Source organism: Phyllobates terribilis, unplaced genomic scaffold (assembly GCF_046119375.1).
Source record: "Phyllobates terribilis strain yellow unplaced genomic scaffold, ASM4611937v1 Scaffold_12__6_contigs__length_324123572, whole genome shotgun sequence".
NCBI classification, from domain to species: domain Eukaryota; kingdom Metazoa; phylum Chordata; class Amphibia; order Anura; family Dendrobatidae; genus Phyllobates; species Phyllobates terribilis.
The window spans coordinates 48,707,595-48,851,773 of NW_027362772.1; positions in this window are offsets into that span (position 1 = coordinate 48,707,595).

Here is a 144,179-nt window from a genome sequence, read left to right on the forward strand (position 1 = left end):
CTGATCCAAGCCAGGCTGCGCAACATCTCCATGTGACCACATCCACCTAATATCCTTCTCTCTCGTGCCTAGTGGGTTGCAAGGGGCCCCCATTATGTATTTAATTTCCCAAAGAGTTTTACATAAATGTTACATGTGTCTGTACAAAGTACTGGTATAACAGAACATGTTCACTGAACGACACTGTGAGCTCCCCGTGTAGAGATTACGCACCCTGGTCTACCCCTTTAACAATAAATGATGGATATATCTGACTTGAGCAGCTGCTGGATCCCACATGGAGCTAACTCTGATCCAAGCAGATAATGCGCTTTAGATGCAACAGTCAATAGTAACTCCGGCATCTACAGGGTTTGTTATAAGGAGGAGCTTCTGTCTGGTCATTGCCATCTGCAACATAATCACAAGGTTTTCTAGGGTTACCTTTTACATTTGGTTTAGCACATTTATAATGTTCAGCAGATTATTCATCTTTTCCAACCTCAAGCAGCCATAATAAAAAAAACAATGGATAGGTTTATTTTTATTTTATACGTTTCTCCAGCAATAAAAATCAAATTGAAGCAGGCGACGTCCTCAGTCACTTTCAATGTAATAAATAAATATATACATTAGGGGATGAAGAAAGAGAGATGCAGAAAATATCATTTGTCTATCATGTGTTTATAATTTAAGTTTCAGATCAAATAAATACTTTGTCTTCATTACCCTTTAAATGAGTCAGTCCGGTTTTGGATGTATAGATTTATCCCTGACCAATTAGTTCAATTGATAGTTAATGGAGGGCACTTTTATTATTATCCAATTGACCTAATAATATTGTCCATGAGACACAATATACTCTGTAGAGGTCACACTTATCCTGAGCCTTGTAATTCCATCAGCAACTCGGCATGAGAAGAGAAGAGCACAAACCCAGGAGTCAGGACCCACCCAAGCCAACTGTATGCAAGGGGCATTTCACATGTAGATGATAGGAATAATAATCTCAGGAATAATTATAAAAGAAGCGACAGGGAAATTAAATGGATACAACATAAAATGAAGATCTCTATATAGGTTGTGTAATCCTTGTCCAAACTCAACAAATTTGGTCACCATATAAAGTGAATGAAGGTGCCTGACTCTTCTTTGACAAGAAACATGATATACGTGGGTAAATAGATACAAAATAGAAAAAAGGTAAATATTTATAACTTAGAATTTTGTAGATATTCAGTTTGGACTTATCATGCCTCATGTCACATCTGGTAAAAGCAAAGATTGATAATGATTTTCTTCTTCCAAAGCAATAGGCTACAGGGATAAAAAAATTGACAAAAGTCAGTAATGTCAGCTATTGTAAAGGAAAAGATTATTCTGGTCAGTAAGCTTGACAAAAAGAAGCTATTTAACCTATTATCACATATCAATACAGTTCAAAAAATGAGGCAAGTATGGGACTGATCAAGTTCTTCAGAAGAGCCCATCAATATGAGGAAAATATTATCTATATGTCGCAGCAAACTCAGAACTCTGCTGAAATTATGGGTTATCCTCGGACCCCATTGCGGTACTTTTTAATTAAACAAAAAAATCTCACCTTAACAAATATATTTTCATAAAGAACAATTATCTTGAGAGGAAAAGCATTATTGTTGGTAAATACTGCTATAAATACTAGTAGTGAGTTAGTATGTCAAACAAAATTAGTATGTCATTATCAAGAATTATTTTCCAACAATAATTTTTTTGCCTCTCCTGATAAATGTTTTTTTTTTTTAATTTCTTAGATTTAGATTATGAGTTAATTTTTTGCTCAATAAAGGGGTCCTGCCATGGGATCAAATTAAAAGCCTATCCCATAATTTGAAATGAGTTCTGAGTTTGTTGTGATACATAGAAAATATTTTTCTTATTTGGATGAGCTCCTCTGAAGAAATCTTTTGGATCCATATTACTTACCCTAATTATTTAGACTCCAAGGTAAAATTAGCTTTATTTACTGCCCCCAATTCCATTATGTTTTTAAATATGTATTGTTTTGTGATAATAGTTCAAATACTTGCTTTTTCGTCAAGCCTACTGATCGGAATAATATTTTGCTTTACAAAGGCTCCTATACGTGAGTGATTATTAAAATTTTAACCCTGTAGACAGTTACTTTGGGGGAAGAAAATCATTATCAATGGATCCTTTGTAGTTACTAGACTTGGCATGATGTCTGATACGTTCAAACAGAATATCTATAAAGCTTTAACTATTTATCTTTACTATCTCATTTCTATGTACCCAACTATATAATATGTATCTTGTCAGGGAAAAGTCAATCACATTGATAAAATTTGTTGGATTTGGAGGAGAAATATAAAACATGTATGGCAATAGCAATGTGTCTGCCATTGAGCTAATATATAAATCTACACACAGAATAAGGCCATGTGCCCATGTAGCGTTTTTGCGGCGTTTTCACGGCCGCGAAAACGCTGCAAAACGCTTGTAAAACAGTCTGCAATGCAAAGTAATGTAAATTCGGATGTGCTGTGCACATGATGCGCTAATTTGCGTGCCGAATTCGCATTGCTTTGCAAAACACAGCATGACCATTTCTACCGTGATTACACTGCAGCGTAATCGCAGTGCGTGTGGTACCTGGGATGAAGACGAGACTACAACTCCTCCTCATCCCGACTACCACGTGGTGAAGAAAAGAAATAAAAAAGTTAAAAATAAACAAAACCTGTATATTCACCTCTCTGGCGGCCCCCGGTCTGCTCTCCGGTCTCCTCCAGTTTGCTCCCGGCCGCGTCTTCTCTGTTAAGCGTCCTACAGTGTACTGTCAGGACCTCCGGTGATGTCATTTAGTCACCTGATGGTCACGTGACCGCTGACGTCGGCGGTCAGGTGATGGTCGTGTGACCATCAGCTGACTAAATGACGTCACCGCAGGTCCTGACAGTACACTGCGGGACGCTGAAGAGAGAAGATGTGGCCGGGAGCAGACTGGAGGAGACCGGAGAGCTGACCAGGGGCCGCCGGAGAGGTGAATATACAGGTTTTTTTTTTTTTTTAACGTTTTAATTCTTTTTTTTTTACTATAGATGCTGCATTTAAAGCATCTAAGTTGTTCACACATTATAACTCCATGCCGGTTGCATGGATTTATATTGTGTGATCAACTTGTCAAGCACTTTTCCAAGTGATGCTCAAAATCGCTTGGAAAAGTGCTTGAAAAAACGCATGAGAAAACGCATGTAAAAACGCTTCTCTCTGGCAGAAAAAATGCATGTAAATCTGCATGCGTTTTTTTCTGCCAGAGAGAGGCAAAAACGCTCTCCATCAAAATCTGCTACGTGGGCACATAGCCTTAATCTCATGAAAACACAAGGCATAGGAAAAAACAGTTGTGCACCACTAGCTATAAACAAAAGTCTGGGTATCAAGTCTCACAGGATTTGACAAATGTTCCCAGTATAATAGATAATCATCTCTCCAAGTAATTAAGGTGCAGATATTATGTACCCAGAGGCACAGTCCCACCTGGGCCTGCCACTTCACCGGCTAAAATGCGATGTGCCTACCCGGTGGAATTCAACTCTGCACATGTTGCAGCGACTGTGGCAGCACCGACAAGCCCTGGTGCAATACGTTCTGACGTATAGCCTGGGCCAACGAGATCCAGAGGTGGGGCAAATCACGCTGGAGGAGTGGTCTCAGATCAGGGACCTATGCACCCTTCTGCACAGTTTTGAAATGGCGACGAAGATGTTTAGTGCTGTCAATGCCATTATCAGCATGACTATTCCGGTGATTTACATGCTGGAGCACATGTTAAACAGAATTCGGAGTCAGGTGGTGGCACAAGAGGAGGTGGAGGAAGTAGAGGAGGAGGAGTTGTATGCGGAAGGGCTAACATCTGCAAGGTCCAGACGGTCGGCAGCACCAAGGCGGCAGGCATGTGAGGGTGGGGGAGATGGTTTTACCAGGGCGCATGGTAGCAGCCAAACTAGTGAGGAAGGTGCAGGAGCCCAGGAAGAAGTGGAGGGCGAACTGATGGAAGACTCATCAGATGAGGGAGACCTTGATCACATTTCTGTTGTGCGAGGTTGGGGGGAGAGGACAGAGGAAGGAAGCATGATTGTTACCTCGCCACCAACACAACAGGGACTTGGTGCTCCTGGATGCGCAAGACACATGAGTGTCATCTTGCTGCACTACCTGCAACATGACCCTCGAATTGTGAGAATTAGAAATAATCCTGACTGCTGGGTTGCCACACTGTTAGATCCCCGGTACAAAAGTAAATGTGCAGAAATTATTCCTGCCATAGAAAGGGATGCACGCATGCAGGAGTATCAGCAGAGACTGTTGCAGAATCTTACATGTGCTTTTCCACAAAACACCAGTGGTGCACGTAGTGAATCTCACAGTTCCAACTTGCCAACCGTGGGACCGTCGAGTGTTCAGCACTCAAACCATAACAGAAACACAGTATCTGCTGGTAACATCAATTTTGCGGAATCATTTCACCACTTTTTTAGCCCATCCTTTGCAAGGCCACAGGAGACAAGAAGTCTGACACATAGTCAACGCCTAGAGACGATGGTACAGGAGTATCTCCAAGTAAGCACTGAAGCCATGACTGTGTCACTGAACCCTTGCTCTTTTTGGGCTTCCAATCTGGATAAATGGCCGGAACTCGCCACTTACGCCTTGGAGATCTTGTCATGCCCTGCAGCCAGCGTTCTGTCTGAACGTGTGTTCAGCGCTGCTGGTGGTGTGCTGACAGATAAGCGCATGCGGCTCTCCACTGATAATGTAGACAGACTCGCGTTCAAAAAGATGAACAAATCATGGATCCGAAACGACTTTTCTACCCCTGTGTCATCCTGGGGAGATTAAAAGCTTGATGATTGGTTAAAATCACCTCACCAACCGTTTTAAACTTTCAAATTACTAATCATGTTTATCTGTATCTTGGCTGGAAAATAATTTGGGCTTTGTAGCAGTGTGCAGTACTGATTCTATTAGGCCATCTATACTAAGCTCCACCAGATTTAAAATTACTAATCATGTTTATCTGTATCTTGGCTGGAAAATAATTTGGGCTTTGTAGCAGTGTGCAGTACTGATTCTATTAGGCAATCTATACTAAGCTCCACCAGATTTAAAATTAATAATAATTTTTAGCTGCATCTAGCCCGGAAAATATTTTTGGGGCTCCGAGATGCGCAAGACACATAAGTGCCTTCTTGCTGCACTACCTGCAACATGACCCTCAGATTGTCAGAATTCGAAGTAATCCTGACCACTGGGTTGCCACACTCTTAGATCCCCCACACTCTTCGATCAACCTTTTCATTTTAATAAAGACCAAAAAATGGTCATTTTTGAAATTATAAGCATTAGCAGGTTATTAGAAACTGAAATCAAACAATTTTCAACTCAAAACTTTATTCTAGGTGATGTTACATTTGCACATAGGACCCCTTGTTTGAAAGGAGCTTCTGAACTCTCTCGTCCATTGAATTTGTCAGGTTTTGGATGGTTTCTGCTTCAATTGTTTTGCATGAGGACAGAATACCCTCCCAGAGCTGTTGCTTAGATGTGAACTGCCTCCCGCCATCATAGACACTCCTTTTGATGATGCTCCAGAGGTTCTAAATGGGGTAGAGGTCAGGGGAGCATGGGGGTCACACCATAAGTTTGTCCCCTTTTATGCCCATGTCAGCCAGAGATGCAGATGTGTTATGTGCAGCATGAGACGGTGCATTATCATGCATGAAAATGATCTTGCTGTGGAATACACGGTTCTTCTTCTTGAACCATGGCAGGAAGTGCTGTTTGAGAAACTCCACATACATTATGGAGTTCATCTTTACCCCTTCAGGGATCCTAAAGGGTCCGACAATCTCTCTCCCCATGATTCCAGCCCAAAGCATTACTCCACCTCCTCCTTGTTGGCGCTGTTTGCGTGTGGTGTCCTTCAACCAGCCATCCTCCACTCCATCCTTCTGGACCATCAAGCGTTGCACGGCACTCATCGGTGAACAAAACCGTTTTGAAGTCAGTCTTCATGTATTGTGTGGCCCACTGGATCCGTTTCTGCTTGTGCGCAGTGGATAGAGGAGGTCGACAGGATGGCTTACGCACAGCTGCAAACCTCTGAAGGACTCTGCATCTTGTAGTTCGGGGGACGTTGGAGGCACCAGCAGCTTCAAAAACTTGTCTGCTGCGATGACAAGGCTTTTTTGCCGCTGCTCTTTTAACCTGACGTAATTGCCTGTAGGAAAGAGTCCTCAATTTGCCCTTATCAGCACGCACACTTGTGTACTGTGAATCAGCTACATACTTCTTGATTGCCAAGACACTTCATCCTGATCATCGCACAATGTTGATTGTAGTCATGCCTTGACCTAAACAATCCACAATTTGTTGCTTCTCAGCAGCCTACACATCCTTTTTCTTTCCCATTTTGGCAGAAAATCTAGGCTGCTTAATAATGTGGGACAGCCTTCTTAAGTAGTCTTGCCTTTCTTTGGACACACCTGCCAAACTAATTAGCACAGGTGTCTGCAATTGCTTACAGTGATATAAAGAGCCCTGACACACATCACCATCAATGAGTTTATCTGACAAACAAACAAATTCTTCCCTTATCACTCCTAAACACTTTTTGCATAATAATTTGGAACACAGTGTACATGTGCTTTTCCACAAAACACCAGTGGTTCATTTAGTGAATCTTACAGTTCTAACTAGCCAACCGTGGTCTGTATGGAGTTGTTCAATAAAGGGCCCAAAATTAAGATAACATAGACGGGAGAGGTCTCTATTAGTGTTGAGCGAACATGCTCGACACTGCTCGGTACTCGCCCGAGCATCACGCTACTCGGGATGTTCGGCGAGCACCGAGCATTTCCGCGTTACTCGGGCAGGAGCTCGGGTCTCCGCCCTGCATGTTTGGCGCTCTTTACTGAGCCAATGAACATGCAGGGATTGCCAGCCAGTCACTGTAATGCTGCAGCCATGTTGGTTGTGGGCATTACAGAGATTGGCTTGCCGCACAGCGTCACCTCGAGTATTTAAAACCGGGCGCCGCCATGTTGGACACAGTCACTCCGGATTAGTCAGTGTTGGGACAGCGCTGCTGATTTAGAGAGAGATATAAACTGCAAAATATTTAGTGTAGCGTCTGTAAAGGGTGCCAGAACAAATAAACAGTCCTTTTCAGGACTAATATCCATCCCAGATACCAGGCAGGCAGGCAGGCTGGCTGTATAGGAGACACAGTGGTTATACCAGCAAACGCTGCATTACAGTCCTGTGTGATCCTGTTGCTGAAATTGCTGGACTTAGCACCAGGTGTCGGGGGCCAGGAAAAATCCTTTTTTTTTCATCTAAATCCTCCTTTTTTTTCCTCCTTCACACTGTACAAATACCCGTCTTATTAACCTTTTGGTGTGTCCCCCCCCCCCCAAAAAAAGAAGCGAGTCTCTGATTTTTCAGACACAAATATAACTGTTGAAAATAGTCTGGTGTAGGCTAGAGAAACAGAAGTGTTGTTTTGCACTTCCACGGTTCAAACCTCTGTATTATCCATTTTGGGCCATTTGTATCTAAAAAAAAAAAACAGTTTGAGTGTGTCGCTCACTGTTCAGCCGCAAATCTATATATTTAAAAAAGTGTGGTATACCCCAGTAAACAATAACTGTGGTTTTGCCATCCCACGGTAAAAATCTCTATTATTCAGCTTTTGGTTTTTTCCGTAAAGAAAAACAGTAGTGTCTCCTGACTGTTGTGACACAAAAATATATCTGTTGAAAATAGTCTTGTGTAGGCCCGACATCCCAGTGTAGTTTCGCAGTTCCACGGGTCAAATCACTGTACTATCCAGTTTTGTGCCTTTGGTATCTAAAAAAAAAGCAGTTTGAGTGTGTCGCTCACTGTTCAGCCGCAAATATCTCTATTTAAAAAAGTGTAGTATACCCCAGTAAACAATAACTGTGGTTTTCCTCTTCCACGGTTCTAATCTGCTCTTTATTATTACCCTTTTTCCATTGATAGTGCAAGTGTAAGCTATTTTACTTCATTTACAATGGGCAAGGCGCGTGGCAAGGGACGTGGAAGTGGATGTTCTGGTGATGGTTCGTGCAGAGGACGGGGCCGTGGCCAAGGTGAAAATGTGCCACATCCAACAGCCACATCTTCTCGCTCCCACTTCTTGACCGAATTACTAGGGAAGCACAGAACAACACCAGTATTGAGAACTGATCAGTGTGAACAGGTTATTTATTGGATAGCAGATAATACTTCCAGTTACCTGGGCACCACCACCTCCGGTCTGTCTTCCACACGGTCAACTAGCCATGAGTCTCGACCGCATACTCCTCCTCACCCTGATGCTCCTTCCTCCCACCATGCCGAGTGTCGTCAGACAGCAAGTGATCCCACAGTTGGACACTCTGAAGAGCTGTTCAATGGTCCATTTCCATATTTGGGCCCCTCGCCTGATACGCTTGAAGTGGTGGAAGAGGAGATCCCCAGTTGCGATGCCCAAATATTTGAACAGCCATGGCCACAGGAAGTCGACGTTGGCAAACTGTCACAAGAGGTGGACGATGACGAGACACAATTGCCAGGAAGTGAGGAGGAGGATCGTGGTGCGCAAGTGGAAGAGGAGGAGGTGGTGGATGATCTAGTAACTGACCCAACGTGGAAGGAGGACATGCAGAGTGAGGCCAGCAGCACACAGGGGGAGGGAGGCAGAGTACCCCAACAGGCAGGAAGAAGCAGTGTGGTGGCCGCAGACAGAAGGCAGGCAACCGTTCCCCGTAACACCAACACGAGGGACGTTGCCAGTACAAGCGGTAGGTCTTCCAGAGTCTGGAATTTTTTTAAAGACTCTGCTGATAACCCCAAAAAGGCCATATGTTCCACCTGCCATGCCAGCATCAGCAGGGCTGACAAAACTACCAGCCTGACCACCACCAGCATGATCAGGCACATGTCAGCAAAGCTCCCGACTTTGTGGGGCGAAACCCAGGGTCCACGACCAGTGTCAGCGGGTGTCACCACTGCTTCTTCCACTGTTGTGCGTGCAATAGAACCCCCTGTTGTGTGTGCAAGGCAATCCCCTGTCCATACTGCATGTAAAGATGCCCCCTCCTCTCAGTCTTAACTTGTTATGGCAGTTTCTCAAGAAACAGCATCAACGTCCACGTCCCACCGCAGCGTTCAATTGTCCATATCCCAGACCTTTGAACGAAAGCGGAAATTCGCAGCTAATGCCCCACAGGCCACAGTCCTAAATTCGCACATTTCACGACTGCTTGCGTTGGAAATGCTGCCTTTTAGGCTGGTGGAGACGGAATCCTTCCGCAATCTTATGGCGGTGGCCGTCCCTCGGTACTCGGTCCCCAGCCGACACTATTTTGCCCGGTGTGCCATCCCCGCACTACACAAGCATGTGTCCCAAAGCATCTGCCGTGCCCTCAACAACGCAGTTACTTGGAGAGTCCACCTGACAACGGACACGTGGAAAGTGCTTGTGGCCAGGGACGGTACATCTCTTTGACGGCACCCAGGGTAAACATAGTGGAAGCCGGGACCCAGTCGGACCTTGGGACGGAACACATCCTTCCCACACCGAGGATTGCGGGCCCTATGTCAGTCAGAGTTGCCCCCACAGTGTACTGCTCCTGCGCATCCTTCTCCTCCTCCTCCTCCTCCTCATGTTCAGCCTCCATCTCAGATATCACCACATCAGTTACAAGCTGGAAGCATTGCAGTACTGACTCCGCCAAGCAGCAACAGGCTGTGCTGAAACTCATAAGCTTAGGTGATAAACCTCACATTGCTTGTGAGTTGTGGACAGCTGTGAAAGAGCAGGCAGATCTGTGGCTGAGACCGCTGAACCTACATCCCGGCATGGTCGTGTGTGACAATGGCCGTAACCTGGTGGCGGCTCTGAGGCGAGGTGAGATAACACACGTACCATGCCTGGCTCATGTGCTTAACCTCGTGGTTCAGCGGTTTCTTGAATCGTACCCTGAGTTGCCAGATCTGCTCGTGAAAGCACGCCGCCTGTCAGCTCATTTTCGCAAGTCGGCTACAGCTTCCGCCGCCCTTGCTGTGTTGCAGCAGCGTTTGCAGCTTCCGTCACACCGACTGGTGTGTGATGTCCCCACACGTTGGAACTCTACCTTCCACATGTTGCAAAGGATTTGGGAGCAGAAGAGAGCAGTTGTGGAGTACCAGCTGCAACAAGGCCGTCGATATTCAGGTCAGACTCCACACATAAGACCTCAGGAGTGGACCTGGATGTCTGACATATGTACCATCCTGACAAACTTTGAGGAGGCCACCAAGATAGTGAGTGGTGATTAAGCCATCATTAGTGTCAGCATCCCACTTGTCTGTCTTCTGCAACGCTCTCTGTAGAAAATTAAAGAGGAGGCATTGCAGCCAGAGTATGATGAGATGGATCAAGAAGCCGTTGCGGGCGATTACACACAGCCCAGCCTCATCTCATCCCAACGTGCATTGGGGGACAATGAGGGAGAGGAGGAGGAGGAGGAGGAAGAACAGGAGCTGCTATCATGCGTTGTAGACGGTAGTACCTGTACAAGTGTCATACCGTCGGTTCAGCGTGGGTGGCCTGAGGACAGGGGGGAGGAGGAAGAGGAGAAGGAGGAGGAGGAGGAGAGCATGGTCAGTCGTCATCTTGGTGAGGACATGGAAATCTTGCCCGTTACCAGTCTGGCACGCATGGCTGACTTTATGTTACGCTGCCTTAACCGTGACCCTCGCGTTGTCAAAATGTTGGGTGACAGTCATTACTGGTTGGTGACACTTGTAGACCCCCGCTACAAGGAGAACTTTCACTCTCTTATTCCTGAGGTGGAGAGGTCTACAAAAATGGGGCAATACCAGAAGGCCCTTGCTGCAGAACTCTTAAAAAAATTCCCATCTGAACACGCTAGCGGCAGAGGTCACAGTTCGTTGCCCAACCAAGACGTACAGGCGAGAGAGATGCAACTCCAATCCAGCAGAGGCAGGGGAACACTGTCAACTTTCTGGGACAGTTTTCTGATACCCGCCCAGCTTACAGGCCCTGACGCGCTGGGTACTCTCACAAGGAGTGGAAAGTTTCAAAAGATGGTGAGGGAGTACCTTGCCGACCGTACTAGCGTCCTCCGTGATTCCTCTGTGCCTTTTAATTATTGGGTATCCAAGCTGGACACTTGGAATGAACTCGCTCTGTACGCCTTGGAGGTCCTGGCCTGCCCTGCCGCTAGCGTGTTATCGGAGTGTGTTTTTAGTGCCACTGGGGGAATTATAACTGATAAGCGCACTCGCCTGTCCACTGACAATGCTGACAAGCTGACCCTTATCAAAATGAACAAGGGCTGGATTGGGCCAGACTTCTCATCACCACCAAATGACAGCAGAGTAACATAAAGTCAAATCCACTGTGTTATTTCGGGAGGTGTATTCACATGCACCGCTTCACACCCACACATGGGTATATGCTTCCTCGTTTCAGCTGTTTTATCTTCTTCTCCTTTTCCTCAGCCTCCACCGCCACTATACCACAAGTGTGCCAGCATTGCAAGTTCCTCCATCCTTATTTTTGGCAGCTTTTGCTTGCAAGGCATAAGCAAATATTATGGGACACCCACTCCCCAATAATGGGACTTATGTTTGTAATATGCTGAACTGTATGGCTCTTGTAAGGGGCATTGCAAGTTGCTCCATCCTAATTTTTGGCAGCTTTTGCTTGCAAGGCATAAGCAAATACTATGGGACTCCCACTCCTCAATAATGGGACTTATGTTTGTAATAGGCTGTACTGCATGGCTCTTGTAAGGGGCATTGCAAGTTGCTCCATCCTAATTTTTGGCAGCTTTTGCTTGCAAGGCATAAGCAAATACTATGGGACACCCACTCCCCAATAATGGGACTTATGTTTGTAATATGCTGTACTGGATGGCTCTTGTAAGGGGCATTGCAAGTTGCTCCGTCCTCATTTTTGGCAGCTTTTGCTTGCAAGGCATAAGCAAATATTATGGGACACCCACTCCCCAATAATGGGACTTATGTTTGTAATATGCTGTACTGCATGGCTCTTGTAAGGGGCATTGCAAGTTGCTCCGTCCTAATTTTTGGCAACTTTTGCTTGGAAAGCATAAGCAAACACTATGGGAGACCCACTCTCCAATAATGGGACTTATGTTTGTAATATGCTGTACTGCATGGTCTTGTAAGGGGCATTGCAAGTTGCTCCGTCCTAATTTTTGGCAGCTTTTGCTAGCAAGGCATAAGCAAATACTATGGGACACCCACTCCCCAATAATGGGACTTATGTTTGTAATATGCTGTACTGCATGGCTCTTGTAAGGGGCATTGCAAGTTGCTCCGTCCTAATTTTTGGCAGCTTTTGCTTGCAAGGCATAAGCAAATACTATGGGAGACCCACTCCCCAATAATGGGACTTATGTTTGTAATATGCTGTACTGCATGTGTCGCGCCCCCTGGGCCTTGAGTACACGTGTGTGGGATACCCGGTGCCGGGTCTCTGGGGTCTGTAGTCTCCGTGGCGGTGACCCGGTCCCGTGGCTCAGGCTGGTCAAACCAGTGGCAGTCTTTCTTGGGTTTTGAGGTTAATTGTCCGACTGCGCCACCCGTGGATTGCGGTCAGGGAGTACCACCGCTGCGAGGCAGACCGCTGAGGCTGGTGTTGTGTGCGCAGCAGAGAATGGGATAACTCCCCACGGGAGGAGTATAGCTTCAGGGCAGTGAGTGTGGATGATGGGGGTGATGGTGCACGAGCGCAGCAGGAACGACTCAGAGTCTTTGCAGTGCAGTTCAGGGTCTTTACTGATGATTGTAAGGTAGACTCTCCCGGGAGTACTGGCTAGCATAAGAGGCCTGGTCATTCTGTGAGCAAGCAGGAGTTCCCCTGGCCAGGTGGAGTTGTAGGCCTCCCCGTCTGTCTGCACTCTTCCTGGCTACCTTGCTGTAAGCGAGTAGAAGTAGCCCACGTCCCTGAGTGTACCGTGTAGTGCTCACCCATATTGCTGGTGACTTGGGGCCTTCTGTTAGCCTCCACTCCATGACGGCGGTACTGGTCCCTTGCTTGTGACTGAGCCTCCGGGCTTCTATGGCCAGCGGACCTGAAATCCCCTGCCGGCTGGTTTCTGCTGCTGGATATATAAGTCCTCACAGCCTCGGACTCCTGTGTCCGGTTCCTATTGTCTTCTGCCAGGGCGAGCTCTGCTCAGCTTCCAGCCCCTGGTCTTTAGCTCCTAGCTCCTACAGAGCTCCTTGCAGTTACTTTCCCTTGCTCTCACTCTGACTCTGACTGTTCTCTGTTCTCTGACTCACTCAACCCCGCCCCAGATCCAGTTTATAAGGGCAGAATTCTCCCCTCCCAGGATTGGGGCAGGAGGATGTTGCATGTTTAAGGGATCCTGACCAGGAAACCTTCCACTTGCTCTCCGACGTAATATCTCTATTACTGTGGTGACCAGACCCCTGGGGTGCCACACATGGCTCTTGTAAGGGGCATTGCAGTTCCTCATAATTTTTGGAAAGCCTTCCATTCACTGCTTAGGCCAACAGTGCACAGGAGACCCAGTTGCTACAAATGGAAAAAAAGGTTTAGTTAATGCCCTTTGACCTCCATGTCATTTCCAAGGGGCATTGGAGTGGCTCGAAATTTTTGGTAGGCATTGCACTCACTGTATGCCCTATAACTGTGTAGCCGAGCCGCTCCTTTTGTTACAGAAACATATATTACAAGACATATCTGGTTGACTGGCCTGATATTGATGTGAATGGTCCCTGTTCCTCCTGCTCTTTCTCCTTTGCCACTACCTCATCCATCATTTATCACCTGAAGCTTTGTTTTAACGGGAGTCATAGAACTTGGATAGTAGCAGGAAAACATCCAGCAATCCTCGGAGGAGGTAGGATATGCGCCAAAACGCTGACCACCTCAGGCCTAGCCGCTACTACATACATGCGCTTGCATTACAACAAATCAAAGCAGATGCTAACTTCTATCATCCTCATCATGCTCCTCACCTTGGCACTCTCAACTCCCCTGATGGAGAAGCCAGGGCCCACCGGAGGAGTCTGATAGTCCGGTGGGCTCGGCCAATGCTGCCCTAAAGCAGGCCAGGCTAAAAAAAGTGTGGGAAAGGTTACCGGGACAAATAGGGGTGGCTGGGGACCGAGTATGGACAACCGGCCACCCCCTGGAGGCTGGGGAGCAAGCGGGGACACCCGGCCACCAGGCGGCTGGGGACTGAGTATGGATACCAGGCCGCCGACACAGCTATGGCGTGGTGGCCAGATTCCGCCTCCACATGCCTAGAAGGCCCAATTTAAAGTGCAAGCAAGCAGTATGGTATTGCAGCCTGGGGGTGGGTGGGTGGCAGGCTGCATACTTGCGCTTGTTTTGCAAGGAATGGGAGAGGTACAATTGAACACTGCCCTGGGACAAGGACTTGAATGGGGATAGTTGCAAGTCTGCAACGACAGGTGCAAGGTGGGAGGCATCTTCGCATGTACCATGAACAGGGGTTTGGCATGCACACACTACAGCGGAATAGGCTCTCCTTCCCACTAAATGCACTGGAGAGGGCACAGTTAATGTTTTGGTATACGCGCTTAATCTTATGTATAAGGCACACCAGGACAAATAGAGGCGGCTGGGGACTGAGTATGGATACCTCGCTGCCGAAGCAGCCATGAGAAAGTGGCCAGCTTCGGCCTCCTCCAAACTAAAAGGCCCCATTTCAAGTGCAAGCTAGCAGTATGGAATTGCAGTCTGGGGGTGGGTGGGTGGCAGACTGCACACTTACACTTGCACTAAAAGAAAACATAGCAGATACTACCTTCTGTCATCATCATCATGCTCCTCACCTTGGCACTCTCAACTCCACCGATGGAGAAATTAGGGCCCACCGGAGGAGTCTGGTTCTCTGGTGGGCTCGTCCAATGCTGCCTAAAGCAGGCCGGGCTAAGAAAAGTGTGTGGGGGGATGTTCCAAGAAGAAATAGGGGCGGCTGGGGACCGTTTATGGACACCCGGCTTCCCCCAGGTGGCTGGGGACCATGTGTGGACACTCGGCCGCCGTGCGGCTGGGGACTGAGTATGGATTCCAGGCCGCCAACACAGCCATGACGTGGTGGCCAGATTCCGCCTCCACATGCCTAAAAGGCCCAATTTCAAGTTTAAGCAAGCAAGCAGTATGGTATTGCAGCCTGGGGGTGGGTGGGTGGCAGGCAGCATACTTGCGCTTGTATTGCAAGGAATGGGGGAGGTACAATTGAACACTGCCCTGGGACTAGAACTTGCATGGGGATAGTTGCAAGTCTGCATCTTCTGATGCGGCAATGATCACTTATGATGGGCACACTTTTAGACAGTGACCTGGGAGTCAGAGATGCTTCCAGGGGTCTTCCCCATGCTGTTCCCATGTCTTTTCAGCACTTTATGCATGTGTCAAACAGCACATGGCCAGATAAGGTTGTAAAATGTTAAAATGACATTTCCCGGTTAATGCATTTGTCATAGTTGAAAGCTATACAAAAGTGCAAAAACGCATAAAAAATGCTACTTGTGAACATAGCCGAAGGTGTGGAAGAGTATTTTTGTTTTTGGTCATTTATTTTAACTTATACACAAGTCTTTTCCCTGGAAAGGATGTTCCTTAACATATTTCACAGGAAAAAAGTTTCACTTTCGTTTTTGAACGTTTTATTGTGAGCCCGTAAAAGTGGCTTAATACCTCTGACCACGTTGTTGACAGCAGTGACCTGGGGGTCAGAAATGCTTTCTGGGGTGATCCCCATGCTGTCCCCATGTCATTTGAGCACTGTCACTATCGTTTTGGGCACTTTTTAGGCTTTTAAAAGACTGCCGGGGGTGCCACCGCAAAAATGCTCGGGTCTCCCATACACTAACATTGGGCTCGTTGCTCGGGTCGAGCACCCGAGTATCACGGCGAGCTCAGCCCGAGCTTCGAGCACCCGAGCATTTTAGTGCTCGCTCAACACTAGTCTCTATGATTAGGAATTCCTAAGTATTTGATACCCTGTGAGGGCCAGGCAAAGGGAAAGTTGGACTGAATGGAATCCTGTATGGATTTGGGGAGGGAGACATCGAGGGCCTCAGACTTCGCTGCATTGATTTTAAAATTTGACCATGTAACAAAGTGATCTATTTCAGCCATAACAGCAGGGATGGATATATGTGATTGAGTGATATATACTAGTACATCATCAGCAAATAGAGAGCACTTGTACTCGGTGCCTCCCACCTCAATCCACCTAATATTGGGGTTATGGTGAATTGATGAGAGCCGGTGCAGCGTCACTAGGATGTATAAGAGAGGGGACAGAGGACATCCCTGCCTTGTCCCATTGGTGATTATGAAAGGTGATGAAAATGTTCTGACGCGCCCCCTGGACCTTGGGACACCCGGAGCCAGACCCTTTTTGGTGGATGCTGGTGGTTGTAGTCTCTGTGGCGGCGACCCGGTTCCGTGGCTCAGGGCGGTCAAACCAGTGGCGGAACTATTTATGTGGTTTTGATGTTTATATGTCCGACTACGCCACCCGTGGATTGCGGTCAGAGTGAACCGCCACTGCAGGGCAGACCGCTGAGGCTGGTGTTGTGGGTGCAGCAGAGCGTAGCATAACTCCCCACGGGAGGAGTATAGCCTCAGGGCAGTGTATGCAGAGGATGGGGGTGATGGTGCAGGGCAGCAGCAGTTACGACACGGAGTCAGTGTTGCAGTCCAGGGCCTTTACTCACAGTTCTTATTATCCAGACCACTTCTGCAGGTAATGGCTTCCCACGTAGTACTGTGCATGAGTTTGTATCAGAGTGCAGCAGGCAGAGTCTGAATCAGAGTGCAGCAGGTAGAGTCTGTATCAGAGTGCAATAGGCAGAGTCTGTATCAGGAGTGCAGCAGGCAGAGTCTGCATAAGGATTGCAACAGGCGTTGACTGTATCAGGAGTGCAGCAGGCAGAGTCTATATCAGAGTGCAGCAAGCGGAGTCTGTATCAGGAGTGCAGCAAGTAGAGAAAGTATCAGGAATGCAGCAGGGAGAGTCTGTATCAGAGTGCAGCAGGCGGAGTCTGTTTCAGCAGTGCAGCAGGCAGAGTTTGAATAAGAGTGCAGCAGGCAGAGTCTGTATCAGGAGTGCAGTAGACAGAGTCTGTATCAGGAGTGCAGTAGACAGAGTCTGTATCAGGAGTGCAGCAGGTAGAGCCTGTATCAGGAGTGCAGCATGCGGAGTCTGTATCAGAAGTGCAGCAGGCAGATTCTGAATCAGAGTGCAGCAGGCAGAGTCTGTATCAGAGTGCAGCAGGCAGAGTCTGTATCAGAGTGCAGCTGGCGTTGTCTGTATCAGAGTGCAGCTGGCGTTGTCTGTATCAGAGTGCAGCTGGCGTTGTCTGTATCAGAGTGCAGCTGGCGTTGTCTGTATCAGGAGTGCAGCAGGCAGAGTCTGTATCACTGTGCAGCAGGCAGAGTCTGTATCACTGTGCAGCAAGTCGAGTCTGTGTAAGGAGTGCAAAAGGCAGAGTCTGTATCAGAAATGCAGCAGGCAGAGTCTGTATCAGGAGTGCAGCAGGCGTTATCTCTATCAGGAGTGCAACAGACAGAGTCTGTATCAGAGTGCAGCAGGCAGAGTTTGTATCAGGAATGCAGCAGGATGAGTCTGCCTTAGAGTGCAGCAGGCAGAGTCTGTCTTAGAGTGCAGCAGGAAGAGACTGTATCAGGAGTGCAGCAGGCATTGTCTGTATCAGAGTGCAGCAGGCGGAGTCTGTTTCAGCAGTGCAGCAGGCAGAGTTTGAATAGGAGTGCAGCAGGCAGAGTCTGTATCAGGAGTGCAACAGACAGAGTCTGCATCAGGAGTGCAGCAGGCAGAGTCTGTATCAGGAGTGCAGCAGGTAGAGTCTGTATCAGGAGTGCAGCAGGTAGAGTCTGTATCAGGAGTGCAGCGGGCAGATTCTGCATCAGTAGTGCAGCAGGCAGAATCTGTATCAGGAGTGCAGCAGGCAGATTCTGTATCAGAGTGCAGCAGGGAGAGTCCCCGTGGTCCGTGTTGCCATTATTGAAAGTTCCTCCGTCCTTATTTTTGTCAGCTTTTGCTTGGAAGGCATAAGCAAAAACGGTGGGAGACCCACTCCCCAATAATATTTTTTAAGATGCTGTACTATATGGCTCTTGTAAGGGGCATTAAAACTGTCTTGTTAAGCTACTGGGACCTCTACGTTTCTTCCAAGGGGCATTCAAACAGTCTTGTTAAGCTACTGTGACCTCCACCACTTTTCCAAGGGACATTAAAACCGTCTTGTTAAGCTACTGGGACCTCCACTTCTCTTCTGAGGGGCATTAAAACTGTCTAAGCTACTGTGACTAGTGTTGAGCCACCACCATAGTGTTCGAGTTCAGTTTGGTTCGTCGAACACCCGTGTGTTCGCCGAACTGTTCGCCGAACTGTTCGTCGAATTGTTCGTCGAACACCTTCGAACACCGTTAAAACCAATGGCAGGCAAACAAAAACACATATAAAACACCTTCAAAGGTGTACAAACTGCTCAGAAGACATAACTAACACATGGAAAAGTGACAAGTACATGTAGTCATGCGAAAAGAAAAGAGGTGGAGGAGTAACAGGAGGGGGAGACACAGATATAGGCATGTCATGCCCTTCTAAAATCCAAAAAGTGAGAACCCGACATGGCCAGTCCGTTCCTGCCCGAGCCACCTCCGTGTCGCCGGGTTTGTGCCAGAGCCGCGGTGGACCCTGACGGCCAGTCCCCCTCTCCTAATACTGGTGCCTGTCCGCTGGTGGGTTGAGCGAGCCCCCCTGTGGTGGAGGCAGCTCTAAGCTTTTTAATTTAAATTGTCTCTCTAATTTGAATGAATAAACTTTAAATCCTTTTACAAGGATCTATTGGAGGGCAAGTCTCATGCCAGCAGCCGTGTAATTCCAGCTCCAGTAGCGTCCACTAAAGCTGCTGCAGTTAAAAAGCTTTTATAAGGATCGAGATCGGCTGTCCACCGCAAGGCGTCCTACCGCCAGTCCCAGCCCCTATGCCTTGGGGTGCCTCCTGATGCTCTTCACTGAGTATCCCGTGGTCCCGAAGCATTTCCTTTGAAAAAATTAAGTGTCCAAACTACAGGTGGTGTAGCTTGCTTAACAGCCGGGATAATCCGCTGACTAGCAGACACTGCTACTCGGCACAAAGTATTTCCTGGGCTAGATGCAGTTAAAAATTTGTAATTAGATACTCTCTTTGGATGCTGAGAAAGCATTCCATAGAGTCTCCTGGCACGCCATATATTATTCTCTTAAAAAGCTTGGGGTAGGGGTCTAGGGGACCCTTTTATAGCCAAAATCACGGCCCTGTGTAACATACCTGGCGGCGTCCTTGCATAGTGGTCCATCTCCCACTGTGCAAGAGCGCGCACTTGATCTCCTGTCCAGAATGTCTCTCTGGCTTCCCTCCATGCTGTCTGTTTGTGTCTGTTTCTGCTGCTTAAGGGCGGCGCCCGATCACTTCCTGCTTTTTGTACCTGCTGTGGGTCACACCTCTTGTGCGTCCTCAGCCTATTGCTGTCTGTCACCTGGTATATAGCTCAGCTGCGCCATCTATCCCTGCCTGAGCATAGTGTTTCTTTCAGTGTGTGCTTGCACTCTGAAGGTGCCAGGTCCTGTTCTGTGTTCTCTTGTCTGCCTATCCTGGAGGCTGTATTTCCAGGCCTGTCTGAACACGCTCCTAGCCTGTTCCTCCTGCCTTCTAGGGGCCGATTACCTAGACCTGTTCCTGTATCTTGTCTGACCTGTCTGAACACGCTCCTAGCCTGTTCCTCCTGCCTTCTAGGGGCCGATTCCCTAGACCCGCTCCTGTATCTTGTCTGTCCTGTCTGTACACGCTCCTTGCCTGTTCATCCTGCCTCTCTGGGGGCCGTATTCCCAGACCCGCTCCTGTATCCCGCTGCAGTGTCGGTCTCCTCCGTACACTCAGTTCCAGTCTGAACTCTCTCCTATCCTTTACCTGTTTTTCCTCTATGTCCGTTCCCTTCCTTTTTCTGCAGAGTCTGAACTCGTACCTAACTCCTGCTTGTTGTCTCTGTACTCCCGTTTGTGAGTTTGTGGTCCACTCGCTACTTCACTGCAAGTACCCTGTGGGTGTCTGGCTCTGCCTTTCCCTTCCTGTCTGTTCCGTGTGAACAGAGCCCTGTCCCCCCTACTCAGCCTAGCCTGCTCTGACTCCTCTGCCCGCTGCTCCGGCAGTCCTGTCCTGCCCTGCTTCTGCCCGCTGCTCCGGCCGTCCTGTCCTGCCCTGCTTCTGCCCGCTGCTCCGGCAGTCCTGTCCTGCCCTGCTTCTGCCCGCTGCTCCGGCAGTCCTGTCCTGCCCTGCTTCTGCCCGCTGCTCCGGCAGTCCTGTCCTGCCCTGCTTCTGCCCGCTGCTCCGGCAGTCCTGTCCTGCCCTGCTTCTGCCCGCTGCTCCGGCAGTCCTGTCCTGCCCTGCTTCTGCCCGCTGCTCCGGCAGTCCTGTCCTGCCCTGCTTCTGCCCGCTGCTCCGGCAGTCCTGTCCTGCCCTGCTTCTGCCCGCTGCTCCGGCAGTCCTGTCCTGCCCTGCTTGTGCTCGCTGCTCCTGCAGCCCCGTCCTGCTCTGTTCTTGCCCACCGCTTCGGGCGTTCCCTCTCTGCTGTGGTTGTCTACCGCATCTGCGGTTCTGTGACCCAGTCTGTACTGGGTCTTAACCTTTCTGTGCTCCAGCCCGTCCTTTCGGCCAGTACCTCCCTGCCTGCATACTCGCCTGTATCCACCCATCTGCATACCTGCCGTGTTTGCTTATATCCACCAGTCTGTGCCAGCCTAACCTGCCTGTTCCTGAGTCCCAGTGTGTACTGGGTCCTATCCTGCCTGTGTTCCTACCTGCTAGTGCCTCCCTGTCTGCACTCTAGCTGTGCTTGCCTGTACCCCTCTACCTGTATTGTTCCTGAGTCCCAGTGTGTACTGGGTCCTATCCCGCCTGTGTTCCTACCTGCTAGTGCCTCCCTGTCTGCACTCTAGCTGCGCTTGCCTTTACCCGCCTGCCTGCATACCAGTCGTGCCTGCCTATACCCTCCAGTCTGTGCGCCAGCCTAACCAGCCTGATCCAGTAATCCCTGTGTGGGTCAACCCCCGTGTCCGGAGTTTGACCTGGAGTAGCACCTGGTCCCTCTGCCCGGTTTCTCCCTGGTGCACTGGCGTCGTATGCCGTCGTGCCATCTTGGTCGGATCGGCCAGATACTTAGTCACGCCCCTCCAGGCACTCTCCGGTTCATGGTCCAGTGGAATCACTACAATCACACGCACACGCCGCTCAGCCCGGGCGTGTGCATAACAGCATGCTCAGGCCATGGTTCCCGTTGAGCCCCACGGCCTTCGCTCTCTGAGAAGTTTTCCAGCGAATACATGCATTAAAATAAATAAATAAATATTTTTTTTTTTTCCTTTAGCTGAGTTCCAGGCGAATTACGCACCCGTCCAGATGGATCTATCTGCTCTCGTTCCCGCGGATCCGCTACGTTATTATGGGGATCCTAGACAAAGTCGTGCATTTGTGGAGCAATGCATGCTACACTTCAAGTTCTACCCTCTATGTTTTCCCACCGATCGGGTTAAGGTGGCATTCATTATGTCTTACCTGGCGGGTGATGCCTTGGAATGGATCAACCCCCTATATGAAACACAGGATCCGATCCTCCTGGACCTAATGGCCTTCCTGGTGGCCTTTCTAATGGTCTTCGATGATCCTAACCCGGAGGCTCCTGCTGAAGCTTCACTTCCCAATATCCCGGAGCAGCCCCAATGGGTAATGTGTGTGGGTAGCGCAATAGTCCTCCAGCCCAATGAGACTACTGCCCACCCAGAATCCTCACAGGGTGACTACGCTTTCCGGAATACTTCTCCCAACCTCAAGAGGCAGTCCAGACGTGCTAGACGTAGAGGCAAGCCGTCACGCCAGGGTCTGTCCTCCCTGAGACCTCCTGACCCCAACCTTGAAGTCCCTACTGAAGCTTCATCTCCCTGTATCCCGGAGAAGCCCCAACGGGTAATGTGCGTGGGTAGTGCACCAGTTCTCCTGCCCGAAGAGACTTCTGCCCATCCAGACTCCACACAGGAGAACTTCCTGCACCCGGCATCAGATGCTTCACCCACTTTAACCGGTGTGCATGTCCAAGGATGCTCCAAAGCTGTGGTTACCTCAGAGTCTGTGCACCTCTACTACCTGGCGGAGGACCCCCTGTTGCCTCCTGAATACTCCAGGATACCACTCGATGACAAATGGAGAGAGAATTCTCTACACCCGATACTCGATACTTTGTCCGCTTCGTCCTGTGAGCCTGACAATGGGTACCCCAAAGTGGTAGTTACCCCCGAGTCTCTACACTCCTCTGACCAGGCGGAGGACCTCCAGTTGTCTCCAGAACCCTTCGGGGTGCCACCTGGTGGTAAATGGACAGAGACTTTCCTATATCCTGGATCTGATACCTCGCTTGCTTCGTCCAGTGAGTCCGACCTAGTGTACTCTGAAGCAGAGGTTACCCGTGAGTCTCTACACCCCTCTGACCAGGCGGAGGACCGCCAGTTGTCTCCAGAACCCTTCGGGGTGCCACCTGGTGGAGAATGGACAGAGACTTTCCTATACTCGGTACCCGATACCTCGCCTGCTTCGTCCAGTGAGTCCGACCTAGTGTACTCTGAAGCAGATGTTTTCTCTGAGCCTCTGCACTCTTCTGACCCGGCGGAGGACCTCCAGTTGTTTCCTGAATCCTCCGGGGTACCACCAGAAAACAAAGAGACAGTGACTTTTCCTCATTATGTACCTGATAACCCGTCTATTTCTTCCTGTGAGCTTGACAAGATGTACCTCGAAGCAGAGATTACCCCCAAGTCTCTGTCCCCCTCCAACCCGGTGGAGGACTTCCAGTTGTCTCCTGTACCCTCTGGGGTGCCACCTGAAAATATGTGGAGAGAGACTTCCTTGTGTGCTGTTCCTGGTACTCCACCCGTTTCGTCTGTTGCTAAGGGTGGCTGGATGGGAGGTAGCATCCTAGCTACCCAGAGGAGACCAGTTTTTCCGGTGGACAGTGGAAGTGATCTCTTCGAAGTGAAGAATTGGCCCTCGAATTCCCTACAGAAGATTCTGGCAGGCCTGAAGAAGAGGGGGCGTAAGGGGGGGGGGTACTGTAACATACCTGGCAGCGTCCTTGCATAGTGGTCCATCTCCCACTGTGCAAGAGCGCGCACTTGATCTCCTGTCCAGAATGTCTCTCTGGCTTCCCTCCATGCTGTCTGTTTGTGTCTGTTTCTGCTGCTTAAGGGCGACGCCCGATCACTTCCTGCTTTTTGTACCTGCTGTGGGTCACACCTCTTGTGCGTCCTCAGCCTATTGCTGTCTGTCACCTGGTATATAGCTCAGCTGCGCCATCTATCCCTGCCTGAGCATAGTGTTTCTTTCAGTGTGTGCTTGCACTCTGAAGGTGCCAGGTCCTGTTCTGTGTTCTCCTGTCTGCCTATCCTGGAGGCTGTATTTCCAGGCCTGTCTGAACACGCTCCTAGCCTGTTCCTCCTGCCTTCTAGGGGCCGATTACCTAGACCTGTTCCTGTATCTTGTCTGACCTGTCTGAACACGCTCCTAGCCTGTTCCTCCTGCCTTCTAGGGGCCGATTCCCTAGACCCGCTCCTGTATCTTGTCTGTCCTGTCTGTACACGCTCCTTGCCTGTTCATCCTGCCTCTCTGGGGGCCGTATTCCCAGACCCGCTCCTGTATCCCGCTGCAGTGTCGGTCTCCTCCGTACACTCAGTTCCAGTCTGAACTCTCTCCTATCCTTTACCTGTTTTTCCTCTATGTCCGTTCCCTTCCTTTTTCTGCAGAGTCTGAACTCGTACCTAACTCCTGCTTGTTGTCTCTGTACTCCCGTTTGTGAGTTTGTGGTCCACTCGCTACTTCACTGCAAGTACCCTGTGGGTGTCTGGCTCTGCCTTTCCCTTCCTGTCTGTTCCGTGTGAACAGAGCCCTGTCCCCCCTACTCAGCCTAGCCTGCTCTGACTCCTCTGCCCGCTGCTCCGGCAGTCCTGTCCTGCCCTGCTTCTGCCCGCTGCTCCGGCCGTCCTGTCCTGCCCTGCTTCTGCCCGCTGCTCCGGCAGTCCTGTCCTGCCCTGCTTCTGCCCGCTGCTCCGGCAGTCCTGTCCTGCCCTGCTTCTGCCCGCTGCTCCGGCAGTCCTGTCCTGCCCTGCTTCTGCCCGCTGCTCCGGCAGTCCTGTCCTGCCCTGCTTCTGCCCGCTGCTCCGGCAGTCCTGTCCTGCCCTGCTTCTGCCCGCTGCTCCGGCAGTCCTGTCCTGCCCTGCTTCTGCCCGCTGCTCCGGCAGTCCTGTCCTGCCCTGCTTGTGCTCGCTGCTCCTGCAGCCCCGTCCTGCTCTGTTCTTGCCCACCGCTTCGGGCGTTCCCTCTCTGCTGTGGTTGTCTACCGCATCTGCGGTTCTGTGACCCAGTCTGTACTGGGTCTTAACCTTTCTGTGCTCCAGCCCGTCCTTTCGGCCAGTACCTCCCTGCCTGCATACTCGCCTGTATCCACCCATCTGCATACCTGCCGTGTTTGCTTATATCCACCAGTCTGTGCCAGCCTAACCTGCCTGTTCCTGAGTCCCAGTGTGTACTGGGTCCTATCCTGCCTGTGTTCCTACCTGCTAGTGCCTCCCTGTCTGCACTCTAGCTGTGCTTGCCTGTACCCCTCTACCTGTATTGTTCCTGAGTCCCAGTGTGTACTGGGTCCTATCCCGCCTGTGTTCCTACCTGCTAGTGCCTCCCTGTCTGCACTCTAGCTGCGCTTGCCTTTACCCGCCTGCCTGCATACCAGTCGTGCCTGCCTATACCCTCCAGTCTGTGCGCCAGCCTAACCAGCCTGATCCAGTAATCCCTGTGTGGGTCAACCCCCGTGTCCGGAGTTTGACCTGGAGTAGCACCTGGTCCCTCTGCCCGGTTTCTCCCTGGTGCACTGGCGTCGTATGCCGTCGTGCCATCTTGGTCGGATCGGCCAGATACTTAGTCACGCCCCTCCAGGCACTCTCCGGTTCATGGTCCAGTGGAATCACTACAATCACACGCACACGCCGCTCAGCCCGGGCGTGTGCATAACACCCTGTATCGCAATACGTCACCTAGGCTGAATATAAATGGAACTGTAGCACCCTGAGGGCTCGGTTGCTACAGAGGTATTGCACCTCACCCAGAGGTGTGATATCTCACTCTCAGGTAAGGATGGAGTGTGGATCAGGACCCGACACCTGCATGCATTACACCACATTGCCGTGGGGCAGGGCGACCAATATGCCCCTGAGATGCGCACGACAGTCCCTGTCCCTGGCTGGAGTGGGGGGAGGGAACACTGAGGAAGGGGAACCCTGTAGTGCAGGAGCAAGGAGGAAGCAGTTCCTGGGTTCATTTAGAAGGGAGTATAAAAGGTGGGCACCATCTTAGTTCAGTGCAGAGAAGTCTGAGCAGAAGTGACCGGGAGCAAGGGTTCTGCATGAGCTCTGCTCCGGAGGCGGGCCTAGTAACAGAGGCCCAGGCCTGGAAGAGGGAGAAGGAAGGAAGAGAAGCGGAGAAAGCTCCAGGAACAAGGAACAAAGGGATCCCAGGGGTGCGTACGGGCGAGTCGCCACCGCACGCCCGAATCCACCTGCGTGGAGGGGTCAGGCCAAAGGGGGAGACCGGTCCCCGAAACTAGTGGAGGCGGGAAACGACCCTAAGGTAGAAACCGGAGGCTGTGACATTTTATGTGGCGCAGCCCCTCGCTACACCCGCTAGGAAGGCACCACATAGGGTCAGGGAAACTGGCGATAAGTTTACCAAGAGGAGGCCCGAGGCAGCCGGACAGAAGGGTTGGTAAGAAAGGCCAGACAAAGGACACACAAAGGGGTTCCTGTGAAGCGCTCCAAAGTTATCTGGGAGTTGTCTGAGCCCCTCACCTGGTGAGCACAGTACGACGTTGGCAGCCGTTACCTGCAGAAGTGGTCTGGATAATAAGAACTGTGAGTAAAGGCCCTGGACTGCATCACTGACTCCGTGTCGTTACTGCTGCTGCCCTGCACCATCACCCCCATCCTCCGCATACACTGCCCTGAGGCTATACTCCTCCCGTGGGGAGTTATGCTACGCTCTGCTGCACCCACAACACCAGCCTCAGCGGTCTGCACTCTGATACAGACTCTCCCTGCTGCATTCCTGATACTTTCTCTACTTGCTGCACTCCTGATACAGACTCTGCTTGCTGCACTCTGTTATAGACTCTGCCTGCTGCACTCCTGATACAGTCAACTCCTGTTGCAATCCTTATACAGACTCTGCCTGCTGCACTCTGATACAGATTCTGCCTGCTGCACTCCTGATACAGTCAACGCCTGCTGCACTCCGGATACAGACTCTGCCTATTGCACTCTGATACAGACTCTACCTGCTGCACTCTGTTTCAGACTCTGCCTGCTGCACTCTGATACAAACTCATGCACAGTACGACGTGGGCAGCTGTTACCTGCAGAAGTGGTCTGGATAATAAGAACTGTGAGTAAAGGCCCTGGACTGCATCACTGACTCCGTGTCGTAACTGCTGCTGCCCTGCACCATCACCCCCATCCTCCGCATACACTGCCCTGAGGCTATACTCCTCCTGTGTGGAGTTATGCTACGCTCTGCTGCACCCACAACACCAGCCTCAGCAGTCTGCCCTGCAGTGGCGTTACACTCTGACCGCAATCCACGGGTGGCGTAGTCGGACATTTAAACATCAAAACCACATAAATAGTTCCGCCACTGGTTTGACCGCCCTGAGCCACGGAACCGGGTCGCCGCCACGGAGACTACAACCACCAGCATCCACCAAAAAGGGTCCAGCTCCGGGTGTCCCAAGGCCCAGGGGGCGCGTCAGAACATTTTCATCACCTTTGATAATCACCAATGGGACAAGGCAGGGATGTCCTCTGTCCCCTCTCTTATACATCCTAGTGACGGAGCACCTGCTATCATCAATTCGCCATAACCCCAATATTAGGTGGATTGAGGTGGAAGGCACCGAGTACAAGTGCTCTCTATTTGCTGATGATGTCCTAGTATATATCACTCAATCACATATATCCATCCATGCTGTTATGGCTGAAATAGATCACTTTGTTACATGGTCAAATTTTAAAATCAGTGCAGCGAAGTCTGAGGCCCTCGATGTAACATAGTAACATAGTTTGTAAAGCCGAATAAAGACTTGCGTCCATCAAGTTCAACCTGTTAGTTCTGTAATTGTTAAAGTTGATCCAGAGGAGGGCAAAAACCCCAAATGATTTAGCCAATCTTCACCTGAGGAAAAATTCCCTCCCGACTCTGAAACCAGCAGTCAGAATAAATCCCTGTATCAACCTACTATTTTATTTTATTTTTAAGTATACGCTGAAATCTGCCTGGTATCTAGAAATGCATCCAGTCCCCGCTTGAACTGGTTTAGTGAATCCGACATTACCGTCTTCTCACTCAGTGAATTCCATATTCTCACTGCTCTTACCGTAAAGAACCCCTTCCTATGTTGGTGCTGAAACCTTTTCTCTCCCAGTCTTAGTGAATGTCCTATTGTTACCGTAATATCCCTCCTTTTGAATAAATCCCGGGCAAGGTCTCTATACTGTCCCCTAACATATTTGCACACATTTATTATGTCCCCCCTCAACCTTCTCTTTTCCAGGCTGAATAGTCCTAGTTTTGCCAACCTCTCTGGGTATTGCAGTCCCTCCATTCCCTTTATTAATTTTGTTGCCCTCCTTTGTACCTTTTCAAGCTCATTTATATCCTTTCTATATATTGGGCCCATAACTGAGCACAGTATTCCAAGTGTGGTCTGACCAGTGCTTTGTACAGTGGAAGAACAATGTTCTCATCCTTTGCAGCTATACCTCTTCTGATACATCCCATTACCCTGTTTGCCCTTACAGCAGCGGCCTGACTTTGGGCACTCCAATTTAGTTTGCTATCAATCAAGATGCCCAAGTCCTTCTCCATCTCTGAATTCCCCAATGGTTTCCCATTCAGTGAGTACTGGTGACTTCCATTTTTCCTTCCCATATGTATGACCTTACATTTCTCCTCGTTAAACCTCATTTGCCATTTAATGCTCCACCTACCCAGCTTATCCAAATCCCTCTGTAGGTCTGCACTGTCCTCTATTCTATTAATTGTTTTACATAACTTTGTGTCATCTGCAAATATTGACATTTTACTATTTATCCCATTGACTATGTCGTTAATAAAGATATTAAATAACATTGGGCCTAGTACAGACCCCTGTGGTACCCCACTAGTGATGCTTACCCAATCTGAGAATATTCCATTTATAACCACCCTCTGCCTTCTATCCTTTAGCCAGTTGGCTACCCACTTGCAAACATTTTCCCCCAGCCCCATGATTCTCATTTTGTATACCAACCTATTATGTGGCACACTATCGAACGCTTTTGAGAAGTCGAGATACACGACATCCACTGGTTCCCCCTGATCTAATCGAGAGCTAACCTCCTCGTAGAAGTCAATCAGGTTTGTTTGGCAGGAGCGATTCCTCATGAATCCATGTTGGTTCGGGGTTAAAAGATTATTAGCATCAAGATGCTCCGTAACTGCCTCTTTAATGAAGCGTTCAAAAATTTTGCCCACAACGGACGTCAGACTCACCAGCCGATAGTTTCTGGCGTCACTTTTTGCTCCCTTTTTGAATATTCTCACTACATTCGCCTGTCGCCAATCAAGTGGTACAGACCCAGTCTCAACCGAGTCCTTAAATATAAGATATAATGGTCTGTCTATCACAATACTTAGTTCCCTTAGTACCCGTGGGTGTATGCCATCAGGTCCTGGTGATTTGTTTATTTTAATGTTACTGAGGCATTTCTGTACCCCAACTTGGGTTAGATTTGTCATACTTAGTGGAGGATTAAGCTTGTCACTTCTCATTTCGCCTGTTAGTTCTATTTCCTTTGTGAAAGTTGTCGAAAAAAAATTATTTAATAGGTTAGCTTTATCCTCATCTTTCTCTATGATTTTGCCTTCATCACTTTTTATCGGTCCAATATTATCCGATTTAATCCTTTTACTATTTATATACGTAAAGAACAGTTTGGGATTTGATCTACTTTCCCTAGCAATACGTCTCTCTGTTTCCTCCTTCGCTATTTTTATTTGTTTTTTACAGGTTCTCGTTTTTTCCTTGTAACACATTAGTGCCTCCTTACTGTTTTCCTGTTTTAATCTTTTGAATGCCTCTTTTTTGCTATTTAACGCCCCTTTTACGTTCTTGTTCAACCATATTGGTTTCCTCTTATTTCTGGCCCTTTTATTCCCATACGGTATATACCTCTCGCACTGTGTATTCAGAATTCTTTTGAAGGTTTCCCATTTACTATTCGTATTCCTTTGATTAAGAACTTTGTCCCAGTCAATAAGTTGAAGGTTTTCTATCAGCTGATCAAACTTCGCCCTCCTAACGTTTAATGTTTTTGTTGTTCCTTTATTGATAACCCTACTGAAGGGCATTTTGAAATCGATAATATTATGATCGCTATTACCTAGGTGCCCCCCTATCTGTACCTCAGTTATTCTATCAGGCCTATTAGTCAATATTAAGTCCAACACGGCCTTCCCTCTCGTTGGTTCCTGCACTAGTTGGGAGAGATAATTATCCTTAATATTTGTCAAGAACCTTTTTCCTTTCTGGGATCTACAGGTTTCTGTTTCCCAGTCAATATCCGGGTAGTTAAAATCCCCCATTACAATCACTTCACTATGTTTTGCTACTTTGTCTATTTGTCCTAATAGCAGATTCTCATTCTCCTCTGTTATATTTGGCGGCTTATAGCAGACCCCCAGTAATATTTTGTTATTATTTTTTGCCCCCTCTATCTCTACCCACATGGACTCGACCCCCTCTTCTCCCTCTCCTATATCTTCCCTTAGTCTGGGCTTTAGACATGACTTTACATATAAGCAGACTCCTCCGCCTTTCCCCGGTTTCCGGTCCCTTCTAAATAAACTATAATCTAATAAATTTACCGCCCAGTCGTAGCTATCGTCTAGCCAAGTCTCTGTTATACCTACGATGTCATACCTCTCCTCCGATATAAGCGCCCGCAGCTCATCCGCCTTATTGGTCAGGTTTCTTGCGTTGGTCAGCATGCAAGATAAAATTTTGGGGTTATTTAGCATCCTATTCTTCTCTAACGATCTAACTGTACTATCCCTACCCCCCTCTCCACCCTCATTGGGTGCCTCACATCCCACCTATTTCCTTGGTTTCCCCCTCCCGTCTCTAGTTTAAATACTCCTCCAACCAATTAGTCATCTTCTTCCCCAGCACCGCTGCACCCTCCCCATTGAGGTGCAGCCCGTCCCTACGGTAGAGCCTGTAGCCGACCGCGAAGTCAGCCCAGTTCTTCATGAACCCAAACCCTTCTGCCTTGCACCAACTCTTTAGCCACTTATTCACCTCCCTAACTTCCCGTTGGCGCTCCTGTGTGGCTCGCGGGATTGGTAGTATTTCTGAGAAAACTACCATGGAGGTCCTTGCCCTAAGCTTCCTACCTAGGTTCCTGAAATCATTTTTAAGGACCCTCCGTCTACCACTCACTTTGTCATTGGTGCCGATGTGGACCATGACCGCTGGGTCTTCGCCAGCCCCACCCAGTAACCTGTCAACCCGATCCGCGATGTGCCGGATTCGAGCGCCAGGGAGGCAGCACACCGTTCGGCGATCCCGGTCTTTGTGACAGATTGCCCTGTCTGTCCCCTAATAATAGAATCACCCACTACCAGGACCTGTCTTGCCTGCCCTACACTTCCCCCCTCCCCCTCATTACTGGAGCATACACTCCCCCGGCAGTCAGAGGAACTGTCGAGCTCCAATAATGCCGGTTCTGAACCAGCCTTCCTATACTTCTTCCCTCTATCCCTCCTAACTGTTATCCAGCTCCCTGCCTGTTCAGCCTGCACTTCCCCTCTATGCTCCACCCCCAGTATTGACCCATTGAGTGTCTGCTCGGTGAGCAGCAAACTCTGTTCCATGTTGTCGATGCTCCTCAGTATCACTATCTGAGCACTTAGATCCAGAATTTGGGCTTCCAAGTGCACGATATGCTCACATCTCTCGCAGCAGTATGGATCCTCGAGCGGTAGCTCACGGAATGCATACATTGCGCAAGATGTACACTGCACGGCTCCGGCCAACATGGACGCCATTCTAAATATGGGGATACAGTCAGTGTATATATACAAGTACAAAACACAATTATTTATATATAGGTGTATGGACGGGGATCAATTAGGGATGTGCAAGTGTATCAATTAGATATCAGCGGGGGATCGGTTAAGTATGGACGGGGGATCAATTAAGTATCAATTAAGTATGGACGGGGGACTCAGCTGAGTAGGTCAGGTGGATTAATTAAGTATGGACGGTGTGTCAATTAACTATGGACTGGAGATCAATAAATATGGGCTGTGGAAATAATTAATTGTGGACTGGGGAATCAATCAATTAATTATGGACAGGGGGTTAATTAAATATGGATAGGGATAAGGCAAATAAATAGGGACTGGGGGATCAGTAAAAGTGGACAAGGGGGATCAATTGATTATGGGCTGGGGGGGTCAATCAGTTAAATGTGGTTGGGGGGATCAATTTAATATGGACGGGGGGTGGTCGGGGGGATCAATTAAATGAGGACGGGGGGTCAATTTAAATGTGGTCAGGGGAATCAGTTAAATATGGACGGGGGGTGATCAGGGGATCAATTTAAATATGGATGGGGGGTGATCACTTAAATATGGACTGGGGGATCACTAAAGATGGCCTGGGGAGTTGTATTAAGTATGGATAGGGGGAGATCGATCAAATATGGACAGGGGATTAATTTAAATAAGGCCTGGGGGGGAGCACTTAGATATAATACAATTACGAAACAAATGTAAATACAATACAGTACAGTACACACTCGGGTTCAGTAGGGCCGCTTATCGTGGCCTCCTGCCCCTCACTCACCTCCTCTAGGGACGCTGCACGCTATCACAGCACGCTCGCCCCTCCGGTCGCCTCTTACCGGTCCTCCTGGTCACCTCCTGGTCACCACCACCTGGCGCCCTACGCCGGCCGGCGCTGCACGCTATCACAGCGCTCTCTTGCGCTCGTCCCTCCGGTCGCCTCCTACCGATCCTCCCAGTCCACTCGGTCACCTCCGTCTGGCTCCCTCGCCGGAGGGCCGCGAGCCGAGTCCGACCACGCCGCATGCCGCTCACAACAGCCACACCACAGCCCACGTGTTCACACCCCGCGCGCACTCTCACTTCCGGTCAACGGACCTCACTTCCGGTCACCGGACTCACTTCCCCCTCCCCAAATCCATACAGGATTCCATCCAGTCCAACTTTCCCTTTGACTGGCCCTCACAGGTTATCAAATACTTAGGAATTCCTATTCATAGAAACCTCTCCCGTCTATGTTATCTTAATTTTGGGCCCTTTATTGAACAACTCAATACAGACCACGGTTGGCAAGTTAGAACTGTAAGATTCACTACGTGAACCACTGGTGTTTTGTGGAAAAGCACATGTACACTGTGTTCCAAAATATTATGCAAAAAGTGTTTAGGAGTGATAAAGGAAGAATTTGTTTGTTTGTCAGTTAAACTCATTGATAGTGATGTGTGTCAGGGCTCTTTATATCACTGTAAGCAATTGCAGACACCTGTGCTAATTAGTTTGGCAGGTGTGTCCAATGAAAGGCAAGACTACTTAAGAAGGCTGTCCCACATTATTAAGCAGCCTACATTTTCTGCCAAAATGGGAAAGAAAAAGGATGTGTCGGCTGCTGAGAAGCAACAAATTGTGGATTGTTTAGGTCAAGGCATGACTACAATCAACATTGTGCGATGATCAGGATGAAGTGTCTTTGCAATCAAGAAGTATGTAGCTGATTCACAGTACACATGTGTGCGTGCTGATAAAGGCAAATTGAGGACTCTTTCCTACAGGCAATTACGTCAGGTTAAAAGAGCAGCGGCAAAAAAGCCTTGTCATAGCAGCAGACAAGTTTTTGAAGCTGCTGGTGCCTCCAACGTCCCCCGAACAATAAGATGCCTTCAGAGTTTTGCAGCTGTGCGTACGCCATCCTGTCGACCCCCTCTATCCACTGCACACAAGCAGAAACGGCTCCAGTGGGCCAAACAATACATGACGACTGACTTCAAAACTGTTTTGTTCACGGATGAGTGCCGTGCAACGCTCGATGGTCCAGATGGATGGAGTGGAGGATGGCTGGTTGATGGACACCTCACGCAAACACGGCTACAGCGCCAACAAAGAGGAGGTGGAGTAATGTTTTGGGCTGGAATCATGGGGAGAGAGATTGTCGGCCCCTTTAGGATCCCTGAAGGGGTAAAGATGAACTCCATAATGTATGTGGAGTTTCTAAAACAGCACTTCCTGCCATGGTTCAAGAAGAAGAACCGTGTATTCCACAGCGAGATCATTTTCATGCATGATAATGCACCGTCTCATGCTGCACATAACACATCTGCATCTCTGGCTGATATGAGCATAAAAGGGGACAAACTTATGGTGTGACCCCCATGCTCCCCTGACCTCTACCCCATTCAGAACCTCTGGAGCATCATCAAAAGGAGTGTCTATGATGGCGGGAGGCAGTTCACATATATTAACAACAGCTCTGGGAGGGTATTCTGTCCTCATGCAAAACAATTGAAGCAGAAATGATCCAAAACCTGACAAATTCATTGGACAAGAGAGTTCAGAAGCTCCTTTCGAACAAGGGGTCCTATGTGCAAATGTAACATCACCTAGAATAAAGTTTTGAGTTGAAAACTATTTGATTTCAGTTTCTAATAACCTGCTAATTGTTATGATCTGCTACAAGCACTAAGGAAAGACAGGAGATCTGTCCCTACAATAGAACTAAGCTAAATCCCTACGATGTAATGGGAAACCTGATCCTGCGATCAGACCCGCTAAAGTCCTCGGCTAGTCTGTACGAAGACCTACAGATGCAAGGGAGGGATCCATACAAGAACTAGGAACTGGGATAAAGTTGGACACCTCCTAGCAAAAATTGTAGCAGTAAAAGACAAACACACAACATAGAACATAAAGGTCCGAAGACCTAGTTAAACTGAATGAGAAAGGTAACTAAGCACAAGGCTAGCTTAAGAGTAGAAACTACAATGAAGTCCAGCAAGGCCAGGAGGGTGGAGCAGGACTACATAGGCAAAAAAGATCATGTGACCAGCAAGATAGAACTCTCCTGTTAGGTTTTTTCTAACAGTACCCCCTCTTCTATGAGGTTCCTCTGGATCCCCTAGGCCCAGGCTTATCAGGAAACCTCTTGTGAAACGCTCTGACAAGTCTGGAAGCAGAAACATCATCCGCCCTCACCCATGAGTTATCCTCAGGTCCGAAACCCTTCCAAGCGACGAGATACTGCAAACTCCCTCTATACTGTCTAGAATTTAGGATGCGGGAAATTTCGTATTCCCCGTCCTCCACCACCGGAGGAACAGTGGCAGAGGCGTCTCCATCCGACACATAAGCTCTTTTCAACAGAGAAACATGAAACACCGGATTAATCTTCCAGGAGGTAGGAAGCTCCAACCTAACAGCAGATTGGTTAACTACCTGAAGCACCTTAAAGGGCCCTACAAACTTGGGACCCAATTTTTTAGAAGGAATCCTCAACCGCAGATTCTTAGAGGACAACCAAACCATGTCACCAATAGCAAACAAAACCTCTTGACGTTTCCTATCAATGTACTTCTTAGATTTTTTGTTAGCCTCCTGAAGATTACCACGCACATCCGTCCAAACTCTCTCCAAATCACCGGAAAAAATCTCCTCCTCAGGCACAGCCGGTACCAATTTGGAGAAAGACCCAAAAGACGGATGTCTCCCAGAACAACAAAAAAAAGGCGAACACCCAGCAGAAGAGGATGTATGGTTGTTAAGAGCAAACTCAGCAAGTGGCAGAAACTCAGACCACCCCTCCTGATTGTCTGCCACAAAACAACGCAAGAACTGATCAACATCCTGATTCTTCCTTTCTGTCTGGCCATTAGACTCAGGATGATATCCGGATGAAAACGACAAATGAACTCCCAACCTGTCACAAAAAGCACGCCAAAAACGAGCCACGAACTGAGGTCCCCTATCCAAAACAATGTCAGTAGGAACGCCATGTAGTCTGACAATTTCCTTGACAAAGGCCTTAGCGAGTGTCTTAGCGCAGGGCAGTTTGATGAAAGGAACCAAGTGACACATCTTGCTAAAACGGTCCACGACCACCCAGATGACCGTGAAACCCTCAGAGGGGGGAAGGTCAGTAATAAAGTCCATAGCCAGATGTGTCCAAGGTGCACTAGGAACCTCCAGAGGGCAAAGCAACCCCGCTGCAGGAGTATGTGAAGACTTAGATCTAGCACACACCGTACATTGACGCACCCACTTAATGACTTCCTTCTGCCATCCAGGCCACCAAAAACTGCGACCCACAAGTCTCTTGGTCTCAGAAATTCCTGGATTACCTGCCAACCGAGACTCATGACACTCGACAAACAAATTTCTCCTAAAGGTCCTAGGCACAAACAACCTCCCATGGGGAGTGTTAGATGGGGCATTCTCCTGTGCTTTAAGAATCTCATCTTCCAAAACGGAGTCCAAAGCAGCAATCACAACACCTTCTTGTAAAATGCTCTCCTCCTCCTCCTGAGCACCGACCATGGGAGAAAAGCTGCAAGACAAAGCATCAGCTTTAACATTCTTGGTACCCGGGATGTAAGTAACGGAAAAATTAAACCGCGAGAAAAAAGAGCCCACCTAGCCTGACAGGCATTCAAGCGCTTGGCAGCATCAAGATAGATCAGATTTTTATGATCAGTGAAAACCTGAATGGGAAATTCAGCACCTTCCAAGAGATGACGCCAGTGTTCAAATGCGAGTTTAATAGCCAGCAATTCCCGATTACCAATATCGTAATTAAGTTCAGTCTCAGAAAATTTTTTTGAAAAAAAAGCACAGGGATGTACTCCATCCTTGTTTTTCTGAGACAACACCGCACCGACCCCCACCGAAGAAGCATCAACCTCAGCCAAAAACGGCTTAGTCACATCAGGCTGCATAAGGATGGGAGCAGAGCTGAACCTCTCCTTTAGAAACACAAAAGCTTCAATGGCTTCAGTAGTCCACTGAACCGCATTAGCACCTTTCCTGGTGAGATCGGTCAGTGGTTTGACAATAATAGAAACATTTTTAATGAATTTTCTGTAACAATTGGCGAAACCCAAAAACCTGTGTATCGATTTCAAACCAATAGGCCTAGGCCATTCCTGCACAGCTTGAACTTTCACTGGGTCCATCTCAAAGCCCTCGCTGGAGACAATGTAGCCCAAAAAACTAATTCTCTGTACAGCAAACTCACATTTCTCCAGCTTAGCAAAAAGCGAATTGTCAATTAATAACTGTAATACCTCACGTACGCTCCGCCAATGAGACTCCAGATCCGGTGAATAAATCAAAATGTCATCCAAATACACAACCACATTTTTACCGATCAAAGGTCTAAGGATGTCATTAATAAAATTCTGAAAAGATGCTGGAGCATTGGTAAGACCAAAAGGCATAACCAGATTCTCAAAATGACCCACAGGAGTGTTAAAAGCAGTCTTCCATTCATCACCCTCCTTCATACACAACAAATTGTATGCCCCCCGGAGATCAATTTTAGAGAACCACTTGGCCCCCACTAACTGGTTAAACAAATCAGGAATCAATGGCAGTGGGTAAAGGATTGCGTACAGTAATTTTATTAATCTCACGAAAATCCAGACAAAGACGTAAACCGCCGTCCTTTTTTTTAACAAAAAAAAATCCAACAGCCACAGGAGACTTGGAAGGCCTAATGTGACCGGCGGCTAAGCTTGTCTGTATGTATTCCTCCAAAGCCTTTCTCTCAGGAATAGTAAGATTAAATAAACGACTTTTTGGAAGAGTCGCTCCAGGGACAAATTCAATGGTACAATCATAGTCTCTATGGGGAGGCAAAATTTGTGACTCCTCCTCAGAAAAAACTCTCCAAAAATCCTGAATAGGTACAGGTAATTCCTCTTTTTCCACCGCAGCAATACGTCCGTTACAACACTTGTCATAACACTTAGGGCTCCAGGACTTAATTTCATTGGTAGACCAATTGTAACGGGTCTGGGAGGCGGAACCTCTGAGCTACTATACAAGGGGGCGGTCCTTGTAAGGGAGCGGGTGGCAATCAGGGATGACGGGCAGGCAGTCACAGCAGGTGACCGGGACAGTCTCTGAGTGGACGGGCTGGAGGTCACGGCAAGTGACCGGGGCAGTCTCTGGAAGAACAGGCAGGAGGTCACGGCAAGTGACCGGGGCAGTCTCTGGAAGAACGGGCAGGGAGTTACGGCAAGTGACCGGGGCAGTCTCTGGGTAAAGGGTAGGTACGACCTGTGATGGCAGAGCCTCCGGGTAGGCTAGCAGGCAGATGGTAGATGTGTGCTCCCAGGTGAGCAAGCGAGAGTCTCTGGAATGGTAGGTGGTCACAGCACGTGACGGCGAAGCCTCCAGGTAGGCTAGCAGGCAGGTAACAGGTGGGCGCTCCCAGGTGAGCGGGCAGGAGTCTCTGGAAAGGCAGATGGTCACAGCACGTGACGGCGGAGCCTCCAGGTAGGCTAGCAGGCAGGTAACAGGTGTGCGCTCCCAGGTGAGCGGGCAGGAGTCTCTGAAAAGGCAGATGGTCACAGCACGTGACGGCGGAGCCTCCAGGTAGGCTAGCAGGCAGGTAACAGGTGTGCGCTCCCAGGTGAGCGGGCAAGCTGGTCCATAGACAGACTGACAGGAGTTGGAAGGCAGACCGTCGGACCTCAGGCTAGCAGGCAGGTGACTGGATATCAGGCAGGACAAAGGCAGCAAGCTGGCAGGAATCTGGCAGGTAACTGGCAGGTAACTGGCAACGGGACCTGAGGGCTGAAGCACAGGTGAGACACAGGTGCAAACAACATTGCTCGGGCACCTCCATTTTGGAGGAGGTGCCCTTTATATGGGAGGTCCTCCGGCAATTGGCCGGGGACTCCTTAGGACGGCGCGCGCGGTCCCTTTAAGAGAGGGGGAGCGCGCGCGCGCCCTAAGCACACTGCCGGGGAAGGAGCGCGCGCCGGAAGCAGCGGGGAGAGCAGCGCTGGAGGACGCCGTGCCAGGAGCGGGGAGGTGAGAGGGACGGCGTCTCTGCCTAGAACGGGGCAGAGACGCCGATGCTACAGTACCCCCCCTTTAGGCCCCCTCTTTTTTAGGCCAGAAAGAAATTTTTCAAGGAGAAGCGGGGCGTTGATGTTCTCCCTGGGTTCCCAAGTTCTCTCCTCAGGACCAAACCCCTTCCAATCTACCAGAAAAAAGGTTTTTCCTCTTACCCTCTTGGAGGCCAGAATACTCTCTACCTCAAAGATGTCATCAGCGGAAACCGGAGCAGGAGGGGTACCTGGATTTTTGGAAAAAGAGTTAAAGACAACGGGTTTGAGGAGAGATACGTGGAAGGAGTTGGGGATCCGTAGGGTGGCCGGGAGTTTTAATTTGTAGGCCACAGGGTTAATTTGCCTGAGGACTTCGAAGGGGCCGATGAATCGAGGACCCAACTTGTAGGAGGGTATTTTGAGCCGCACATGTTTGGATGAGAGCCAAACCTTGTCTCCCGGACGGAATTGGGGCGGATCCAGACGTCTCTTATCAGCATATCTCTTCATCCGCTCAGAGGAGAGAAGAAGAGCGGACCTGGTGCTCTCCCAAATAGTAGAAAATTCGCTGACAAGAGACTCCGCAGCAGGGTTGTCCACAGAAACGGAGACAGGAAGTGGAATCCGGGGATGTTGGCCACCAACTATAAAGAACGGGGATTTGGAAGAGGACTCGCTCTCATGGTTGTTATAAGAGAACTCGGCCCACGGTAGAAGATCCACCCAGTCCGAGTGGTGAGCATCCACGAAGTGCCGGAGGTAGCTGGACAAGATCTGATTGATCCGCTCCACTTGACCATTGGACTGAGGGTGGTAAGCGGAGGAGAAATCCAGGGTAATGTCCAGCAGCTTACAAGTGGCTCTCCAGAAACGAGAGGTGAACTGAACCCCACGATCCGACACGATGTGGAGGGGCAGACCATGGAGACGGAAGATGTGGCGGATAAAGTCTTTAGCCAACTCGGGTGCAGACGGAAGACCAGGCAGGGGAATGAAGTGGGCCATCTTAGAAAAACGGTCAGCGACAACCCAAATGACGGTACAACCGGCAGAAACTGGAAGGTCGGTGATAAAGTCCATAGCGATGTGTTGCCAAGGAGCAGCAGGTACGGGAAGGGGCAGGAGATGGCCGGCAGGTAGATGTCGGGGAACTTTGTTACGAGCACAGGATGAACAGGCCGCGACGAAGTCTACCACGTCCTTACGTAGGGTAGGCCACCAGTAATGCCGGGCAATAAGTTGAAAGGTCTTTTTTTGGCCAGCATGGCCAGCTAGTTTAGAAGAATGTCCCCAGCGAAGAACCCTCTCCCGATCTGGCACAGCTATGAACGTCTTACCGGGTGGAAGACGAGTTAGATCCAAGGGAGCCACATTCATCACCTTGGAGGAGTCGATGATGTGCGTAGGTTCCTCCTCTTGATCGGAGGACAGGAAAGACCGAGACAAGGCATCAGCTTTGACGTTCTTGTCCGCCGGACGGAAATGAAGAGTGAAGTCGAAGCGGGCAAAAAACAACGACCACCGGGCCTGGCGAGGATTGAGCCTCTGGGCATTTTGGAGATATGCCAGGTTTTTGTGATCCGTGTAGATAATTACCGGGTAGAGAGCCCCTTCAAGCAGATAGCGCCACTCTCCTAGTGCCAATTTGATGGCTAGCAATTCCCGGTCTCCAATGGAGTAGTTGCGCTCCGACGAGGAGAAGATTTTGGAGAAGAAGCCGCACGTTACCATTCTCCCGGTAGAAGACTTCTGGGTGAGCACCGCTCCGGCTCCGGAGGAGGAAGCATCAACCTCCAGGTAGAATTGTTTATTACAGTCCGGACGGTGCAGGACGGGAGCAGAGGCGAAGGCTTTCTTTAGGGAAAGGAAGGCCTCCTCGGCTTCAGGCGACCATATCCTGGGGTTAGCCCCCTTACGGGTAAGTGCAGATATGGGAGCAGTCCGAGACGAGAAGTGTGGGATGAAAAGACGATAATAATTAGCGAAGCCCAGGAATCGCTGTATCGCCTTCAAACCTTCAGGACGAGGCCATTTTAGAATGGAAGAGAGCTTCTCGGGATCCATTTGCAGACCTGTTTGGGAGATGACATAGCCCAAGAACGAAAGGGAGGTCTGATCGAAGAGGCACTTCTCGTATTTGGCGTAAAGGTGGTTCTGCCGAAGCCTAAGCAGGACCTGACGAACATCCCTCCGGTGTGTGGGGAGATCCGGAGAGAAGACCAAGATATCGTCCAGGTATACCACTACGCAGGAGTACAGGAGGTCACGGAAGATGTCATTGACTAGTTCCTGAAAGACCGCGGGAGCATTACAGAGACCGAAGGGCATCACAAGGTACTCGTAGTGACCGTCCCGGGTATTGAATGCCGTCTTCCACTCGTCTCCTTGACGGATACGGACCAGATTATACGCTCCTCGAAGATCCAGCTTGGAGAAGATCCTGGCGCCCTTGAGCCGGTCAAACAATTCGGAGATGAGTGGCAGGGGATATTTGTTTTTTACCGTAATGAGATTGAGTCCTCTGTAGTCAATACAGGGACGTAGCGAGCCGTCTTTCTTTTTGACAAAGAAGAATCCGGCTCCAGCTGGGGAGGTAGATTTTCGGATAAATCCCCTAGCCAGATTCTCTTCAATGTACTCAGACATGGCTCGGGTCTCGGCTGCAGATAACGGGTAGATACGCCCACGGGGAGGAGTGGTGCCAGGTACCAGGTCGATCGGGCAATCGTATGGCCTATGGGGCGGCAACGTCTCAGCTTCCTTCTTACCGAAGACGTCCACATAGGGCCAGTAGGGAGCCGGGAGACCAGGTAAATTAGCTGGAGTAGGCTGAAGGCGAAGTGGACGGACCGGAACCAGGCAGGTCCTATGGCAGTCAGGACTAGTGTTGAGCCACCCCCGTAGTGTTCGAGTTCGGTTCGGTTCGGTTCGTCGAACACCCGTGTGTTCGCCGAACTGTTCGTCGAACTGTTCGTCGAACACCTTCGAACACCGTTAAAACCAATGGCAGGCAAACAAAAACACATAGAAACACATAGAAAACACCTTCAAAGGTGTCCAAAAGCTGACAAACTGCTCAGAAGACACAACTAACACATGGAAAAGTGACAAGTACATATAGTCATGCGAAAAGAAAAGAGGTGGAGGAGTAAAAGGAGGGGGAGACACAGATATAGGCATGTCATGCCCTTCTAAAATCCAAAAAGTGAGAAGCCGAGACGGCCAGTCCGCTCCTGCCCGTGCCACCTCCGTGTCTCCGGGTTTATGCCAGAGCCGCGGTGAACCCTGACGGCCAGCCCCCCTCTCCCAATACTGGTGCCTGTCCGCTGGTGGGTCGAGAGAGCCCCCCTGTGGTGGAGGCAGCTCTAAGCTTTTTAATTTAAATTGTCCCTCTAATTTGAATGAATACACTTTAAATCCATTTACAAGGATCTATTGGAGGGCAAGTCTCATGCCAGCAGCCGCGTAATTCCAGCTCCAGTAGCGTCCACTAAAGCTGCTGCAGTTAAAAAGCTTTTATAAGGATCGAGCTCGGCTGTCCACCGCAAGGCATCCTACTGCCAGTCCCAGCCCCTATGCCTTGGGGTGCCTCCTGATGCTCTTCACTGAGTATCCCGTGGTCCCGAAGCATTTCCTTTGAAAAAATTAAGTGTCCAAACTACAGGTGGTGTAGCTTGCTTAACAGCCGGGATAATCCGCTGACTAGCAGACACTGCTACTAGGCACAAAGTATTTCCTGGGCTAGATGCAGTTAAAAATTTGTAAGTAGATACTCTCGTTGGATGCTGAGAAAGCATTCCATAGAGTCTCCTGGCACGCCATATATGATTCTCTTAAAAAGCTTGGGGTAGGGGTCTAGGGGACCCTTTTATAGCCAAAATCACGGCCCTGTATCACAATACGTCACCTAGGCTGAAGATAAATGGAACTGTAGCAACGAGGGCTCGGTTGCTACAGACGTATTGCACCTCACCCAGAGGTGTGATATCTCACTCTCAGATAAGGATGGAGTGTGGATCAGGACCCGACACCTGCATGCATTACACCACATTGCCATGGGGCAGGGCGACCAATATGCCCCTGAGATGGGCACGACAGTCCCTGTCCCTGGCTGGAGTGGGGGGAGGGAACACTGAGGAAGGGGAACCCTGCAGTGCAGGAGCAGGGAGGAAGCAGTTCCTGGGTGCATTGAGAAGGGAGTATAAAAGGTGGGCACCATCTTAGTTCAGTGCAGAGAAGTCTGAGCAGAAGTGGCAGGGAGCAGGGGCTCTGCATGAGCTCTGCTCCGGAGGCGGGCCTAGTAACAGAGGCCCAGGCCTGCAAGAGGGAGAAGGAAGGAAGAGGAGCGGAGAAGGCTCCAGGAACGAGGAATGAAGGGATCCCAGGGGTGCGGACGGGCGAGTCGCCACCGCACGCCCGAATCCACCTGCGTGGAGGGGTCAGGCCAAAGGGGGAGACCGGTCCCCGAACTAGTGGAGGCAGGAAACGACCCTCAGCTAGAAACCGGAGGCTCTGACATTTTATGTGGCGCAGCCCCTTGCTCCACCCGCTAGGAAGGCACCACATAGGGTCAGGGAAACTGGCGCCAAGATTACCAAGAGGAGGCCCGAGGCAGCCGGACAGAAGTGTTGGTAAGAAAGGCCAGACAAAGGACACACAAAGGGGGTCCTGTGAAGCGCTCCAAAGTTATCTGGGAGTTGTCTGAGCCCCTCACCTGGTGAGCACAGTACGACGTGGGCAGCCGTTACCTGCAGACGTGGTCTGGATAATAAGAACTGTGAGTAAAGGCCCTGAACTGCATCACTGACTCCGTGTCGTTACTGCTGCTGCCCTGCACCATCACCCCCATCCTCCGCATACACTGCCCTGAGGCTATACTCCTCCCGTGGGGAGTTATGCTACGCTCTGCTGCACCCACAACACCAGCCTTAGCGGTCTGCCCTGTAGCGGCGGTTCACTCTGACCGCAATCCACGGGTGGCGTAGTCGGACATTTAAACATCAAAACCACATAAATAGTTCCGCCACTGGTTTGACCGCCCTGAGCCACGGAACCGGATCGCCGCCACGAAGACTACAACCACCAGCATCCACCAAAAAGGGTCCGGCTCCGGGTGTCCCAAGGCCCAGGGGGTGCGTCAGAACATTTTCATCACCTTTCACAATCACCAATGGGACAAGGCAGGGATGTCCTCTGTCCCCTCTCTTATACATCCTAGTGACGGAGCACCTGCTCTCATCAATTCGCCATAACCCCAATATTAGGTGGATTGAGGTGGGAGGCACCGAGTACAAGTGCTCTCTATTTGCTGATGATGTCCTAGTATATATCACTCAATCACATATATCCATCCCTGCTGTTATGGCTGAAATAGATCACTTTGTTACATGGTAAAATTTTAAAATCAATGCAGCGAAGTCTGAGGCCCTCGATGTCTCCCTCCCTAAATCCATATAGGATTCCATCCAGTCCAACTTTCCCTTTGCCTGGCCCTCACAGGGTATCAAATACTTAGGAATTCCTATTCATAGAGACCTCTTCCATCTATGTTATCTTAATTTTGGCCCCTTTATTGAACAATTCCATACAGACCACGGTTGGCAAGTTAGAACTGTAAGATTCACTACGTGAACCACTGGTGTTTTGTGGAAAAGCACATGTACACCGCGTTCCAAATTATTATGCAAAAAGTGTTTAGGAGTGATAAGGGAAGAAATTGTTTGTTTGTCAGTTAAACTCATTGATGGTGATGTGTGTCAGGGCTCTTTATATCACTGTAAGCAATTGCAGACACCTGTGCTAATTAGTTTGGCAGGTGTGTCCAATGAAAGGCAAGACTACTTAAGAAGGCTCTCTCACATTATTAAGCAGCCTACATTTTCTGCCAAAATGGGAAAGAAAAAGGATGTGTCGGCTGCTGAGAAGCAACAAATTGTGGAGTGTTTAGGTCAAGGCATGACTACAATCAACATTGTGCGATGATCAGGATGAAGTGTCTTGGCAATCAAGAAGTATGTAGCTGATTCACAGTACACACGTGTGCGTGCTGATAAGGGCAAATTGAGGACTCTTTCCTACAGGCAATTACGTCAGGTTGAAAGAGCAGCGGCAAAAAAGCCTTGTCATAGCAGCAGACAAGTTTTTGAAGCTGCTTGTGCCTCCAACGTCCCCCGAACAACAAGATGCAGGGTCCTTCAGAGGTTTGCAGCTGTGCATACGCCATCCTGTCGACCTCCTCTATCCACTTCACACAAGCAGAAACGGCTCCAGTGGGCCAATCATTACATGAAGACTGATTTCAAAACTGTTTTGTTCACGGATGAGTGCCGTGCAGCGCTCGATGGTCCAGATGGATGGAGTGGAGGATGGCTGGTTGATGGACACCCCACGCAAACACGGCTACAGCGCCAACAAGGAGGAGGTGGAGTAATGTTTTGGGCTGGAATCATGGGGAGAGAGATTGTCGGCCCCTTTAGGATCCCTGAAGGCGCTAAAGATGAACTCCATAATGTATGTGGATTTTCTCAAACAGCACTTCCTGCCATGGTTCAAGAAGAAGAACCGTGTATTTCACAGCAAGATCATTTTTCTGCATGATAATGCACCATCTCATGCTGCACATAAAACATCTGCATCTCTGGCTGATATGGGCATAAAAGGGGACAAACTTATGGTGTGACCCCCATGCTCCCCTGACCTCTACCCCATTCAGAACCTTTGGAGCATCATTAAAAGGAGTGTCTATGATGGCGGGAGGCAGTTCACATCTAAGCAACAGCTCTGGGAGGGTATTCTGTCCTCATGCAAAACAATTGAAGCAGAAACCATCCAAAACCTGACAAATTCAATGGACGAGAGAGTTCAGAAGCTCCTTTCGAACAAGGGGTCCTATGTGAAAATGTAACATCACCTAGAATAAAGTTTTGAGTTGAAAACTGTTTGATTTCAGTTTCTAACAACCTGCTAATGCTTATAATTTCAAAAATGACCATTTTTTTGGTCTTTATTAAAATGAAAAGGTTGATCGAAAAGTTTGGGGGATCTAAGAGTGTGGCAACCCAGTAGTCATGATTACTTCGAATTCTGACAATATGAGGGTCATGCTGCAGGTAGTGCAGCAAGAAGGCACTTATGTGTCTTGCGCATCTCGGAGCCCCAAAATTATTTTCCGGGCTAGATGCAGCTAAAAATTATTTTTAATTTTAAATCTGGTGAAGCTTATTATAGATGGCCTAATAGGATCAGTGCTGCACACTGCTACAAAGCCCAAATTATTTTCCAGTCAAGATACAGATAAACATGATTAGTAATTTGAAAGCTTAAAACGGTTGGTAGGGTGATTTTAACCAATCATCAAGCTTTTACTCTCCCCAGGATGACACAGGGGTAGAAAAGTCGTTTCGGATCCATGATTTGTTCATCTTTATGAACGTGAGTCTGTCTACATTATCAGTGGAGAGCCGCGTGCGCTTATCTGTCAGCACACCACCAGCAGCGCTGAACACACGTTCAGACAGAACGCTGGCTGCGGGGCATGACAAGATCTCCAAGGCGTAAGTGGCTAGCTCCGGCCATTTATCCAGATTGGAAGCCCAAAAAGAGCAAGGGTCCAGTGACACAGTCGTGGCTTCAATGTTTACTTGGAGATACTCCTGTACCATCGTCTCTAGGCGTTGACTATGTGTCAGACTTCTTGTCTCCTGTGGCCTTGCAAAGGATGGGCTAAAAAAGTGGTGAAATGATTCCGCAAAATTGATGTTACCAGCAGATACTGTGGTTCTGTTACGGTTTGAGTGCTGAACACTTGACGGTCCCACGGTTGGCAAGTTGGAACTGTGAGATTCACTACGTGCACCACTGGTATTTTGTGGAAAAGCACATGTAAGATTCTGCAACAGTCTCTGCTGATACTCCTGCATGCGTGCATCCCTTTCTATGGCAGGAATAATTTCTGCAAATTTACTTTTGTATCGGGGATCTAACAGTGTGGCAACCCAGTAGTCAGGATTATTTCTAATTCTCACAATTCGAGGGTCATGTTGCAGGTAGTGCAGCAAGAAGGCACTCATGTGTGTTGCGCATCCAGGAGCACCAAGTCCCTGTTGTGTTGGTGGCGAGGTAACAATCATGCTTCCTTCCTCTGTCCTCTCCCCCCAACCTCGCACAACAGAAATGTGATCAAGGTCTCCCTCATCTGATGAGTCTTCCATCAGTTCGTCCTCCACTTCTTCCTGGGCTCCTGCACCTTCCTCACTAGTTTGGCTGCTACCATGCGCCCTGGTAAAATCATCTCCCCCACCCTCACATGCCTGCCGCCTTGGTGCTGCCGACCGTCTGGACCTTGCAGATGTTAGCCCTTCCGCATACAACTCCTCCTCCTCTACTTCCTCCACCTCCTCTTGTGCCACCACCTGACTCCGAATTCTGTTTAACATGTGCTCCAGCATGTAAATCACCGGAATAGTCATGCTGATAATGGCATCGTCAGCACTAAACATCTTCGTCGCCATTTCAAAACTGTGCAGAAGGGTGCATAGGTCCCTGACCTGAGACCACTCCTCCAGCGTGATTTGCCCCACCTCTGAATCTCGTTGGCCCAGGCTATACGTCAGAACGTATTGCACCAGAGCTTGTCGGTGCTGCCACAGTCGCTGCAACATGTGCAGAGTTGAATTCCACCGGGTAGGCACATCGCATTTTAGCCGGTGAAGTGGCAGGCCCAACGACTTCTGTAGAGATGTAAGTCGCTGAGCTGCGGGATGCGAACGGCGGAAGTGAGCACACAGCGACCGTGCCCTCTGCAGAAGGCCATCTAGTCTGGGATAGTGGGCTAAAAATTGCTGGACAACCAGGTTCAACACGTGAGCCATACAAGGCACGTGTGTGACATTGCCCCGGCGAAGGGCCGCACCCAGGTTTGCAGCATTGTCGCACACGGCCTTCCCTGGTTTCAGGTCCAGTGGAGACAACCATTCATGAAATTGGTTCTCCAGAGCTGACCACAACTCCTCAGCTGTGTGACTCACATTTCCCAGACATTTCAATGTAAAAACCGCCTGATGACGTTGAGCCCTACTGCCAGCATAGTAAGGAGGTGTGCAGGATCCCTTCTGCGCAGTTAGAAAGCTTGTGGCATGACCAGACAGGCTTTGGGTGCAGGTGGAAGACCGAGAGGAGGTTGAGGAGGCAGAAGCAGTGGAGGAACTTTGACATAAAGAGGATTGACGCACAACTCGTGGGGACGGCAAGACTTGGACAGCAGCCCCTTGTCCTGCTGTCACCATAGTTACCCAGTGCCCAGTCAGCGACATGTAACGCCCCTGTCCATGCCTACTCGTCCAAGTGTCTGTGGTGAAATGCACCCTGTCACACACAGAGTTTCTCAAAGAAGCGGTGATGTTGTGTGCGACATGCTGGTGGAGCGCAGGCACACCTTTCTTTGAGAAGTAGTGCCGACTGGGCATCTGGTACTGGGGCACTGCGACGGACATAAGGTCTCGAAAATCCTCTGTGTCCACCAGGCGGAAAGGCAGCATTTCTGTAGCCAAGAGCTTGTAGATGGTGAAATTCAACCTCTTAGCTTTCTCATGGCTAGGAGGAAATGGTCTTTTACTTGTCCACATCTGAGGGACCGAGGGCTGGCTATTGTGCTTAGACGGGGTTGATAAGGGTGTCCCCGGCAAACTGCCGGTCTGTGAGGAAGATGCAGGCGGACATGTTAGGTTGCCTTGATCCAAAGGTGGTGCTATCGATGTCGGACAGCGCTCAAGACCAGCTGGTGTTACCACCTCCAAAGAAAATGATGACCTGCCAATCACGCTGGCTGTTGCGGGTAAAGAGGTGGCAGGTCTGCGCCCCAAAACAGGTGTGACTGCTGTCTCCCCAGTCACAGAGGATGAAGAGGCCGCGGATGCACAAGATATGGCAGACGGTGGTTGGCCCGGCCGGCTAGGCCGCATTGTAGCACACTGAGCTTCCCACTGCAACTTATGCTTCATGTCCATGTGCCGGTTCATGCATGAAGTACTCAAACTATGTATTTTTTGGCCTCTACTTAGCTTTTGCTGACAAATGTTACAGATAACACGAGTTGGGTCATCTTTATCGATCTGAAAAAATGCCCAGGCTATGCAAGGCTTAGCACCCATGCGACCTGAAGAGCCACCACGACTTGTGGTGAGAGGCAGAGTTGTGTTTGAGGATGCAGTTGTTGACGTGCTTCCAGTACTACGTCTCTGTCCAGGAAGGCGCAACCTGACCTCGTCGTCACTAGCATCTTCCTCCACCTCCTCTGCTGACCTCATCTCTTGGCTGACTGTGGGTTGACAGTAAGTGGGATCTCCGACCTCATCATCATCACCCTGTGCGTTATCACACCCGTCGTCCTCAGAGCCAACCTGTTCCTGCCCTGACAAAAAACTAAAGTTGTCGCTCCAATCAGGTATTTGAGTCTTATCATCGTCTTCCTCATTGTCTCCACCAACAGGAGTTACAGTTTGGGAATGAGGGTCTACATTATGGTCAGAACCTTCTGCGTCTGGTCCTGGATCCGACTCATAAAGATTCTGGGTATCAGTGCAGATCATTTCCTCGTCTGGATTCACAGAAGCGCTGGAGTCGACCTCTGATTCCCAGGCTATAGTATGAGTAAACAGCTCTGCAGACTCAACCATCTGTTCTACCTCATACTCAGACGGGCAGCTGGAGATTTGGGAGCTGTGAGGAAGCAAGTGCGATTTGGGTGACACCTTTGAGGACTGGAGTATTTGTGATGTTGAAGTTGATGTGGAGGAGAGCCCACTTAAAGGAGCACTTGATATCCGTTGAAGCACCTGCTGTTTTTGTGCCTCATCTGGAATTTGTAGCGATTGGCGTGGCCGTAAGAAAGGCATCTTATCACATTGTCCGCTAAAAGAAGTAGACATTTTAGTTTGGCTGGAAGATGGTCTTTCTTCTGCACCTACCCCACGGACACAACCTTTTTTCCCCTTCCCAACACGCCTATTCCCCTTTCCACCAGCAGCAGGCCTTTTTCCACTCATTTTGGTGGTTAACTAATTCACAACTCTGGAGTTGTTTGCACAAAAAAACAATGGATGGTAACCGAGCAGAGCTGAGTGGCCAAACTGTGGTATTAGGCCAAAACTATTGGCTGGGTTAGATGCAGAAAAAAAATATTTTTAATTTGCAACCTGATGGAGGTCAGTATAGATGGACTAATAGACCAAGTCCCACACACCGCTAGAAGCCCAAATATTTTTTCAGAGCTAGATGCAGAAAATTTTTTTATTCAATTTGCAACCTGATGGAGGTCAGTATAGATGGACTAATAGACCAAGTCCCACACACTGCTAGAAGCCCAAATATTTTTTCAGAGCTAGATGCAGAAAAAAATTATTTTTAATTTGCAACCTGATGGAGGTCAGTATAGATGGACTAATAGACCAAGTCCCACACACCGCTAGAAGCCCAAATATTTTTTCAGAGCTAGATGCAGAAAAAAATTATATTCAATTTGCAACCTGCTGGAGGTCAGTATAGAAGGACTAATAGAACAAGTCCCACACACTGCTAGAAGCCAAAATATTTTTTCAGAGCTAAATGAAGAAAAAAATTATTTTTAATTTGCAACCTGATGGAGGTCAGTATAGATGGACTAATAGACCAAGTCCCACACACTGCTAGAAGCCCAAATATTTTTTCAGAGCTAGATGCAGAAAAAAATTATTTTTAATTTGCAACCTGATGGAGGTCAGTATAGATGGACTAATAGAACAAGTCCCACACGCTGCTAGAAGCCCAAATATTTTTTCAGAGATAAATGAAGAAAAAAATTATTTTTAATTTGCAACCTGATGGAGGTCAGTATAGATGGACTAATAGACCAAGTCCCACACACTGCTAGAAGCCCAAATATTTTTTCAGAGCTAGATGCAGAAAAAAATTATTTTTAATTTGCAACCTGATGGAGGTCGGTATAGATGGACTAATAGACCAAGTCCCACACACTGCTAGAAGCCCAAATATTTTTTCAGAGCTAGATGCAGAAAAAAATTATTTTTAATTTGCAACCTGATGGAGGTCAGTATAGATGGACTAATAGAACAAGTCCCACACGCTGCTAGAAGCCCAAATATTTTTTCAGAGATAAATGAAGAAAAAAATTATTTTTAATTTGCAACCTGATGGAGGTCAGTATAGATGGACTAATAGACCAAGTCCCACACACTGCTAGAAGCCCAAATATTTTTTCAGAGCTAGATGCAGAAAAAAATTATTTTTAATTTGCAACCTGATGGAGGTCAGTATAGATGGACTAATAGAATGATGCTATGCCCAAAAGATTTTACTTCACTAGGTGCAGTAAAAAAATTGGTATTCTATACACAGGTGGTATATCTTGCAACACAGATAGGCTACTCCACTGACTAACACACTCTGCAATAGGCCAAAAAGGATTAGCTTTGCTAGATTCAGCCAAATGCTGTGAAAAAAACTTGCACAGCACTGGCACAGACCTGCCTGGCAAAAACTGATAGGAACTGATGTAACCTAGTCCTGAAAAGGACTCCAATTACAATTAGTCTTTACTCCCACAATCTATCTATTTAAGAGCACAGACCTGCTTGATAAAAGTCGTAGGAAATGCTGTAACCTAGTCCTTAAAAGGACTGCAATCACAACTATTCCCTACTCCCAAGCTATCTATATATTTGTGCAAAAATTGGCTTGAAATTAACAAGGTATAGCGCACACAGCAACAGCGGTGCCGTCTAACACGCAGCTGCAGCAGTGAGAAAATGGTGGCGACGGGGAAAATGGCTTGGTCTTATAGGGCAAGGACATGTGACATACACTGCCAATCACACATGCCCTTGCTTGTGTGAAAAAAAGCACTTCGCTCCGTGTGTGCGCTGCTGATAGGCTGACAGATTGCACCTCCCCACTGCAAATGCGGGAAAGAGAAAAAAAAATGGAGATCTTCATTGTTCCTGCAGAGATCCATCCCCTGCCCCTCCCCCCGCCCCGCTGTACACTCAAACTGCGTATTAACATTAATTTTCATCATTACTGAGAAAAAATCCAGTTATGATTTTGGTGCACGAACAGTTATCGAACATAACCTCGAACAGCCGAATTTTTCTCAAATTGTTCGTGTTCGCCGACCGGCTCGAACACCGCCCAAAACAGCTCGAATTTGAGATTGGCGAACAGTTCGAGTAGAACAACGCTCATCTCTAGTCAGGACCCCATCGGAGTACTTCACCGGACCGCCAGTTCAATACGGGTTCATGTGTCTGGAGCCAAGGTAGACCTAGCAACAAGGAGTGAGAAAGTCCGGACAGCACATGGAATGAGATCTCCTCAGAGTGCAGCATTCCCACCTGTAGGGTTATAGGTTCGGTGACGAGCAGGATGGTCTCCGAGAGAAGTCTTCCATCCACGGAAGCAACTGACAATGGCTCCGCCAGGGACTTGGTGGGAATATGGTATCTCTCTACCAGAGACTGGGCGATGAGGTTTCCAGCAGCTCCAGAATCCAGATGGGCGAGTTCGAAGAGACGGTTCTCTCCCCAAGCAATAGAGACCGGTAAGGTCAGAGACGGAGAGGACTTACTTTTGTCTAGGACGACCTCTCCGAGTGGTCCTAGACACTGGCGTTTCCCGGCTTTTCTGGGCAGGAACGGATGAAGTGCTTCTTACTGCCACAATAGAAACAGCTTCCCTCGGCTCGGCGAGATTCTTGGCGAGAACCGACCATCTTGGTCTGGTCGACCTGCATAGGCTCAGGAGAGACGGAGGGAGTGACGGGTTGCTGAAAAGTAGGAGCTAGGCATGGAAACCTCCTCTCACGGGTGGCCTCTTTGGCACGCTCCTGGAACCGCAGGTCAATCCGGGTGGCAAGAGCTATCAGGTCATCGAGGGTGGTAGGAATGTCCCGACCGGCAAGTTCATCTTTAATACGGCCGGACAGACCCTCCCAGAAGACTGAAACCAGAGCGTCATTATCCCAGGCCAGCTCCGAGGCAAGGGTACGGAACCGTATGGCATATTGGCCCACGGTGAGGCTTCCCTGACTGAGGCGTAGCAGTGACGATGCGGATGAGGTCTTCCGTCCGGGTTCGTCGAAGACTTTCCGGAAGGCCGTGAGAAAGGCAGGCAAGTTGGACACCAGGAGGTCTCCTCTCTCCCATAGAGGATTTAGCCAGGCCAGAGCCTCTCCGGTGAGATGGGACATGATGAAGGCAATTTTGGCCCGGTCGGAGTTAAACTGGTGGGACAGGAGTTCAAAGTGCAGGGTGCACTGATTTATGAAGCCCCGAGCCTGAGCGGAGTCGCCTCCGAAGCGAGGAGGTGCAGAAAGCCGGGGTCCGGGGTAGGATACCATAGTGTTGGTGGACAGCGGAGCTGTCGGATTGCGAATCATGGCGCTGGCGGAGGTTGCTGGCGGAGCAGTCAGAGTGTCCAGGCGAGAATTGACATTCCGCAGGTGACCCAGGATGGACTCCTGTTGGGACCTCTGGCGGGACAGTTCATGACACAGGTCCGAGAGCGAGGGAGCTTGGGTGCCACCGGGTTCCATGGCCCGAGCAAACTGTAACGGGTCTGGGAGGCGGAACCTCTGAGCTACTATACAAGGGGGCGGTCCTTGTAAGGGAGCGGGTGGCAATCAGGGATGACGGGCAGGCAGTCACAGCAGGTGACCGGGACAGTCTCTGAGTGGACGGGCTGGAGGTCACGGCAAGTGACCGGGGCAGTCTCTGGAAGAACGGGCAGGAGGTCACGGCAAGTGACCGGGGCAGTCTCTGGAAGAACGGGCAGGGAGTTACGGCAAGTGACCGGGGCAGTCTCTGGGTAAAGGGTAGGTACGACCTGTGATGGCAGAGCCTCCGGGTAGGCTAGCAGGCAGATGGTAGATGTGTGCTCCCAGGTGAGCAAGCGAGAGTCTCTGGAATGGTAGGTGGTCACAGCACGTGACGGCGAAGCCTCCAGGTAGGCTAGCAGGCAGGTAACAGGTGGGCGCTCCCAGGTGAGCGGGCAGGAGTCTCTGGAAAGGCAGATGGTCACAGCACGTGACGGCGGAGCCTCCAGGTAGGCTAGCAGGCAGGTAACAGGTGTGCGCTCCCAGGTGAGCGGGCAGGAGTCTCTGAAAAGGCAGATGGTCACAGCACGTGACGGCGGAGCCTCCAGGTAGGCTAGCAGGCAGGTAACAGGTGTGCGCTCCCAGGTGAGCGGGCAAGCTGGTCCATAGACAGACTGACAGGAGTTGGAAGGCAGACCGTCGGACCTCAGGCTAGCAGGCAGGTGACTGGATATCAGGCAGGACAAAGGCAGCAAGCTGGCAGGAATCTGGCAGGTAACTGGCAGGTAACTGGCAACGGGACCTGAGGGCTGAAGCACAGGTGAGACACAGGTGCAAACAACATAGCTCGGGCACCTCCATTTTGGAGGAGGTACCCTTTATATGGGAGATCCTCCGGCAATTGGCCGGGGACTCCTTAGGACGGCGCGCGCGGTCCCTTTAAGAGAGGGGGAGCGCGCGCGCGCGCCCTAAGCACAATGCCGGGGAAGGAGCGCGCGCCGGAAGCAGCGGGGAGAGCAGCGCTGGAGGACGCCGCGCCAGGAGCGGGGAGGTGAGAGGGATGGCGTCTCTGCCTAGAACGGGGCAGAGACGCCGATGCTACACCAATCCAGTACAGGATTGTGCAATTTTAACCAGGGCAACCCCAAAACTACTGGAGAAGGCAAATTATTTAATTCTACCAAATCCAAATTCTCTTGGTGAACACCATTAATAGTGAGGGGAAATTCACAGACCTTGTGAGTAACACTCTTCAAGGGAGAGCCATCGACAGAAACCACAGCAATAGGGGATGACAAAGGTTTGGGTTTTAATTTAAGTTTTTCCAAGAATCCCCCATCAATCACATTCAGAGTAGAACCACAATCCACAAATACCCAAAATTCAATTAATTCTTCCTGAGAAGCGGTAGTAGCAGATAGGAATACCCCCTTAGTGTTTAAACAGGCTATACGGGCGTAACTGACCTTTTTTTTTTCTTTGTTCATACGAAGCACACAGTTCTTAATGAAATGGTCAGATTTTCTGCAATAAAAGCACAAACCTTCAGAAAACCTGCGGTCTTTTTCCTGAGAGCGGGGTGACATCGCCCCAATCTCCATCGGCTCTCCAATGTCAGTACAGACCCTCTCAGAACTCGGAGCTGAAATAGCAGAGGATTTACTCTCATTAACCCTTGCACGCAGTCTCCTGTCCACCCGTATAGCTAATTGCATTGCCTCCTGCAAGTTTCCAGGTGTGGGATAAGCAATCAGCAAATCCTTAACCCTTTCACCTAGCCCTGCAAGAAACAAACTTTTCAAAGCTGAATCGTTCCACCCCACCTGGGCAGACCACCGACGGAAGTGACAACAATATTTTTCCACATTACCTGATCCCTGCCTCAAACGTCTCAATTCCGTCTCAGCTGATGAGACACGATCAGGATCAGCATACAACAAACCCAAAGCAGAAAAAAAACTATCCACTGATCTAAAGCATGGATCACTAGCTTGGAGAGAAAAGGCCCATCCCTGAGGTTCTTTGCGCAAAAGTGACATTATGAACCCTATGCGCTGTGATTCATCACCAGAAGATCTGGGTCTCAAACGAAAATACAACAAACTAGCATTTTTAAAGGAAAAAAATTCTTGTTGATCACCAAAAAATAAATCAGGCAAACGTACGTTTGGCTCCACAAAATGTGCTCCAGAACAGCTATTCAGGTGTTGTTGGAGCTCGGCCACCTCCAGAGAGAGTCCCTGCAGGCGTTGAGCCAAATCCTGAACCGAAACCATGATGGAAACGGGAAGTCTTTCCTTATTTTGGGCTGGACTTACTGTTATGATCTGCTGCAAGCACTAAGGAAAGACAGGAGATCTGTCCCTACAATAGAACTAAGCTAGATCCGTACGATGTAACGGGGAACCTGATCCTGCGATCAGACCCACTAAAGTCCTTGGCTAGTCTGTACGAAGACCTATAGATGCAAGGGAGGGATCCCTACAAGAACTAGGGACTGTGAAAAAGTTGGACACCTCCTAGCAGAAATTGTAGCAGTAAAAGACAAACACACAACATAGAACATAAAGGTCCGAAGACCTAGCTAAACTGACTGAGAAAGGTAACTAAGCACCAGGCTAGCTTAAGAGTAGAAATTACAATGAAGTCCAGCAAGGCCAGGAGAGTGGAGCAGGACTAAATAGGCAAAAAAGGTCATGTGACCAGCAAGATAGAAAAAAACTAACAGGAGAGTTCTAACACTAATGCTTATAATTTCAAAAATGACCATTTTTTTGGTCTTTATTAAAATGAAAAGGTTGATCGAAGAGTGTGGGGGATCTAAGAGTGTGGCAACCCAGTAGTCAGGATTACTTCGAATTCTGACAATCTGAGGGTCATGTTGCAGGTAGTGCAGCAAGAAGGCACTTATGTGTCTTGCGCATCTCGGAGCCCCAAAATTATTTTCCGGGCTAGATGCAGCTAAAAATTATTATTAATTTTAAATCTGGTGGAGCTTAGTATAGATGGCCTAATAGAATCAGTACTGCACACTGCTACAAAGCCCAAATTATTTTCCAGCCAAGATACAGATAAACATGATTAGTAATTTTAAATCTGGTGTAGCTTAGTATAGATGGCCTAATAGAATCAATACTGTACACTGCTACAAAGCCCAAATTATTTTCCAGCCAAGATACAGATAAACATGATTAGTAATTTGAAAGCTTAAAACGGTTGGTGAGGTGATTTTAACCAATCATCAAGCTTTTACTCTGCCCAGGATGACAAGTCATTTCGGATCCATGATTTGTTCATCTTTATGAACGTGAGTCTGTCTACATTATCAGTGGAGAGCCGCGTGCGCTTATCTGTCAGCACACCACCAGCAGCGCTGAACACACGTTCAGACAGAATGCTGGCTGGCTGTGGGACATGACAAGATCTCCAAGGCGTAAGTGGCGAGCTCCGGCCATTTATCCAAATTGGAAGCCCAAAAAGAGCAAGGGTCCAGTGACACAGTCATGGTTTCAATATTTACTTGGAGATACTCCTGTACCATCGTCCCTAGGTGTTGACTATGTGTCAGACTTCTTGTCTCCTGTGGCCTTGCAAAGGATGGGCTAAAAAAGTGGTGAAATGATTCCGCAAAATTGATGTTACCAGCAGATACTGTATTTCTGTTACGGTTTGAGTGCTGAATACTCGACGGTCCCACGGTTGGCAAGTAGGAACTGTGAGATTCACTACGTGCACCACTGGTGTTTTGTGGAAAAGCACACGTAAGATTCTGCAACAGTCTCTGCTGATACTCCTGCATGCGTGCATCCCTTTCTATGGCAGGAATAATTTCTGCAAATTTACTTTTGTACCGGGTATCTAACAGTGTGGCAACCCAGTAGTCAGGATTATTTCTAATTCTCACTATTTGAGGGTCATGTTGCAGGTAGTGCAGCAAGAAGGCACTCATGTGTCTTGCGCATCCAGGAGCACCAAGTCCCTGTTGTGTTGGTGGCGAGGTAACAATCATGCTTCCTTCCTCTGTCCTCTCCCCTCAACCTCGCACAACAGAAATGTGATCAAGGTCTCCCTCATCTGATGAGTCTTCCATCAGTTCGTCCTCCACTTTTTCCTGGGCTCCTGCACCTTCCTCACTAGTTTGGCTGCTACCATGCGCCCTGGTAAAACCATCTCCCCCACCCTCACATGCCTGCTGCCTTGGTGCTGCCGACTGTCTGGACCTTGCAGATGTTAGCCCTTCCGCATACAACTCCTCCTCCTCCACATCCTCCACCTCCTCTTGTGCCACCACCTGACTCCGAATTCTGTTTAACATGTGCTCCAGCATGTAATCACCGGAATAGTCATGCTGATAATGGCATCATCAGCACTAAACATCTTCGTCGCCATTTCAAAACTGTGCAGAAGGGTGCATAGGTCCCTGATCTGAGACCACTCCTCCAGCGTGATTTGCCCCACCTCTGGATCTCGTTGGCCCAGGCTATACATCAGAACGTATTGCACCAGGGCTTGTTGGTGCTGCCACAGTCGCTGCAACATGTGCAGAGTTGAATTCCACCGGGTAGGCACATCGCATTTTAGCCGGTGAAGTGGCAGGCCCAGCGACTCCTGTAGAGATGTAAGTCGCTGAGCTGCGGGATGCGAACGGCGGAAGTGAGCACACAGCGACCGTGCCCTCTGCAGAAGGCCATCTAGTGGGCTAAAAATTGCTGGACAACCAGGTTCAACACGTGAGCCATACAAGGCACGTGTGTGACATTGCCCCGGCGAAGGGCCGCACCCAGGTTTGCAGCATTGTCGCACACGGCCTTCCCTGGTTTCAGGTCCAGTGGAGACAACCATTCATGAAATTGATTCTCCAGAGCTGACCACAACTCCTCAGCTGTGTGACTCACATTTCCCAGACATTTCAAAGTAAAAACCGCCTGATGACGTTGAGCCCTACTGCCTGCATAGTAAGGAGGTGTGCAGGATCCCTTCTGCGCAGTTAGAAAGCTTGTGGCATGACCAGACAGGCTTTGGGTGCAGGTGGAGGACCGAGAGGATGTTGAGGAGGCAGAAGCAGTGGAGGAACTTTGACATAACGAGGATTGACGCACAACTCGTGGGGACGGCAAGACTTGGACAGCAGCCCCTTGTCCTGCTGTCACCATAGTTACCCAGTGCCCAGTCAGCGACATGTAACGCCCCTGTCCATGCCTACTCGTCCAAGTGTCTGTGGTGAAATGCACCCTGTCACACACAGAGTTTCTCAAAGAAGCGGTGATGTTGTGTGCGACATGCTGGTGGAGCGCAGGCACACCTTTCTTTGAGAAGTAGTGCCGACTGGGCATCTGGTACTGGGGCACTGCGACGGACATAAGGTCTCGAAAATCCTCTAAGTCCACCAGGCGGAAAGGCAGCATTTCTGTAGCCAAGAGCTTGCAGATGGTGAAATTCAACCTCTTAGCTTTCTCGTGGCTAGGAGGAAATGGTCTTTTTCTTGTCCACATCTGAGGGACCGAGGGCTGGCTGTTGTGCTTAGACGGGGTTGATAAGGGTGTCCCCGGCAAACTACCGGTCTGTGAGGAAGATGCAGGCGGACATATTAGGTTGCCTTGATCCAAAGGTGATGCTATCGATGTTGGACAGCGCTCATCACCAGCTGGTGTTACCACCTCCAAAGAAAATGATGACCTGCCAATCACGCTGGCTGTTGCGGGTAAAGAGGTGGCAGGTCTGCGTCCCAAAACAGGTGTGACTGCTGTCCCCCCAGTCGCAGAGGATGAATAGGCCGCAGATGCTCAAGATGGGGCAGACGGTGATTGGCCCGGCCGGCTAGGCCGCATTGTAGCACAGTGAGCTTCCCACTGCAACTTATGCTTCATGTCCATGTGCCGGTTCATGCATGAAGTACTCAAACTATGTATTTTTTGGCCTCTACTTAGCTTTTGCTGACAAATGTTACTGTCGTCACTGCATTCTGAGTCTTCTATCCTTTGGATTACGATATCGGAGAGAGAGTGAGACACAGGACAGGATGTGTGTCAAACAAGCTCTAAACTTTATTACAAAGCATGGGTTTTATATTCACTCTGAAGGCAGGAAACGGATTTGCCATATATGGTTTGATTATATAATTTTAGCACACAAAGACTAACTTCTATTCTCGTGCTTGTGTTGAAACATTCAATCGGACACATTGAATTAGACACATTAAATCAGATACATTCTGATGACTGACAAGGACGCATTATTGATTCAAGAAGGAACATTCATAGCTGGTGTTTTTCTTTTGACCTAAAGTAACTCTCAGACTTATATAGCATAGATGGGGCTTTTGACTTGAGGGGCCTCATCTTCTGCTATAACATTCCATCCTTTTGTTCGTTCATTTATCAATACGAATCTCTGTTTTCTTTTAGTACAACGCTGAATACACATTAGAAAAAGCTGAAAAACCAAATAAACTGCAAGACACATTAGCAAAACCTGTAAAATAGCTTGCACTATACCAGCCAACCACCCACCGATACCTTTAAACCAATTTGCGGGATTTAGAAAGTAAAAGGTGTTTGCCCACCAGGAATCCTGATTCTTGAGGTTGGCCTCATCATAAAGCTTCCTTAATTTTACCACATCTTCCAACTTATGCTTCAGCGTCAGTACACTAGAATTGTCTATGTAATGGCAGCATGCAGGCCCTATTATCTGGCACATCCCTCCTTGTGCTGCTGTTAACTAATCTAGTACAAGGGTATGTTGGTTCGTGACAATAATCAATTGATTCTGTACTGCAAGAGATCCGTTAACTACTTCTAAAATATCCCAAATCTGATCATCAAGATAGTCCGTAGCTTCTACTAATTTATCCCACGTTTGTGTCAACATAGGGTATATAAACAATGCACTGAAAAATTTGTTTACCCCTCCCATTTGAACTATATGGGGTCTCCCACTTGGTCTTTCTTTATTTTCTGCTGATCGCTTATGCAGTGTATGTTTTGGGATAGACAAAGGATCTAGCTGGTCTGGAGTAACAATATAAGTTGCGGGGGTCAATCTGGCTAAGGTACAAGTTCCTGTTACTCCTACTGGGAGCCACTTGAAAGTCTTGTCTCCACATACCCAATACATGGATGCGGGGAGATTCCATAATGCTGAATGTTGCAGTATTAGACGGTGAACTAAATCAACAAACTTAGAAACATTTGACATCATACACCACCCAGGCTGCTGACCTAAGGGAGAACAATAGCCAGCATCAGGATTGCCACACGTAGGTGCACCTTTCTGATAACTTGAGCTTTCATTACACTGTAGATTGCCAGGTATTTTGGCACAGGTATCACTTGTCCCGTTTTTAAAATAGACATTATTCACCCAATAAGAAGTGTGTAGATATCTTTCCAACAGGGAAGGTTTAAAGGCATCACTACTGTCTGAGGTGGGCTTGAAACTTACTTTTAACCCTTGTTGTGGTATCTTACCAAAATCAGTAATTTTTGTTTTGTTTCGGGGTACCCACTCCCCTCCTTTAAATGCTAAATACAACCTGGGAATTATTTGACCCGACAGGTTCCCTTGCCACCACGGAAATTCTGTCCATCCTACTACGGGAATCCCAACAGTGGTATTCCACAGTCTCTGTGTGGCATTATTGGCCCAAGTATCTGAACAGTTCAACCAAAAGTTTATCTCTTCCCATGAGACCGGGACAGCGAGAAAGGGTATGCTAGTGGATGTCACAGGGGCATGTGTACATATCCAACAATTAGCAATGGTCTGGTTTTGCTACTTTAGTCCATCGATTAGAGCAAGATGGTGTTTAATGAATCTATTGTCGTCTCCATCTGTGGCGTTCAACCTAGTCCATGCACCTGTGGTTGTAAGTATGCAGGTAAGTATAAACAATGTCATCATTCTTTGTCTGCTGGTTCTCCTAGTATCTTTTTGCAATAGGACGCGTGGATCCAGGTCTCTTTTCCCTCTAGCTTAACGGCTGTACTTGTGGTCAGCAGAACTTGAAAGGGTCCGTGGATCTAGGCTTTTTCTCACGTGTCTTTTTATAACCACCCAGTCTCCAGGTTGCAGCGTATGGCTGCTAGAGTCTTGATCTGGATCTGGAAGAGAACTGAAGACATTATCATGTACTTGCTTAATCTTTTTGTGTAAAGCCCTCACGTAGGATCTTAGCACATGGTTGTTCATTTCTAATGCTTGCGGATAGAAACACCCTAGGCTGGGTACGTTGCCAAACAATATCTCATATGGAGAGAGTCCAGTCTTTCTATTAGGCGTGTATCTTACTGAAAACAGAGCAAGCGGTAAACAGTCTGGCCATGGTTTTCCTGTCTCAGCCATGGCTTTCTGAATTTTTAATTTCAATGTCCCATTCAGTCTTTCCACTTTTCCACTACTTTGTGGGTGATATGGGGTGTGGAATGCTTGTTGAATTCCTAGAGCTGACATGACTTCATTCATTATTTCACCTGTGAAGTGTGTACCTCTGTCACTCTCAATTACCTCTGGTACCCCATACCTGCAGACCACCTCCGCAAGCAGTTTCTTTGCGGTTGCCGCAGCCGTGGCTTTGACAATCGGGAAAGCCTCTGGCCATCCTGAGAACAAATCAATACAGACCAACACATATTCCCATGATCCTGACTTTGGCAGCTGAATATAATCAATTTGCAGTCTCTGGGATGGATAGAGGGGCCGGGGGGTGTGTTTGGGTGGTGTTTTAACTACTCTACCCTGATTATGTGTAGCACATATCATGCACCCTTGTACCAGGTTTTCAATACAGGTGGAGAATCCTGGTGCCACCCAATGTTTCTGCATCACACTCATCACACCCGTTTTAGATTGGTGTGTCGGCCCATGTAGTATCTGGGCAGCTGCTGGGTACAGTGCCCTTGGAAGGCATCATCGTGTCCCTTTCCCCCATACCCCATTTGCTTCATTCAGGCATGCACCTTCCTTTAACCACTTATCAACCTCCTCCTTTTGAGCCTGAGCCTGCATTTGGGATAAGATGCCCTCCGACACAAAGGGGTTTTTAGGGGCACTTATCTGACGTAGTGTTGACCCTTGTTGTGGCTTACAGGCTGCTGTTTTTGCCGCTGCATCTGCCATCGCGTTTCCTCTGCTTACCTGGTCGGTGCGTCTGGTATGTGCTCTTACCTTTATGACAGCTACTTGTTTGGGTAGTTGTAGCGCATCAATTAACTGCTGGACCGCATCAACATTCTTAATGGGGTGTCCTGCTGCCGTCAGGAAACCTCTTGACTTCCATATTGGACCAAAATCATGCGATATACCGAATGCGTACCTAGAATCTGTGTAAATGTTAACAATACTACCTTCCGCTAGTTTACAGGCCTCAGTTAGGGCCCTAAGTTCAGCTTCTTGAGCCGATTGGTGTGGGAGCATTGGTTCTGCCTTGATTACTGCATTGAGGGAGACAACTGCATATCCTGTATGGAAGGTACCTGAATCGTCCTGATGATGGGATCCATCTACAAAAAATTCAAAATCTGCATTTTGTAATTCATGTTCAAATACAGTAGGTAAACCTGCAGTTTCTTGTGCCATCATTTGTACACAGTCATGAGGAACTTCCTCTCTTGGATCTTCCTTAAAAAGCACAGTACCTGACTCCTCCTTTAGATCCGAGAGAGGTAACAAAGTTGCTGGGTTCAGAGTAGTACACCTCTGTAAAGAAACATTGGGAGGCATTAACAGTGCACATTGTGTAACCTAAGATGACGTGCTGCTGAGAGGTGAGCGGGTTGCACTTGGTTCAATATAGTGTAGACATCATGAGGTGTTAGAACGGTGAGCGGATGATCTAGAACAATGTCTGCAGATTTGTGGAGTAGCAGTCCAACAGCATGCAGAGCACATACGCAGGATGGTGCACCTCTGGCTACCGCATCTAATCTGCCACTAAAATAGGCAACAGGTCTCTGATTATCACCGTGTGTTTGAGTTAAAACTCCTGCTGCATGTCCAGCTTGCTCATGAAGGTACAGAGTAAATGGGAGCTCATAATTAGCGGTACCCAAAGCTGGAGAGGCCAAAATACGGTTTTTGAGAAAATAAAAACAGTCTATTGCCTCTGATGTTAGTACAAAAGGTGTTGGAGTAAGACAGTCATAGAGGGGCTGCATTAAAACAGAGACGGCATGAATCCACTGTCTGCAATAGGAAACAAGTCCAAGAAAAGTTCTGAGGGCTGCAACATTAATGGGGACGGTGAATGCCTGTACTGCTTGTTTACGTGCATTTGTTAAATGACGAGCTCCTGGTGTAATGCAATGTCCCAAAAAGGTGACTGAAGATTTACAAAACTGAAGCTTATCTTTCGATGCCTTGCAGCCAGCGTGATAGAGAAACAACATAAGCGATATAGTTGCACTATGACATTGTTTCCTGGAGGGGGCACAAATGAGCAGGTCATCGACATATTGCAAAACAACGATATGTGGTTCAGACCATCCCTCCAGTATTTCCTGCAGACTTGCAGTGTACATTGTGGGTGAATTCTGGGCACCCTGTGGCAACACTGTCCATGTATATTGACTACTCTGGAATGTGAAAGCAAACAAGTACTGGCAGTCAGGATGTAATGGTACACTGAAAAATGCATTTGCCAACTCGACCACTGAAAAGCAAAGAGTTAGAAGGTATCTGTGACAGGAGAGTATGCGGGTTGGGCACAACTGGTGTTAGAAGTTCAGTGGCTTTGTTAACCAACCGGAGGTCATGGACCATTCTATATGCGGCTGGTTGTCCTGGCACGCTCTTTTTCTTTACTGGGAACAGTGGAGTGTTGCAAGGGGACTGGGTTTTGACTAGGACTCCCCTCTGTAGTAATTTTTGGACTTGCTGGGCTATGGCATTCTCCTGAGCCGAGCTAAGGGGATACTGCTTCTGTTGAGGCAAGATTGCTCCTGGTTTTAATTTTACCATTACTGGTTGAACGCTTAACCTACCAACATCTGTTTTGTCTGAGGCCCAAAAATCATGTGGCACAGCATGCATGCTCCAATATCGGGGGAAACTCATTTGTCTCTTCTATGCTGGCAAGATCTAGTGACATAATTTTTCAAAGGGTACTTGGTTTTAAACCTGGTGACAGTGCCATTGTGATGATACTCAATATGTGCTTGTAATTGGGACAACACTTCATTTCCCAATAGATTACATTGGCCTCGGGGCGATACCATGAGCTGGCTATGTACAGTAGCTCCTTGAATTTGCAGGGGAATTCTCTTAGTGACAGGGAGCAGGACAGACGGGGAATTGAAAGGGGTGGCAATGACATGATGTGAAAAATCAGTGTCAGTGTATGGCCAATCACCTTGCGTAATTACTGAATTGTCGGCCCCCGTATCTACTTGGAAAATCGATTTCATGTCCCCCTGGTAGGTTCACCTGCACTCTACAACTGGGAGTTGGGGGTAAGGAGATGAGGGGGTTCATGTGCAAGCTACCCTCATCCTATGGGGGCGTTGTTTGGTCGGCTGGAGGACCCGTACTCTGTGCATTTGGATACGGGTTGGTCCTACAGTTCTTTCTAAAATGTTCTGGCTTTTTACATCCGTAATACAGTTTCTGTCCTCCTCCTTCAGTCCGTCCTCTGCCTCTGTTGTTTCTGGGGGTCGTCTCTACTATATGTATTCTGGCAGCTCTTTTTGCCTACGCTATGTCATGCTGTGCCCCTTGAGCTATTCTAGCTAAATCTTCTGCCTTCACTGATCTCCAGTCCGGTCTACTTGCTTTTACCTTCTCTGCAATCTCTTTCTTTAGTCCATTCATGAAAGCACTTGCTAATACCCTCTCACTAGTCTTATTCCCGGGGTTGAACCCCATTTCTGACCAGGTTTTCTTTAATGCATAGAAATAATCCTTAGGATCTTCCTCCTTCCCCTGCACTCTATCTTCTAGTGTAACTTGCTTTTCTGCTTGCCTGTCTTTACATGCTTTTATCAACGCTTTTGCGTACAGAACCCCAGCTGCTGCATCATTAGCCTCCGCTACATCAGGGCCTGTTCTACTGTCATATTGTTTATAAGTTTTGTCCGTCAGTCTGTCATACCGAGCTTCATCTGCCAATTTCCCCTTAATTACCCCTTGCAGATCTATTCTAGTGGCATGGTACGTATCCTGTATGGTGGTGATCATTCTAGCGAAACCCATAGGGGACTGGGACGGATCTGGCAGTTGGGAGATCAACGCCAACTGCTCTGAAGGACTCCAAGGTCTATACATTAACATTGTGTGAGCTTCCTGAGCTGGAACCACTGCATCCCCCCCTGGTGCTGCTGCTGCTGCTGCCGGTGCTCCTGGCAAAACTACCGTCCTCATTGGGAATAGACTAGCGGGGTGGGGTCTCGGTCCACCACATGCCACACAGATGTCTACTGTCAAGGGGTTCTGCTGTCCACATCTGGGGCAAACCCAACATTTGGGTTCCTGGGAATTCTGGTACTGGGGTGGGGGTGACGTCGGGAGCGGACAGGGAGGAAAATCTGTCATTCGGGTTTTTGTCAGTCTGTAACGTCCGTCTCCTAATTCTTCAATCTTTCCTTCAAAATAAGCGCATGCATTCATCCATACATCTACTGTCCCTAACAGACCCTTATCTTTCAGCCATCCATGATAGCAGTTAAAGAAGGATTTCCATTTCTCTCCATTCATCTCTCCATTCTCATTCATTCCCGCTTTACACAATATTTTGTCAATTCCAATCAGTGCTTGTTTCCCTTCTCTGCGTACTACTAAGTCTTTGGCTATAATGCCTTCCTTGGCATTTTGGTTCCCCATTTTTTTCGGTTCTCCTCACCTAGAAGAGACTCCTCAGTCACTTAGACAATGGTCACTTAGACAATGGGCCACAAAGGTTTCTGAACCATTCCACTACTAGCCTCTCTAGGACTTATACGCCAACCAGAAAAACAGACCAAAAACATCAATCCCGGGACACATCCACAACACAATCATCGGATCCATACTTTCATTCTTAAATTCTCCAAAGGATAGAAGGCAGGACTGATCTGAGGGGATTCTACTGGTTCAAAGGGACCTGAGCCAGACAACAATCTGTGAATTACCTGGGGAGCCGACCGCTCGGGGATGAGGGAGTCTCTTCTATGCAATGATATAATTAGGTAGAATATAACAGTTATTCTTACCTCAGCGCTGTATATATCTCCAACACAGAGCTTCACTCGTCCCACGTTTTGGACCGGTCGAGCACCCCTGGGTAGATTCACTCAAGGTCCCTGTTCGAGGCGCCAGCTGTCGTCACTGCATTCTGAGTCTTCTATCCTTTGGATTACGATATCGGAGAGAGAGTGAGACACAGAACAGGATGTGTGTCAAACAAGCTCTAAACTTTATTACAAAGCATGGGTTTTATATTCACTCTGAAGGCAGGAAACGGATTTGCCATATATGGTTTGATTATATAATTTTAGCACACAAAGACTAACTTCTATTCTCGTGCTTGTGTTGAAACATTCAATCGGACACATTGAATTAGACACATTAAATCAGATACATTCTGATGACTGGCAAGGACGCATTATTGATTCAAGAAGGAACATTCATAGCTGGTGTTTTTCTTTTGATCTAAAGTAACTTTCAGACTTATATAGCATAGATGGGGCTTTTGACTTGAGGGGCCTCATCTTCTGCTATAACATTACAGATAACACAAGTTGGGTTATCTTTATCGATCTGAAAAAATGCCCAGGCTATGCAAGGCTTAGCACCCATGCGACCTGAAGAGCCACCACGACTTGTGGTCAGAGGCAGAGTTGTGTTTGAGGATGCAGTTGTTGACGTGCTTCCAGTACTACGTCTCTGTCCAGGAATGCGCAAGCTGACCTCGTCGTCACTAGCATTCTCCTCCACCTCATCTGCTGACCTCATCTGTTGGCTGACTGTGGGTTGACAGTAAGTAGGATCTCCAACCTCATCATCATCACCCTGTGTGTTATCACACCCGTCGTCCTCAGAACCAACCTGTTCCTGCCCTGACAAAAAACTAAAGTTGTCGCTCCAATCAGGTATTTGAGTCTCATCATCGTCTTCCTCATTGTCTCCACCAACAGGAGTTACAGTTTGGGAATGAGGGTCTACATTATGGTCAGAACCTTCTGCGTCTGGTCCTGGATCCGACTCATAAAGATTCTGGGCATCAGTGCAGATCATTTCCTCGTCTGGATTCACAGAAGCGCTGGAGCCGACCTCTGATTCCCAGGCTATAGTATGAGTAAATTGCTCTGCAAACTCAACCATCTGTTCTACCTCATACTCAGATGGGCAGCTGGAGATTTGGGAGCTGTGAAGAAGCAAGTGCGATTGGGGTGACACCTCTGAGGACTGGAGTATTTGTGATGTTGAAGCTGATGTGGAGGAGAGCCCACTTAAAGGAGCACTTGATATCCGTTGAAGCACCTGCTGTTTTTGTGCCTCATCTGGAATTTGTAGCGATTGGCGTGGCCGTAAGAAAGGGATCTTATCACATTGTCCGCTAAAAGAAGTAGACATTTTAGTTTGGCTGGAAGATGGTCTTTCTTCTGCAGATGTTACTGTTGCTTTAACACCTACCCCACGGACACAACCTTTTTTCCCCTTCCCAACACGCCTATTCCCCTTTCCACCAGCAGCAGGCCTTTTTCCACTAATTTTGGTGGTTAACTATTTCACAACTCTGGAGTTGTTTGCACAAAAAAACAATGGATGGGAACCGATGAGAGGTGAGTCGCCAAAGTGTGGTATTAAGCCAAAACTATTGGCTGGGTTAGATGCAGAAAAAAATTATATTCAATTTGCAACCTGATGGAGGTCAGTATAAATGGAATAATAGAACAAGTCCCACACACTGCTAGAAGCCTAAATATTTTTTCAGAGCTAGATGCAGCCGTCTTCACCTGATGAAGACGGCTTAGACCGTTGAAACGCGTTGTGGCAGTGGTATTGGAGGAAGAATAAAAGTCGGTTGACATCTACTAAATTGTCCAGTATTCCTTTGGCGCTCCCTGAGACCGCTGCACCATTGTTTACTTGTGAGATATCTCCATGCGGAGCTAAAGCGGCAGGAGCGGCCTGGTCTATTTGGATGTTTGAGGACCTGCGGTATCCAACCACCGGGTTAAACTACTGAGGACCTGCGGTGACGTGGTATCTGGTCCAGCAGGATCGTGTGACCACTTGAGGAGCACGGAGTTGCGAGGCAAACACCGACAGGACGGTACTACAAATAGAGGTGACCCGGAGCCTCATTAATTACACGCTTAATCTTGGTTGTGTAGACGTACACAACCTTCACAGGTGAGTGTACTGGCACTTTTTAAATTCAGCAAATAGCCCTGTGAGTCTACACATGCGCCCTTTCTTTTCTTTTCACAAATATTTTTTCAGAGCTAGATGCAGAAAAAAATTATATTCAATTTGCAACCTGGTGGAGGTCAGTATAGATGGACTAATAGAACAAGTGCCACACACTGCTAGAAGCCCAAATATTTTTCAGAGCTAGATGCAGAAAAAATTATATTCAATTTGCAACCTGGTGGAGGTCAGTATAGATGGACTAATAGAAAAAGTCCCACACCTGCTAGAAGCCGAAATATTTTTTCAGAGCTAGATGCAGAAAAAAATTATATTCAATTTGCAACCTGATGGAGGTCAGTATAGATGGACTAATAGAACAAGTCCCACACACTGCTAGAAGCCCAAATATTTTTTCAGAGCTAGATGCAGAAAAAAATTATATTCAATTTGCAACCTGATGGAGGTCAGTATTGATGGACTAATAGACCAAGTCCCACATACTGCTAGAAGCCCAAATATTTTTTCAGAGCTAGATGCAGAAAAAAACTATATTCAATTTGCAACCTGATGGAGGTCAGTATAGATGGACTAATAGAACAAGTCCCACACACTGCTAGAAGCCCAAATATTTTTTTAGAGCTAGATGCAGAAAAAAATGATATTCAATTTGAAACCTGATGGAGGTCAGTATAGATGGACTAATAGACCAAGTCCCACACACTGCTAGAAGCCAAAATATTTTTTTCAGAGCTAGATGCAGAAAAAAATTATATTCAATTTGCAACCTGGTGGAGGTCAGTATAGATGGACTAATAGAACAAGTCCCACACACTGCTAGAAGCCCAAATATTTTTTCAGAGCTAGATGCAGATAAAAATTATTTTTAATTTGCAACCTGATGGAGGTCAGTATAGATGAACTAATAGACCAAGTCCCACACACTGCTAGAAGCCGAAATATTTTTTCAGAGCTAGATGCAGATAAAAATTATTTTTAATTTGCAACCTGATGGAGGTCAGTATAGATGGACTAATAGAACAAGTCCCACACACTGCTAGAAGCCCAAATATTTTTTCAGAGCTAGATGTAGAAAAAAATTCTATACAATTTGCAACCTGATGGAGGTCAGTATAGATGGAGTAATAGATCAAGTCCCACACACTGCTAGAAGCCCAAATATTTTTTCAGAGCTAGATGCAGATAAAAATTATTTTTAATTTGCAACCTGATGGAGGTCAGTATAGATGGACTAATAGACTAAGTCCCACACAATGATAGAAGCCCAAATATTTTTTCAGAGCTAGATGCAGATAAAAATTATTTTTAATTTGCAACCTGATGGATGTCAGTATAGATGGACTAATAGAACAAGTCCCACACACTGCTAGAAGCCCAAATATTTTTTCAGATCTTGATGCAGAAAAAAATTATATTCAATTTACAACGTGATGGAGGTCAGTATAGATGGACTAATAGAACAAGTCCCACACCTGCTAGAAGCCGAAATATTTTTTCAGAACTAGATGCAGAAAAAAATTATATTCAATTTGCAACCTGGTGGAGGTCAGTATAGATGGATTAATAGAACAAGTCCCACACACTGCTAGAAGACCAAATATTTTTTCAGAGCTAGATGCAGAAAAAAATTATATTCAATTTGCAACCTGATGGAGGTCAGTATTGATGGACTAATAGACCAAGTCCCACATACTGCTAGAAGCCGAAATATTTTTTCAGAGCTAGATGCAGAAAAAAATTATATTCAATTTGCAACCTGATGGAGGTCAGTATAAATGGACTAATAGACCAAGTCCCACACACTGCTCGAACCCCAAATATTTTTCAGAGCTAGATGCAGATAAAAATTATTTTTAATTTGCAACCTGATGGAGGTCAGTATAGATGGACTAATAGAACAAGTCCCACACACTGCTAGAAGCCCAAATATTTTTTCAGAGCTAGATGCAGAAAAAAATTATATTCAATTTGCAACCTGATGGAGGTCAGTATAGATGGACTAATAGACCAAGTCCCACACACTGCTAGAAGCCCAAATATTTTTTCAGAGCTAGATGCAGAAAAAAATTATATTCAATTTGCAACCTGATGGAGGTCAGTATAGATAGACTAATAGACCAAGTCCCACACACTGCTAGAAGCCCAAATATTTTTTCAGAGCTGGATGTAGAAAATAATTATATTCAATTTGCAACCTGATGGAGGTCAGTATAGATGGACTAATAGAACAAGTCCCACACACTGCTAGAAGCCCAAATATTTTTTCAGAGCTAGATGCAGATAAAAATTATTTTTAATTTGCAACCTGATGGAGGTCAGTATAGATGGACTAATAGACCAAGTCCCACACACTGCTAGAAGCCCAAATATTTTTTCAGAGCTAGATGCAGAAAAAAATTATATTCAATTTGCAACCTGATGGAGGTCAGTATAGATGGACTAATAGACCAAGTCCCACACACTGCTAGAAGCCCAAATATTTTTTCAGAGCTAGATGTAGAAAAAAATTATATTCAATTTGCAACCTGATGGAGGTCAGTATAGATGGACTAATAGACCAAGTCCCACACACTGCTAGAAGCCCAAATATTTTTTCAGAGGTAGATGCAGAAAAAAATTATATTCAATTTGCAACCTGATGGAGGTCAGTATAGCTGGACTAATAGAATGATGCTATGCCCTGAATGTTTTACTTCACTAGGTGCAGTAAAAAAATTGGTATTCTATACACAGGTTGTGTAGCTTGCAACACAGATAGGCTACTCAACTGACTAACACACTCTGCAATAGGCCAAAAAGGATTAGCTTTGCTAGATTTAGCCAAATGCTGTGAAAAAAAAATGCACAGCACTGGCACAGACCTGCCTGGCAAAAACTGATAGGAACTGATGTAACTTAGTCCTGAAAAGGACTGCAATTACAATTAGTCTTTACTCCCAACCTATCTATTTAAGAGCACAGACCTGCCTGATAAAAGTCGTAGGAAATGCTGTAACCTAGTCCTTAAAAGGACTGCAATCACAACTATTCCCTACTCCCAAGCTATCTGTAGATTTGTGCGAAAATTGGCTTTAAATTAACAAGGTATAGCACACACAGCAACTGCGATGCCGTCTAACACGCAGCTGCAGCAGTGAGAAAATGGTGGCGACGGGGAAAATGGCTGGGTCTTATAGGGCAAGGACATGTGACACACACTGCCAATGACACATGCCCTTGCTTGTGTGAAAATAAAGCAGTTCGCTCCGTGTGTGCGCTGCTGATAGGCTGACAGATTGCACCTCCCCACTGTAAATGCGGGAAAGAGAAAAAAAAAATGGAGATCTTCATTATTCCTGCTGAGATCCATCCCCTGCCCCTCCCCCCACCCCTCCCCACGCCCCACTGTACACTCAAACTGCGTATTAACATTAATTTTCAGCATTACTGAGAAAAAATCCAGTTATGATTTTGGTGCATGAACAGTTATCAAACATAACCTCGAACAGCCGAATTTTTTTCAATTCGTTCGTGTTCGCCGAACGGCACGAACACCGCCCAAAACAGCTCGAATTTGAGATTGGCGAACAGTTCGAGTCGAACAATTCTCATCTCTAACTGTGACCTCCACCACTTTTCCAAGGAGCATTAAAACCGTCTTGTTAATCTACTGGGACCTCCACGTCTCTTTTGAGGGGCATTAAAAGCGTCTTTTTGAGCTACTGGTTCCTCCAAAACTTTTCTGAGGGGCATTAAAACCGTCTTGTTAAGCTACTGGGAACTCCACGTCTCTTCTGAGGGGCACTAAAAGCATCTTGTTAAGCTACTGGGACCTCCACGTCTCTTCCAAGGGGCATTCAAACCGTCTTGTTAAGCTACTGGGACCTCCACGTCTCTTCCAAGGGGCATTCAAACCATCTTTTTAAGCTCCTGGGAACTCCACGTCTCTTCTGAGTGGCATTAAAAGCGTCTTGTTAAGCTACTGGGACCTAGAGCACTTTTCCAAGGGGCATTAAAACCATCTTGTTAAGCTATTGGGACCTCCACGTCTCTTCCAAGGTGCATTCAAACAGTCTTGTTAAGCTACTGCGATCTCCACGTCTCTTCTGAGGGGCATTAAAAGCGACTTGTTAAACCACTCTAAACTCCACAGTTCTTCCAAGGGGCATTGAAATGTCGTTTTTAATTACCTCTAACCTTCACGACTCTTCCAACGGGCATTGCATTTCCTCCTAATTTTAGTCAGCTTTTGCTTTTCATTGCAAAGGCGAAAACTAAGGGAGACCCACTCCCCAATAATGGGTAGAAGGTTTTTAGTATGCTGTAATCCACGTTTGTTTCAAGGGGCTTTGCAGTACCTCATAATTTTTGGAAAGCCTTCCATTCACTGCTTAGGCCAACAGTGTACAGGAGACTCGGTTGCTATAAATGGAAAAATGGTTTAGTTAAGGCCCTCTGACCTCCATGTCATTTCCAAGGGGCATTGGAGTGCCTCAAAATTTTTGGTAGGCATTGCACTAACTGTATGCCCTATAACTGTGTTGCCGAACCGCTCCTTTTGTTACAGAAACATATCCTACAAGACATATGTGGTTGACTGGCCTGATATTGATGTGAATGGTCCCTGTTCCTCCTGCTCTTTCACCTTTGCCACCACCTCATCCATCATTTATCACCTGAAGCTTTGTTTTAACCAGAGTCATAGAACTGGGATAGTAGCAGGAAAACATCCAGCAATCCTCGGAGGAGGTAGGATATGCTCCAAAACGCTGACCACATCAGGCCTAACTGCTACTACATACATGCGCTTGCATTCCAAGAAAACAAAGCCTATGCTAACTTCTATCCTCATAATACTCCTCACCTTGGCACTCTCAACTCCCCTGATGGAGAAGCTAGGGCCCACCGGAGGAGTCTGGTTCTCTGGTGGGCTTGACCAATGCTGCCCTAAAGCAGGCCAGGCTAAGAAAAGTATGTGGGGGGAAGTTGACAGGAGAAATAGGGGCAGCTGGGGAACGTTTATGGACACCCGGCTGCCCCCAGGCGGCTGGGAACTATGTGTGGACACCCAGCCGCGGGGCGGCTGGGGGCCGAGTATGGACACCCGGCTGCCCCCTGGTGGCTGGGGACTGAGTGTGGACACCCTGGCGGCTGGGGACTGAGTATGGATACCAGGCCGCCAACGCAGCCATGACGTGGTGGCCAGATTCCGCCTCCACATGCCTAAAAGGCCCAATTTCAAGTGCAAGCAAGATGTATGGTATTGCAGCCTGGGGGTGGGTGGGTGGCAGGCTGCATACTTGCACTTGTATTGCAAGGAATGGGGGAGGTACAATTGAACACTGGCCTGGGACAAGGACTTGAACGGGGATAGTTGCAAGTCTTCAACGACAGGTGCAGGGTGAGAGGCATCTGCGTATGTACCATCAACAGCGGTTTGGCATGCACACACTACAGCAAAATAGGCTGTCCTTCCCACTACATGCACTGGGGAGGGCACAGGTAATGTTTTGGTATGCGCGCTTAATCTTATGTATAAGGCACACCGGGACAAATAGGGGCGGCTGGGGACTGAGTATTGATACCTCGCTGCGGAAGCAGCCATGAGGTAATGGCCAGCTTCGGCCTCCTCCAAACTAAAAGGCCCCATTTCAAGTGTAAGCAAGCTAGCAGTATGGTATTGCAGCCTGGGGGTGGGTGGGTGGCTGGCTGCATACTTGCGCTTGCATTGCAAGGAATGGGGGAGGTACAATTGAACAAAGACTTGCACAGGGATAGTTGCAAGTCTGCATCTTCTGATGCGGCAAGGATCACTTCTGATGGGCACACTTTTAGGCATTGACCTGGGGGTCAGAAATGCTTCCTGGGGCGATTCCCATGCTGTCCCTATGTCACTAGAGCACTGTCACTATCGTTTTGGCCACTTGTTAGGCTTTTAAAAGACTGCCGGGGGTGCCGCCACATAAATGCTCGGGTCTCTCATAGACTAACATCGGGCTCATTGCTCGGGTCGAGTACTCGAGTATCACCGTGAGCTCGGCCCGAGCTTCGAGCACCCGAGCATTTTAATACTCGCTCAACACTAATAATGACTTTTTTCGACAAGTAATAGGCTACAGGGATAAAAAAAATGTCAAAACACAATAATGTCAGCTATTGAAAAGGAAAAGATTATTCTGGTGAGTAGCTAGACAAAAATATGGTATGCACCTATTATCATAAAACAATACAGTTATATTTAAAAACTTGATGGAATTAGGGACAGAAACCATAGCTAATTTTATGTTAAGTTTCATTCAAATGAGCTAAGTATGGGACTGATCAAGTTCTTCAGAAGAGCCCATCAATATGAGGAAAATATTATGTATGTCGCAACAAACTCAGAACTCGGCTGAAATTATGCTTTAGTCTCGACATCAGAGCCCATTGCGGTACCTCTTAATTAAACAAAAAAATCACTCCTTATGAAAGATATTTTTATAAAGAACAATTATCTGGAGAGGCAAAAAATTATTGTTGGTAAATACTGCTGTGCTAGTAGTGAGTTGGTATGTGGAACAACATTAGTATGTCATTATCAAAAATTATTTTCCAACAAAAATTTTTTGACTCCCCTGATAAATATTTTTCATCTAATTTCTTAGATTGTGAGTTAATTTTTTGCTCAATAAAGGGGTACTGCCATGGGATCAAATTTAGCGCCTATCCCACATTTTCAAATGAGTTCTGAGTTTGTTGTGATATATAGAAAGTATTTTTCTTATATGGATGAGCTCCTCTGAAGAAATCTATTGGATCCATAATACTTGCCCTAATTATATAGACTCCAAGGTAAAATTAGTGCTGAGCGAGCACTAAAATGCTGGGGTGCTCGAAGCTCGGGCCAAGCCCACCGTGATACTCGGGTGCTCGACCCGAGCAACGCGCCCAATGTTAGTCTATGGGAGACCTGAGCATTTTTGCGGCGGCACCCCCGGCAGTCTGTAGAAAGCCTAAAAAGTGCCCAAAACGATAGTGACAGTGCTCAAAAGACATGGGGACAGCATGGGCATCATCCCAGGAAGCATTTATGACACTCAGGTCACTGCTGTCAACAACGTGGTCAGAGGTATTAAGCCACTTTAACGTGCTCACAATAAAACGTTCAAAAACGAAACAAAGTGCTTTCCTGTGAAATATGTTAAGGAAGTTCCTTTTCAGGGTAAAGACTTGTGTATAAGGTAAAATAATTAGCCCAAGGTGTGGAGGAATATTTTGTTTTTGGCTATGTTCACAAGTAGCATTTTTTATGCATTTTTGCACTTTTGTATTGCTTTTAACCGAGACAAATGCATTCATCGGGAAATAAAATTTTAACATCTTACAATCTTATCTGGCCATGTGCTGTGTGACACATGCATACAGTGCTGAAAAGACATGGGAACAGCATGGGGAAGACCCCTGGAAGCATCTCTGACACCCAGATCACTGCCTAAAAGTGTGCCCATCAGAAGTGATCCTTGCCGCATCAGAAGATGCAGACAGTGCATACAGTGCTGAAAAGACATGGGAACAGCATGGGGAAGACCGCTGGAAGGTCACTGCCTAAAACTGTGCCCATCAGAAGTGATCCTTGCCGCATCAGAAGATGCAGACTTGCAACTATCCCCGTCCAAGTTCTTGTAGCAGAGCAGTGTTCAATTGTACCTCCCCCATTCCTTGCAATGCAAGCGCAAGTATGCAGCCTGCCACCCACCCACCCCCAGGCTGCAATATCATACTGCTAGCTTGCTTACACTTGAAATGGGGCCTTTTAGTTTGGAGGAGGCCAAAGCTGGACACTACCTCATGGCTGCTCCGGCAGCGAGGTATCCATACTCATTCCCCAGCCGCCCGGCGGCCGGGTATCCATACTCGTTCCCCAGTCGCCCAGCGGCCGGGTGTCCACACACGGTCCCCAGCCGCCCCTATTTCTCCTGTCAACTTCCCCTCCACACTTTTCCTAGCCTGGCCTGCTTTAGGGCAGCATTGGACGAGCCCACCAGAGAACGAGACTCCTCCGGCTTCTCCATCAGAGGAGTTGAGAGTGCCAAGATGAGGAGCATGATGAGGATGATACAAGTTAGCATCTGCTTTGTTTTCTTGGAATGCATGCGCATGTATGTAGTAGCGGCTAGGCCTGAGGTGGTCAGCGTTTTGGCGCATATCCTACCTCCTCCGAGGATTACTGGATGTTTTCCTGCTATTATCCCAGTTCTATGACTCCCGTTAAAACAAAACTTCAGGTGATAAATGATGGATGAGGTGGTGGCAAAGGAGAAAGAGCAGGAGGAACAGGGACCATTCACATCAATATCAGGCCAGTCAACCACACATGTCTTGTAGGATATGTTACTGTACCAAAAGGAGCAGTTCGGCTACACAGTTATAGGTCAAGCAGTGAGTGCAATGCCTAACAAAAATTTTGAGGCACTCCAATGCCCCTTGGAAATGACATGGAGGTCAGAGCACCTTATCTAAACCGTTTTTTCCATTTATAGCAACTGGGTCTCCTGTGCACTGTTGGCCTAAGCAGTGAATGGAAGGCATTCCAAAAATTATGAGGAACTGCAATGCCCCTTGAAACAGACGTGGATTACAGCATACTAAAAACCTTCTACCCATTATTGGGGAGTGGGTCTCCCTTAGTGTTCGCCTATGCATTGAAAAGCAAAAGCTGACTAAAATTAGGAGGAAATTCAATGCCCCTTGGAAGAATGGTGGAGGTCGCAGTAGCTTAACAAGACGGTTTTAATGCCCCTTTGTAGAGACGTGGAGGTCGCAGTGGAATAAAAAGACAATATTAATGCCCCTGGGAAAAGTGGTGAAGTTCGCAGTGGAATAAAAAGACAATATCAATGCCTTTGGGAAAAGTGGTGGAGGTCGCAGTAGCTTAACAAGATGGTTTTAATGCCCCTTGGAAGAGAAGTGGAGTGTGCAGTAGCTTAACAAAATGGTTTTAATGCCCCTTGAAAGAGACGTGGAGTGTGCAGTAGCTTAACAAAATGGTTTTAATGCCCCTTGGAAGAGACGTGGAGGTCGCAGTGGAATAAAAAGACAATATCAACGCCGCTGGGAAAAGTGGTGGAGGTCGCAGTAGCTTATCAAGATGGTTTTAATGCCCCTTGGAAGAATGGTGGAGGTAGCAGTGGAATAAAAAGGCAATACCAATGCCCCTGGGAAAAGTGGTGGAGGTCGCAGTAGCTTAACAAGACAGTTTTCATGCCCCTTGGAAGAGACGTGGAGGTTGCAGTAGCTTAACAAGATGGTTTTTAATGCCCCTTGGAAGAGACGTGGAGGTTGCAGTAGCTTAACAATATGGTTTTAATGCCCCTTGGAAGAGATGTGGAGGTCGCAGTGGAATAAAAAGACAATATCAATGCCCTTGGGAAAAGTGGTGGAGGTCGCAGAAGCTTAACAAGACTGTTTCAATGCCATTGGGAAAAGTGGTGGAGGTTTTCGTAGCTTAATAAGACAGTTTTAATGCTCCTTGGAAGAGACGTGGAGGTTTTAGTAGCTTAACAAGACAGTATTAATGCCCCTTGGAAGAGACCTGGAGGTTGCAGTAGCTTAACAATACGGTTTTAATGCCCCTTGGAAGAGACGTGGAGGTTGCAGTAGCTAAACAAAATGGTTTTAATGCCCCTTAGAAGAGACGTGGAGGTTGCAGTAGCTTAACAAGATGGTTTTAATGCCCCTTCTTAGAATGGTGTAGGTCGCAGTTGAATAAAAAGACAATATCAATGCCCCTGAGAAATGTGGTGGAGGTCGCAGTAGCTTAAAAAGACAGTTTTAATGCCCCTTGTTAAGCTACTGCAACCTCCACGTCTCTTCCAAGACTGTTTAAATGCCCTTGGAAGAGCCATACAGTACAGCATCTTAAAAACATTATTCCCATTATTGGGGAGTGGGTGTCCCATAGTCTTTGCATATGCCTTCCAAGCAAAAGCTGCCAAAAATTAGGATGGAGTAACTTGCAATGCTGGCAAACAAGAGCCATACAGTACAGCATCTTAAAAACATTATTGCCATTATTGGGGAGTGGGTCTCCCATAGTCTTTGCCTATGGCTTCCAAGCAAAAGCTGCCAAAAATTAGGACGGAGGAACTTGCATTGCCCGAAACACGGACCAAGGTCACCCTGGTGGTATAGTGGTGGTGGAGGCTGAGGATAAGGATAAGAGCAGAATACAGCCGAAATGAGGAAGCGTATACCCATGTGTGGGTGTGAAGCGGTGCATGAGAATACACCTTCCGAAATAGCAAAGTGGATTTGACTTTGTTACTCTTCTGTCATTTCGTGGTGATGAGAAGTCTGGCCCAATCCAGCGCTTGTTCATTCTGATAAGGTTCAGCTTGTCAGCATTGTTAGTTTACAGGAGAGTGCGCTTATCAGTTATAATTCCCCCAGTGGCACTAAAAACATGCTCCAATAACACGCTAGCGGCAGGGCTGGCCAGGACCTCCAAGGCATGCAGACTGAGTTCATTCCAAGTGTCCAGCTTGGATACCCAATAATTGAAAGGCACAGAGGAATCACGGAGGATGCTGGTACGGTCGTCAAGGTACTCCCTCACCATCTTTTGAAACTTTCCACTCCTTGTGAGAGTAACCCGCGCCTGAGGGCCTGTAAGCTGGGCGGGTCTCATAAAACTGTCCCAGAACTTTGACAGTGTTCCCCTGCCTTTGCTGAATTGGAGTTGTGTCTCTCTCGCCTCTACGCCTTTGTTGGGCAACGAACTGTGACCTCTACCACTAGCATGTTTAGATGGGAATTTTTTTTATCAGTTCTGCAGCAAGGGCCTTCTGGTACTCCCCTATTTTTGTATACCTCTCCACCTAAGGAATAAGAGAGTGAAAGTTCTCCTTGTAGCGGGGGTCTAAAAGTGTCACCAACTAGTAATGACTGTCACTCAACATTTTGACAACGCGATGGTCACGGTTAAGGCAGCGTAACATAAAGTCAGCCATGCGTGCCAGACTGGTAATGGGCAAGACTTCCGTGTCCTCACCAAGATGACAACTGACCATGCTCTCCTCCTCCTCCTCCTCCCCCCTGTCCTCAGGCCACCCACGCTGAACCGACGGTATGACACTTGTACAGGTACTACCGTCTACAGCGCATGATACCAGCTCCTGTTCTTCCTCGTCCCCAACCCTCCTCCTCCTTTCCCTCATTGTCCCCCAATGCACATTGGGATGAGATGAGGCTAGGCTGTGTGTAATCGCCCGCTACGGCTTCTTGATCCATATCATCAAAATATGGCTGCAATGCCTCCTCTTTAATTCTCTGCAGAGCGCGTTGCAAAAGACATACAAGTGGGATGCTGACGCTAATCATGGCGTCATCGCCACTCATCATCTTGGTGGACTCCTCAAAGTTTGTCAGGATGGTACATATGTCAGATATCCATGTCCACTCCTGAGTTTTTATGTGTGGAGTCTGACCTGACTATTGATGGCCTTTTTGCAGCTGGTACTCACAAATGCTTTGCAACATGTGGAGGGTAGAGTTCCAACGTGTGGGGACATCACACACCAGTCAGTGTGCCGGAAGCTACAAACACTGCTGCAACACAGCAAGGGTGGCGGATGCTGTAGCCGACATTTGAAAATGAGCTTTCAGACGGCGTTCTTTGACGAGAAGATCTGGCAACTCGGGGTACGATTTAAGAAACCGCTGAACCATGAGGTTAAGCACATGAGCCAGGCATGGTATGTGTGTGATCTTGCATCGCCTCAGAGCCTCCACCAGGTTACAACCATTGTCACACACGACCATGCCTGGATGTAGGTTCAGCGGTCTCAGCCACAGATCTGCCTGCTCTTTCACAGCTGTCCACAACTCACAAGCAGTGTGAGGTTTATCACCTAAGCATTTGAGTTTCAGCACAGCCTGTTGCTGCTTTGCTGAGGCAGTACTGCAGTGCTTCCAGCTTATAACTGATGTGGTGATATCTGAGATGGAGGCTGAACATGAAGAGGAGGAGGAGGATGATGCGCAGGAGCTGTACACTGTGGGGGCAACTCTGACTGACATAGGACTCTCAATCCTTGGTGTTGGGAAGATGTGTTCCGTCCCAAGGTCCGACTGGGTCCTGGCTTCCACTATGTTTACCCAGTTTGCCATCAGGGAGATGTACCTTCCCTGGCCACAAGCACTTGTCCACGTGTCCATTGTCAGGTGAAATCTCCCAGTAACTGCGTTGTTGAGGGCACGGCAGATGTTTTTGGACACGTGCTTGTGTAGTGCGGGAAAGGCACATTGGGCAAAATAGGGTCGGCTGGGGACCGAGTACAGAGGGATGGCCACCGCCATAAGGTTGTGGAAGGATTCCGTCTCCACCAGCCTAAAAGGCAGCATTTCCAACGCAAGCAGTCGTCAAATGTGCAAATATAGGACTGTGGCCTGTGGGGCGTTGGCTGCGAATTTGCGTTTTCATTCAAAGCCCTGGGATATGGACAATTGGACGCTGCGGTGGGACGTGGACGTTGATGCTGTTTCTTGAGAAACTGCCATAACAAGTAAAGACTGAGAGGAGGGGGCATCTTTGCATGCAGTATGGACAGGGGATTTCCTTGCACGCACAACAGGGGGTTCTATCACATGCACAACAGCGGAAGAAGCAGTGGTGACACTCGCTGACACTTTGCTGCCATGTGCCTGATCATGCTGGTGGTGGTCAGGCTGGTTTTGTCACCCCTGCTGATGCTGGCATGGCAGATGGTGCAAATGGCCTTTTTGGGGTTATCAGCAGAGTCTTAAAAATTCCAGACTCTGGAAGACCTACTGGTTGTACTGGCAATGTCCTTCGTGTTGGTGTTACGGGGAACTGTTGCCCGCCTTTGTGTGCGGCCACCACACTGCTTCTTCCTGCCTGTTGGGATACTCTGTCTCCCTCCCCCTGTTTGCTGCTGGCCTTGCTCTGTGTGTCCTCCTGACTAGTGTTGAGCCACCCCCGTAGTGTTTGAGTTCGGTTCGGTTCGTCGAACACCCATATGTTCGCCGAACTGTTCGTCGAACTGTTCGTCGAACACCTTCGAACACCGTTAAAACCAATGGCAGGCAAACAAAAACACATAGAAACACACAGAAAACACCTTCAAAGGTGTCCAAAAGCTGACAAACTGCTCAGAAGACACAACTAACACATGGAAAAGTGACAAGTACATATAGTCATGCGAAAAAAAAAGAGGTGGAGGAGTAAAAGGAGGGGGAGACACAGATATAGGCATGTCATGCCCTTCTAAAACCGAAAAAGTGCGAAGCTGACACGGCCAGTCCGTTCCTGCCCGTGCGACCTCTGTGTCGCCGGGTTTGTGCCAGAGCTGCGGTGGACCCTGACGGCCAGCCCCCCTCTCCCAATGCTGGTGCCTGTCCGCTGGTTAGTCGAGCGAGCCCCCTTGTGGTGGAGGCAGGTCTAAGCTTTTAATTTAAATTGTCTCTCTTATTTGAATAAATACACTTTAAATCCTTTTACAAGGATCTATTGGAGGGCAAGTCTCATGCCAGCAGCCGCGTAATTCCAGCTCCAGTAGCGTCCACTACAGCTGCTGCAGTTAAAAAGCTTTTATAAGGATCGAGCTCGGCGGTCCACAGCAAGGCGTCCTACCGCCAGTCCCAGCCCCTATGCCTTGGGGTGCCTCCTGATGCTCTTCACTTAGTATCCCGGGGTCCCGAAGCATTTCCTTTGAAAAAATTAAGTGTCCAAACTACAGGTGGTGTAGCTTGCTTAGCAGCTGGGATAATCCTCTGACTAGCAGACACTGCTACTAGGCACAAAGTATTTCCTGGGCTAGATGCAGTTAAAAATTTGTAATTAGATACTCTTGTTGGATGCTGAGAAAGCATTCTATAGAGTCTCCTGGCACGCCATATATTATTCTCTTAAAAAGCTTGGGGTAGGGGTCTAGGGGAACCTTTTATATCCAAAATCACAGCCCTGAATCGCAATACGTCACCTAGGCTAAAGATAAATGGAACATTTTCATCACCTTTCATAATCACCAATGGGACAAGGCAGTGATGTCCTCTGTCCCCTCTCTTATACATCCTAGTGACGGAGCACCTGCTCTCATCAATTCGCCATAACCCCAATATTAGGTGGATTGAGGTGGGAGGCACCGATTACAAGTGCTCTGCATTTGCTGATGATGTCCTAGTATATATCACTCAATCACATATATCCATCCCTGCTGTTATTGCTGAAATAGATCACTTTGTTACATGGTCAAATTTTAAAATCAATGCTGCGTAGTCTGAGGCCCTCGATGTCTCCCTCTCCAAATCTATACAGGATTCCATCCAGTCCAACTTTCCCTTTGCCTGGCCCTCACAGGGTATCAAATACTTAGGAATTCGTATTCATAGAGACCTCTCCCATCTATGTTATCTTATTTTTGAGCCCTTTATTGAACAACTCCATACAGACAACGGTTGGCAAGTTAGAACTGTAAGATTCACTACGTGAACCACTGGTGTTTTGTGGAAAAGCACATGTACATTGTGTTCCAAATTATTATGCAAAAAGTGTTTAGGAGTGATAAGGTAAGAATTTTTTGTTTGTCAGATAAACTCATTGATGGTGATGTGTGTCAGGACTCTTTATATCACTGTAACCAATTGCAGACAGCTGTGCTAATTAGTTTGGCAGGTGTGTCCAATGAAAGGCAAGACTACTTAAGAAGGCTGTCCCACATTATTAAGCAGCCTAGATTTTCTGCCAAAATGGGAAAGAAAAAGGATATGTCGGATGCTGAGAAGCAACAAATTGTGGAGTGTTTAAGTCAAGGCATGACTACAATCAACATTGCCAAGACATTTCATCCTGATCATCGCACAATCAAGAAGTATGTAGCTGATTCACAGTACACACATGTGCGTGCTGATAAGTTAAAATTGAGGACTCTTTCCTACAGACAATTACATCAGGTTAAAAGAGCAGCGGCAAAAAAGCCTTGTCATAGCAGCAGACAAGTTTTTGAAGCTGTTGGTGTCTCCAACGTCCCCCGAACTACAAGATGCAGAGTCCTTCAGAGGTTTGCAGCTGTGCGTAAGCCATCCTGTCGACCTCCTCTATCCACTGCACACAAGCAGAAACAGCTCCAGTGGGCCAAACAATACATGAAGACTGACTTCAAAACTGTTTTGTTCACCGATGAGTGCCGTGCAATGCTTGATGGTCCAGATGGATGGAGTGGAGGATGGCTGGTTGAAGGACACCCCACGCAAACAGCGCCAACAAGGAGGAGGTGGAGTAATGTTTTGGGCTGGAATCATGGGGAGAGAGATTGTTGGCCCCTTTAGGATCCCTGAAGGGATAAAGATGAACTCCATAATGTATGTGGAGTTTCTCAAACAGCACTTCCTGCCATGGTTCAAGAAGAACCGTGTATTCCACAGCAAGATCATTTTCATGCATGATAATGCACTGTCTCATGCTGCACATAACACATCTGCATCTCTGGCTGATATGGGCATAAAAGGGGACACACTTATGGTGTGACCCCCATGCTCCCCTGACCTCAACCCCATTCAGAACCTCTGGAGCATCATCAAAAGGAATGTCTATGATGGCGGGAGGCAGTTCACATCTAAGCAACAGCTCTGGGGGGGTATTCTTTCCTCATGCAAAACAATTGAAGCAGAAACCATCCAAAACCTGACAAATTCAATGGACGAGAGAGTTCAGAAGCTCCTTTCGAACAAGGGGTCCTATGTGCAAAAGTAACATCACCTAGAATAAAGTTTGAAGTTGAAAACTGTTTGATTTCAGTTTCTAATAACCTGCTAATGCTTATAACTTCAAAAATGACCATTTTTTTGTTCTTTATTAAAATGAAAAGGTTGATCGAAGTGTGTGGGGGACCTAAGAGTGTGGCAACCCAGTAGTCAGGATTACTTCGAATTCTGACAATCTGAGGGTCATGTTGCAGGTAGTGCAGCAAGAAGGCACTCATGTGTATTAATTTGAAAGCTGGTGGAGCTTAGTATAGATGGCCTAATAGAATCAGTACTGCACACTGCTACAAAGCCCAAATTATTTTCCAGCCAAGATACAGATAAACATGATTAGTAATTTTAAATCTGGTGGAGCTTAGTATAGATGGCCTAATAGAATCAGTACTGCACACTGCTACAAAGCCCAAATTATTTTCCAGCCAGGATACAGATAAACATGATTAGAAATTTTAAAGCTTAAAACGGTTGGTGAGGTGATTTTAACAAATCTTCAAGCTTTTACTCTCCCCAGAATGACACACGGGTAGAAAGGTCGTTTCGGATCCATGATCTGTTCATCTTTATGAACGTGAGTCTGTCTACATTATCAGTGGAGAGCTGCGTGCGCATATCTGTCAGCACACCACCAGCAGCCCTGAACACACATTCAGACAGAACGCTGGCTGCAGGGCATGACAAGATCTCCAAGGCGTAAGTGGCGAGCTCCGGCCATTTATCCAGATTGGAAGCCCAAAAAGAGCAAGGGTCTAGTGACACAGTCATGGCTTCAATGTTTACTTGGAGATACTCCTGTACCATCGTCTCTAGGCATTGACTATGTGTCAGACTTCTTGTCTCCTGTGGCCTTGCAAAGGATGGGCTAAAAAAGTGGTGAAATGATTCCGCAAAATTGATGTTACCAGCAGATACTGTGTTTCTGTTACGGTTTGAGTGCTGAACACTCGACGGTCCCACGGTTGCCAAGTTGGAACTGTGAGATTCACTATGTGCACCACTGGTGTTTTGTGGAAAAGCACATGTAAGATTCTGCAACAGTCTCTGCTGATACTCCTGCATGCGTGCATCTCTTTCTATGGCAGGAATAATTTCTGCAAATTTACTTTTGTACCGGGGATCTAACAGTGTGGCAACCCAGTAGTCAGGATTATTTCTAATTCTCACTATTCGAGGGTCATGTTGCAGGTAGTGCAGCAAGAAGGCACTCATGTGTCTTGCGCATCCAGGAGCACCAAGTCCCTGTTGTGTTGGTGGCGAGGTAACAATCATGCTTCCTTCCTCTGTCCTCTCCCCCTAACCTCGCACAACAGAAATGTGATCAAGGTCTCCCTCATCTGATGAGTCTTCCATCAGTTCATCCTCCACTTCTTCCTGGGCTCCTGCACCTTCCTCACTAGTTTGGCTGCTACCATGCACCCTGGTAAAACCATCTCCCCCACCCTCACATGACTGCCGCCTTGGTGCTGCCGACCGTCTGGACCTTGCAGATATTAGCCATTCCGCATACAACTCCTCCTCCTCTACTTCCTCCACCTCCTCTTGTGCCACCACCTGACTCCGAATTCTGTTTAACATGTGCCCTCTGCAGAAGGCCATCTAGTCCGGGATAGTGGGCTAAAAATTGATGGACAACCAGGTTCAACACGTGAGCCATACAAGGCACGTGTGTGACATTGCCCCGGTGAAGGGCCACACCCTGGTTTGCAGCATTGTCGCACACGGCCTTCCCTGGTCTCAGGTCCAGTGGAGACAACCATTCATGAAACTGGTTATCCAGAGCTGACCACAACTCCTCAGCTGTGTGACTCACATTTCCCAGACATTTCAAAGTAAAAACCGCCTGATGACGTTGAGCCTAGCTGCCAGCATAGTAAGGAGGTGTGCAGGATCCCTTCTGCGCAGTTAGAAAGCTTGTGGCATGACCAGACAGGCTTTGGGTGCAGGTGGAGGACTGAGAGGAGGTTGAGGAGGCAGAAGCAGTGGAGGAACTTTGAGATAGAGAGGATTGACGCACAACTCGTGGGGACGGCAAGACTTGGACAGCAGCCCCTTGTTCTGCTGTCACCATAGTTACCCAGTGCCCAGTCAGCGACATGTAACGCCCCTGTCCATACCTACTCGTCCAAGTGTCTGTGGTGAAATGCACCCTGTCACACACAGAGTTTCTCAAAGAAACGGTGATGTTGTGTGCGACATGCTGGTGGAGCGCAGGCACACCTTTCTTTGAGAAGTAGTGCCGACAGGGCATCTGGTACTGAGGCACTGCGACGGACATAAGGACTCGAAAATCCTCTGTGTCCACCAGGCGGAAAGGCAGCATTTCTGTAGCCAAGAGCTTGCAGATGGTGAAATTCAACCTCTTAGCTTTCTCATGGTTAGGAGGAAATGGTCTTTTACTTGTCCACATCTGAGGGATCGAGGGCTGGCTGTTGTGCTTAGACGGGGTTGAGAAGGGTGTCCCCGGCAAACTGCCGGTCTGTGAGGAAGATGCAGGTGGACATGTTAGGTTGCCTTGATCCAAAGGTGGTGCTATCGATGTCGGACAGCGCTCAACACCAGCTTGTGTTACCACCTCCAAAGAAAATGATAACCTGCCAATCACGCTGGCTGTTGCGGGTAAAGAGGTGGCAGGTCTGCGTCCCAAAACAGGTGTGACTGCTGTTCCCCCAGTCACAGAGGATGAAGAGGCCGCGGATGCACAAGATGTGGCAGACGGTGGTTGGCCCGGCCGGCTAGGCCGCATTGTAGCACAGTGAGCTTCCCACTGCAACTTATGGTTCATGCATGAAGTACTCAAACTATGTATTTTTTGGCCTCTACTTAGCTTTTGCTGACAAATGTTACAGATAACAGATAACACGAGTTGGGTCATCTTTATCGATCTGATCTGAAAAAATGCCCAGGCTATGCAAGGCTTAGCACCCATGCGAACGGAAGAGCCACCACGACTTGTGGTCAGAGGCAGAGTTGTGTTTGAGGATGCAGTTGTTGACGTGCTTCCAGTACTACGTCTCTGTCCAGGAAGGCGCAAGCTGACCTCGTCGTCACTAGCATCCTCCTCCACCTCCTCTGCTGTCCTCATCTTTTGGCTGACTGTGGGTTGACTGTAAGTGGGATCTCCATCCTCATCATCATCACCCTGTGTGTTATCACACCCGTCGTCCTCAGAGCCAACCTCTTCCTGCCCTGACAAAAAACTAAAGTTGTCGCTCCAATCAGGTATTTGAGTCTCATCATCGTCTTCCTCATTGTCTCCACCAACAGGAGTTACAGTTTGGGAATGAGGGTCTACATTATGGTCAGAACCTTCTGCGTCTGGTCCTGGATCCGACTCATAAAGATTCTGGGCATCAGTGCAGATTATTTCCTCGTCTGGATTCACAGAACCTCTGGAGCCGACCTCTGATTCCCAGGCTATAGTATGAGTAAACAGCTCTGCAGACTCAACCATCTGATCTACCTCATACTCAGACGGGCAGCTGGACTTGGGAGCTGTGAGGAAGCAAGTGCGATTGGGGTGACACCTCTGAGGACTGGAGTATTTGTGATGTTGAAGTTGAGGTGGAGGAGAGCCCACTTAAAGGAGCACTTGATTTCCGTTGAAGCACCTGCTGTTTTTGTGCCTCATCTGGAATTTGTAGCGATTGGCGTGGCCGTAAGAAACGGATCTTATCACATTGTCCGCTAAAAGAAGTAGACATTTTAGTTTGGCTGGAAGATGGTCTTTCTTTTGCAGATGTTACTGTTGTTTTAACACCTACCCCACGGACACAACTTTTTTTCCCCTTCCCAACATGCCTATTCCCCTTTCCACCAGCAGCAGGCTTTTTTCGACTCATTTTGGTGGTTAACTAATTCGCAACTCTGGAGTTGTTTGCACAAAAAAACAATGGATGGGAACCGAGCAGAGCTGAGTGGCCAAACTGTGGTATTAGGCCAAAAGTATTGGCTGGGTTAGATGCAGATAAAAATTATATTCAATTTGCAACCTGATGCAGGTCAGTATAGATGGACAAATAGAACAAGTCCCACACACTGCTAGAAGCCCAAATATTTTTTCAGAGCTTGATGCAGAAAAATATTATATTGAATTTGCAACCTGGTGGAGGTTAGTATAGATGGACTAATAGAATGATGCTATGCCCAAAAGGTTTTACTTCACTAGGTGCAGTAAAAAAAATTGTATTCTATACTCAGGTGGTGCAGCTTGCAACACATATAGGCTACTCCACTGATTAACACACTCTGCAATAGGCCAAAAAGGATTTGCTTTGCTGAATTTATCCAAATGCTGTGAAAAAACTTGCACAGCACTGGCACAGACCTGCCTGGCAAAAAGTGATAGGAACTGATGTAACCTAGCCCTGAAAAGGACTGCAATTACAATTAGTCTTTACTCCCAACCTATCTATTTAACAGCTCAGACTGCAATCACAACTCTTCCCTACTCCCAAGCTATCTGTAGATTTGTGCAAAAATTGGCTTGAAATTAACAAAGTATAGCGCACACAGCAACAGCGGTGCCGTCTAACACGCAGCTGCAGCAGTGAGAAAATGTTGGCGATGGGGAAAATGGCTCAGTCTTATAGGGCAAGGACATGTGACATACACTGCCAATGACACATGCCTTTGCTTGTGTGAAAAAAAGCAGTTTGCTCCGTGTGTGCGCTGCTGATAGGCTGACAGACTGCACTTCCCCACTGTAAATGCGGGAAAGAGAAAAAAAAATGGAGATCTTCATTATTCCTGCAGAGATCCATCCCCTGCCCCCCCCGCCCCGCTGTACACTCAAACTGCGTATTAACATTAATTTTTAGCATTACTGAGAAAAAATCCAGTTATGATTTTGGTGCACGAACAGTTATCGAACATATCCTCGAACAGCCGAATTTTTTTCAAATCATTCGTGTTCGCCGAACGGCTCGAACACCGCCCAAAACAGCTCGAATTTGAGATTGGCGAACAGTTCGAGTCGAACACCGCTCACCTCTACTCCTGACACATTGGGTCAGTTTCTAGATCATCCACCACCTCCTCCTTTTCCACTTGCGCACCACAATCCTCCTCCTCATTTCGTGGCAATTGTCTCGTCATCGTCCACCTCTTGTGACAAATTGCCAGCCTCGACTTCCTGTGGCCGTGACTGTTCATATATTTGGGCATCACTACATGGGATCTCCTCTTCCACCACTTCAAGCGGAACAGGCAAGGGGCACAAAGATGAAAATGGACCAGTGAACAGCTCTTAAGAGTGTCCAAGTGTGGGAACAGTTGCTGTCTGACAACACTCTGCATGGTGGGAGGAAGGAGCATCAGGGTGAGGAGGAGTATGCGGTCAAGACTCACGGCTACTAAAACTTGACCGTGTGGAAGACAGACCGGAGGTGGTGGTGCCCAGGTAACTGGAAGTATTATCTGCTATCCAATTAATAACCTGTTCACACTGATCATTTCACAATACTGGTGTTGTAGTGTGCTTCCCTAGTAATTCGGTAAAGAAGTGGGAGCGAGAAGATGTGGCTGTTGGTTGTGGCACATTTTCACCTTGACCACTGCCCCGTCCTCTACACGCACCATCACCAGAACGTCCAGTTCCACGTCCCTTGCCACGTGCCTAGCCCATTGTAAATGAAGTAAAATAGCTTACAGTAGAACATTCAATTGGAAAAGGGTAATAAAAAGTAGATTAGAACCGTGGAAGAGGAAAACCATAATTCTATTTGTCTGGCCTACACCAGAATCTTTTAAACAGATATATTTGTGACTGAACAGACAGGGAGACACTATTACTGTTCTTTTTTTACGTAAAACAGGCCAAAAGCTGGATAATACAGAGATTTGAACTGTGGAACTGCAAAACCACATTTTATAATATACTGGCGTATACCAGAATTTTTTAAATAGATATATTTGGGGCTGAAGAGTCAGCGACACACACAAACTGTTTTTTTTCATGTAAAAAAGCTCCAAAAGTGGATAATACAGAGATTTGACCCGTGGAACTGCAAAACCACAGTTATAGTTATGTGGCATACACCAGACTCTTTTAAACAGATATATTGGTGTCTGACCAGTCAAGGAGACACTATTACCGTTTTTTTATGGCAAAAAATGCCAAAAGCAGGATAATACAGACATTTGACCCATGGAACTGCAAAACCACAGTTATTGTTATGTGGCATACACCAGACTCTTTTAAACAGATATATTGGTGTCTGACCAGTCAGGGAGACACTATTACAGTTTTTTTTTTACGGCAAAAAATGCCAGAAACAGGATAATACAGAGATTTGACCTGTGGAACTGCAAAACCACTGTTAAAGTTATGTGGCATACACCAGACTCTTTTAAACAGATATATTGGTGTCTGAACAGTCACAGACACACTCAATTTTTTTTTTTTGGGGGAGGAAATACCAGAGATTAATAAGACACGTATTTGGACAGTCTGAGGAAAAAAAAAATACATGATTTAGATGAAGAAAAAAAATTTTTTCCTGGCCCCTGAGACCGGAGTGATAAGTCTAGCAATTTGACCAAAAGGAGCACAGAGGACTGTAATGCAGCATTTGCTGGTATAACCACTGCGTCTCCTATACAGCCTACCTGCCTGCTTGATATATCTGGGATGGATATTAGTCCTGAGAAGGACTGTTTGTTTGATACCGCAGGCTTCAGAGACCCTACACTACCTATTGCGCACTATATATCTCTCTCTCCCTAACTCAGCAGCACTGACCCTACACTGGCTGATCCGGAGCGACTGTATCCAATATGGTGGCGCCCGGTTTTAAATACTCGAGGTGATGCTGTGCGGCCAGCCAATCACTGTAATGCCCACAAACAACATGGTTGCGGCATTACAGTGACTGGCTGGCAATCCCTGCATGTTAATTGGCTCTGTAAACAGCGCCAAACGTGCAGGGTGGAGAATCCGGAAATGCTCGGTGCTCGCCGAACATCCCGAGTAGCGTGATGCTCGGGTGAGTAACGAGCAGTGTCGAGCATGCTCGCTCAACACTAGTGGGCACTTAAGAAGCATTATTGTTATAGGGACACTCAGAGCTTTGTGGTCGTCAAAGGGGAAAAATGTGGACACTGTTTTCTAGGGCATTTGCACAGGGCATTTTTACAATCTAGAGAGTACAAACAATGCATTTTTTGTAAGCGGCACAGTGTTGGGTAATATTATTTGGGGCAGTAAGAGAAGCGCTGTTATTGTACCACACAGCATAGGCAGTAATAGGGACACAAATGACAGCAGCGGCTCAATATTGGGGTATCAGCAGGATGAGGAGTTTGTGCAGGTTGGAAATAGATGGGGGACGAGTCTGTAAATGTGAGACATCAAATGTGTCTTGTTGTAATCTCTGCAGTCGAGTCCAGGCTGGAGAAGTTGTCAGGTCAGTCTGGGCCAGATGGAAAAGATATGAAAAGTGAACGACTCCATCAGAAAGAACGTCAGCTGTATGTTCTGCAGGACTGTTATCTAGCAATATATGTTCACCTCATGGTGGTAATATAAGTGCATCACCATTGTAGTAATCAGGGTTATGGGTATGGGCCCACTCAGATGTTTCGACCCCCCTGAGCTGAATCCCTAGCTATGCCTCTGAAATGAGCAGCTTTAGATGAATGTCACATTTCTTGTACCGTTGGTCAGTCTGCACTGTGTATCAGGATCTTTTATCTTTGATTGAAATAAAGCAAATTATTATTATTTTATAAAATATTGTAGATATTTAGAATAATTTTATAGGTCTATATCTGTACATTTCTATATTCGATACACTGAAAAATAAATAGCCGAAATACTGTAACACAATAGAGAAAAATCCACTGTAATTATAAATATAACAGAGCAGATCATATACATGATAGAGCTGGGAGAATGTATAAGATAAAAAGAAACCTAGCCATTATTTTTTTTTATTATGGCTGCTTGTGGTAAGATGATATGCACATAATAGCCTGGGATTATTGGCGCTCCGATCATTGCACCCAAAGTCAATCATAACCAAGAAACACTAAAAGAACAATTTTAACCTTAAAAGAGAAAGGCTTGGAGAAACCTCACTGACATTGGGAACAACTTATCCCTTTTTGATGAATATGAAGATGACACAAGAAAGAAATATTTTTGTTTTAAATTCAAGTTTAATTTAAGTAAGAAATGTAACAAAATAATCAAAATATACAGAGGATTAAAGTGTCTTCGGTATCATCCCACGGCATTAAGTCCAGGTGCCGATGTAATCATAGACAAGTAGTTTTGGGGAAAATTGGTGGAGTCTCTTAATACACATCAGATCCAGAATTAGTTTCCATATATAGTTGCCACCAGTTCTTCCATCATCTCCACCAGCAAGGAAATTGTTATTCTCTGTGGAAAGTAAGAATGAAATGTACATATTACAACTGTATGAAATGTAACAATAGGCTAAACTTTGTGAAATGTATCTACTGCTTTTGTAATATATACTGGACAACTGAATTGACCCCATTTTACATATCATTGATCTCAATAATAATGAATTTAACGAGACATTCAGCCCCAATCTCATCTCGATCAATCCTGGCTCATTATATTGTTCACAGTAGATTATAAGATTTGAAGTTTCAAACAAAAATCTCAATAAATAGAAACTTTAACATCAATTTGATTTTCACCCAACTGTCCAAAGAAAAGACATATCTAAGATCTGGAGACCCTGGTGATGGATGTTGGACTGCCTTGTCATCTTACCTTTTTCTCTTCTTGGATTTAGATCTCCTCTCCTGGTATTCTGGGATGTTAAGACAGTCCTTTAAATCATGGCGTCGCATGAGGCAGCTGTAGCAGAAAGGTGTAATGCAGGACTCCTCCCTCAACGACCTCTCCGAGTAAAAAATCATGGCATCCGAGTTTCCCATCATGCATCTTTCTGGTACATGCCAAAGTCCATCAGATGAGTACTGGGATTTTTTGATTTTGATCAGCACAGACCAATTCCCAGTCCAAAATCCAGAAGTATCGAGAACCTTAGTGGGAGCTTTCAATACAGTGCAGAACTGTTCTAGGTGTTCAGCAACCTCACTCCCTGGCATTTGTGAGTCTCGTACCGCTACAATTATTTCCGTTTTATCAGTTATAAAAAGTAAGGTGGGGACGAGGGATTCGGGTCTTGTAGACTTGTCCATTATCTTGTTTCTTCTGATTGCAGCTGGAGGATGTAGATCATAAGAGCCCAGCAGGGTCTTCTCTAGGAGAATGTATGAGGGTAGAGAGAACACCCTCCTTTATATCAGACTGGGGAGGGGGAGGGGGGTTTCCTGTCATAGTCTTCACCATCTATGGTATCAGGTAGTGTAAATCTGATTTACATAATACAAGTCTATTCAGTAGGTGAAGACCCAAAGAAAACATCTCAGTAAGGAGAATCCCTCCAGATCTCTCTCCATGCTCATATGCATGGGTATATTTTATATTTTAATCTAGTTATCTGACATCTATCTTATATTTTATTATTTATCACATTTCGCTTTCCTGTTAACTGTTTGCTAACTAGTCGTCTACCTGTGTATATCTGTCTGTAACTAATATAATTCATTTGTATTTCCTTCTACTGTTCATCTGTATTTAGGCGACTTACTCACTAGTGTATCCATTATAACATGTACAGATAGATCTATAAAAAAATCGAGAATAATTCCCAATATCTGCAATATTTTATAAATAATAAAAATAATTTGCTTTATTCATATCAGTTGTCAAAAACAAAGATAAAAGATCCTGATACACAGTGCAGACTGACCAACAGTACAAGAAATGTGTCTTTGGTCACAGCCTCCCCCCCCAATAACGACCCCACTTCTGCTCCATACAAGACGCTAGTTTATATTAGTGCAGATATGTGATGTTTCCATTATCCATACTAATCTATTTATCTATATATCTTTTTTATAAAGATTAATATCTAGATAGAGGCAGCTCTCCAGGTCAATTAGGTGCAAAAATTATTGCTGTTTATTGGCCAATGTGGCGACTTTTTGGTTCCAGTGTGAGACTTTCTCAATCAATGCGTTTAGTGCACAGGTCACATATATAAAGGAGCATTAATTGAAGACATAATTATACATCACTAATAGAAAAATTATCTTAATTCATATTTTTAGATCCATAAAACTACAAGTGACTGCAGATATAATGTAAATCATCATAATAAACAGCAATACAGATAGTGATGCATCATACAAGGTGTGAAGTGGAGACATTCATAATAATACTGCTCATGTTTATGAATAATTAATGTAGATAACACCCAACTTATTATAATAGTGTCGTCAACATGGTGCCCCCTCTTACAATTGTAGTGATGTCATTCCTGGACGAGGACCTTATCTATGTATCCCGATACTTCAGTCATGTTTTTCAGGTGTTGGAGATACATAGATGATCTCTTCCTCCCATGGATTGGCAGTCTAGCAGAACTACAAGATATCCATAGATTTCTTATACGACTTGATGTTATCACATATTTATATTGGTCTGGATTTCACTATTAGAGCAATTTCTGGATGTTTTGATTTCACAGAAGGAAGGAACATTATCCACGTCATACTTTGTGAAGCCAACTGATAAAAATAATCTATTGAGACATGAGTCACAATCCTGGTAAAATGGTGCATTCACCACCATATAAGCAATGTGTATGAGTCAGAGAGATTGTAAATGATGAGAATTATTTATGAGGATCATTTTCAAATTTGACTGATAAATTAAGGGATAGGAGGTGCCCTTAAACATTGCTGACAACTGTAAAGGAAAAGCCACATATGGCGATGTTTGAACTGAAGTGTCATCACACGAGACAAAAAACATGAAATATATCTGGACTTTAATTACCTGGAGAGATGACTCTATATATCTATCATACTGGGAAGGTTTGACAAATACCTGTGAGACTTTACACCCAGACTTTGTTCATAGCTAGTGTTGCTCAACTTTGTTTCTATACCTTGTGTTTTCATGAGATATATTGTGTGTGTAGATTTATATATTATCTCAGTGGCAGACACACTACTATTGTCATACATGTTTTATATTTCTCCTCCAAATCCAACAAATTTAATCAATGTGATAGAATTTTCCCTGACAAGAAACATATGATATAGGTGGGTAGATAGATATGAAATAGAAAAGGTAAATAAATAAAGCTTTATAGATATTCTGTTTGAACCTATCATACATCAGGCCAAGTCTAGTGACTACAAAGGATCCATTGATAATGATTTTCTTCCCTGAAGTAACTATCTACAGGGGTAACAATTTCATTATTACTCAGGGAGAGCTGCTATTGTAAAGCAAAAGATTATTATGGTCAGTAGGCTTTATGAAAAAGCAAGTATTTAACCTCCAGTATTACCACAAATCAATCCATTCATGATTAAAAACATAATGGAATTAGCGGCAGAAAATAAAGCTAATTTTGCCTTGGAGCCTATAGACATAGAGTAAGTATGGATTTAATAGAATTCTTCAGAGAAGCTCTTTCATATAAGAAAAATATTTTCTATGTATCATAAAAAACTCACAACTCATCTGAAATTATGAAATAGGTGCTAAATTTGTTCCCATGGCAGGACCCTTTATTGAGTAAAAATATTACTTGTCATTAATTAAAGAAATGACAAAAACAATTATCAGGGGAATCAAAAAAAATTATTGTTGGTAAATAATTATTGATAATGACATACTATTGTCCTTAGACATACTAACCCACTACTAGCACTTACAGCAGTATTTACCAACAATAATTTTTTACCTGTCCTGATAATTGCACTTAAAGAAAATATCTTTGTTATAGGGTGATTTTTTTTGTTAAATAAAGGGTACTGCAATGGGGTCTGATGTCGAGACTATCCCATAATTTCACCCATGTTCTGAGTTTGTTGAGATATATAAACAATATTTTCCTCATTTTGATGAGCTTCTCTGAAGAACTTGATCAGTTCCATACTTAACTTCTTTGAATTTGTTGAGTTTGGACAAGGATTACAAAATATAGTGAGATCTTCATTTTATGTTGTATACATTTCATTTCCAAGTCACTTCCTTTACAATTATCCTGAGACTATTTACCCTCTGATCTACATATGAAATGCCCTGTGTGTACAGTTCTCTTGGGTGGGTCCTGGGTTTGTGATCTTCTCTTCTCATGCTGAGTTTACTGATGAGATTACAAAGCTCCAGAGAATTGTGACCTCTGCAGAGTCTATTGTGTCTCATGGACAATTCTATTAGGTCAATTGTATAATAATAACATTGGCCTCCATAATTATTCAATTGAACTAATAGATTTAGACCAGACCAATACACCCAAAACCAGACTGGTTTCTTTAAAGGTTAATGAAGATAAACTATTTAATTGAGCTAGAGCTCAGATTATACATACATGATAGACACATGTTATTTTCTGCATCTTTCTTCTTCCTCTGACATATAGATTTATTTATTACATTGATGGTAATTGAAGACGTCGTTTGCTTCAATTCTTTTTCTGTGTCTCATATCTGTGTATTTCTCTACACTAGCTGGACTTTCCATTGCTTTTTCTATATCTCACTATCTGTCTTATTAAATATATGAAATATTAACAATGTTAATAAGCAGAGTCTGATGATGCTGACACTTTGGGGTACAGGATAATGATACTTACCTTGGGTTACATAGTTTATAAGGCCGAAAAAAGACAAGCGTCCATCCAGTTCAGCCTATTATGTGATAGTGAGACCAACACTTGAAGGTACAGAAAAATGAAATTCTGAAACTTGGGGTACAGGATAACAACAGCCTGAAACATTGTGTCATTATCCTGTACCCATAATGACACTGACACTTGGGGTAGAGTATCATACTGACATTTTCATTACATTGTACCCAAAATGTCAGGGTGTTATCATGCTGTACCCCAAGTGTCAGTGACAGCCTGACACCGTGGGGTACAGGATAATGACACAATGACACTTTGGAGCAGGACAATGATTTTGTTGGATTAACCCTTGGTGTTCTTGTATTTTCAGGCCTTTCCTGCCTTGATCAGAGCCTGATCTGTGCCTGGTCTTGGTTCCTGCATGGTGGTCCCCAGTTGTACCAGTTTTTTTAACAAAAAATGTTATTATTTCTTGTAGAAAAGATCTGGTGATGAATCTGCGACTGCGATTGTTATATGTGAGGGACCTGGGATCACTTGTAATGTATGGACATGTACTGAGGACCAGCAGATAACATATACATGATATAGCTGGGAAAATGTATAAGATAAAAATAAACCTTTCCATTGTTTTTTTCTATCATTGCTGCTTGTTGTTGGAAAAGATTAATAACCTGCCAGTCAATATGCATGTCTTAAACTAAAACTAAAGGTAACCCAAAAAAAGTGTGATTATGTTGCAGGTGGCAATGACCAGAGAGAGGAAGCTATTCCTTATAACAAACCGTTTAGATGATAGAGTTACTATTATACTTTATAGCGCAATTAGAATCAAAACAATGTCCTCAAATAGCATAGGTACGCACAGCTGTGTGGGTAGGAATATAAAATCAAAAATTTAGATGAAAAAGAAATCCCTAGGGTCACACATCAAACTACACATCTAACCTATTATCACAAATCGATACACATATTTAAAAATATGATGGAATTAGGGATAGAAATCAAAACTAAATTTACCTTGGTGTCCTTACAAATGAGGTGAATATGGAGCTTATCAAGTTCTTCAGAGAAACCGATCCATATGAGGACAATATTGTCTATATATCACATCAAACTCAGAACCCACCTGAAATTGTGGGTTAGCCTCTATATTGGACCCCATGGCGGTGCCCCTTTATTAAAAAAAAGAATAACTCATTAACATAAAGATATTTTCATAAAGAAAAAATATCAGGAGAGGCAACAAATTTATGCTGGGAAATACTGCTGTAAGTTCTGGTAGCGAGTGTGCTGCTGACCTTACCCAGCCCCCTTTTATAATCAATAAACATGTTATGAGTTAGTATGTAGAAAGACATTAGTATGTCATTATCAAGTATTAATAGACCAGAGATCATAGTAAGAAAGTCAGATGTGCCTTTGATAAAAGATGACATATTTATTAATTTGTGAAGACTCTGTATGGGCACATAGCTTTACTGAAAAACCTTGACCCTATCCAGGAGACGATAAGGTAACCTCTTTTTGTGATCTTTTTGGTCTTGTATCTTCTATCCAATATTCATATCTATCGTCCTACCCATTAAGTGAATGTATCATTCAGCTAATAATTCTCCACTCATAAAAATGAAAATTAGAACTTAAACCTTGATTATAAGTAGAGATGAGCGTTGTTCTACTCGAACTGTTCGCCAATCTCAAATTCGAGCTGTTTTGGGCGGTGTTCGAGCCGGTCGGCGAACACGAACAATTTGAGAAAAATTCGGCTGTTCGAGGTTATGTTCGATAACTGTTCGTGCACCAAAATCATAACTGGATTTTTTCTCAGTAATGATGAAAATTAATGTTAATACGCAGTTTGAGTGTACAGCGGGGCGGGGGGAGGGGCAGGGGATGGATCTCTGCAGGAACAATGAAGATCTCCATTTTTTTTTCTCTTTCCCGCATTTGCAGTGGGGAGGTGCAATCTGTCAGCCTATCAGCAGCGCACACACGGAGCGAAGTGCTTTTTTTCACACAAGCAAGGGCATGTGTGATTGGCAGTGTATGTCACATGTCCTTGCCCTATAAGACCAAGCCATTTTCCCCGTCGCCACCATTTTCTCACTGCTGCAGCTGCGTGTTAGACGGCACCGCTGTTGCTGTGTGCGCTATACCTTGTTAATTTCAAGCCAATTTTCGCACAAATATACAGATAGCTTGGGAGTAGGGAATAGTTGTGATTGCAGTCCTTTTAAGGACTAGGTTACAGCATTTCCTACGACTTTTATCAGGCAGGTCTGTGCTCTTAAATAGATAGATTGTGGGAGTAAAGACTAATTGTAATTGGAGTCCTTTTCAGGACTAGGTTACATCAGTTCCTATCAGTTTTTGCCAGGCAGGTCTGTGCCAGTGCTGTGCAAGTTTTTTTCACAGCATTTGGCTGAATCTAGCAAAGCTAATCCTTTTTGGCCTATTGCAGAGTGTGTTAGTCAGTGGAGTAGCCTATCTGTGTTGCAAGATATACCACCTGTGTATAGAATACCAATTTTTTTACTGCACCTAGTGAAGTAAAATCTTTTGGGCATAGCATCATTCTATTAGTCCATCTATACTGACCTCCATCAGGTTGCAAACTGAATATAATTTTTTTCTGCATCTAGCTCTGAAAAAATATTTGGGCTTCTAGCAGTGTGTGGGACTTGGTCTATTAGTCCATCTATACTGACCTCCATCAGGTTGCAAATTAAAAATAATTTTTTTCTTCATTTAGCTCTGAAAAAATATTTGGGCTTCTAGCAGTGTGTGGGACTTGTTCTATTAGTCCTTCTATACTGACCTCCAGCAGGTTGCAAATTGAATATAATTTTTTTCTGCATCTAGCTCTGAAAAAATATTTGGGCTTCTAGCGGTGTGTGGGACTTGGTCTATTAGTCCATCTATACTGACCTCCATCAGGTTGCAAATTAAAAATATTTTTTTTCTGCATCTAGCTCTGAAAAAATATTTGGGCTTCTAGCAGTGTGTGGGACTTGGTCTATTAGTCCATCTATACTGACCTCCATCAGGTTGCAAATTAAAAATAATTTTTTTCTTCATTTATCTCTGAAAAAATATTTGGGCTTCTAGCAGCGTGTGGGACTTGTTCTATTAGTCCATCTATACTGACCTCCATCAGGTTGCAAATTAAAAATAATTTTTTTCTGCATCTAGCTCTGAAAAAATATTTGGGCTTCTAGCAGTGTGTGGGACTTGGTCTATTAGTCCATCTATACTGACCTCCATCAGGTTGCAAATTAAAAATAATTTTTTTCTTCATTTATCTCTGAAAAAATATTTGGGCTTCTAGCAGCGTGTGGGACTTGTTCTATTAGTCCATCTATACTGACCTCCATCAGGTTGCAAATTAAAAATAATTTTTTTCTGCATCTAGCTCTGAAAAAATATTTGGGCTTCTAGCAGTGTGTGGGACTTGGTCTATTAGTCCATCTATACTGACCTCCATCAGGTTGCAAATTGAATAAAAAATTTTTCTGCATCTAGCTCTGAAAAAATATTTGGGCTTCTAGCGGTGTGTGGGACTTGGTCTATTAGTCCATCTATACTGACCTCCATCAGGTTGCAAATTAAAAATAATTTTTTTCTGCATCTAACCCAGCCAATAGTTTTGGCCTAATACCACAGTTTGGCCACTCAGCTCTGCTCAGTTACCATCCATTGTTTTTTTGTGCAAACAACTCCAGAGTTGTGAATTAGTTAACCACCAAAATGAGTGGAAAAAGGCCTGCTGCTGGTGGAAAGGGGAATAGGCGTGTTGGGAAGGGGAAAAAAGGTTGTGTCCGTGGGGTAGGTGCAGAAGAAAGACCATCTTCCAGCCAAACTAAAATGTCTACTTCTTTTAGCGGACAATGTGATAAGATCCCTTTCTTACGGCCACGCCAATCGCTACAAATTCCAGATGAGGCACAAAAACAGCAGGTGCTTCAACGGATATCAAGTGCTCCTTTAAGTGGGCTCTCCTCCACATCAACTTCAACATCACAAATACTCCAGTCCTCAAAGGTGTCACCCAAATCGCACTTGCTTCCTCACAGCTCCCAAATCTCCAGCTGCCCGTCTGAGTATGAGGTAGAACAGATGGTTGAGTCTGCAGAGCTGTTTACTCATACTATAGCCTGGGAATCAGAGGTCGACTCCAGCGCTTCTGTGAATCCAGACGAGGAAATGATCTGCACTGATGCCCAGAATCTTTATGAGTCGGATCCAGGACCAGACGCAGAAGGTTCTGACCATAATGTAGACCCTCATTCCCAAACTGTAACTCCTGTTGGTGGAGACAATGAGGAAGACGATGATAAGACTCAAATACCTGATTGGAGCGACAACTTTAGTTTTTTGTCAGGGCAGGAACAGGTTGGCTCTGAGGACGACGGGTGTGATAACGCACAGGGTGATGATGATGAGGTCGGAGATCCCACTTACTGTCAACCCACAGTCAGCCAAGAGATGAGGTCAGCAGAGGAGGTGGAGGAAGATGCTAGTGACGACGAGGTCAGGTTGCGCCTTCCTGGACAGAGACGTAGTACTGGAAGCACGTCAACAACTGCATCCTCAAACACAACTCTGCCTCTCACCACAAGTCGTGGTGGCTCTTCAGGTCGCATGGGTGCTAAGCCTTGCATAGCCTGGGCATTTTTTCAGATCGATAAAGATGACCCAACTCGTGTTATCTGTAACATTTGTCAGCAAAAGCTAAGTAGAGGCCAAAAAATACATAGTTTGAGTACTTCATGCATGAACCGGCACATGGACATGAAGCATAAGTTGCAGTGGGAAGCTCAGTGTGCTACAATGCGGTCTAGCCGGCCGGGCCAACCACCGTCTGCCATATCTTGTGCATCCGCGGCCTCTTCATCCTCTGTGACTGGGGGGACAGCAGTCACACCTGTTTTGGGGCGCAGACCTGCCACCTCTTTACCCGCAACAGCCAGCGTGATTGGCAGGTCATCATTTTCTTTGGAGGTGGTAACACCAGCTGGTCTTGAGCGCTGTCCGACATCGATAGCACCATCTTTGGATCAAGGCAACCTAACATGTCCGCCTGCATCTTCCTCACAGACCGGCAGTTTGCCGGGGACACCCTTATCAACCCCGTCTAAGCACAATAGCCAGCCCTCGGTCCCTCAGATGTGGACAAGTAAAAGACCATTTCCTCCTAGCCATGAGAAAGCTAAGAGGTTGAATTTCACCATCTGCAAGCTCTTGGCTACAGAAATGCTGCCTTTCCGCCTGGTGGACACAGAGGATTTTCGAGACCTTATGTCCGTCGCAGTGCCCCAGTACCAGATGCCCAGTCGGCACTACTTCTCAAAGAAAGGTGTGCCTGCGCTCCACCAGCATGTCGCACACAACATCACCGCTTCTTTGAGAAACTCTGTGTGTGACAGGGTGCATTTCACCACAGACACTTGGACGAGTAGGCATGGACAGGGGCGTTACATGTCGCTGACTGGGCACTGGGTAACTATGGTGACAGCAGGACAAGGGGCTGCTGTCCAAGTCTTGCCGTCCCCACGAGTTGTGCGTCAGTCCTCTTTATGTCATTTTTCCTCCACTGCTTCTGCCTCCTCAACCTCCTCTCGGTCTTCCACCTGCACCCAAAGCCTGTCTGGTCATGCCACAAGCTTTCTAACTGCGCAGAAGGGATCCTGCACACCTCCTTTCTATGCTGGCAGTAGGGCTCAACGTCATCAGGCGGTTTTTACATTGAAATGTCTGGGAAATGTGAGTCACACAGCTGAGGAGTTGTGGTCAGCTCTGGAGAACCAATTTCATGAATGGTTGTCTCCACTGGACCTGAAACCAGGGAAGGCCGTGTGCGACAATGCTGCAAACCTGGGTGCGGCCCTTCGCCGGGGCAATGTCACACACGTGCCTTGTATGGCTCACGTGTTGAACCTGGTTGTCCAGCAATTTTTAGCCCACTATCCCAGACTAGATGGCCTTCTGCAGAGGGCACGGTCGCTGTGTGCTCACTTCCGCCGTTCGCATCCCGCAGCTCAGCGACTTACATCTCTACAGAAGTCGTTGGGCCTGCCACTTCACCGGCTAAAATGCGATGTGCCTACCCGGTGGAATTCAACTCTGCACATGTTGCAGCGACTGTGGCAGCACCGACAAGCCCTGGTGCAATACGTTCTGACGTATAGCCTGGGCCAACGAGATTCAGAGGTGGGGCAAATCACGCTGGAGGAGTGGTCTCAGATCAGGGACCTATGCACCCTTCTGCACAGTTTTGAAATGGCGACGAAGATGTTTAGTGCTGACGATGCCATTATCAGCATGACTATTCCGGTGATTTACATGCTGGAGCACATGTTAAACAGAATTCGGAGTCAGGTGGTGGCACAAGAGGAGGTGGAGGAAGTAGAGGAGGAGGAGTTGTATGCGGAAGGGCTAACATCTGCAAGGTCCAGACGGTCGGCAGCTCAGGGCGGCAGGCATGTGAGGGTGGGGGAGATGATTTTACCAGGGCGCATGGTAGCAGCCAAACTAGTGAGGAAGGTGCAGGAGCCCAGGAAGAAGTGGAGGACAAACTGATGGAAGACTCATCAGATGAGGGAGACCTTGATCACATTTCTGTTGTGCGAGGTTGGGGGGAGAGGACAGAGGAAGGAAGCATGATTGTTACCTCGCCACCAACACAACAGGGACTTGGTACTCCTGGATGCGCAACACACATGAGTGCCTTCTTGCTGCACTACCTGCAACATGACCCTCGAATTGTGAGAATTAGAAATAATCCTGACTACTGGGTTGCCACACTGTTAGATCCCCGGTACAAAAGTAAATTTGCAGAAATTATTCCTGCCATAGAAAGGGATGCACGCATGCAGGAGTATCAGCAGAGACTGTTGCAGAATCTTACATGTGCTTTTCCACAAAATACCAGTGGTGCACGTAGTGAATCTCACAGTTCCAACTTGCCAACCGTGGTCTGTATGGAATTGTTCAATAAAGGGCCCAAAATTAAGATAACATAGATGGGAGAGGTCTCTATGAATAGGAATTCCTAAGTATTTGATACCCTGTGAGGGCCAGGCAAAGGGAAAGTTGGACTGGATGGAATCCTATATGGATTTAGGGAGGGAGACATTCAGGGCCTCAGACTTCGCTGCATTGATTTTAAAATTTTACCATGTAACAAAGTGATCTATTTCAGCCATAACAGCAGGGATGGATATATGTGATTGGGTGATATATACTAGGACATCATCAGCAAATAGAGAGCACTTGTACTCGGTGCCTCCCACCTCAATCCACCTAATATTGGGGTTATGGCGAATTGATGAGAGCAGGTGCTCCGTCACTAGGATGTATAAGAGAGGGGACAGAGGACATCCCTGCCTTGTCCCATTGGTGATTGTGAAAGGTGATGAAAATGTTCTGACGCACCCCCTGGGCCTTGGGACACCCGGAGCCGGACCCTTTTTGGTGGATGCTGGTGGTTGTAGTCTTCGTGGCGGCGATCCGGTTCCGTGGCTCAGGGCGGTCAAACCAGTGGCGGAACTATTTATGTGGTTTTGATGTTTAAATGTCCGACTACGCCACCCGTGGATTGCGGTCAGAGTGAACCGCTGCTACAGGGCAGACCGCTAAGGCTGGTGTTGTGGGTGCAGCAGAGCGTAGCATAACTCCCCACGGGAGGAGTATAGCCTCAGGGCAGTGTATGCGGAGGATGGGGGTGATGGTGCAGGGCAGCAGCAGTAACGACACGGAGTCAGTGATGCAGTTCAGGGCCTTTACTCACAGTTCTTATTATCCAGACCACGTCTGCAGGTAACGGCTGCCCACGTCGTACTGTGCTCACCAGGTGAGGGGCTCAGACAACTCCCAGATAACTTTGGAGCGCTTCACAGGACCCCCTTTGTGTGTCCTTTGTCTGGCCTTTCTTACCAACACTTCTGTCCGGCTGCCTCGGGCCTCCTCTTGGTAAACTTGGCGCCAGTTTCCCTGACCCTATGTGGTGCCTTCCTAGCGGGTGGAGCAAGGGGCTGCGCCACATAAAATGTCAGAGCCTCCGGTTTCTAGCTGAGGGTCGTTTCCTGCCTCCACTAGTTCGGGGACCGGTCTCCCCCTTTGGCCTGACCCCTCCACGCAGGTGGATTCGGGCGTGCGGTGGCGACTCGCCCGTCCGCACCCCTGGGATCCCTTCATTCCTCGTTCCTGGAGCCTTCTCCGCTCCTCTTCCTTCCTTCTCCCTCTTGCAGGCCTGGGCCTCTGTTACTAGGCCCGCCTCCGGAGCAGAGCTCATGCAGAGCCCCTGCTCCCTGCCACTTCTGCTCAGACTTCTCTGCACTGAACTAAGATGGTGCCCACCTTTTATACTCCCTTCTCAATGCACCCAGGAACTGCTTCCTCCCTGCTCCTGCACTGCAGGGTTCCCCTTCCTCAGTGTTCCCTCCCCCCACTCCAGCCAGGGACAGGGACTGTCGTGCCCATCTCAGGGGCATATTGGTCGCCCTGCCCCACGGCAATGTGGTGTAATGCATGCAGGTGTCGGGTCCTGATCCACACTCCATCCTTATCTGAGAGTGAGATATCACACCTCTGGGTGAGGTGCAATACGTCTGTAGCAACCGAGCCCTCGGTGCTACAGTTCCATTTATCTTCAGCCTAGGTGACGTATTGTGATACAGGGCCGTGATTTTGGCTATAAAAGGGTCCCCTAGACCCCTACCCCAAGCTTTTTAAGAGAATCATATATGGCGTGCCAGGAGACTCTATGGAATGCTTTCTCAGCATCCAACGAGAGTATCTACTTACAAATTTTTAACTGCATCTAGCCCAGGAAATACTTTGTGCCTAGTAGCAGTGTCTGCTAGTCAGCGGATTATCCCGGCTGTTAAGCAAGCTACACCACCTGTAGTTTGGACACTTAATTTTTTCAAAGGAAATGCTTCGGGACCACGGGATACTTAGTGAAGAGCATCAGGAGGCACCCCAAGGCATAGGGGCTGGGACTGGCACTAGGATGCCTTGCGGTGGACAGCCGAGCTCGATCCTTATAAAAGCTTTTTAACTGCAGCAGCTTTAGTGGACGCTACTGGAGCTGGAATTACGCGGCTGCTGGCATGAGACTTGCCCTCCAATAGATCCTTGTAAATGGATTTAAAGTGTATTTATTCAAATTAGAGGGACAATTTAAATTAAAAAGCTTAGAGCTGCCTCCACCACAGGGGGGCTCTCTCGACCCACCAGCGGACAGGCACCAGTATTGGGAGAGGGGGGCTGGCCGTCAGGGTTCACCGCGGCTCTGGCACAAACCCGGCGACACGGAGGTGGCACGGGCAGGAGCGGACTGGCCGTCTCGGCTTCTCACTTTTTGGATTTTAGAAGGGCATGACATGCCTATATCTGTGTCTCCCCCTCCTTTTACTCCTCCACCTCTTTTCTTTTCGCATGACTATATGTACTTGTCACTTTTCCATGTGTTAGTTGTGTCTTCTGAGCAGTTTGTCAGCTTTTGGACACCTTTGAAGGTGTTTTCTATGTGTTTCTATGTGTTTTTGTTTGCCTGCCATTGGTTTTAACGGTGTTCGAAGGTGTTCGACGAACAGTTCGACGAACAGTTCGGCGAACACACGGGTGTTCGACGAACCGAACCGAACTCGAACACTACGGGGGTGGCTCAACACTAATTATAAGCATAAAAGAGTAACGACTGCACCAAACTGGAAAATATAAATTGTAATTTTATACACCACTTATATTGTTATATGTGTTTTATACATTTTACTCATCTATGTTGATTTCCATCTATCAAAAATTTGTATTAGCAAAATCTTTGAGAATATCAGACAAACAGGAATATAATAGAATATGTTTTTTTCCCTATTTGTATCACATCATTTATTTTTTGTGTAAAAGATAATATGTATAAAACATAAGAAAGGAACCAAGATTTAAAACATAATTATGTTCAAGTCCTAAACAAAATAAATATTCTTTCCCAATTTTCCTCTTCAGTAAACAGTCAGGTCTGGTATTGGTTGATTGGTTTGGGCTGCAGATCCCTATTGTAATATGTAATTGGCCTAATAGAATAATTCCATGAAACACAATAGACTCTGCAGAGGTCACACTTGTCTGGGGTCTTGTAATCCCATCAGCAATTCAGCATGAGAAAAGGATCCACCCAAGCCAATTGTACACACAGGGCATTTTATATGTAGATGATAGGGTTAATCGCCTCAAGCATATATGAAGTATATGAAGCCTGATAGATGTGAAATCAATGAAATGTCCCTATATGTATTATAATTATTGTTCCAACTCCCGTAGATAATAAATATTGCTAATATCAATCTTTTTGATAGGCAGATGAAAATCAACATTGATGTGTAACAATTATATAAAGCATATAGCATATTACATGTAACAGTTTTGATTAATTTGGTGAAATCATTACTATTTCTAACACCTACTGTATAATCCAGATTTCAGTTCTAATTTTCATCTGTATAATAGTGGCAATGTAACATCATTCGGCATACTAACTCTTCACATGTCTATGGATCATGAAATAGGCTTGGCTAAGGCCAGCAGCACACTCATTACCAGCACTTATGGCAGTATTTCTATCCAATATTTTTTTCCTTTTCCTGAGGGTTGTTCCTTATGAAAATGTCTTAGTTAAGTAATGATTTTTTTGTCAATAAAGGGGTACTGCCATGAGATCAAATGTAGCGCTAATGCCAAAATGTCAGCTGATTCTGAGTTGGCTGCAATACATAGATAATATTTCTCTCATATGGGTGGGGTACAATTGAAGAACACGTTGAGCTCTATACTTACCTTTACTCTATAGACCCAAGTAAAATTACCTGTGGTTTTCACCCCCAATTCCAACATGTTTCTAGATATTAAGTTTTTGATAATGGGTAAAATACTTACCTTATGTAAAGCTTACTGACTATAATAATCTTTTACTTGACAAAAAGAGAATCATTAACAATGGCTCCTCTGCTGCTTCAAGAGTTGACATGATGTTTTGTGATAAGTTCTAACATTATGTACAAAGCTGCATCAATTTGAATTTTATGTTTTTAATTTCTAGATAGCCACCTATGTTTCTTGTCAAGAAAGAAGAGGACACCATCATTCACATTATACGGTGACTAAACTTGTTGGGTTTTGAAACATATTATAAAACATGCGTATAGAACTTTCATCTATCTATTTTGTATCTATTACATTCATTCATGCCTTCTAACAATTATTTCTTGAGCGATTAGCTAATATCTTCATATGAAATGCCTTGTGTCTACTGTAAAAGATTGACCCCATCCAAGACTCAACTGAATCCAGGAAAATGTCTTTCGAGTCCTAAACACATTTGTAATTAATATGACTTTATTACTATGATCTCTAGGCTCATTATTCTTGGTATTAGCATACTAACATTATTTGACTTACTAATTCTTTACATATTATCAATTATGAAAGTGGGTTGGCTAAGTTCTGCAGCATACTCACTACTGACACTTAGAGCAGTATTTCCCAACAATAATTTTCTTGCCTCTCCTGATAATTGTGTTTTATGAATATTACTTTGTTAAGGATTACATTTTTCATTAAATAAAAGGGTACCGCCATGGGATCAAATGTAGCACCTATCCCATAATGTCAGATGAGTTTTGAGTTTGTTGTGATAGATATTTTTCTTTTAGGAATGGGCTCCTGAAGAACTTTATTGGCTTTATACTTACCCTAAATATATAGACGTCAAGGTAAAATTGGCTTTAGTTATTGCCCTCAATTCTATTATATTTATAGATATGAATGTGTTAGTTTGTAATTATATGTTATATTGCTTTTACATCAATCCTATTGACTGAAATAATCTTTTGCTGTACATTAGCTGATATACCTGAGTTATGATAACATTTTTTCCCCGTAGGCAGTTACTCCAGGGGGAGAAAATCATTAACTATGGATGCTATGCCATTATTAGACTTGGCATGATGTGCAATAAGTTCAAACAGAGTATCTACAAATCATTATCTTTACCTTTTTCTATTTCATATCTATCTACACACATATATTACATGTTTTTAGTCAAGGAAGAGTCTGGACACCGTATTTCACACTGACCAAATTTGTTGGGTTTTTGACAAGAATTTTAAAACATGTAAGGGGCAGTAAGTATGCTTCTGAGATAATATACCCATCTGCAAAAAATTAGCATCACTAGATATAAACACAATCTGAGTGCAGCATCTCACAGGTATTTACCAAACTGTCCATGTATAATGCATAAAGGCAGCTCCTTAGTTAAATAATGTGCAGAAATTGATGTTTATTGGCCTGTTTGGTGACACTTCTGTTCATTCGTCTCCAGGTGTGGCCTTTTATCTACAGTTCTCCGATAACGTTTTAGGGTAAATCCTGTCATTGAATTTATCAGTCAATTTTGAAAATGACTCCTAAAATGTATTCTCATCACTTACAATCCTTCTGACATGTAGATATAGAATATATGGTGGTAATTTTACAATTTAATCAGGATGGTGACTCTCATATTTCACATTATTTTTATCAGTAGGTGTCACAAATCAGGACGTTGACAATGCTCCGTCCATCAGTGAAATCAAAACATCTAGAAATCGCTCTAAAAGTGAAATTCAGAGTAAAGTTAATATGATATCAGATCATGTGAAATAGGAAATTTATTGAAATCATGGAGTTCTGTTAGAATGCTGATCCATAGGAGGAAAACGTCATCTATGTATCTCCACCACCTGAAAACATGACTGAAGTGGTATATACATAGAAAAGATCCTCATCCGGGGATAAAATCACTATATTTACAAACGGGGGCGCTATGATGGCGTCGCTATTATATTAGGTTGGATGTCATCTACTTTAAATATTCTTACACATGAGCATTATTATTATGAATTTTTGCATTTTACATCTTGCATGATGCATCACTATCTGTATTGCTGTGTATTTGATGTTTTATGCTGATTTTTATTATATCTGCAGTCACTTATACTTTTATGGATGTGTGTATATATACAGTGTATATACATATACATGTGTGTGTGTATATATATATATATATATATATATATATATATATATATATATATATATTATCACTTTTGTATTACTTATAATTTTTGCACCTTTTTGACCTGGAGAGCTGACTCTATATATTTATCTTTAAAAAAAATGGACACATACATACAAACAGATAATGGACACAATACATATCTACACTAATATAAACCAGGGTCTTGCACAGAGTAGAAGTGGAACCTTTATCAGGAGGGTCTTCAACCAAAGAAACATTTTTTGGACTTTTGGTCAGTCTGCACTATGTTTGTTTTGGACAATAGATGGAAATAAAGCAAATTATTATTTTTTTAATTATTGCAGATTTTGGGAATAATGTTAGATTTTACTAAATCTATCTATACATTTTATAATAGATCTATTAATGAATAAATTGTCTAAATACTGATGCATAATAGAAAGAAATCCAAATGAATTTTATTAGTTTTGGACACTTTTACACACGTAGACAACTACTTAGTAAATAGTTATCAGGAAAGCTAAATTTGATAAATAAAATATAAAATAGAAGACAGATATATAGATAAAAATATATCCAGATATATGAACATGTAGAGACATTTGGAGGGAACTTTGTTACTAACATGTTTTCTTTGGGATCTTCACTTAGTGAATAGACTTGTGTTATGTAAATCAGATTTACTCTACCTGATCCCCAAGATGGTGAAGACTATGACCAGAAACCCCTCCCCCTCCCCAGTCTGATATAAAGGAGGGTCTTCTCTTTGCACTCATACATTCTTTTGCAGAAGACCCTTCTGGACACTTATGCTACACATCTATCATTGGAAGGAAAAGATAATGGAGAAATCATCAGGACCAGAATCTGTCTCCTCTAACTGTGCGGCTAACATTGAAGAGATAGAAGTGATAGTATCAGTCCGAAACCCTCATACACCAGGGAAGGAAGTTGCTGAGTACTTGAGAAATTTCTGCACCGTCTTGAAAGGTCCTACCAAGACCCTCAATGCTTTTGGCTTTTGGACTGGGAATTGGTATGTCATGGTCAAACTGAGACAAGACGAGTCCTCATCTGTTGGTCTTTGGCATCTACCAGAAAGATGTACATTGGGAAACACAGAAGCTATCATTTTTTATTTGGACAAGTCAATGAATGAGAATAGAAGGATGACGGTTGAATATGAAGAAGATAGCATAACACAGATCTGCTGCAGCTGTCAAGTTCAAGGCCATGTTTTCAAGGACTTTCCTGGTGACCTCAAGGAAACCCAGGCGATGAGATCTCAGAAGAAACATCAGAAGAAAAGTAACAGGTAAGCGGACAGTGCTCTCCACCATTTATTACCAGTGTCTCATAAATCTGTTATTGGGGCAATTGTGTAACAACCAACTTAACGTTAAACTTGTGTTCTTGTTAGCTTTGTAGGATCCTACAAGTCTTTTAATATATTGTGCACAATATAATGAGCCAGGAGTGATTGGGATGAGGATGGGGATGAATATTTTTTGTTACATTAATCATTTTTGCGAGCAAAGGGATTTAACAAGGGGTAATTTTTTTAAAAATTGAGGTTTTCCAGAATATTTTACAAAAACAAATATATTTCATAAATTTTTGCATATTGTTATATTTCATAGTGGTGTTATATATACATTTCATCTCTTTTTTTTTTTTTTTTGTTACACAGATAAAATATTTTCTTGCTGGTGGAGTTGGCAGAAGAACCCATGATGACTAAATTGAGACTCTCATAATTCTGGATCCAATAACAACTAAGACTCTCTCTCAGTGTCAATGACATTGACGACACTTGGATCTTTTGTATATTTTGATCATTTTGTGACATTTGATATTTCAATAAAACTTGAATTTAAAACAAAAACATGTCTTCCTTATGTCATCTTCATATTCATCCAAAAGGATAAAGTTGTACCCAATGTCAATGGGGTTCCTCTAAGCCTATCTCTCAGGGTGAGGTTATTATTGACTTTGGGTGCAATGATTGGGGCGCTAATACTTCAAGGCCATTATGTGTCTGATCCAAGCCAGGCTGCACAACATCTCCATGTGGCCACATCCACCTACTTATATTTCTCTCTGGTGCCCAACAGGGTGCAAGGGGACCCCCATTCTGTATTCAGTTTCCCAAAGAGTTTTACATAAATATTAAATGTGTCTTTATAAACTAGTACAAGAGAACATGTGCACAGAACAGGACTGTGGGCTCCCCAGGCACAGGTTACGCCCCCTTGTCTACCCCTTTAACAATAAATGATGGATATATCTGACTTGAGCAGCTGCTGGATCCCTCATGGATCTAACTCTGATCCAAGCAGTTATTGTGCTTTATAAGCAAGAGTCAATAGTAACTGTGGCGTCTAAATGCTTTGTTATAAGGAGGATCTTCCTCTGTCTGGTCATTGCCACCTGCAACATATTCAAATAAGTACTTTGTTTTCATTACCCTTTAAATAAACCAATCAAGTTTTGGTATTGGTCTAGGATTAATCTATTAGTTTAATTGAATAATAATAATAGAGTCACTTTTATTATTATTCAGTTGACCTTATACAAATGTCCTTGAAGCACAATAGACTCTGCAGAGGTCACACTTCTCTGGAGTTTTGTAATCTCATCAGTAAACTCCGCATGAGAAGAGAAGAGCACAAACCCAGGATCCACCCAAGTCAACTGTATACACAGGGCATTTCATATATAGATGACAGGGTTAATAGCTTCAAAAATATTGCATAGGAAGTGACATGGAAATGAAATGGATACCCAATGTCAGTCAGGTTCCTAGAAGTCTCTTTCTTTTAATGTTAGAATTGATCTTTTGCTTTTTTTTCTGGGTTTTGTTTGACTTTGGGTACAATGATGGGGGCGCAAATAATCCCTGGCTATAATGTGTATAATTTCTTACCACAAATAGCCATAATAATGAAAAAAACAATGGCTAGGTTTCTTTATTGTATGCATTTTCCCACATACGCATGTGAATATTAGCTGCTATGGTCCTCAGTGCACATAGAGAGAAATACATTTGTTAGTGTCTTTAACCTGTACCCCACTTGTCAGTGTGTCATTATGGGTACAGGATAAAAACATCAAGTTTCAGGCTTTTATTATCCTATACCCCAATTATCAGTATTTAATTTTTCTGTACACCCAAGTATGGGTCTATTCATCATATACCCTAAATGTAAGTATGATTTTCCTGTACCCAAAGTTCCAATGTGATAGTTCAAAAACCAATTTGTCAGTTTCTTTTTATCCTGTATCCCAGGTGTTTGTGTCCTTGATCTGTACATACCCAGGACCCACCCAACCCAACTGTATACTTAGTGCATTTCATATGCAGATAAAAGGGTTATTCGCCCCCAGAAAAATTTTATAGGAAGCGTGATAGAAATGATTGAGGATCCCAATAGAAGTTTTATAATCCTTGTCCAAACTCATCAAATTTGGATACCACATAATATGAATGACAATGTCTTTCCTCTTAATTGACAAGAAATATTTGATATAGGTGGGTAAAAAGACATGAAATAGAAATAAGGTAAATAGTTAGAACTTTGTAGATGTACAGTTAGAACTGATCGCACCTAATGTCAATTCTTGTAACAGCAAATAATTCATTGATAACAGGTAACAGGGATAAAAATGTTGTCATATCTCATAATGTCAGCTATTGTAAAGCAAGATATTATTCTGGTCAGTAAGTGTGACATAAAAGCAATTATTTACCTTATTATCACAAATCGATACAGTTACAGCTAAAAAAATGATAGAATTGGAGACAGAAACCAGTACTAATTTTACATTGGGTTCCATAAAAATAAGGCATGAAACACATCAAGTTCTTCAGAGGAGCCCATGAATAAGACAAAAATATTGTCTATACAGCAACAAATTCAGAACTCAGCTGAAATTGTGGGTTAGTCGCTACAATGGACCCCATGGCGGTGCCCCTTTATTAACGAAAAAAAAATACTCTTTACCAAAAATATATTTTCATAGAGAGCAATTATCAAGTGAGGCAAAAAAAAATTGTTAGGGAGCACTGCTGTAAATTCTGGTAGTGAGTGTGCCACAGACCTTAGCCAATCCCCTATCATAATTGATAAAAGCGTAATGATTAAGCATGTCGAATTACTACACATACTGTGTGGTACTGTGTGCCCTCTAGATGGTCAAACAACCCTCTAGAATATATTAATGTCGTATGCAATTGCCCTAGAAAAAAGTGCCCATATTTTGCCCTCTAGACGGTAATAATACCCTCTGTGTGCCCCTTTGACAGTCACAATAACCTGGAATAATGCACTACCCAAAGGCCTTCATACATTATATTGCAGTCCCCATAGGACTTCATACAGAATAATGCACTTCCCATAGGTCTCTATAAAGTTTAATGCACTCCCCATTGTCCTCCATATAGTATACTGCACTCCTCATAGGCCTCCATACTGTATAATGCACCCCTGATAGGCCTCCATACAGTATAATGCACGTCCCATAGGCTTCCATAGAGTATAAATTATTCACTCCCCATAGGCCTCCATAGAGTATAAATATTTCACTTCCCATAGTCCTCTATATAGCATAATGCACTCCCCATAGGCCTCCATACAGTATAATGCACTCCCCATAGGCCTCTATATAGTATAATGCACTCTCCATAGGCCTCCATACAATATCATTCTGCACGCATACAAATGAAAATAAGAACTTAAAACTGGATTATAGGTATAAAATAGGCTGATACCCCAATGGTGAGCCACTGCTGCCTTATGTATCTCTATTACTGCACATACTGTGTGGTACTGTGAGCCCTCTAGATGGTCAAACAACCCTTTAAAATATATTAACCCCTTAACGACCTTGGGTCTTTCTGTTTTTGTGTTTTCATTTTTTGCTCCCCTTCTTCCCAGAGCCAGAACTTTTTTAATCTTCATTAAATATGGCCGTGTGAGGGCTTATTGTTTGCAGGACGAGTTGTACTTATAAACGCCATCACTGGTTTTACCATATTCTGTGCTGGAAAACGGGAAAAAGATTCCAAGTGCAGTGAAACTGCAAAAAAAATGCAATTCACAGTTGTTTTTTGGGTCCTTTTTTACCACGTTCACTGATTGCTAAAACTGACCTGCCATCATTATTCTCCAGGTCATTACGAGTACGTAGACACCAAACAAATATAGGTTCTTTTTTATTTAAGTGGTGAAAAAAAATCCAAAGTTTGCTAAAAAAAAAAAAAAAAAAAAAAAGACGCCATTTTCCGAGACCCGTAGTGTCTCCATTTTTCGGGTTCTGGGGCTGGGTGAGGGGTTATTTTTCACGCACCAGGCTGATGTTTTATTGATACCATTTTGGGGTAGAGCCGATGTTTTGATCACGCGTTATTACATTTTATTTCAATGTTGCAGCGACCAAAGAAACGTAATTCTGGCGTTAAGAATTTTTTTCTCATTGCGCCGTTTACTGATCGGATTAATTCTTCTCTTATATTGATAGATCGGGCAATTCTGAACGCGACGATACCAAATATGTGTATGTGTTTTGTTTTTTTTATATATATATTTTATTTTGAATGGGGTGAAAGGGGGGTGATTTAAACTTTTATATTTTTTTTATTTTTTTAATATTTTAAAAATCTTTTTTTTTTACACTTTCTGCTTGCTTCTGTAGTCTCCATAGGAGACTAGAAGCAGCAGTTGTCTGATTGCTTCTACTGCATACAGGCGATGAGCAGATCGCTTGTATGCAGGAGAAATGCTCACTTGCTAAGAGCGCTGACCACTAGGTGGCGCTCATAGCAATTGAGACATGACAGCCACAGGCGTCTGCTGCAGACCCTGGTTTGTCATTCCCACCCATTGGTGACCCGCGATCACGTTATGGGGTCAACGATGGGCGGGGCTTAGGACGTGCTTCCCAGAAGTGCGAGTTAAATGCCGCTGTCAGAGATTGACAGTGGCATTTAACATGTTAACAGCCGTGGGTGGATCACGATTCCACCCGCGGCTGTTGTGGGCACATGTCAGCTGTAATAATCAGCTGACATGTGCTCTGTACAGTGCGGGCTCCCCGCCGGAGCCCCCACTGAACCGGCCATCCCGACCTGGTGCGAACTATTACTGACCAGGTCGGAAAGTGGTTAATGTCATGTGCAAGTATCGTAGAAAAGAGTGTCCATATTTTGCCCCCTAGAAACTAATAATGCCTTTTGTGTGCCCCTTTGACAACCACAATAACCTGAGTTCCCCTATAGCAATAAGTGCACACTTAACATTTAATAAGTAGTGTTGAGCCACCCCCGTAGTGTTCGAGTTCGGTTCGGTTCGTCGAACACCCGTGTGTTCGACGAACTGTTCGTCGAACTGTTCATCGAACACCTTCGAACACCGTTAAAACCAATGGCAGGCAAACAAAAACACATAGAAACACATAGAAAACACCTTCAAAGGTGTCCAAAAGCTGACAAACAGCTCAGAAGACATAACTAACACATGGAAAAGTGACAAGTACATATAGTCATGCGAAAAGAAAAGAGGTGGAGGAGTAAAAGGAGGGGGAGACACAGATATAGGCATGTCATGCCCTTCAAAAATCCAAAAAGTGAAAAGCCGACATGGCCAGTCCGCTCCTGCCAGTGCCACCTCCGTGTCACCGGGTTTGTGCCAGAGCCGCGGTGAACCCTGACGGCCAGCCCCCCTCTCCCAATACTGGTGCCTGTCCGCTGGTGGGATGAGCGAGCCCCCCCTGTGGTGGAGGCAGCTCTAAGCTTTTTAATTTAAATTGTCTCTCTAATTTGAATGAATACACTTTAAATCCATTTACAAGGATCTATTGGAGGGCAAGTCTCATGTCAGCAGCCGCGTAATTCCAGCTCCAGTAGCGTCCACTAAAGCTGCTGCAGTTAAAAAGCTTTTATAAGGATCGAGCTCGGCTGTCCACCGCAAGGCATCCTACTGCCAGTCCCAGCCCCTATGCCTTGGGGTGCCTACTGATGCTCTTCACTGAGTATCCCGTGGTCCCGAAGCATTTCCTTTGAAAAAATTAAGTGTCCAAACTACAGGAGGTGTAGCTTGCTTAACAGCCGGGATAATCCGCTGACTAGCAGACACTGCTACTAGGCACAAAGTATTTCCTGGGCTAGATGCAGTTAAAAATTTGTAATTAGATACTCTCGTTGGATGCTGAGAAAGCATTCCATAGAGTCTCCTGGCACGCCATATATTATTCTCTTAAAAAGTTTGGGGTAGGGGTCTAGGGGACCCTTTTATAGCCAAAATCACGGCCCTGTATCGCAATACGTCACCTAGGCTGAAGATAAATGGAACTGTAGCACCCTGAGGGCTCGGTTCCTACAGAGGTATTGCACCTCACCCAGAGGTGTGATATCTCACTCTCAGGTAAGGATGGAGTGTGGATCAGGTCCCGACACCTGCATGCATTACACCACATTGCCGTGGGGCAGGGAAACCAATATGCCCCTGAGATGGGCACGACAGTCCCTGTCCCTGGCTGGAGTGGGGGGAGGGAACACTGAGGAAGGGGAACCCTGTAGTGCAGGAGCAGGGAGGAAGCAGTTCCTGGGTGCATTGAGAAGGGAGTATAAAAGGTGGGTACCATCTTAGTTCAGTGCAGAGAAGTCTGAGCAGAAGTGACAGGGAGCAGGGGCTCTGCATGAGCTCTGCTCCGGAGGTGGGCCTAGTAACAGAGGCCCAGGCCTGGAAGAGGGAGAAGGAAGGAAGAGGAGCGGAGAAGGCTCCAGGAACGAGGAACGAAGGGATCCCAGGGGTGCGGACGGGGGAGTCGCCACCGCACGCCCGAATCCACCTGCGTGGAGGGGTCAGGCCAAAGGGGGAGACCGGTCCCCGAAACTAGCGGAGGCGGGAAACGACCCTCAGCTAGAATCCGGAGGCTGTGACATTTTATGTGGCGCAGCCCCTCGCTACACCCCCTAGGAAGGCACCACATAGGGTCAGGGAAACATTCGCCAAGTTTACCAAGAGGAGGCCCGAGGCAGCCGGACAGAAGGGTTGGTAAGAAAGGCCAGACAAAGGACACACAAAGGTGGTCCTGTGAAGAGCTCCAAAGTTATCTGGGAGTTGTCTGAGCCCCTCACCTGGTGAGCACAGTACGACGTGGGCAGCCGTTACCTGCAGACGTGGTCTGGATAATAAGAACTGTGAGTAAAGGCCCTGGACTGCATCACTGACTCCGTGTCGTTACTGCTGCTGCCCTGCACCATCACCCCCATCCTCCGCATACACTGCCCTGAGGCTATACTCCTCCCATGGGGAGTTATGCTACGCTCTGCTGCACCCACAACACCAGCCTCAGCGGTCTGCCCTGCAGCGGCGGTTCACTCTGACCGCAATCCACGGGTGGCGTAGTCGGACATTTAAACATCAAAACCACATAAATAGTTCCGCCACTGGTTTGACCGCCCTGAGCCACGGAACCGGGTCGCCGCCACGGAGACTACAACCACCAGCATCCACCAAAAAGGGTTCGGCTCTGGGTGTCCCAAGGCCCAGGGGGCGAGTCAGAACATTTTCATCACCTTTCATAATCACCAATGGGACAAGGCAGGCATGTCCTCTGTCCCCTCTCTTATACATCCCAGTGACGGAGCACCTGCTCTCATCAATTCGCCATAACCCCAATATTAGGTGGATTGATGTGGGAGGCACCGAGTACAAGTGCTCTCTATTTGCTGATGATGTCCTAGTATACATCACTCAATCACATATATCCATCCCTGCTGTTATGGCTGAAATAGATCACTTTGTTACATGGTGAAATTTTAAAATCAATGCAGCGAAGTCTGAGGCCCTCGATGTCTCCCTCCCCAAATCCATACAGGATTCCATCCAGTCCACCTTTCCCTTTGCCTGGCCCTCACAGGGTATCAAATACTTAGGAATTCCTATTCATAAAGACCTCTCTCATCTATGTTATCTTAATTTTGGGCCCTTTATTGAACAACTCCATACAGACCACGGTTGGCAAGTTAGAACTGTAAGATTCACTACGTGAACCACTGGTGTTTTGTGGAAAAGCACATGTACACTGTGTTCCAAATTATTATGCAAAAAGTGTTTAGGAGTGATAAGGGAAGAATTTGTTTGTTTGTCAGTTAAACTCATTGATGGTGATGTGTGTCAGGGCTCTTTATATCACTGTAAGCAATTGCAGACACCTGTGCTAATTAGTTTGGCAGGTGAGTCCAATGAAAGGCAAGACTACTTAAGAAAGCTGTCTCACATTATTAAGCAGCCTACATTTTCTGCCAAAATGGGAAAGAAAAAGGATGTGTCGGCTGCTGAGAAGCAACAAATTGTGGAGTGTTTGGGTCAAGGCATGACTACAATCAACATTGTGCGATGATCAGGATGAAGTGTCTTGGCAATCAAGAAGTATGTAGCTGATTCACAGTACACACGTGTGCGTGCTGATAAGGGCAAATTGAGGACTCTTTCCTACAGGCAATTACGTCAGGTTAAAAGAGCAGCGGCAAAAAAGCCTTGTCATAGCAGCAGACAAGTTTTTGAAGCTGCTGGTGCCTACAACGTCCCCCGAACAACAAGATGCAGGGTCCTTCAGAGGTTTGCAGCTGTGCATACGCCATCCTGTCGACCTCCTCTATCCACTTCACACAAGCAGAAACGGCTCCAGTGGGCCAAACATTACATGAAGACTGATTTCAAAACTGTTTTGTTCACGGATGAGTGCCGTGCAACGCTCGATGGTCCAGATGGATGGAGTGGAGGCTGGCTGGTTGATGGACACCCCACGCAAACACAGCTACAGCGCCAACAAGGAGGAGGAGGAGTAATGTTTTGGGCTGGAATCATGGGGAGAGAGATTGTCGGCCCCTTTAGGATCACTGAAGGGGTAAAGATGAACTCCATAATGTATGTGGAGTTTCTCAAACAGCACTTCCTGCCATGGTTCAAGAAGAAGAACCGTGTATTCCACAGCAAGATCATTTTTATGCATGATAATGCACCGTCTCATGCTGCACATAACACATCTGCATCTCTGGCTGATATGGGCATAAAAGGGGACAAACTTATGGTGTGACCCCCATGCTCCCCTGACCTCTACCCCATTTAGAACCTCTGGAGCATCATCAAAAGGAGTGTCTATGATGGCGGGAGGCAGTTCACATCTAAGCAACAGCTCTGGGAGGGTATTCTGTCCTCATGCAAAACAATTGAAGCAGAAACCATCCAAAACCTGACAAATTCAATGGACTAGAGAGATCAGAAGCTCCTTTCGAACAAGGGGTCCTATGTGCAAATGTAACATCACCTAGAATAAAGTTTTGAGTTGAAAACTGTTTGATTTCAGTTTCTAATAACCTACTAATGCTTATAATTTCAAAAATGACCATTTTTTTGGTCTTTATTAAAATGAAAAGGTTGATCGAAGAGTGTGGGGGATCTAAGAGTGTGGCAACCCAGTAGTCAGGATTACTTCGAATTCTGACAATCTGAGGGTCATGTTGCAGGTAGTGCAGCAAGAAGGCACTCATGTGTCTTGCGCATCTCGGAGCCCCAAAATTATTTTCCGGGCTAGATGCAGCTAAAAATTATTATTAATTTTAAATCTGGTGGAGCTTAGTATAGATGGCCTAATAGAATCAGTACTGCACACTGCTACAAAGCCCAAATTATTTTCCAGCCAAGATACAGATAAACATGATTAGTAATTTGAAAGCTTAAAATGGTTGGTGAGGTGATTTTAACCAATCATCAAGCTTTTACTCTCCCCAGGATGACACAGGGGTATAAAAGTCATTTCGGATCCATGATTCGTTCATCTTTATAAACGTGAGTCTGTCTACATTATCAGTGGAGAGCCGCGTGCGCTTATCTGTCAGCACACCACCAGCAGCCCTGAACACACGTTCAGACAGAACGCTGGCTGCGGGGCATGACAAGATCTCCAAGGCGTAAGTGGCTAGCTCCGGCCATTTATCCAGATTGGAAGCCCAAAAAGAGCAAGGGTCCAGTGACACAGTCATGGCTTCAATGTTTACTTGGAGATACTCCTGTACCATCGTCTCTAGGCGTTGACTATGTGTCAGACTTCTTGTCTCCTGTGGCCTTGCAAAGGATGGGCTAAAAAAGTGGTGAAATGATTCTGCAAAATTGATGTTACCAGCAGATACTGTGTTTCTGTTACGGTTTGAGTGCTGAACACTCGACGGTTCCACGGTTGGCAAGTTGGAACTGTGAGATTCAGTACGTGCACCACTGGGGTTTTGTGGAAAAGCACATGTAAGATTCTGCAACAGTCTCTGCTGATACTCCTGCATGCGTGCATCCCTTTCTATGGCAGGAATAATTTCTGCAAATTTACTTTTGTACCGGGGATCTAACAGTGTCAGGATTATTTCTAATTCTCACAATTCGAGGGTCATGTTGCAGGTAGTGCAGCAAGAAGGCACTCATTTGTGTTGCGCATCCAGGAGCACCAGGTCCCTGTTGTGTTGGTGGCGAGGTAACAATCATGCTTCCTTCCTCTGTCCTCTCCCCCCAACCTCGCACAACAGAAATGTGATCAAGGTCTCCCTCATCTGATGAGTCTTCCATCAGTTCTTCCTCCATTTCTTCCTGGGCTCATGCACATTCCTCACTAGTTTGGCTGCTACCATGCGCCATGGTAAAACCATCTCCCCCACCCTCACATGCCTGCCGCCCTGATGCTGCCGACCGTCTGGACCTTGCAGATGTTAGCCCTTCCGCATACAACTCCTCCTCCTCTACTTCCTCCACCTCCTCTTGTGCCACCACCTGACTCCGAATTCTGTTTAACATGTGGTCCAGCATGTAAATCACCGGGATTAGTCATGCTGATAATGGCATCGTCAGCACTAAACATCTTAGTCGCCTTTTCAAAACTGTTCAGAAGGGTGCATAGTTCCCTGACTCCTCCAGCGTGATTTGCCCCACCTCTGGATCTCGTTGGCCCAGGCTATACGTCAGAACGTATTGCACCAGGGCTTGTCGGTGCTGCCACAGTCGCTGCAACATGTGCAGAGTTGAATTCCACCGTGTAGGCACATCGCATTTTAGCCGGTGAAGTGGCAGGCCCAACGACTTCTGTAGAGATGTAAGTCGCTGAGCTGCGGGATGCGAACGGCGGACGTGAGCACACAGCGACCGTGCCCTCTGCAGAAGGCCATCTAGTCCGGGATAGTGGGCTAAAAATTGCTGGACAACCAGGTTCAACACGTGAGCCATACAAGGCACGTGTGTGACATTGCCCCGGCGAATGGCCGCACCCAGATTTGCAGCATTGTCGCACACGGCCTTCCCTGGTTTCAGGTCCAGTGGAGACAACCATTCATGAAATTGGTTCTCCAGAGCTGACCACAACTCCTCAGCTGTGTGACTCACATTTCCCAGACATTTCAAAGTAAAAACCGCCTGATGACGTTGAGCCCTACTGCCAGCATAGTAAGGAGGTGAGCAGGATCCCTTCTGCGCAGTTAGAAAGCTTGTGGCATGACCAGACAGGCTTTGGGTGCAGGTGGAGGACTGAGAGGAGGTTGAGGAGGCAGAAGCAGTGGAGGAACTTTGAGATAAAGAGGATTGACGCACAACTCGTGGGGACGGTAAGACTTGGACAGCAGCCCCTTGTCCTGCTGTCACCATAGTTACCCAGTGCCCAGTCAGCGACATGTAACGCCCCTGTCCATGCCTAATCGTCCAAGTGTCTGTGGTGAAATGCACCCTGTCACACACAGAGTTTCTCAAAGAAGCGGTGATGTTTTGTGCGACATGCTGGTGGAGCGCAGGCACACCTTTCTTTGAGAAGTAGTGCCGACTGGGCATCTGGTACTGGGGCACTGCGACGGACATAAGGTCTCGAAAATACTCTGTGTCCACCAGGTGGAAAGGCAGCATTTCTGTAGCCAAGAGCTTTCAGATGGTGAAATTCAACCTCTTAGCTTTCTCATGGCTAGGAGGAAATGGTCTTTTACTTGTCGACATCTGAGAGACCGAGGGCTGGCTGTTATGCTTGGACGGTGTTGATAAGGGTGTCCCCGGCAAACTGCAAGTCTGTGAGGAAGATGCAGGCGGACAGGTTAGGTTGCCTTGATCCAAAGGTGGTGCTATCGATGTCGGACAGCGCTCAACACCAGTTGGTGTTACCACCTCCAAAGAAAATGATGACCTGCCAATCACGCTGGCTGTTGCGGGTAAAGAGGTGGCAGGTCTGCGTCTCAAAACAGGTGTGACTGCTGTCCCCCCAGTCACAGAGGATGAAGAGGCCGCAGATGCACAAGATGGGGCAGACGGTGGTTGGCCTGGCCGGCTAGGCCGCATTGTAGCACAGTGAGCTTCCCACTGCAACTTATGCTTCATGTCCATGTGCCGGTTCATGCATGAAGTACTCAAACTATGTATTTTTTGGCCTCTACTTAGCTTTTGTTGACAAATGTTACAGATAACACAAGTTGGGTCATCTTTATCGATCTGAAAAAATGCCCAGGCTATGCAAGGCTTAGCACCCATGCGACCTGAAGAGCCACCACGACTTGTGGTGAGAGGCAGAGTTGTGTTTGAGGATGCAGTTGTTGACGTGCTTCCAGTACTACGTCTCTGTCCAGGAAGGGGCAACCTGACCTCGTCGTCACTAGGATCCTCCTCCACCTCCTCTGCTGACCTCATCTCTTGGCTGACTGTGGGTTGACAGTAAGTGGGATCTCCAACCTCATCATCATCACCCTGTGTGTTATCACACCCGTCGTCCTCAGAGCCAACCTGTTCCTGCCCTGACAAAAAAATAAAGTTGTCGCTCCAATCAGGTATTTGAGTCTCATCATGGTCTTCCTCATTGTCTCCACCAACAGGAGTTACAGTTTGGGAATGAGGGTCTACATTATGGTCAGAACCTTCTGCGTCTGGTCCTGGATCCGACTCATAAAGATTCTGGGCATCAGTGCAGATCATTTCCTTGTCTGGATTCACAGAAGCGCTGGAGCCGACCTCTGATTCCTAGGCTATAGTATGAGTAAACAGCTCTGCAGACTCAACCATCTGTTCTACCTCATACTCAGACGGGCAGCTGGAGATTTGGGAGCTGTGAGGAAGCAAGTGCGATTGGGGTGACACCTCTGAGGACTGGAGAATTTGTGATGTTGAAGTTGATGTGGAGGAAGGCCCACTTAAAGGAGCACTTGATATCCGTTGAAGCACCTGCTGTTTTTGTGCCTCATCTGGAATTTGTAGCGACTGGCGTGGCCGTAAGAAAGGGATCTTATCACATTGTCCGCTAAAAGAAGTAGACATTTTAGTTTGGCTGGAAGATGGTCTTTCTTCTGCAGATGTTACTGTTGCTTTAACACCTACCCCACAGACACAACCTTTTTTCCCCTTCCCAACACGCCTTTTCCCCTTTCCACCAGCAGCAGGCCTTTTTCCACTCATTTTGGTGGTTAACTAATTCACAACTCTGTTTGCACAAAAAAACAATGGATGGGAACCGAGCAGAGCTGAGTGGCCAAACTGTGGTATTAGGCCAAAACTATTGTCTGGGTTAGATGCAGAAAAAAATTATATTCAATTTGCAACCTGATGGAGGTCAGTATAGATGGACTAGTAGAACAAGTCCCACACACTGCTAGAAGGCCAAATATTTTTTTTAGAGCTAGATGCAGATAAAAATTATTTTGAATTTGCAACCTGATGGAGGTCAGTATAGATGGACTAATAGAACAAGTCCCACACACTGCTAGAAGCCCAAATATTTTTTCAGAGGTAGATGCAGAAAAAAATTATATTCAGTTTGCAACCTGATGGAGGTCAGTATAGATGGACTAATAGAACAAGTCCCACACACTGCTAGAAGGCCAAATATTTTTTCAGAGCTAGATGCAGATAAAAATTATTTTGAATTTGCAACCTGATGGAGGTCAGTATAGATGGACTAATAAAACAAGTCCCACACACTGCTAGAAGCCCAAATATTTTTTCAGGGGTAGATGCAGAAAAAAATTATATTCAGTTTGCAACCTGATGGAGGTCAGTATAGATGGACTAGTAGAACAAGTCCCACACACTGCTACAAGCCTAAATATTTTATCAGAGCTAGATGCAGAAAAAAATTATATTCAGTTTGCAACCTGATGGACGTCCGTATAGATGGACTAATAGAACAAGTCCCACACACAGCTAGAAGCCCAAATATTTTTTCAGAGTTAGATGCAGAAAAAAATTATATTCAGTTTGCAACCTACTGGAGGTCAGTATAGATGGACTAATAGAACAAGTCCCACACACTGCTAGAAGGCCAAATATTTTTTCAGAACTAGATGCAGACAAAAAATTATTTTGAATTTGCAACCTGATGGAGGTCAGTATAGATGGACTAGTAGAACAAGTCCCACACACTGCTAGAAGGACAAATATTTTTTCAGAGCCAGATGCAGAAAAAAAATTGCAGCAGCGCACACACGGAGCGAAGTGCTTTTTTTCACACAAGCAAGGGCATGTGTCATTGGCAGTGTATGTCACATGTCCTTGCCCTATAAGACCAAGCCATTTTCCCCGTCGCCACCATTTTCTCACTGCTGCAGCTGCGTGTTAGACGGCACCGCTGTTGCTGTGTGCGCTATACCTTGTTAATTTCAAGCCAATTTTTGCACAAATCTACAGATAGCTTGGGAGTAGGGAATAGTTGTGATTGCAGTCCTTTTAAGGACTAGGTTACAGCATTTCCTACGACTTTTATCAGGCAGGTCTGTGCTCTTAAATAGATAGATTGTGGGAGTAAAGACTAATTGTAACTGGAGTCCTTTTCAGGACTAGGTTACATCAGTTCCTATCAGTTTTTGCCAGGCAGGTCTGTGCCAGTGCTGTGCAAGTTTTTTTCACAGCATTTGGCTGAATCTAGCAAAGCTAATCCTTTTTGGCCTGTTGCAGAGTGTGTTAGTCAGTGGAGTAGCCTATCTGTGTTGCAAGATATACCACCTGTGTATAGAATACCAATTTTTTTACTGCACCTAGTGAAGTAAAATCTTTTGGGCATAACATCATTCTATTAGTCCATCTATACTGACCTCCATCAGGTTGCAAATTGAATATAATTTTTTTCTGCATCTAGCTCTGAAAAAATATTGGGCTTCTAGCTGTGTGTGGGACTTGTTGTATTAGTCCATCTATACTGACCTCCATCAGGTTGCAAACTGCATATATTTTTTTCTTCATCTACCTCTGAAAAAATATTGGGCTTCTAGCTGTGTGTGGGACTTGTTGTATTAGTCCATCTATACTGACCTCAATCAGGTTGCAAACTGAATATATTTTTTTCTGCATCTACCTCTGAAAAAATATTGGGCTTCTAGCTGTGTGTGGGACTTGTTGTATTAGTCCATCTATACAGACCTCCATCAGGTTGCAAACTGAATATATTTTTTTCTGCATCTACCTCTGAAAAAATATTGGGCTTCTAGCTGTGTGTGGGACTTGTTCTATTAATCCATCTATACAGACCTCCATCAGGTTGCAAACTGAATATATTTTTTTCTGCATCTACCTCTGAAAAAATATTGGGCTTCTAGCTGTGTGTGGGACTTGTTGTATTAGTCCATCTATACTGACCTCCATCAGGTTGCAAACTGAATATATTTTTTTCTGCATCTACCTCTGAAAAAATATTTGGCCTTCTAGCAGTGTGTGGGACTTTCTCTATTAGTCCATCTATACTGACTTCCATCAGGTTGCAAATTAAAAATAATTTTTATCTGCATCTAGCTCTGAAAAAATATTTGGCCTTCTAGCAGTGTGTGGGACTTTCTCTATTAGTCCATCTATACTGACCTCCATCAGGTTGCAAATTGAATATAATTTTTTTCTGCATCTAACCCAGCCAATAGTTTTGGCCTAATAGCACAGTTTGGCCACTCAGCTCTGCTCGGTTCCCATCCATTGTTTTTTTGTGCAAACAACTCCAGAGTTGTTAATTAGTTAACCACCAAAATGAGTGAAAAAAGGCCTGCTGCTGGTGGAAAGGGGAATAGGCGTGTTGGGAAGGGGAAAAAAGGTTGTGTCCGTGGGGTAGGTGTTAAAGCAACAGTAACATCTGCAGAAGAAAGACCATCTTCCAGCCAAACTAAAATGTCTACTTCTTTTAGCGGACAAGGTGATAAGATCCCTTTCTTACGGCCATGCCAATCGCTACAAATTCCAGATGAGGCTCAAAAACAGCAGGTGCTTCAACGGATATCAAGTGCTCCTTTCAGTGGGCTCTCCTCCACATCAACTTCAACATCACAAATACTCCAGTCCTCAAAGGTGTCACCCCAATCGCACTTGCTTCCTCACAGCTCCCAAATCTCCAGCTGCCCGTCTGAGTATGAGGTAGAACAGATGGTTGAGTCTGCAGAGCTGTTTACTCATACTATAGCCTGGGAATCAGAGGTCGACTCCAGCGCTTCTGTGAATCCAGACGAGGAAATGATCTGCACTGATGCCCAGAATCTTTATGAGTCGGATCCAGGACCAGACGCAGAAGGTTCTGACCATAATGTAGACCCTCATTCCCAAACTATAACTCCTGTTGGTGGAGACAATGAGGAAGACGATGATAAGACTCAAATACCTGATTGGAGCGACAACTTTAGTTTTTTGTCAGGGCAGGAACAGGTTGGCTCTGAGGACGACGGGAGTGATAACGCACAGGGTGATGATGATGAGGTTGGAGATCCCACTTACTGTCAACCCACAGTCAGCCAAGAGATGAGGTCAGCAGAGGAGGTGGAGGAAGATGCTAGTGACGACGAGGTCGGGTTGCGCCTTCCTGGACAGAGACGTATTACTGGAAGCACGTCAACAACTGCATCCTCAAACACAACTCTGCCTCTCACCACAAGTCGTGGTGGCTCTTCAGTAGTGTTGAGCCACCCCCGTAGTGTTCGGGTTCGGTTCGGTTCGTCGAACACCGGGATGTTCGAGGAACTGTTCGTCGAACTGTTCGTCGAACACCTTAGAACACCGTCGAACACCGTTAAAACCAATGGCAGGCAAACAAAAACACATAGAAACACATAGAAAACACCTGCAAAGGTGTCCAAAAGCTGACAAACTGCTCAGAAGACACTCTCTTTAAAAAAGCCGGCCGGCAAATTCAGCAGCGGCATACACCGGTACCCGACAATTTAGACAAGAAGGAATAGAGCATCACACATAGATTAGATAGATAGAAACATGTCAGTCACACATATAAGAAGCACAGTGACAGTGTTGGTTACTGCACTTGTCATTTAGTGTAAAGGATTTATTTAAAAAAATATTAGTGTTTTCATGCACCGTCTCTTTAAAAAAGCCGGCCGGCAATTCAGCATCTGTACCCGACAATTTATAACAGAAAGAATAGAGCTTCACACATAGATTAGATAGATAGAAACATGTCAGTCACATATATAATAAGTACAGTGATAGTGTTGCTTACTGTACTTGTCATTTAGTGTAAAGGATTTATTTAAAAAAATAATAGTGTTTTCATGCATTGTCTCTTTAAAAAAGCCGGCCGGCAATTCAGCAGCGGTACCCGACAATTTAGAACAGAAAGATAAAGCATCACACATAGATTAGATAGATAGAAACATGTCAGTCACATATATATGAAGTACAGTGATAGTGTTGGTTACTGTACTTGTCATTTAGTATTAAAATAAAGGATTTATTATTAAAAAAATTGGCGTAGGGTTCCCCTTAATTTTAGGCTCTAGCGGAGGTTAAGCAGACGGCTGGGGCAGATATTTGAAGCCTGGGAAGGGGGTAATACCCACGGAGCTTCCCAGGCTACTAATATCAGCCCCCAGCTGAATACATAGCCTTTACTAGCTATTAAAATGGGGGACCCCCCAAAAAAAATGACGTTGGGTCCCCCCTAATTTAATAGCTAGCAAAGGCTAGGCAGACAGCTGGGGGCTGATATTAATAGCCCAGGAAGGGAGCCATGAATATTGGCCCCCTCCCAGGCTAGAAACACCAGCCGTCAGCCGCCCCAGAAATGGCGCATTCATAGGATGCGCCAATTCTGGCACTTAGCCTCGCTCTTCCACGCTGCCCTGGTGCGGTGGCAGGGGGTAATAGGGTTGGGGTTGATGTCAGCTTATAATGCCAGCTGACATCAAGCCCAGGTTAGTAATGGAGAGGCGTCTATAAGACACCCCCATTACTAACCCCATAGTCAAAGTTAAAAAAAACACAAACACCCAGAATAAAGTCCTTTAATTGAAATAAAGACACAATCCTTTATTGTTCTAAATTAAACCATACTTACCATCACGCCCATTCCAGCTGAAGCCAACGATCTCCTGCAATAAAAGAAAAATAATAAAGCAACCTCATCCTTACCTTTCCATGGTTCCCACGACAGCTTCAGCTCTGCTACATCGAGATGACAGGCTGGACCGCAGCAGAACGCTGCCATCCAGCCTGTCATCCCGCAGACACTGAGAAGCGCAGGCTTGCTTGCGCTGCTCAGCGTCTCTCTGTGACGACATCCAGATGAGCCGAGTTCATGTCCAATGAACTCGGCTCACCTCATGCACGTCACTGACAGCGTGGGAAAATTCTCACGCTGAAGCGCTGATTGCAGGAGAATTTTCCCACGCTGTCAGTGACGTGCAGGAGGTGAGCTGAGTTCATTGGACATGAGCTCACCTCATGCACATCACTGACAGCGTGGGAGAATTCTCCTGCACTCAGCACTTCAGCGTGAGAATTTTCCCACGCTGTCAGTGACGTGCATGAGGTGAGCCGAGTTCATTGGACATGACCTCGGCTCATCTGGATGCCGTCACAGCGAGACAGTGAGGAGCGCAAGCATGCCTGCGCTTCTCAGTGTCTGCGGGATGACAGACTGGATGGCAGCGTTCTGCTGCGGTCCAGCCAGTCATCTCGATGTAGCAGAGCTGAAGCTGTCGTGGGAACCATGGAAAGGTAAGGATGAGGTTGGTTTATTATTTTTCTTTTATTGCAGGAGATCGTTGGCTTCAGCTGGAATGGGTGTGATGGTAAGTATGGTTTAATTTAGAACAATAAAGAATTGTGTCTTTATTTCAATTAAAGGACTTTATTCTGGGTGTTGTGTTTTTTTTAAATACTTTACTAGAAATTCATGGCGGTCATGTCTAATACTGGCGTGACCCCATGAATTTTGGGCTTGGGGCCAGCTGATAATACCAAGCTGGCCCTAACCCCTTTATTACCCAGTGAGCCACCGCACCAGGGCCCTGGATGAGTTGGATACAGCGCCAGAAGATGGCGCTTCTATGAACGCGCCATTTTCCGGGGTGGCTGCGGACTGCAATTTGTAGCGCGGGGGGGGCCAGAAAGCTTGGGCCTCCCTGCGCTGCAGATTCCAGCCCCCAGCTGCCTAGTTGTACCTGGCTGGACACAAAAATAGGGCGAAGCCCCACGTACTTTTTTTTTAATTATTTCATGAAATTCATGAAATAATTAAGAAAAAAAGGCCTTCCCTATATTGTTGTGTCCGGCCAGGTACAAATAGGCAGCTGGTGGTTGGGGGCAGCCCGTTCCTGCCTGCTGTACCTGGCTGGACACAAATATAGTGCGAAGCCCCACTTCAATTTTTTTTAATTATTTCATGAAATTCATGAAATAATTAAGAAAAAAAGGGCTTCCCTATATTGTTGTGTCCGGCCAGGTACAAATAGGCAGCTGGTGGATGGGGGCAGCCCGTTCCTGCCTGCTGTACCTGGCTGGACACAAATATAGTGCGAAGCCCCACTTCAATTTTTTTAAATTATTTCAGGAAATTCATGAAATAATTTTAAAAAAATTGACGTGGGGCTTCGCACTATATTTGTGTCCAGCCAGGTACAGCAGGCAGGAACGGGCTGCCCCCAACCACCAGCTGCCTATTTGTACCTGGCCGGACACAACAATATAGGGAAGCCCTTTTTTTCTTAATTATTTCATGAAATAATTTAAAGAAAATTGACGTGGGGCTTCGCCCTGTTTTTGTGTCCAGCCAGGTACAACTAGGCAGCTGGGGGCTGGAATCCGCAGCGCAGGGAGGCCCAAGCTTTCTGGGCCGCCCCCGCTGCAAATTGCAGTCCGCAGCCACCCCGGAAAATGGCGCGTTCATAGAAGCGCCATCTTCTGGCGCTGTACCCAACTCATCCAGGGCCCTGATGCGGTGGCTCACTGGGTAATAAAGGGGTTAGGGCCAGCTTGGCATTATCAGCTGGCCCTAAGCCCGAAATTCATGGGGTCACGCCAATATTAGACATGACCACCATGAATTTCTAGTAAAGTATTTAAAAAAAACACAACACCCAGAAAAAAGTCCTTTAATTGAAATAAACACACAATTCTTTATTGTTCTAAATTAAACCATACTTACCATCACGCCCATTCCAGCTGAAGCCAACGATCTCCTGAAATAAAAGAAAAATAATAAAGCAACATCATCCTTACCTTTCCATGGTTCCCATGACAGCTTCAGCTCTGCTACATCGAGATGACAGGCTGGACCGCAGCAGAACGCTGCCATCCAGCCTGTCATCCCGCAGACACTGAGAAGCGCAGGCTTGCTTGCGCTCCACAGTGTCTCTCTGTGAGGGCATCCAGATGAGCCGAGTTAATGTCCAATGAACTCGGCTCACCTCATGCACGTCACTGACAGCGTGGGAAAATTCTCCTGCACTCAGCGCTTCAGCGTGGGAGAATTCTCACACTGAAGCGCTGAGTGCAGGAGAATTCTCCCACGCTGTCAGTGACGTGCAGGAGGTGAGCTGAGTTCATTGGACATGAGCTCACCTTATGCATGTCACTGACAGCGTGGGAAAATTCTCCTGCACTCAGCGCTTCAGCGTGGGAGAATTCTCACACTGAAGCGCTGAGTGCAGGAGAATTTTCCCACGCTGTCAGTGACGTGCATGAGGTGAGCCGAGTTCATTGGACATGAACTCGGCTCATCTGGATGTCGTCACAGAGAGACGCTGAGCAGCGCAAGCAAGCCTGCGCTTCTCAGTGTCTGTGGGATGAGAGGCTGGATGGCAGCGTTCTGCTGCGGTCCAGCCTGTCATCTCGATGTAGCAGAGCTGAAGCTGTCGTGGGAACCATGGAAAGGTAAGGATGAGGTTGCTTTATTATTTTTCTTTTATTGCAGGAGATCGTTGGCTTCAGCTGGAATGGGCGTGACGGTAAGTATGGTTTAATTTAGAACAATAAAGGATTGTGTCTTTATTTCAATTAAAGGACTTTATTCTGGGTGTTTGTGTTTTTTTTAACTTTGACTATGGGGTTAGTAATGGGGGTGTCTTATAGACGCCTCTCCATTACTAACCTGGGCTTGATGTCAGCTGGCATTATAAGCTGACATAAACCCCAACCCTATTACCCCCTGCCACCGCACCAGGGCAGCGTGGAAGAGCGAGGCTAAGTGCCAGAATTGGCGCATCCTATGAATGCGCCATTTCTGGGGCGGCTGACGGCTGGTGTTTCTAGCCTGGGAGGGGGCCAATATTCATGGCTCCCTTCCTGGGCTATTAATATCAGCCCCCAGCTGTCTGCCTAGCCTTTGCTAGCTATTAAATTAGGGGGACCCCACGTCATTTTTTTGGGGGGGTCCCCCATTTTAATAGCTAGTAAAGGCTATGTATTCAGCTGGGGGCTGATATTAGTAGCCTGGGAAGCTCCGTGGGTATTACCCCCTTCCCAGGCTTCAAACATCTGCCCCAGCTGTCTGCTTAACCTCCGCTAGAGCCTAAAATTAAGGGGAACCCCACGCCAATTTTTTTAATAATAAATCCTTTATTTTAATACTAAATGACAAGTACAGTAACCAACACTATCACTGTACTTCATATATATGTGACTGACAAGTTTCTATCTATCTAATCTATGTGTGAAGCTCTATTCTGTCTGTTATAAATTGTCGGGTACCGCTGCTGAATTGCCGGCCGGCTTTTTTAAAGAGACGGTGCATGAAAACACTATTATTTTTTTTGATAAATCCTTTACGCTAAATGACAAGTACAGTAAGCAGCACTTTCACTGTACTTCGTATATATGTGGCTGACATGTTTATATCTATCTAATCTATGTGTGAAGCTCTATTCTTTCGGTTCTAAATTGTCGGGTACAGGTGTATGCCGCTGCTGAATTGCCGGCTTTTCATGTTTCACTGTTGGCACTGTTCCCATCGATTTGGGCAATCACTGTAATGCCACAACCACCATGGCTGTGGCATTACAGTGAGTGGCAGACAATCCCTGCATGATTGGTGCTCTAAATAGCGCCAGACATGCAGGACACGCTTTTGGTGCACGAACAGTTATCGAACATAACCTCGAACAGCCGAATTTTTTGCAAATCGTTCGGGTTCGTCGAACAACTCGAACACCGCCCAAAACAGCTCGAATTTGAGATTGGCGAACAGTTCTAGTCGAACACCGCTCATCTCTACTCTTCAGGTCACATGGGTGCTAAGCCTTGCATAGCCTGGGCATTTTTTCAGATCGATAAAGATGACCCAACTCGTGTTATCTGTAACATTTGTCAGCAAAAGCTAAGTAGAGGCCAAAAAATACATAGTTTGAGTACTTCATGCATGAACCGGCACATGGACATGAAGCATAAGTTGCAGTGGGAAGCTCAGTGTGCTACAATGCGGCCTAGCCGGCCGGGCCAACCACCGTCTGCCATATCTTGTGCATCCGTGGCCTCTTCATCCTCTGTGACTGGGGGGACAGCAGTCACACCTGTTTTGGGGTGCAGACCTGCCACCTCTTTACCCGCAACAGCCAGCGTGATTGGCAGGTCATCATTTTCTTTGGAGGTGGTAACACCAGCTGGTGTTGAGCGCTGTCCGACATCGATAGCACCACCTTTGGATCAAGGCAACCTAACATGTCCGCCTGCATCTTCCTCACAGACCGGCAGTTTGCCGGGGACACCCTTATCAACCCCGTCTAAGCACAATAGCCAGCCCTCGGTCCCTCAGATGTGGACAAGTAAAAGACCATTTCCTCCTAGCCATGAGAAAGCTAAGAGGTTGAATTTCACCATCTGCAAGTTCTTGGCTACAGAAATGCTGCCTTTCCGCCTGGTGGACACAGAGGATTTTCGAGACCTTATGTCCGTCGCAGTGCCCCAGTACCAGATGCCCAGTCGGGACTACTTCTCAAAGAAAGGTGTGCCTGCGCTCCACCAGCATGTCGCACACAACATCACCGCTTCTTTGAGAAACTCTGTGTGTGACAGGGTGCATTTCACCACAGACACTTGGACGAGTAGGCATGGACAGGGGCGTTACATGTCGCTGACTGGGCACTGGGTAACTATGGTGACAGCAGGACAAGGGGCTGCTGTCCAAGTCTTGCCGTCCCCACGAGTTGTGCGTCAATCCTCTTTATCTCAAAGTTCCTCCACTGCTTCTGCCTCCTCAACCTCCTCTCGGTCTTCCACCTGTACCCAAAGCCTGTCTGGTCATGCCACAAGCTTTCTAACAGCGCAGAAGGGATCCTGCACACCTCCTTACTATGCTGGCAGTAGGGCTCAACATCATCAGGCGGTTTTTACATTGAAAAGTCTGGGAAATGTGAGTCACACAGCTGAGGAGTTGTGGTCAGCTCTGGAGAACCAATTTCATGAATGGCTGTCTCCACTGGACCTGAAACCAAGGAAGGCCGTGTGCGACAATGCTGCAAACCTGGGTGCGGCCCTTCGCCGGGGCAATGTCACACACGTGCCTTGTATGGCTCACGTGTTGAACCTGGTTGTCCAGCAATTTTTAGCCCACTATCCCAGACTAGATGGCCTTCTGCAGAGGGCACGGTCGCTGTGTGCTCACTTTCGCCGTTCGCATCCCGCAGCTCAGCGACTTACATCTCTACAGAAGTCGTTGGGCCTGCCACTTCACTGGCTAAAATGCGATGTGCCTACCCGGTGGAATTCAACTCTGCACATGTTGCAACGACTGTGGCAGCACCGACAAGCCCTGGTGCAATACGTTCTGACGTATAGCCTGGGCCAACGAGATCCAGAGGTGGGGCAAATCACGCTGGAGGAGTGGTCTCAGATCAGGGACCTATGCACCCTTCTGCACAGTTTTGAAATGGCGACGAAGATGTTTAGTGCTGACGATGCCATTATCAGCATGACTATTCCGGTGATTTACATGCTGGAGCACATGTTAAACAGAATTCGGAGTCAGGTGGTGGCACAAGAGGAGGTGGAGGAAGTAGAGGAGGAGGAGTTGTATGCGGAAGGGCTAACATCTGCAAGGTCCAGACGGTCGGCAGCACCAAGGTGGCAGGCATGTGACGGTGGGGGAGATGGTTTTACCAGGGCGAATGGTAGCAGCCAAACTAGTGAGGAAGGTGCAGGAGCCCAGGAAGAAGAGGAGGACGAACTGATGGAAGACTCATCAGATGAGGGAGAGCTTGATCACATTTCTGTTGTGCGAGGTTGGGGGGAGAGGACAGAGGAAGGAAGCATGATTGTTACCTCGCCACCAACACAACAGGGACTTGGTGCTCCTGGATGCGCAACACACATGAGTGCCTTCTTGCTGCACTACCTGCAACATGACCCTCGAATTGTGAGAATTAGAAATAATACTGACTACTGGGTTGCCACACTGTTAGATCCCCGGTACAAAAGTAAATTTGCAGAAATTATTCCTGCCATAGAAAGGGATGCACGCATGCAGGAGTATCAGCAGAGACTGTTGCAGAATCTTACATGTGCTTTTCCACAAAATACCAGTGGTGCACGTAGTGAATCTCACAGTTCCAACTTGCCAACCGTGGGACCGTCAAGTGTTCAGCACTCAAACCGTAACAGAACCACAGTATCTGCTGGTAACATCAATTTTGCGGAATCATTTCACCACTTTTTTAGCCCATCCTTTCCAAGGCCACAGGAGACAAGAAGTCTGACACATAGTCAACGCCTAGAGACGATGGTACAGGAGTATCTCCAAGTAAACATTGAAGCCACGACTGTGTCACTGGACCCTTGCTCTTTTTGGGCTTCCAATCTGGATAAATGGCCGGAGCTAGCCACTTACGCCTTGGAGATCTTGTCATGCCCCGCAGCCAGCGTTCTGTCTGAACGTGTGTTCAGCGCTGCTGGTGGTGTGCTGACAGATAAGCGCACGCGGCTCTCCACTGATAATGTAGACAGACTCACGTTCATAAAGATTAACAAATCATGGATCCGAAACGACTTTTCTACCCCTGTGTCATCCTGGGGAGAGTAAAAGCTTGATGATTAGTTAAAATCACCCTACCAACCGTTTTAAGCTTTCAAATTACTAATCATGTTTATCTGTATCTTGGCTGGAAAATAATTTGGGCTTTGAAGCAGTGTGCAGCACTGATTCTATTAGGCCATCTATAATAAGCTCCACCAGATTTAAAATTACTAATCATGTTTATCTGTATCTTGACTGGAAAATAATTTGGGCTTTGTAGCAGTGTGCAGCACTGATCCTATTAGGCCATCTATACTAAAGCTTCACCAGATTTAAAATTAATAATAATTTTTAGCTGCATCTAGCCCGGAAAATAATTTTGGGGCTCCGAGATGCGCAAGACACATAAGTGCCTTCTTGCTGCAGTACGTGCAGCATGACCCTCATATTGTCAGAATTCGAAGTAATCATGACTACTGGGTTGCCACACTCTTAGATCCCCCAAACTTTTCGATCAACCTTTTCATTTTAATAAAGACCAAAAAAATGGTCATTTTTGAAATTATAAGCATTAGCAGGTTGTTAGAAACTGAAATCAAACAGTTTTCAACTCAAAACTTTATTCTAGGTGATGTTACATTTTCACATAGGACCCCTTGTTCGATAGGAGCTTCTGAACTCTCTCGTCCATTGAATTTGTCAGGTTTTGGATGGTTTCTGCTTCAATTGTTTTGCATGAGGACAGAATACCCTCCCAGAGCTGTTGCTTAGATGTGAACTGCCTCCCGCCATCATAGACACTCCTTTTAATGATGCTCCAAAGGTTCTGAATGGGGTAGAGGTCAGGGGAGCATGGGGGTCACACCATAAGTTTGTCCCCTTTTATGCCCATATCAGCCAGAGATGCAGATGTTTTATGTGCAGCATGAGATGGTGCATTATCATGCAGAAAAATGATCTTGCTGTGAAATACACGGTTCTTCTTCTTGAACCATGGCAGGAAGTGCTGTTTGAGAAAATCCACATACATTATGGAGTTCATCTTTAGCGCCTTCAGGGATCCTAAAGGGGCCGACAATCTCTCTCCCCATGATTCCAGCCCAAAACATTACTCCACCTCCTCCTTGTTGGCGCTGTAGCCGTGTTTGCGTGGGGTGTCCATCAACCAGCCATCCTCCACTCCATCCATCTGGACCATCGAGCGCTGCACGGCACTCATCCGTGAACAAAACAGTTTTGAAATCAGTCTTCATGTAATGTTTGGCCCACTGGAGCCGTTTCTGCTTGTGTGAAGTGAATAGAGGAGGTCGACAGGATGGCATATGCACAGCTGCAAACCTCTGAAGGACCCTGCATCTTGTTGTTCGGGGGACGTTGGAGGCACAAGCAGCTTCAAAAACTTGTCTGCTGCTATGACAAGACTTTTTTGCCGCTGCTCTTTCAACCTGACGTAATTGCCTGTAGGAAAGAGTCCTCAATTTGCCCTTATCAGCACGCACACGTGTGTACTGTGAATCAGCTACATACTTCTTGATTGCCAAGACACTTCATCCTGATCATCGCACAATGTTGATTGTAGTCATGCCTTGACCTAAACACTCCACAATTTGTTGCTTCTCAGCAGCCGACACATCCTTTTTCTTTCCCATTTTGGCAGAAAATGTAGGCTGCTTAATAATGTGAGACAGCCTTCTTAAGTAGTCTTGCCTTTCATTGGACACACCTGCCAAACTAATTAGCACAGGTGTTTGCAATTGCTTACAGTGATATAAAGAGCCCTGACACACATCACCATCAATGAGTTTAACTGACAAACAAACAAATTCTTCCCTTATCACTCCTAAACACTTTTTGCATAATAATTTTGAACACAGTGTACATGTGCTTTTCCACAAAACACCAGTGGTTCACGTAGTGAATCTTACAGTTCTAACTTGCCAACCGTGGTCTGTATGGAGTTGTTCAATAAAGGGCCCAAAATTAAGATAACATAGATGGGAGAGGTCTCTATGAATAGGAATTCCTAAGTATTTGATACCCTGTGAGGGCCAGGCAAAGGGAAAGTTGGACTGGATGGAATCCTATATGGATTTGGGGAGGGAGACATCGAGGGCCTCAGACTTCGCTGCATTGATTTTAAAATTTGACCATGTAACAAAGTGATCTATTTCAGCCATAACAGCATGGATGGATATATGTGATTGAGTGATATATACTAGGACATCATCAGCAAATAGAGAGCACTTGTACTCGGTGCCTCCCACCTCAATCCACCTAATATTGGGGTTATGGTGAATTGATGAGAGCAGGTGCTCCGTCACTAGGATGTATAAGAGAGGGGACAGAGAACATCCCTGCCTTGTCCCATTGGTGATTGTGAAAGGTGATGAAAATGTTCTGACGCGCCCCCTGGGCCTTGGGACACCCGGAGCCGGACCCTTTTTGGTGGATGCTGGTGGTTGTAGTCTCCGTGGCGGCGACCCGGTTCCGTGGCTCAGGGCGGTCAAACCAGTGGCGGAACTATTTATGTGGTTTTGATGTTTAAATGTCCGACTACGCCACCCGTGGATTGCGGTCAGAGTGAACCGCCGCTCCAGGGCAGACCGCTGAGGCTGGTGTTGTGGGTGCAGCAGAGCGTAGCATAACTCCCCACGGGAGGAGTATAGCCTCAGGGCAGTGTATGCGGAGGATGGGGGTGATGGTGCAGGGCAGCAGCAGTAATGACACGGAGTCAGTGATGCAGTCCAGGGCCTTTACTCACAGTTCTTATTATCCAGACCACGTCTGCAGGTAACGGCTGCCCACGTCGTACTGTGCTCACCAGGTGAGGGGCTCAGACAACTCCCAGATAACTTTGGAGTGCTTCACAGGACCCCCTTTGTGTGTCCTTTGTCTGGCCTTTCTTACCAACCCTTCTGTCCGGCTGCCTCGGGCCTCCTCTTGGTAAACTTGGCGCCAGTTTCCCTGACCCTATGTGGTGTCTTCCTAGCGGGTGTAGCGAGGGGCTGCGCCACATAAAATGTCACAGCCTCCTGTTTCTAGCTGAGGGTCGTTTCCTGCCTCCACTAGTTTCGGGGACCGGTCTCCCCCTTTGGCCTGACCCCTCCACGCAGGTGGATTCGGGCGTGCGGTGGCGACTCGCCCGTCCGCACCCCTGAGATCCCTTCGTTCCTCATTCCTGGAGCCTTCTCCACTCCTCTTCCTTCCTTCTCCCTCTTCCAGGCCTGGGCCTCTGTTACTAGGCCCACCTCCGGAGCAGAGCTCATGCAGAGCCCCTGCTCCCTGCCACTTCTGCGCAGACTTCTCTGCACTGAACTAAGATGGTGCCCACCTTTTATACTCCCTTCTCAATGCACCCAGGAACTGCTTCCTCCCTGCTCCTGCACTACAGGGTTCCCCTTCCTCAGTGTTCCCTCCCCCCACTCCAGCCAGAGACAGGGACTGTCGTGCCCATCTCAGGGGCATTTTGGTCGCCCTGCCCCACGGCAATGTGGTGTAATGCATGCAGGTGTCGGGTCCTGATCCACACTACATCCTTACCTGAGAGTGAGATATCACACCTCTGGGTGAGGTGCAATACCTCTGTAGCAACCGAGCCCTCAGGGTGCTACAGTTCCATTTATCTTCAGCCTAGGTGACGTATTGCGATACAGGGCCGTGATTTTGGCTATAAAAGGGTCCCCTAGACCCCTACCCCAAGCTTTTTAAGAGAATCATATATGGCGTGCCAGGAGACTCTATGGAATGTTTTCTCAGCATCCAACGAGAGTATCTAATTACAAATTTTTAACTGCATCTAGCCCAGGAAATACTTTGTGCCTAGTAGCAGGGTCTGCTAGTCAGCGGATTATCCCGGCTGTTAAGCAAGCTATACCACCTGTAGTTTGGACACTTCATTTTTTCAAAGGAAATGCTTCGGGACCACGGGATATTCAGTGAAGAGCATCAGGAGGCACCCCAAGGCATAGGGGCTCGGACTGGCAGTAGGATGCCTTGCGGTGGACAGCCGAGCTCGATCCTTATAAAAGCTTTTTAACTGCAGCAGCTTTAGTGGACGCTACTGGAGCTGGAATTACGCGGCTGCTGGCATGAGACTTGCCCTCCAATAGATCCTTGTAACTGGATTTAAAGTGTATTTATTCAAATTAGAGAGACAATTTAAATTAAAAAGCTTAGAGCTGCCTCCACCACAGGGGGGCTCGCTCGACCCACCAGCGGACAGGCACCAGTATTGGGAGAGGGGGGCTGGCCGTCAGGGTTCACCGCGGCTCTGGCACAAACCCGGCGACACGGAGGTGGCACGGGCAGGAGCGGACTGAACGTGTCGGCTTCTCACTTTTTGGATTTTAGAAGGGCATGACATGCCTATATCTGTGTCTCCCCCTCCTTTTACTCCTCCACCTCTTTTCTTTTCGCATGACTATATGTACTTGTCACTTTTCCATGTGTTAGTTGTGTCTTCTGAGCAGTTTGTCAGCTTTTGGACACCTTTGAAGGTGTTTTCTATGTGTTTCTATGTGTTTTTGTTTGCCTGCCATTGGTTTTAACAGTGTTCGAAGGTGTTCGACGAACAGTTCGGCGAACACACGGGTGTTCGACGAACCGAACCGAACTCGAACACTACGGGGGTGGCTCAACACTAATAATAACCGATTAATAGCCACCAAACTGTTTAATGGCTCAAACACTGTATAATGGCCCCCATACTATATAAAGACCCCACATTACACTGTGTTCCAAATTATTATGCAAATAATATTTTCTCAGATTTTCCCAAATTACCTATATGAATTGCAGTCATTGTAATTTTCCAGTCAAATAACTATTAGAGTACAATTGAAAGGTTTTTGTACAAACTGCCTATGATAACAGTATATTTTAAAAAAAATAAAACACTCAAACTGCACTCAAAATCCATGTTTTAAATTATTATGCACAGCAGAGTTTTCAACCTTTTCATTTTAATAAAGAACAAAAAAATGGTCATTTTTGAAATTATAAGCATTAGCAGGTTATTACAAACTGAAATCATACAGTCATAACTTTATTCATAACAGTATTGTGGGGTGAGGGGACCATGCATATATCAGGATTGGGAGGTGAGAGGTACCACACATACGAGGATTGGGGTGAGGGGTACCACGTATACCAGGATTGGGGGGTGAGGGGTACCACACATAACAGGATTGGAGGTGAGGGGTACCACGCATAACAGGATTGGGTGGTGAGGGGTGCCACACATACCAGGATTCGGGGTGAGGGGTACCACGCATACCAGGATTGGGGGGTGAGGGGTGCCACACATACCAGGATTGGGGGGTGAGGGGTACCACGCATACCAGGATTGGGGGATGAGGGGACCATACATACCACAATTGAGGGTGAGGGGTGCCAAGCATACCAGGATTGGGGATGAGGGGTGCCACACATACCGGGATTGGGGATGAGAGGTGCCACACATACTGGGATTGGGGATGAGGGGTGCCACACATACCGGGATTGGGGATGAGGGGTGCCACGCATACCGGGATTGGGGATGAGGGGTGCCACACATACAAGGATTGGGGATGAGGGGTGCCACGCATGCTGGAATTGGGGATGAGGGGTGCCATGCATGCTGGGATTGGGGATAAGGGGTGCCAAGCATGCCAGGATTGGGGATGAGGGGTGCCACGCATGCCGGGATTGGGGATGAGGGGTGCCACGCATGCCGGGATTGGGGATGCAGGATGGAGTGCCATGCAATAATGGGATGAGGGATGGGGTACCATGCATACCAGGATGAGGGATACCATACTCACCAGGATAGTGATGATGGGTGCCACGCATATCAGGATAGGGATGAGGAGTGCCACGTATACCGGGATATGGATGAGGGGTGCCACGTATACCGGGATATGGATGAGGGGTGCCACGCATACCGGGATTGGGGGTGAGGGGTGCCAAGCATAACGGGATTGGGGGTGAGGGGTGCCACGCATACCGGGATTGGGGGTGAGGGGTGCCACGCACACCGGGATTGGGGGTAAGGGGTGCCACGAATACCGGGATTGGGGATGAGGGGTGCCAGGCATACTGGGATTGGGTATGAGGGGTGGCATGCATACCGGGATGGGGGATGAGGGGTGCCATGCATACCGGGATCGGGAATGAGGGATGGAGTACCATGCATACCAGGATGAGGGATACCATACACACCAGAATAAGGCTGAGGGGTGCCACGTATACCGGGATTGGGGGTGAGGGGTGCCACGCATACTGGCATTGGGGGTGAGGGGTGCCACGCATACCGGGATGAGGAGTGCCAAGCATACCGGGATTGGGGGTGAGGGGTGCCACGCATACCGGGATTGGGAGTGAGGGATAGGGTGCCATGCAAACCAGGATGAGGGATACCATACACACCAGGATAGGGATGAGGGGTGCCACGTATACCAGGATTGGGGTGAGGGGTGCCACGCATACCAGGATTGGGGGTGAGGGGTGCCACGCATACCAGGATTGGGAGTGAGGGGTGCCACGCATACCAGGATTGGGGGTGAATGGTACCATGCATACCAGGATTGGGGGTGAGGGGTACCACGCATACCAGGATTGGATGGTGGGGACAGCATGGGGGCAGCACAAATACAAGGAGGGGGGCAGCACATACCAGCATGGGAGACCATATACCAATAAAAATGCTCGCCACCCGGGCGTAGAACGGGTTCAATAACTAGTATCATATAGCTAGACAAGGTAATGACTAGCAGATGCTCATTATCGGGCGCATGATTACCTTCCGCCGCCATGACCGCGCGTCCATCTCTGCCGCCCGTGACGTCACATGCCGGGCACGCGGCAGAAAGCACGGGCAAAGAGGAAGGTAGGACATGCGCACACATCCAAGGGGCCATGTTGCTATAGGGCACAAGTAGGGGCAAATAATATAAGGTAAAGCTGCATAATGCACACACAATCCTATACCCTGCAAAGAAGTTTGAAATCATGGAAGAATATGATCAGGTCATATACCAGTGCATAGAGTGATCAAACTTCACAATAAAGCCAATCAATCCAGTACAAAGTAACAATCCGGTATTGAGAACACATGCAAAAAACAAATCTCCATACATTATAACTCACTCCCCATGGGCTTCCACACCTATAATAGGCAAACACTATGGGAGACCCACTTCCTAATTATAGGAACATTATTTTCCAGAGGCCCTCCAACCTCTATATCTCTTGCATGAGGCATTGGAGTTTCTTCAAATTTTTGGCAGCCATTGCAGTTACTGCATAGGCAAACAGTATGGGAGACCATTTCCTTTCTAATGGAAATGTGTCGTTACTGAGGCCCACCTTTATGTGTCTTTAAATTGTCAGTAGGGTTTTCCCTAAATTTTGTCAGCCTTTGGACTCACTGCATACCCTATAACTGATTAGCAGACCCTCTCCTTTCTAATGGGAACATGTCATTACTATGGCACAGCTCTATGTGTCTTTAAATTGTTAGTAGGGTTTTTCCTAAATTTTGGAAGCCGTTTGACTCAATGCATACCCTATAACTGAATAGCAGACCCTCTCCTTTCTAATGGGAAGATGTTGTACTCGTTACTGTGACCCAGTTCTATGTGTGTTTACATTGTTAGTGGGGTTTTTCCTAAATTTGGTCAGCCGTTGGACTCACTGAATACCCTATTACTGTATAGCAGACCCTCTCCTTTCTAATGGGAGCATTTTGTTACTGTGGCCCAGCTTTATGTGTCTTTAAATTGTTAGTGGGGTTTTTCCTAAATTTTGGCAGCCGTTGCACTCACTGCATACCCTATAACTATATAGCAGGCCCTCTCCTTTCTAATGGGAACATGTTGTTACTGTGACCCAGCACTATGTGTCTTTAAATTGTTAGTGGGGTTTTTCCCAAATTTTGTCAGCCCTTGCAGTCATAGCATGGGCATTACCACCCTCCTGTATGTCTCTTCAAAGAGGTATTGGGTTGCGTTCAAAATTTTGCAGCCCTTACAGTCACTGCATATGCAATAAGAGTATAGGAGACCCATTCGTTAATAATGGGAACAACAAAGTATAACCGGCTGATGACTCTCTAATAGTGTTGAGCGAGCACTAAAATGCTTGGGTGCTCGAAG